This window comes from Abramis brama (genome assembly GCF_963993115.1).
Source record: "Abramis brama genome assembly, chromosome: 19".
Taxonomy (NCBI): Eukaryota; Metazoa; Chordata; class Actinopteri; order Cypriniformes; family Leuciscidae; genus Abramis; species Abramis brama.
Genome location: NC_139981.1, coordinates 20,307,994 through 20,428,279, shown reverse-complemented (window position 1 = coordinate 20,428,279; position 120,286 = coordinate 20,307,994). Strand labels below are relative to the sequence as shown.

Sequence of the window (120,286 nt, the reverse complement as noted above, 5' to 3'; positions counted from 1 at the left end):
ACTTCCAGCTGTTTAGATGCAGGTGAACTGGTTTAATAGAGATTTCAGATGATGTCACTTATAACCTTAAAGTCACACAAGTCTTACAAATGTATCAGGGGTCTGACTCTCTCTCACACACACAAACACACACTCCTCTTCAGCCTGGTGATGAAGCAGATGGTGGTTATATTCATTTATTGCTGTTTTTTTCTCATCTTTTTTTTTACTCTTCTCTCACACACAAAAAAAAACGTGTTTTATTTTCAGGGAATTATGCATGAAATTGACCTTAATTTAATTAATTTATGTCCGCCGAGTTATTTATTTTGAATTCTTTTGGTCAACAGAAAAATAAAAAGACGTTTGAAAAATCTCTTTGACATCAGTCTGGTCTTTATCTGTATTTCTGTCAGATTGTCACAACAGTCACAAATTCGAATATCATATTTTTGCTATATCTGTAAGGTATCACAATAAAACAAGACTGATATATATATTCAGGTGAGAGTTGACTAAATAATAAAGGTAGATTTTAACCAAATGCTTTAGCTGTTTTCATAACTGTATTTTTCATAAATGTCAGGCGAGGGCAAGTTGTCTCACGGTTTAGTACATTTTTATTGATATTGAAACACATTTCTTAATAACATTTGTTTGCCAAAACAGTGATGTGACATTTTTCTGTTTCATTAAATATTTTGTTTCATTATTATTTTACTGCTTATTCTTAGTTTAAAAGCGTGTAATAGGCAGTTTAATGGCATAACTTACCCCATAAAGTGTGACAAGATGTGGGGCATGTTGTCATAAATGGTCAATGTGCCCTACCAATGAGCTATATCGTTTTTTCCAAGGCTGTTTAAAGGCTTAGAAACGTCTATGTCAGTAGAGAAAGTAAACCTATTCACTGGTGTAAATGTGTGACAACTAATCCCAGTCGCCCTTTAAGTTGTTCTCCTTGCCCTCCATTTTGACTATATTTGCTGTGTTGAATAGAAATGTATTGATTTTTCTGCTCAGCTCAACCTTTTTCTAGTGTAGTGCGCCCGCGCTGTCCAGCCCCGTGGTGCTGAAATGATTCTCCCGCATTTGCTGTGATAGAGATTTAGTGGGCGGGTTCTATAAAGAAGCGAGATGTGACTGATGCGTCATTTCGCCAATCAAAACGCACGAATCGGGATTCGTTAACACGTTAAACCACTGGAATCATGTGCTGGGAGGGGGGCGAGTGCTGGATCAGGAGCGGCTGAGGGGTGCGGGACAATGTTGTAGCCAATTAAAGCAAAAAAGTGCCTTATGTTCGGGACCGAAAGATCATTTAACGAGCCCGAGCGGCCCCGTTTGAGGCGGGCGGCAGGTCTGGAGCTCGTTGAGGCGAGAAGCTGCTCGGATTAGTAGCTACTTATGCTGCGGCTTTGCGCCTGGTCTTGAGCTCTGCGGCAGGTGATGAGCTGAACCGGGCCGGGTCGCCCTTATGGATCGGCAGTATGGATGCTTTCAGTTTCCCCTTGAACAGCAGCGGCCCGGACAGCAAAGACGGCGATGAAGCCGCAGAGCGCCGGCCGGGGTGTCGACACCCCGGATTCGGTCCTGCGGCGGCGGCGTCCCCGTCCGAAGCCGGATTCTGGACCGCCGTGTTCGATTACGAAGCTACCGCCGAGGATGAGCTCAGTCTGCGGAAGGGGGATCGGGTAGAGGTGTTGTCCAAGGACTCGCTGGTATCCGGGGATGAGGGGTGGTGGACAGGTATGATCGAGGACCGGGTTGGTATTTTCCCAAGTAACTACGTGAGCAGTAACGGTATCTCGGAGAAGATCCGGGACACGCCGGAAGACTACGGCGATTATTCGGTGCCTCAGTTACACTGTGAGTAACCATATATTTATCTACCATGTTTTGTGTATAGTTGTTTTCGCCCACACTGATCAATACACATCAAGTGCTGCACATATTCTCTATCTACTAAAAAAAAAAAAAAAAACTTCAGCCTAATCAAAAAACTAACCAATCTAAGATGGCTTACTGGTCTTCCACAACAGCCAAACTGGAGCTCCAATCTGACCAGCTGAGAAGTCCCCAAAACCCCTCTAAATCCTGCCAACTGACCAGGCTGGGAGAACTAAGACTAGCAAACAAGCTTAGACATGATAACAGTTTAAAAAAAACATCTGATTGCTGGTCAGTGATGGTCTACAAGCTAGAACCCAGTTTGGACCAGCTAATAACAGTTGTCATGTTCCAAAAGACAACTACAATCTTAAAGGAATAGTTAGTCTGAAAAATTAACATTCTGTCCATCATTTACTCACCCTCATTCACTTCAAACCTGAATTAATTTCTTCTGTGGAGCACAAAAGAAGATCATTTGAAAGACAGTGGGGTCCAAACAACATTGGACCCCATTGACTTTCATTGTATGGGCAAAAAAGAAATTTTTCAAAATATTTGTCATTTTAGGTGAACTTTCCCTTAATGATGTTTCGTTAACAAAGTTCTGGAGGAGCACGTTCAAATAATCTATCCAATCAACTCGTCATCAGAAATTACCACATCTATCCTATATCAGTATGAGAGGAAGCCTATACACACAGTCGACTCACCAACATTCCTCAACAGTTTTCAGCATCCTTCCATCACCCCGACTCCTTACCCGTTGGTTTGGTCCTACTACAGCCAGGAATACTGGGGGAGTACTCTGGGTTCGGGCCAAATACCGAGCTCGGAGCCCTCTCCTCGGACAGCATGCCAAATACGCATACCATTTACTCTATCTGACTTATTTGTAAGTGTGATCTCGTGAATATATAGATTTCCCAGCAGGCTCCTGACAGATCTTAAGATATGCACCCATTCAGACACAAGTGCATCAGATCCAGCACTGATTCTGGGTTTTGGGCAGACTCAACATTTTATTAGCGGCAAGGGATTATCCTCATACTTTAAGCCATATAGTGTATTTGAGGTATGGGGTTTTCCATTATTTTTATTTGAATTCAGTGTTGTGTTTGTGCTTATGATGAGGAATACATAGTACATATCTTCTGTTTTGTGTCTCTCATGCTGGCTGTTATGGTGTGTGCGTGCCCCTGTGTTGTCAGTCGCATGTTATGTGTTGCTGGTGGTCGTCTGCTTTTCCTGAATGGCTGCTGGCCTACTTTTTATCATGTGGTTCCTGCCAACTGCAATATTAATAAGAGACAAGGTGGCCCAGACACACCGTCATCATGACGGCCGGGGAGAGGAGGAAACGGTCTCGCACACATCTTTGTGTTACTGCTTTCCATTTTCTCCCACATCAGCCATCATCTTTAAAGCATGTATCCATCATCTGAAACTGCTTTCTGCAAATGAATGCTGATCTTTCCTGGCCCTATCGCACATTTGATGGCACATAAATCAAGTTCCTGTTTCATGTACTGCCCCTTTCTAATTCAGTCTCTCAAATAACCTCTTTAATCTAATATACTTTCTTGAAGTACCCCCTGAGATTTTAAGTTATTAAATGAGGTCAATAATAAAAGGAAGTCAACAATAATAATAATCATAAAATCAAGTTCACAGTTCTCTGATGTTGGTTAACTGTCACATGACATGCGGGTTAACAAAATATTTTTGTATCTTTTTTAGTAAGTGTTTTATTTTGATTTTTTTATTTTAAAGTTATTTTATTTTTTATGATTTAACTACTTAATAGTTTTTCATTAAACTCACGAGTCCCTGCAGTTTCATCACAAACCCCAGTCTGGGAAAATCTGGCGTAATATAATATTTAATGCACTTCATGTTGTTGATAACAAAGAATGGAATATATTTTCTTTCTTTTTCTATTTTTTTATAAATATGGTATTTTATAATGAGTTAGGTCAAAAGTAATCCAAAAGTAATCAAAAAGTAGTCAGATTATATTACCTTAAATGTGTAATGTCATGGATTACGTTGCTAACTCCAATTTTTGTCTTGTAATTTGTAATCAGTAAACGACTACAGTTTGTGAGTGATCTACCCAGCACCGCCTAAAATCTCTTCATCTCTTCAGTGCTCCAGATAGATTTCAATGAACTGGCCCTGGAGGAAATGATCGGCGTTGGAGGTTTTGGAAAAGTGTACCGTGCCATTTGGAAAGGGAGGGAGGTGGCGGTGAAAGCCGCTCGACGGGACCCCGATGAGGACGTGTCACAGACGTTGGAGAGCGTCCGTCAGGAGGCCAAGCTCTTTGCCATGTTGAAACACCCCAACATCATGGGCCTTCTGGGAGTGTGCCTGCAGGAGCCCAACCTCTGCCTGGTCATGGAGTATGCCCGTGGCGGGCCGCTCAACCGGGCCCTGGCTGGGAAACGCATCCCTCCGCACACGCTGGTGGACTGGGCGGTACAGATCGCACGTGCCATGCTCTACCTGCACTGCCAGGCCATCGTACCCGTCATCCACAGAGACCTGAAGTCCAGCAACAGTAAGAAATCTTTCACCATTATTAGACCTAACATATCAAACATTTTGATGCCAAGGACCCCAAAATACACAAGCCCTACCCTCAAGCATCCATCCATCCTAAAAGTGATCCATATGGCTCTAAAATAAAGGTGAAGCGATGCTTTTTTGTAAGAAAAATTCATAAACTATAATCACTGGCTTCCGGTAATGACCGTACGCTACTCAAGTTCCAGCAGAAGAGTGACCTCTGACCTGACGTATGATGTAGGAGTGGCGTAAGCTTAGGTAAGAATAGACGCCTCTTGCTGTTCAAACAAATAGGGCTGTGCAACAAACACAAGCTACTCTTTTCTTATCTCGAAATCCTCCAACTTTTCTCTTTAAAAATTCTAATTTTAGACTTCTAATTTGTGACCGGTGTTTTGTTTTGCTCTATCCTCTGCACTTTCGCTACCCTGGTAATCCAGAGTTCTCGCGAGAGCACAAGTTGAATTTGCTCAGCGAGTTACTCTGGTGTCAAATAATGATGCTCATTAAATATGCCCCTCGATCTGAGCTGCACCAATCACATCAGGTTATCTGATATAGGCGGGCCAGAGGCGAGCTAAACAGATGACGACAGCGCTGTGACGTCGAAGTCATTAGTAAACATTGCAAGATGGCTATGGATGAACACCAGTTGTTTGAAACGGCTTTGGCCGCTACAATGAATGAGTTAGACTTGGCTTTTTATCTAAAATAGGAACAGAAGACGGCGCTCGAATCGTTCCTTTGCAAGAAGGAAGTTTTTGCTGTTTCGCTGTTTCCGCTGGTAGCTGGGGTTTATTGTTGTGATTAGTCGTAGTGTTATCCAATTGCGTGCAGCGAGATTTTCAAATGCACGCTTGGTGCCGCCCCTCGAGCTGGGCGATTTTCATTAGTCGACGCCAGACCATTAATCTTTTAGATTTAGGTCTGGATTTCCAGGCTACGCTTCCGCGTTCATCAATACGTCATGCATCGGGTCAGAGGTCATTCTTTTGCTGGAACTTACCGGAAGCCAGTGATTATAGTTTATAAAGTTATAAATATGGAAGTTTTTATTGCAAAAATGCATCGCTTCGTTTCAAAAGGCCATTACTAACCCATAATTATAAAGCTTGGAAGAGCCAGGATATTTTTTAATATAACTCTGATTGTGTTTGGCTGAAAGAAGAAAGTTATATATACCTCGGATGGCTTGAGGCTGAGTGAATTATGGGATAATTTTCAGTTTTGGGTGAACTAACCCTTTAAGAATCCACTCATCAGTGAGGCTAGCCTATAAAAAGAGGCTTCAATTTGCTAAGGAACATAAGGTTTGGACTCTGGAGCAATGTAATAAGGTCATGTAGTCTGATGAGTCCAGATTCACCCTGTTCCAGAGTGATGGACACATCAGGGTAAGAAGAGAGGTGGATCAGGTGAGGCACCCATCATGCCTGCCTATAATACCTACATTATAAGCCAGTGTTACGATCTGGGGTTGCTTCAGTTGATCAGGTCTTGGTTCAGTAACATTATGTGCCCAAAAAATGTAGGTCAGCTGACTACTTGAATATACTGAATGACCAGGTTTTTCCATCAATGGATTATTTCTTCCCTGATGGCATGGGCAAATTCCAAGATGACAATGACAGGATTCATCAGGTTCAAACGCGTGAGCATGAGACATAATTTTCACACATGAAATGAGTCCAGACCTTAACCCCATGGAAAATCTTTGGGATGTGCTGGAGAAGACTTTACGCAGCGGTCAGACTCTCCCATCATTAGTAGAAGATCTTGGCAAATTAATGCAACTCTGAATGGAAAGAAATGTTGTGACATTGCATAAAGATTATCGAAAAAATGCCACAGCGAATGTGTGCCATAATCAAAGAAAAAGGCGGTCCAACAAAATATTATAATGTGTGACTTTTCTTTTTTGGCCAGGCAGTGCATTATGATCCCCTTGCTAGGGACTCATCCTAAAACATAATGGCAGCCATATAATTACATGTAGAAAGATCCATTTATACTATGTAAGGAAAATATTAAGCATCCAATTATAAAAACAACATTGTGTTGTGTTTCCAAAATTAAATAATTGACTGTTATATTTTAATTTCTTAAAATGATTAATACATTATTAGGATAATTTTTAATCTAGTGTCTTTTTCTACTCACTATTAGAGTAATGTTAGATGTATAATGCTTTGAATAAAGGAACATTCACATATACAGATAAAGATAACGATAACTATATTGGCGTTCGCACCAATGCATGACAATGTTCTGTTTATCATAAGCACGCACTGGAGTTACTTAAAATGTTCTTTTAAGTGATTCCAACAATATTGTTCCTCTGTGTCATTATCATTATAGTTGTGGTGTGAGACTCCCCTATTCTCACAGAATTACAACAATTATTAAAACTTTATAGTTATAGTTATCATTACAGTCATCATCCTTGGTGTGAAAGGCCCTTTACTCTTGGTTTTTATTTCATACTGTTTACTACAGCTGCCAGTAAAATAAAACAGATGATTTCCTACCAGTAGTTAGAAAGCAGAAAGAAACTGTAATTATATCATATTTGGTAAATATTGTGTGGAACATATTTAATTTATATTTGATATTCAAATTCTAACTTAAACCTTAAAAATGTATTTTGTAAAAATCCTTTTTTTCCCTCTCAAATTCTCCATGGACCCCTCAGCACCCCCTTTTGACCCCTAGTTTTAAAACCCCTGCCTGATGCAAAAATCATAGGTGCCTTTTTCTACATGTGTTTTGTGGTAATGGTTTGTATGGGATTCTTCATGTTGCTTTGTGTTTTTATAATTGGAGGGCTTGGCTCGAGTATTGGCTCTCTGAGTGTGTAAGTTGGTTATAATCCTGTGTTTGGCAGTTGAATTGTCTGATTGGATCCTTTAAACCCAAAGCTTATTACAGAGGATTTGCACTCACCTTCACTCCCTGCCACTTGATTGGCTACTCAAAACATATCATGGGCTCTCATAGGCCACTAGGATATAATTAGCATAGGACCTTGCAGACAATTGGACGCTGTAGTTCAAAGATAAGTCTTTTCATTGGTTGTGTTGTGGAAAAACAAAGACAGCTAATTTTAACAACACCAACTTACAGATAAACACACACAGAATGTTACGGCCGAGCTGTTGTTGTACGTCAAGAAGCATTTGTAACTCTAAATCTAATATTGAACTGCTACAGCTCGCACAAACAACCATCACTGTATATTCATCTTTTCCATTCATGCAATACTGTGTGTTCCGATGTTGTTAAGAGCTTGTGAAGTTATGTCAGTAAAGACTTTGTCCGATTCAGCACCACTAAGGTGGACAGCTCCCATACAAAACTTCCTGTCTATCAGACATCTATCAGTAACCACAGTATGTGCCCCTCTGTTTCATCTACTCAATCCTCACATTTGACATTAACTCCACCCCACAGTTCTGATTCTGGAACGTGTGGAAAACGATGAGCTGAGCAACAAGACTCTGAAGGTGACAGATTTCGGTTTGGCACGAGAATGGCATCGGACCACAAAGATGAGTGCGGCTGGGACGTACGCCTGGATGGCCCCTGAGGTCATCCGCTCTTCGACCTTCTCCAAGGGCAGTGATGTTTGGAGGTGGGCACCAGGAAATGTGTGTGAGTGTTTCTGACCTATAGCTACACCAAAGGCAAGTCAGTCTATGTAGCTGTCATGTAGGTCATGTAAGTCTTCACCTTCTCATACTGTCCCTGTGTGTCCTTTAAAAAAATTAAAAAAATAATTCTCCAGAAATATGGCAAGATAAGTTAAAATACAAATTTTGATCATTCGGGACTACTAATATAATAATACATTAAAAAATAATTTTAGGTTTAGGATTAGATTAGTTGTAATCTTCTTAATTAGATTTGTTGTAATCTGCTTAATTTAAGAACAATAGAAGTATAAAAACAGAATTGTAATTATATATATAAAACTTAAACTTAAGCGAAAGTTAGAAATGAACAAACTGAAATAAATTTTAAATGCTAAAATTGCTAAAATAGCAAATAAAAAAAGCTAAAATTAAAGCTAAATAGAAATATTATAAAACAAGAACTAAAAAGACAAAAGCAATGAACAAAATTATTAAAGCTTAAAAAAAAAAAATATGAATATGAAATATATATAAAAATATATACAATAATAATACTAAAATAATACTGGATATTAAATTGAACATACTTGTTTTATTTTATATAACAAAAAAATGTTGTCATTAGCCCAGTTTCTACGGCTGGTCTGTGTGTTGTTTGGTGCTGTGCAGTGCCTAGCTATTAATGTCTAAATTTCACTTCTCACCACAATTCCTAATTACAGAGTACAAGAAGGGGAGGGATGAATAGTAAAGCGATAAAAATAGAAAACCTCTCAATAAGTGTCAGAGCTGTGGATCTTTGGATACTTTGTTCTGTACCTACTTTAACAAAGCGTGATGTGTTTGTTTGTGTGGGTTCCTTTGAGTCAAAGAAATCTACATTAATATTTATCATTTATAGCAGTTTTTAAGGTTTTTAAACATACCAAGCTGTCTTTTCTGTCAACCTTTTTTTACCCAGTTGGCCACTGAAGCACTTATTTTACATTTGAAAGAACATGACACTGCGAAGGCACACTTTGAAATGTTAATAGAGGGTTTTTTTTCTGTTTACTTCTGAACATAATACCTGTCATTCATTTTATAGTGTTACTTTATAGGATTCTGCTAGTCTTTGCACAAAAAAAAAATGTTGGTGACAGCTTCTTGTTGTCAGTAGTCCTGTTTAAACTCCAAACTCTCTGTCTGTCTGTCTCTTTCTCGCAGTTATGGAGTTTTGTTGTGGGAGCTGCTGACAGGAGAGGTGCCGTTTCGTGGCATTGATGGTCTGGCTGTAGCTTACGGTGTGGCCATGAATAAACTGTCCCTGCCAATCCCCTCCACCTGTCCTGAGCCATTTGCCCGGCTGATGGAAGGCAAGAAAATCTCATATACTGTCATGACTGTAACTTATTAACTTAAGAACTGTTTCCCTGCATAACTAAATGAAACTTCTGTCATCATTTACTTTCCAAAAATGACAAATCATAACATAAGTATCATAACAGTACACTGTAAAACACTGGCACCTATGGTTGCCAGAAATCCACAGAAAACATACTGTGACAATGTTTCTGGTATTCTGTATATTTTCCAACTTATGTTATGTGATGTGGTATGTTAACAACCAAACTCTGGTTTTTACCTTAAAATCTACTGATAACCACCATAATAAAATATGTGGTCAAATCAAACATCTCCAAGAAAGTCATACATTTTGAATTGAATGAGTTTGAATAGGATATATAGATTCATTAACCAAAAGGCTCCTTGTCCCAGCCTGAGTGGTGTGCTGACAGCTGACAGTCTGTCTGTGGTGTTTGTTTCACCTGCTCTAGACTGTTGGAATGTGGACCCTCATGCTCGACCCTCCTTCACCAGTATTCTAGACCAGCTGACAGCGATCGAGGAGTCGGGCTTCTTTGAAATGCCAGCAGAATCCTTTCAGTCCCTGCAGGATGACTGGAAGCTGGAGATTCAGGAGATGTTCGACCAGCTCAGAGCCAAAGAGAAGGTTTGTATGCTCTCAAAATAGTCAAAAACACATTTACTGAACTGTATAAGTACCTGGACATTTTTTTATAAAGTTATAAACATACATTAATACTACTGACTAACCTAAAACCAAACTCTATGCTTTTATGCATTTTTAGAAATATACAGGACTGTGCAAAAATCACCTTAGTATTTTCACCCAAAAAAATGGTTTTAGACCAGTTATTTATATATTTTGCTGTAGTGTGTCAGTAGGAAATATCAGTTTACATTTCCAAGCATTCCTTTTGCCATTAATTGTAATAATATGGTGAGATTTTTGTATGCACAAGGAGTCTGACAACAGCCGGTGTGATCTGATCTCACCATCATCGAGTCCGTCTGTGATTACATGAAGAAACAGGAAAAACTGAGACAGACTAAATCCAGAAGAACTGTGGCAACGTCTTGAAGACTCTTGAAGAAACCAACCTGCAAAGCTACAGTACTGTGAGAAGTTTTAGGCACTTGTGTAAAAATGCTGTAAAGTGTGGATGCTTTCAAAAATAATGTCATAAATAGAGGTACATCCAGGTACACTTTTCAGATAGCTTTTCAGCTCGGTTTCTTCAAGCATCTTGGAGACGATGTCACAGGTCTTCTGGATTTAGTCTATCTCAGTTTTTTCTGTTTCTTCTTGTAATCACAGACGGACTCGATGATGGTGAGATCAGATCATACCGGCTGTTGTCAGACTCCTTGTGCATACACAAATCTCACTGGATTATTACAATTAATGGCAAAAGGAATGTTTTGAAATGTAAACTGATATTTCATACTGACACACTACAGAAAAAGATATAAAGCACTGGCTTAAAACCATTTTTTGTTGAAAATACTAACGTGCCTAAGACTTCACAGTACTTTAAAAAAAATTATATACATTCCTGTGATGGAAAAGCGGAAGCCATTACAGTCTTCAGTGTCACATGATCCTTCAGAAATCATTCTAATGTGACGATTTAGTGCTTAAGTATATTATAAAGTTCAAAAGAAAAGCCTTTCTATTTGGCATAGAAATCTTTTGTAATATAAACTTCTTTCAATTCAACTTTCAACTAGAAAGATCAGAATAACATAACATTGAAGATTTAGTAAACAATTCATTTGCACTCAAGCCTCTGTTAAAGTCACAGCTGTGCAAGTGTCAAACTCCAGATGAATTGGTGTCAAGTATGGTGGTGTCAAGTGCGGCAGATGAATTTACCAGATTATACACACATGCATAGATCAGAATGATGAAGTAAGTTGGATCTTTCTCATTCTTGCTGTAGGAATTGAGATCTTGGGAGGAGGAACTGAGTCGTGCAGCTCTACAGCAGAAGTACCAGGAAGAGGCTTTACGGCGACGGGAGCAGGAACTGGCGGAAAGAGAAATTCACATCCTGGAGCGAGAGCTCAATGTCATCATACACCAGCTGTACCAGGAGAAACCACGAGTGCAACACCGTCATGGAAAGTTCCGGCGCAGTCGACTTAAACTGCGTGACGGGAATCGCATCAGCCTGCCTTCTGGTTAGTATTTCAAAGTATTAAATGCATCATGCAAATAGCACTCCTCACGTGAAGCACACAATTAATTAGATTGAACTCTTTATACTATTTGCTATTAAATAAACCACAGGCATTTCCATAAAGCATTTCTCACACACTTTGCCATCATCTTGGAGTTTTTACGCAATGCATTGTGGGATTGCCTGTGTGTAAGTATATAATAACTTGTGAATGTTTGTGAATATAATGGCGTGTTTGTGTTTCAGATTTCCAGCATAAGATCACAGTCCAAGCGTCTCCTTCTTTGGACAGGAGGCGGAGTCTCCTGAGCAGTAACTCCACCCCTCCAAACAGCCCCCCTGTTTTGCAACGCCTCCGAGCGATCCAGTGTAAGTGTGTTTATGTATCTGATTGGTTCTGTTTATATTATTATGAATATTTGTTTGTATATATATATGGCCAGGTACCTTATTTAGAACATCCTTCATGCCGACAGTGACCCCTGGGGTCGGAGGTCAAGCCTGGGGTCGTAATGCTGCATTCCAGTATGATGAAGAGGAGGAGAGGAAGTCTTCACGCAAGAAAGGGAGAACGCAAAGAGAACACAGTGCTGATGAGAGGTGTGCTTGTATGTGTGTTTCTGTACAAAGCATAAACTTTCACCAAATGTTTATACAATCACAATCCTCTATGTGCATGTGTTTGTCGCTCAGTTTGAGGACTCCTAAAGAGTGCAGTCGACAGCGTTCCTGCAGCGCTCCAAACCTGCGACGCTCCCCCAGACACAGTCCTGCTGTACCTGGAGTGTGCAGCCTGGCAGAGACTGGTAACACTCACATTACTCTTTGTTTGGCATCTTTATTGACCAGCTCTGAATGTTTTTAATTTGAAGTCTTGAATATTTAACTACACCTTTGTTGCATTCAATTATGCTTTTCCACTTTTTCAACTTAAGTTAGTGTGTAATGTTGCTGTTGCAAGGTGACGAAGCTCAAAGTCCACTCCAAAGGGAGATATTTTATTTAACAGAATCCCCTTTTCAACAACTACAACGAACGGCTCGTTTGGACTACTACGCGATTTTTCTGGATCTTAAAAAGTCACAATGTTCCTCATTTAAATAATCTCCACCCACGGAATACGCAAAAAAGGGGACGAGGCCTGGTTGAGTTGCATTAGAGAAGACAGTGTTGTCGCTATGTCAAAGAGACTCCTGAACATTTCAACCCCAAACGTTTATCTGCACATTTTATGGAGAACAGCTTGTTTTCTGTTGCTTTTGTAAGCTGTCGATTTTTTAAGGCTGTTCACTGCTCCTTTGGAAAATTAACCATCGATTACTGTTTGTATTACCTGGTAACACAATAACATCTTATCTACAATGTATAAGAAATTACAATAAACATACCACTCTGAAACGTCCTGTGAAATCCGTGCTTGAAATTCGTTCGGACGCTCCTCTTGTTTGTTAACATTGTCAGGGTCTGAATCAGGCTCGAATTGGTTTTAAACTGACGCCATCATTAATATTTACACTAGAGAAGAACTAGCAGTTATGGAGGGGCGGGACATTTCCCGAACACGCGCTAAGCACTGCCAATCACAACACACTGGGCCAGCTAACCAATCACAGCACATTTCGTATTTCATAAGGAGGGGCTTCATCGAAATCAGCTTGTTCGAGCCAGACTGGGGAAAGAGGTGCTGTAATAATGTAAAATATGTGAAAAATATTTTTTTTAACAATCAAGCATGAAAACATATTCTAGTACACCCCATAAACAAAATCAAGACTTTGTAAAAGGGCATAATAGGACCCCTTTAATACCATACAGTGGCAGGGAGTAAAGACTGTTGCACTGAATTTAACTGACTGAATTGACAATGGATCAAAGTCGGGATGAAATGGAAGTTCTATTTTCTAAATGTATGTTATTGCGAACCATGAATATGTTTAATTTTTTATCCGTTTTTTTGAGCTCGTTGTTTTTAATTAAAATGTCAGAACTGGATCTTCTAGTGATAGAACCAAATTCTCTCTGGTGACGTTTGCTGGACTTTTCCAATCAATTAGTCAGCATAAACTCCGCCCCTTTCTTACAATCAATAGTAAACTCGCATTTAGATCTGCCTCCATCCAATCAACAATCGATGAATAGAACCAAGTCCCCGCCCTACATTTTTTCTCTTTGTTTGATAATCTGTTGCTCTTGGCTGTAGCTGTCACTACTTCTGTTACATCACAACTGTAGCTACCAGTTCAGTAAAAAATTTCAATAACTGTTGAAAGTGCCATTATTAGTAATACTTTAGTTTTAATCTTTTTTTTTTTTTGTATAGTTTACATATGGAATGTTTTCATAGACACAACATATGGGGTTATTTCCAGAAACAGATTATATTAATAATGTTCAATAATTAACTATAATATTTCAATATCTTTGTTTTTTTGATTGATTGATTGATTGATTGATTGATTGATTGATTGATTGATTGATTGATTGGTTGGTTGGATAGTTGGTTGGTTAGTTGGTTGATTGATAAATAAAATCTATTTTTATAACTGTGTGAATTGTTTTGATGGTACTGAATTATGATTTATCCTGTGGTTTATCCATCAAAGAATAATTAAGCAAATTATTTTTTTTTTCATTTTTATTGTAATTCTATAAATTCCTCTTCCTGAAATTTCCAAACTCTGTAACCTGAGGAGCGTGGAATTCCAATTTTTGAAATTGAAACAGTGAAATAGTGTGACACTGACATTATGTTTGCATCATTGCATCAGGCTGATGTAATATTTTGATTATTTTACCATTTCTGTTATTTCACTAATAATAGACTGGTTTAAGCTAAGTAGGTCGCAACATATTTGATTTACATTATAATATTAGAAACAAAGGAGAACAAACAACCAGAAATATAAAAATCTTCATCTTGTAACTGACAAGCTGTGAAGCCTGGTAATGGTGCAACATTGTGAAATCTTTCTCTCCCCCACCCCTCTCTTTCTCTCTGTAGAAAATGAGGACTGCTTTCCATCAGAGTCAGCTGACTCTCCTAGCCAATCATACCTCTGCATCCCATTCCACAGGGATGGATCTGACAGTTACAGCCTGGAGAGTGGCACGACTGGACAGGCTTCTGATGTTTCCCCCAGTTACACGCGGCGGAGCCCCAGTGGAAGCCGTAGATCAGAGCTGGTGTTGCTGGGCTGCGGGGCAGCTCTGGCTGCTATCGGTTTAGGTCATAACCTACTGGACCTGATGCGTGTGGAAGAGAGTGTGCGTCCACGATGGGAAGGGCTGTTTCACCGTACGGGGGGTCAAAGTCGTGGTGCTAGCCCACCCACACGCAAAATCTTCAAACGGGAAAGCCCCCGTCGCCCTCCACCTCTGCCCACTTCCCTCACACTCCTGTCTCTCTCAACTGTGTCTGATTGTAACTCAACCCGTTCTCTCCTGCACTCTGACAGTGAAGAGCTGCTCGTGCTACGCCCACCAACGCCCCCCACCCTCTCTGGACACAACCCGCCTCCCCTGAACCCACTGGTCAACACTCACCTGGAGAGCTTCAAACGCCACCCTCGCCAGTCTCTCACACCCACACATGTGCCCTCTGCACCCAGTGCAGCCTGCAGGCTTCGTCGCACACCTTCAGATGGCGCAATAAAGACAGGGTGCTCTCCTGCCCATAACAACCACAACCACAATCCCACCCCTACCACACCCTCCAAAACAACAGGTGAGAAACTCATGCAAACCTCTGGGTCAGTGATGGGACGAATCTGAATCTATCACTGTCCTGATATCATAATGAAGAAAGAAGCCTCAATAAAAGAATGACATTCCTGAAAAGAAAGCCTTTTAGGTTTGGCATAATCTCTCATTAGTATAAGTTTAATATTTATGTGGTGGTTTTCATATACTTTAAGACAAACCATGTGCAAATTCATCAGTAAAATACCGCGCTTAATTCCTTTGCATCACGAACATATATCATAACATGTAAAGTTATTGATGACAGAGGGGACTTTAAGAAAAAAAAAACTTCACTGTTTATTAAAATTTCAATATTCTTTATACTCACACACACACACACACACACACATATATATACTGTATATATATCGGAAATGATAATGATAGCTAAAATGTTTACACTCATTAATAAAAAATATTGTTATTGTTTATTTGATAGGTACATAACATTTTGTCATATAATGATAAAAATGGTGAATTGAAATGGTATAACGGCTTTTTAAAACATTTAATATAAAAACAAACATGAATACAGAGAGTACATTTAGAGAGAACTTGGTACATGTTTTTGAAATGAGATAAGATTCCTGTTCTTTATACATCATTGACCAGCTACTAACACAACAGATAGTGATTTGAAATCCTTTGACAGAAATCGATTCAGTTCACAGCTATATTTGTTTAATTTGTGTACCTTTTGTGATGCTGTGTGTGCAGTGACTCCATGGACCTTAAGTGAGGACCCCTCGGAGGTGCCCCGTCTTCCTGATCCAAATCTCATCTTCCCACCTACGCCACGTCGCCGCTTCCAACCTGAGCGTCCCAAGACTCTGGACTTCCTGGCTAGGCCCCGCCCTTCTCCACGAGCACGTTGTGGATCCCAGTGGGGCGAATCTCCCGCCCACACGTCCAGCACTGAAACCCCGTCCACTGTGGAGTTTGGAGGAGGTGCGGTCGTCTTGCCCACTCCAATGGAACCACCAACCCCCTGTTCCCCTTGGGTGAATGACAGTATTTTGGACCAACAGGATGAAGGACACTACAGGGATGGGACACGGCCTCTCTCATCAGATACCAGAGACTCGCCATACAGAGTGCGACAAGGGTTCTGCTCTTGATTTCACCCATCCAAACGTATTAATGTCACTCACAAAGTTAGACCCACTTGCTTTCAGATGTAGCACTTATCATCAGATTAATCAAGAAGGAATTCTGGATACCCTGGTGAAGAAAACATGCTTAAACCAGCCTAAGATGCTTTGCTTGAGGATTAAGCTGGTCTTAGCTGGTTTAAGATAGTCTCCCATCCTGGTCAAGTTAGCTGGGAGGTCAGTTTGTTCTGGAAGACCAGCTAAGATCAGCAAACCAATTTAGGCTGGTTTGAAAGGTTTTTTTTTTTTTTTTTTAGCAGGTTATATAAATACTTACTATATTAGGAACTGATACCTTACTGATAAGGAATAATAACCCAGCATAAACCAAAGGTGTTTGGTTTTTGCATAATCCAGATGCTGTTCTGATCTATGTTCAGTTCAATATTTAAAAAATATTCAACACATATATACAGTCCTACACTGCAAAAAATGAATTTCTTCCTCAGTATTTTTGTTCTAGTTTTCCCAGTACAATAAACATCAAGATACGTTTACTTGAGAAGCAGAATTACTTAAAATATTAAGTCTGAAAATGGATCAAAACTAAGTGACTAGTTGAAAGGGTTTATTTTTCTTACCCTATTTCTTACCCTAGTGTAAAGTCACTTAATTTGATACATTTTGTAATCTTATGTCATTTTGCTTCTCGGGTATTTGTATCTTGATTTAGAAATGTTTAAATATTTGAACTGGAAAACAAGAATACAGATGCAGTGTAGGGTCTAAAAGTGTCTTGATAAGCTAATCTTCAGTATACACTTCTATTCATCACCAGGCGTAATAAGCTATCCAATAAAAATACAATCCAGATGCTTCATTAATGGCCAGACTGATTTCTGAGTGCTTTAGAAAAGTACAGGGTCTGCAGCTGTGATCTTGAGAGACATTTATCAGGAGACTTTTTTTTATTTGCAAACTTGTTTTTTTATTCATATTGAGTGTATTATCTCAGCTGTCTTGCTGCGCTGTATTGACTTCCTCTCTGTATGTAGACACGTCTGCATGTTTATGATAGATTTAGCTCTCTGAACATAGTGCTGGCTTATATGGAGAACATTGGACGGTTTATTTCCGCAACTCTTCGGAGTTTTCAGGTTTTATTTGTCATACATGTATGAGATTGTACTGCTTTAGAAGTGCTTTTTCCGGTCTCATGAATGTATAGTTCTGTTATACTTCCACTCGAGATCACTGATTGTTCTGTGGTTTTCACTGTAGCATGAAGCACATTGTCTTTCACAAATAATACTTGTTTAGTGACATCTCCACCATCCAAACTACCACAATTAAACACGAGGGAACGTCTTTTAGAGGAAAATTAGAATTTATTGGCTCTAAATTTGCAGCTATACAATAGTCAGGTACATTACTGCAGTCTTCCGGTGTTTGTGCCGTATGTGTGATGTGAGTGTGTGCGTGTGTGTGTGTGTGTGTGTGCTGTTAGGCATCCGATTCAGTTTAACTGGTGGATTCCAAAGTGAATGTGCATTCAATTTTGTTGGAGATTTTTGAGAATGCATGTTGAAATTGTTTTGCAGGTTTTTAGTAGCCTTTTGTGCAATATTTTTTTACGTTTACACATATTTATTTATTTAAATTATTTTTATATTTTTTCATATTTGTATTACTCTGTGATGAAATTTATTAAGAGCGACATTTCTGTCTGGATTTTTGGACATGTTCAGACACGCAGAGGTGAACATTCTTTTGCACATGTTTACGGCATCGTTGTCTCTCAAACCAATCTTTCATCTCTATACCGGCAAAAACGTCTTCTAGAGACAAAACAACATTTAGAGCCAAAACACAGAAGGGCTTGTGTCTCTCTTTCCCTTTCTGTCACTCGAAACCAAGTTTTGATCATTTGTCATGCACACAACAAAATGAACTTGCAGTGTAAAATTCTGAGTCCTGAAATTTGGCTGAGAATCCAGGAACCCTTTCTTCATTCCACCTAATTTTTTCTGGCTTAGAGGAATGTGTAGCTATCATCAAGAACATCTGTCGCCATTTATCCACACAATCACTGTTGTCCTGGAGAGCAGGTGTTTTGGGTTCAGAAGCTGCTGCTATGAAACTTGTACTTGCACCCAAGCACATTAGACTTGTGTAAGAGCTCGATTAAAGCCCTGAAATGCTGAGATGTGGTGTTTTGTGACTGACTGTCTTAGTATAGGAAAACAAAACTATAGAAGATGATTTGCACATTTTATTATCATCATCATCATCACGGCAAATAAATGAGACTATAGACTGTCATTTTCCAAATGCATTCTCTCTGTTTCGCTTAACATAAACATTAAGGCAAGATATAAATTCATTGTGTTTTTTCATGAATTGGGCAATATTGAGATGCTGGGCTGTTTTGCTTCACAATCATGTCTTCTTTGAGACTATAGTGGAAAGAAAACATCAAAAATACACATCTAAGTCTTTATTGTATTACACATTATAATTTGCAGCAATAGAGTTCAATTACAATACATATTTTAAAGGTTATTTTTGTTTCTCATGCACAGAAATCTCTTCAGTCACACTTTCTCCCAGACCTTTTCGGTTTTATTCTGATCTATATTCTGAAGGTTTTTACAGAGGGATTTATTCATATATAATTCACCTGATATGTTAAATTTTATTCTTAAAATATATATATATATATTTTTCATTTGATTTATGGAGTGATAAAAAGAGCCATCCAAAATCCCCTAAAATCCTTTAATATGTCAACAGGTTACACTTTATTTTGATGGTCCACTTTAGACACTTTACTAACTATAAGGAACTTTGCAACTACATGTCAACTAAATTTCATTAGAGTATTAATAGACTTGTGTTAGGTTAGTCATTAGGGTTAGGGTTCGTATTTGCAACTTACTTAACTGTCTTTTGGGGGAGCATCAAAAATAATGAGAGTTGACATGTAGTGCAAAGTTACTTAGAATGTCTAAAAGTGGACCATTAAAATAAAGTGTTACCTGTCAACAAAATTCAAAAGATTTTTGAACCAGGCTTTATCCAGTGTTCAGATTTACGTTATGGAATTGTATGCAAATTAGAGCATGTTTAACCATGATGCTTAATTTGCATACAAAACAAGTGTCTTAGTGTATCTTGCCTTCATTTTGAGTGAGATTATTGTTCTGTAGTAATGCGATCTCATTGGTCCACATTACTTCAAATGTAACATAATTACTAAATACTAAATCAGCAGTTTAGACATTTAGACAGACTGCTCAACCGTTTAATCTTTCATTCCTCTGTTTTACAAAGATTTGTCTAAGCGAGCATGTCTAGGACAGCATCCCCATCTGTCTCAAAGGATGATTTCCATGCAACCTCACCATAGCAACCAGAATGGAGCAGTGAATTGGACTGTTTTGTGTACCTGCTGTTAAGCTGCAAGTAAAGCCCATAATAAACAGTAGAGTACAGTGGAAATAAAGATAGAAAAAGTCCCTTCTCTGTCAAAATGAAAATGTCTTCACTTCACAACTATAAATTACACAGCATGAAAAAAAAACAAAAAACACACACTTCTACTTATAACAATGACCACAGTTTATTTAACTCCTACATGCTTTTGTATACGTGTCAGTCAGACTGTGCTTGATTCACATGCTTACACTCATGTTCACTGTGTGTGTGTGTGTGTGTGTACACTTAAGCCCACTCTGTGCGTGTGAGATCTTGAGAGATCACTGCGATTTGAATGTGGGTGTTAAGTGAAGAGTAGGTTGTCTATGATTGGCATCATTTTCACTAGTAGTGACACTTAATTGCACTTCAAATGAAGGAGCTTTATGTGTTTACAACAAAACTGATTCGGAATCTCGAATAAAAAACATTGTCGTGATCTGAAAACAATATACAAACAAAAAGCAGCAGGAATATGTAAACTACAGTATGTTTCACCAGCCACAAAATGGTGTTCTGTGGAGCACAACCACCGCGAGAGACCTACATCTGTTCGTTTTCCAGAACTTAAATACAACTGAGGATTAAAAGCAAACATTTTGACAGTACTACTGTACTTCAGAAAGTATAATAAATGCCAGTGAGATCCCTGGTGGTCTCCTTTCCCGGGTCTCCACGGTCTACGCCAGGGCACAGCACACCTGATTCAGCTCTTCAATCTGAGCCTGAGACTGTTTCTGACAGGACTGAGACAGGTGTGTTGACCCGCACTGGAACAAAGTCTTCCATGAAATGCCGAACCTCGTCCACGGAGAGTGCGATGAGGGGATAGTGGGGTGTCCGCAGTGGAAAGCTATTCAAGCGGGAGCTGTTTTTATGGAACTTCTGATTTTTCTCTCTGGGCGTTTCGTCGAATCTTCATTTCCGTCAGCTGGATGTAGCGGATGACATTAGTATCTGTCCCACATACATAGAAAAGGAGGAAACAGCTGTTTTAACAGAAAATGTGGGTGTAGTGAAAGATTCATCTTTTCAGTTTTATGATTTTTTATTATTCATTTATCAGCACAATCAATGTCGTCCTGGAGAGCAGGTGATTTGGGTTCAGAAGCTGCTGCTTATTATTGAGAATTGTGTTATTTTAATATTACTGCTCTTAACATGATAGAAACATTGAGATTGATTTCTGATTTTGTTCCAAGGCTTACATTTTTAAAGGAACCAAGGCCACTGGAAATGTTTTCTGTCACTCTATTTGGCTTGCCGTGGTTTTCACAGAATATTCTGACTATTTGTCTATGTCCCCAGTTTGAGAAATGCTGGTATAGTGTGTGAGAGAGTTTGATCTGACTAACCTGTGGGCTGTTGTTTGTGTGACTCCTTTAAGTAGTGCAGGGCTTTGTTGAAATCTCCCAGATGATAATACGCCACGCCAGAGCGATACAGGGCTTTAAAATTCTCGCCCTCCTTTCTCAAAACCTTCAGACAGTACTCTTTCACTCGTTCATAATTCACAAGCTCCATCTGCAACAGACAAGCTACATGCAAACACAGACAAAATGAATCCCACCAATGACGATTTACATTTTTTTTTTTTTTTTGATAAGGATATTTTAGACGTGTTGTCATGATTTACAGTTTATAGTCAAATTTAGATATATGACCTGTGATCTAGACAAACCTTGACGTCATTCTGCAAGCAGAACTGAAGACATTCACTCACAAATTACATTCTTTCAAGTCATATTTAGGATTGGAGGGACCAAATCGAATAGTAGCCTACTGATCTGAATATTATGGTGGCCCTGCTTTCATTCAGTCTTAACAGGTGGAATGCATAGAAAACATGTGCATAGAAACATGTGGTGAAACATGATGTGCGTTCCCACCAGCCAGGCTGTTGTAGCACTCCAACTCCGCGTTCTCCACCTCGCCTTTCTGCTCGTCCGTCAGGCTGGACTTGCTGATGCTGGTCAGGACGGTGGACGGGGATTTGCTGGTGTCCGGGTCCCCCAGCACGCGACACAGACCCTTCATTTCCAGCAGCGCGCGGTGGTATTTGCCGATGGCCTCGCGGTATTTTTTATCCTTGTAGCACTGCGTGCCCTGCGTCTTGAAGTCCAGGGCTCGTTTCACCAGTTCCGCGGGCTCGTTTTGGGGTTTCACCACCGAACCGCTCTGGTGGGGCGCGTGTTGCGGGTAGCGCGCGTCTCCGCGGCTCCGGCCACCGGGAGGCTGCATGATGGTGGTGTTCGCGCTGCCGCTCTTGACGCTCATCGTGCTGTTTCCCTTCCGTATACTTCCTTCAAATCTGCCGTGCTCCACGCTCATCCCCACCGATTCGACAATTCCCTGGAACTCGCGTTTTAGCGCTGCGTTCGTTGCCTCCTCGCGCGTTTACATGCCCCGCAGCTCTCACGGTTCGGTTTTAAAGATGGATTCCTGGATGATTCACGCACACAAGCAGTACTGTGAATTTTTCCTCTTTTTCTCCCCCTCTGTCTTTTTTTTCCAGCGGTTTGGCAGAACGGGATCAGCACGTCCTGCTCTCACCGAATGACTCAAAAGGGAGTGAGCGCGCGCATCAAGCCACAGTGCGCGCGCTGCCCTTAAGAAATGCGGTCATCGCGGATGGAGCGATATAGCCGGCCTGTGTGTCAGTCTCCTGCTCCGGCGTCCCGTCTCCAGTGAAATCCAGCTGAGCGCAACTCAGCCGTTAACAAACGCATTTCACTTGCTCAAACGATGATTTCGTGTGACGTGATTTCTGCCCCCAGAAAACAGCTGCTGTTGGACACTGAAAAGAGCTGTTTAAATACAGTTTAATCCCCTTCCTTTTGATCCTCCCTTGATTCAGAACAACTGTTCTTCTCTCTTTCATTATGCCCACAGCAAAGTTATTGTTAACCCACATTCATTGATCTAAGAAGTAATGGTGAATATCTCCGTAATGAGTTTCTCTTTGAAACGTCATGTTTGTGTCCCACAGGTGTGTGTGTGTGTGCTGCAAATGGTTGTGTCTGGGTGTGTCATGATTGCGGTAAATCGTGCTGGATGAGGAGTCCTGCTTTGCTCAGTCTGTCATTTTCATACTCACAAACACATGTGCAATTCAGACCATTTCTAAGCTTAGAAAAAAACATGCTTTCTTTCTTTCTTTCTTTCTTTCTTTCTTTCTTTCTTTCTTTCTTTCTTTCTTTCTTTCTTTCTTTGATTTCCAGTATTTTGCCAGTGTCTTACTATGGGAAATAAATATAAACATTTGCTAAGTTAGTTGTTAAAGCAAAACATTTAAAAGAGGAGTATATGGGAAAGTAAACAAACATACAAAGAAAATCCAGGAATAAGACTAATTAAATGTTTATTGCCTTTATACACTGTGCCACATGAAAGCATACAGTAAGGCATTAAACAGGACATTTCACAAATCATGAATATCTAACCCCAACCTGCCCTACTATTTTATTTCTAACAATATCTTAACTATTTATCTCTTGTTGCTTGTTAAAAATTGTTAGATGATAGATGCTTTTTAAAATAAATAGCAGTCTTTCTCAATGTGTTTATAAGTTATAGGGGAAATGTTAAAAAAAAAGAAAAAAAAGAAAAGAAAAAAGAATGTTACAATTGCTCCTTTTCTTTTCTGATTATTCTAAAATGCCAGAAATGTTCTGAAAACACTTAATAACATATTAAAATAATACATTCATTTATCATTATAGTAACAATACCTTTTGTATATAGTTTGTGAAAGAATAGAGCACCATCTGTCCTCATTAGATCTATCTTTTTCTGTCTCTAGGGCAAAGCTGCTTGTACAACGCTGACTTTGTACAAGTCAGGACTTTTCTTATTTTAGGGTTGGTCATAATTATCACATATTTGAAAGTTCTGTTTGGGAAGAGATAAAACTCTGATTTTGTTTTGTTTGTTTTAAAAAAGAAACATGTTTTTCAGGTTAGCTGCCATAATGAGGAACTATTCTATACTATCTTACATGTAGTTTGTAATGAGAACGTTACACTTGACTTGAGGCAATGCTATATTGTCACCTCTTGGTAGGTTGAGGATTTGTGGCATTTGAGTTTGACTGGAATTGGGATTGGATGTGGAATTTAATGGCTCTTTTGTGGATTTTTTATTGGTTTAATCCTGTTTTTGCTCTGCATGCATTATGTTTACGCTGCACTGCACTCATATATTCCTGCAGAATTCTGAGAGAGTATTTGACCCATCTGATGAGTTCTTCTTAAGGGATGATGTTTCAACCAATGTACTTTAAATTAGGTCCAAAGGCATCTACCCAGTGCGAAAGCCCCTTTACATAATTCTAAAAAAGCCTTTCATGGTTGTGTTGACTATAGGCCTTTTAAAGAATATAATGTATAATATATAAAATGATTTAAAATCTAAAATGTTGTATATTATTATTATTGTGTATGAGTATCTCTCTCTCTCTCTGTGTGTGTGTGTGTGTGTGTGTGTGTGTGTGTGTGTGTGTGTGTGTGCGTGTGTGAGTGTGTGTGACTGAACACTAAGAGTGAGAGCCAAGATATTTACCTGCACTAGTAAATGTCAACATTCATGGATGCATTATGTTGCCAAAAAAATAATATCATTGACCAGAAAGACTCAATTAACCAGAAAAACTATGTATTTAAAATTATTTAAAAAATATTTTATAGAGCCAAAAGAGAAAGTATAGTCATTTAAAATGAAAGTATGTTATCCTCAGCAGTGTTGGGGGGGTAACTCATTACAAGTAACTCGAGTTACGTAATCAGATTACTTTTTCCAAGTAACTAGTAAAGTAACGCATTACTTTTAAATTTACAGCAAAATATCTGAGTTACTTTTTCAAATAAGTTACGCAAGTTATTTTGTTTTCCCATTTATTGACTGACAGCTCTCCTGTCCCCATGTTGAGAGAAATTTGGGAGTAAGTGCAGAGGCATTGTATGTGAACATGATGTTATTGTAGTTCTAGACTAAATGTGAGCATGTATTTACTCATAAAACAGTGAAATGCAAAATCAGAATACTACAAATCTGCAATAAATAAATATAAAACAAATATTTGTATGCCTTTAATCTCACTTTATTATGTACTACATGGAGCAATCGTCATAGAGCGTCGACGATTATTGTGTCATCATCAGCCTGCGCCTGAGTCGGAACTGCGAAGATGGCGTCGGCGGATTTAAGAGGTACTTTTTCACGTATTTCACGAATTGTTTTACAACGATGTTTTATTCGTTGACAGTTTTATTCCTGTCAAATCCTTTCGCCATCACATTAAAATGCTTTATAATAAATAAAAAAATAGATTAACAGAACGTTTGCTTTGTCAAGCCAACATAATCACACTCTTTAGCATTGTCGCTGTAGTTTGTTGTTGAAGGAGGCGCGCAGTGTTATTTTCTACTGTGAATTTTATTGTTTTTGTTTTTGTTTGCTTGTTTTTTCAGTGACGGAAATATTCTCATTCGAATATGTTTTTTTTTTTTTTAAATAAGCAGCGGATTTTTTTATTATTATTAATAATTTTTTTATTTAATTCTTTAACATAACATAAAAAATAAAATATTGGCCACAGATCACAAGTACGTTCCAACATAAACCATAGATATGCATCGTCAAAAAACAAACAACAACAAATAGGTTCATGTTGACCTGCCAAGGTTTTGCAAAAGATACGTGAAATCCTGGGACATATATAAGTTGCTTAGACCTATAATCCATTTTCCATTTTTACCAGTAAGTAATATATTCCATTGAAAGAAAATCAAAAATCACTTCAGAGATCCATTTAAGAAAAATGCTCTTAAGGGCAGCATAAGTAAGGAAATGTTTGAATGCTCCTGTTTGAAGCACCCTTTATATTATTATCAGCAGCACCTAACAAAAAATAAAATGGATTGAGGTCACATTGTGTATAAAATATAAGACAAAGTATATAAGTCATAGAATAAATATAAGTCTCCTACAAATTTGTACCCAATAGGCTTTAATACATTTCCAAGTGCAGTGAACGAAGTCTCCTCTTCTACTTTGCACTTCAGACAATGCAGAGAATAATTTGCGTTAAACTTACGTCTGCGTAACGGGGTAATTTGGAGACGATGTAAAAGTTTTAAATGTAGCTCAACTGTACAAAATGATATATTGCCTGCATACTGCCAAATTTGCATACTGTCCAAGTATCTGCATTAATTGAGAGCGCCCCAAATCTCTCTACCAAATAGCTCGGGTTGCCTCGCTATTGACTTTTGCTCCTTGTATGAGAGCTTCATAACGGTGACCTCCCAGATATATTATTCAGTTCTATTATGCTATTATTATACAGTGTTTTTTGTGTTTGTCAGATAATCTGCTGGGCATCTCGTGGGTGGACAGTGGCTGGGTACCCATCCTGAACCCCAGCAATGTGGTGGAGTATTTCTCTGAGAGGAGCAATCCCTTTTATGATCGCACCTGCAACAACGAGGTGGTGAAAATGCAGAGATTAACCCTGGATCACCTCAAGTAAGCACTGCACGATGCTATTCAAATCTGGGTAATGCATATAGTAGATGTGTCAGAATGTAATCTACATGTCTACGAGTTGGAAACACAAAGACAGACAATATGTTATCTTTATTTAACTGTCACACTGCTGATTGTTTTATATTCTAATAATAAAAAAAATAGGCTGAGCTGCAGTAGAGTGTGTTGTTTGCGTGCTTACTTCGTGTTTTGTGTGTGTAGTCAGATGGTGGGTGTGGAATATATTTTGCTTCACGCTCAGGAGCCGATTCTGTACATCATCAGAAAGCAGCAGAGACAATCACCAACACAAGGTGAGTTTCTGCATTGCTGTTCAGTTTCTGCTGTCTGTGAGGCTGTTTTTTTTTGCTTTTAGTATCATCATGTATCGTAATTTATGAATATTTTTGATTTGGTGTCTGCGTTGTATTTTTAGATTATACATTTTTGTATCAACTGTAATAGGGACGCACGATACATCAGCCACCATATCGTTATCGGCCAATATTTGTTCATTTTTTATGTTAGAAAATTTGGCCCATATATTAACGCCAATAAATAATGGATTATTTCCTTCAGCTGAGAAACTTCAGATGCGCACTGTTGGCCATGATGGTTTTGAATTGTTCGAAATATGATTGGAATCACTTCAAAAAAGGAAAATACAGTTAGGTGCAACATGTGCAGCGCAAGTCATTCATATAAGCTACATAAAATTAAATAAATAAAAATAATGAGAACATTATAATTGTGTGCTTGTGACATGGCTTTTAATGGTTAGAATTTAGTTTTTATAATGAGGCTATAATGGATCGGTATCGGCTAATATTTTCATATCTCTAAACTATAATGTTGACAGACTTGCGATCCAGGTCAAGTTGCGGTTGACATCATAGTTAACAAAAAGGACAACGTTAAAGCAGTTTTAACATGGAATGTTGTTGCCAGTGTTTGAGATAATGACAATAATAATAATAATTATTATTATTATATTAAAATGGTTTGGCTTTCTAAAAACACCATTGTGAATGTAATGTGGATTGAGACACTTTTACAACTAAGGTTTGAGTCCAGATACAAGTCAGTGTACTTTTTTATATTTATTATTCTATAGGTTTGAGATCTTTTTTGATTGTACACAAAAATCATATCTAATCATGTCCCTGGAGCTCCCTAGAGGGGCCGAGGTTCACCCGTCATAAAATCCTGCGAGAAACAAAATTGAAACATAGAATGTTGTTACAGTATATTTTGAAAAGCAGCATAATTTAGTACTTTTACTTTATAAATGTGGTTTGATTGAAGACTGACCATTAAATGAACATTGACCAGATTAAATGCTTTCATCACTAATACATAAAGTTTCTGCTGTCGTATTTGTTACAACTTTGTCTCCCTTATTCTGCAATCACTCTTCTGTTTGTGTTCATTCTTATTGAGAGATTAAATTGCAAGAACACTTTTAGATGACAAAAAGTTGTTTCAGAGGTTATTACTTTTTGATATATTATTACAATTCTGTTTGGTCACCTTTATTTATAAAGCGCTTTATACAACACAAATTGTTTCAAAGCAGCTTTACCGTGATTAACAGGAAAATAAGGATCAGTGATACAAACTTCATCAAATATGAAACCAATTAAAATTTTGTTATAAAGCAGCTCTACGTTAGACATCAGTATCAATATTTTATTCAAATCAGTTAAGTGTTGATTCAGTTCAGTTCAATAACTGTAAAGTTAATCATTTATGAAATTGCAGCTGTAAGCATCTCTACAGGACACAATAGTGTCATTATTAAGCTCGAGTCAATGTTGCGAAGTTAGTCAATTATGGAATGAAGTTGTAATAATGTGCACTGAGAAATTGTACACAGTAATACCAGGAATTTTTATATTTAATATGCTGACATTAAATTTCTAAAAACAAAACATTAAAATCTTTTTGCATGTTGTGTTTCCCTTCCCTGCAGTGATCCCTCTTGCTGACTACTATATCATAGCTGGAGTGGTGTATCAGGCGCCTGACCTGGGATCAGTCATCAATTCCAGAGTGGTGCGTTTATAAACCTTAGAACAATTTAATAACTCCTTTCTCTTCTCAGTATGAACATCAATCTTTTGTTCTGATGTGTCCCAGCTCTCAGCGGTTCATGGGATTCAGTCTGCGTTTGATGAAGCAATGTCGTTCTGCAGGTACCACCCGTCCAAAGGGTACTGGTGGCACTTTAAAGACCAGGAGGAGAAAGGTGAGAACACACACAGAAGCAGGAAGCATCTTTCAGCAAGTACAACTGTACGGTCGAAAAGTGTTACATTTGTGTGTTGTATGTGTTGTTATAGAAAGGGTAAAGCCTAAATCTAAGCGGAAAGAGGAGCCGAGTTCTTTGTTCCAGAGGCAGAGAGTTGACACGCTGCTACTAGATCTACGCAATAAATTTCCCCCAACTTTCTATCAGGTATTACTAATATACACATGAAACATTTCGAACTGGTTTCTGAATAGAAAAAGGATTTTGTGAATAGAAGAAATTTTGTTTAAATTCTCACTGATTTTGTGTCTCTGTTTCAGCCCAAACCAGGAGAGAAGCCTGTCCCAGGTGCGCAAATACATACTTATACAATGCTCATAAATGCATACTCAACTAGGTCTCACCATATCACACACTACAGATGAAAATCACAATTCAGTTTTGTAAATACTTCAACTCTATATAAGCCATATTTGAAAAACATGTAAAAATTCAGATGCAATCACAGTCAAGTAGAGTTTGACATGATGCTGAACAAAAATGACAATGTCCAGTGCAGTTTCAAAGCAATTAAAAAAAAAGATTGTGCTGCAGTATATTTGAAAAAGCAGCATATTTTTGTGTTTTGGTTGGAAAAATATAATCACTCGCCATCACTCCTACTAGCCACTTTGGTTTATATAAATATATACATTTTTCCATTGTATTGTATTCTATGTAGTTTTGTCAAAAATATAGATTTTTCGATACGCTACTGAAATATCTGAAACACTTCCAATACTCATACTCTGCAGAAAAGATAGGCTACACGTTACTAGCTGCGCTTTCTCTCTCTCTCATCTCTCCGACGGGGTTACACACAAACCCGACTCCCCTCACTCACTCGTTTAATTTGCTCTGGATGAATATTGTTGGGGTTACAGGTCTTGAAATTTGCCGTGGGATTGCGTGTATTGTGCTTAATTTTACTCATTTCCGCATATTTTGTGCTCTCACCCAAAGTGTGCGCACATAAAGCTGCCTCTTGGTACTAAATTGAGTAATTTTTCGCTGCACAGTCAAACACTCAAAATAATCTTGGCGAGTATTCACGTAAACACAGTCAGTTGTGTTTTAGTTGAACGTAAACCGTTAAGAAAGAAAATGCATGTGTAATCTTGAATCTGTGCATCAGGTCTTAAAGTGACAGAGACAATATTAAATATATATATATATGGCAGTTTTCCCCCATGCTATCGACAATTCAAATTGTGGCCAGTGAAAATGCTGAGTGGCTTGTAACTTTGGAAAACCACTGGCCACAAAAAAGTTAATGTCAAGCCCTATGGACAAAAGTATTGGGACACACCTCATGTATTTAGAATGTCACTGTTGGTGTAACCATATAGTATGTGTGTATAAACTTTTGTCCATATAATTTTCATTGCTAATATACAATATATATGAATATCTCTCTCACTGTCTGTCCTTAGTGGAGGTAAAGAAAGAGCCAGAAGTGCCAGTTGAGACTGTGAAGCCTCAAGAAGAACGAGAGACGAAACCTCCCGCCCCTCCTGGCCCTGCCCGGCCGGCCCCACAAACTACACCCAACAAACCACCACCTGAGAAACGTGCACGTCTGCAGTAACACTTGCTGGCCAGTGGCCGGCCACAAACAATTTTGATTTAATGTTGCAGGACTGATTGCTGTACAAACCTGTGGACAGTTCTCTGCACCAGTTCTCTGGACTGTTACGGTTATTATATATATATAAATTAATTTTCTTTGTAATTTAATAGTTTTTGAAATAAGGGAACTGAAATGTGTGTGTATGTCATCATCTCTGTATGTCATTTTCTATATTTCAGTGTTTCCGAGTTGTATCATTCACAGTGAAAATAAGTTGTTTTTCAGAACCTTTTTGCAATGTCATTCATAATTCAAATAGTGTACAGACTTTTTTTTCTGCCTATTAAAACTCTGTTTTTGTATGTTCTTTGTAAGTGATTCAATTACTACGTAATAATGAAGTTATAATTATTTGATTGTCTATAATGTCTTCCTGTGGAGATTATATATTGCGCAGCGCCCCCGTGTGTTCGGATTGGCACTCGCATCTTTTGCGCTTCTGCATAAACGTGAACTGCGCTCTCTATTTAGTGCTCTAGAAACAGACTCATAGCCAGCAGCAGATATGTTCTGATCTGATGAGAATTCAGTTTTATTCACATTACAGTGACAATTAGCTCGACCCAAATACTGCCAGCCATGACCTAATTTATTGCACCTGGATGCGCACAGTAACCGCGCTTACAGTAAAAATGCATAATGGTACGAAAGAATCATGTTAAAAATATTTTACTATTTTTTTCGAATACCCACTCGCGCTTAGTATAAATACATTTTTTTTATCCAACAAACTCACTAAGAGGATGTGATTGTTTATTTATCAAATGTAAGTAAACAGGTTGCAAAAAAACAAAACAAATCAAAGCTTTCAACAGTATCGCCCCAGATGTTTGTGTTGGTCGATACTCGCGTTCGCCGCGCGGAGGCGCTGCAGAATAAGCCGTATCTCTGGCACGCGCAGCGCCACTTTCTACACGAGCTGAGCGCGAGCTGCCGGGTGCGCGCAGAGCACGATGGGACGGGAAGCGCAGCTCTGGAGGACCACAGAGAAGAAGATGGCTGCGACGGGGCTCGACGGGCCAGCGCCGTACCTCCTGCTCCGAGACGGCTAGAGAGGGGATAGGGGGTAAATATGGGGTCGCAGACCCTGCAGATCCTGCGGCAGGGCGTGTGGGCGTCGGTGACGGGCGGATGGTATTACGACCCCCACCAGAACACCTTCGTGAACGCGCTTCACCTTTACCTGTGGCTGCTGCTGCTCTGCCTCCCGTTCACGCTCTACATGGTGAGAGATGCAGCCGTCGGGTTTCTTCTTCTCTCCATCCCTCAGTCCTTATCAGCCCATCTCTGTCATCTCTATCATCTTTTCCTCATTCTTTATCCATCTCTCTCTCTCTCTCTCTCGCTCTCTCTCTCTCTCTCTCTCTCTCTCTCTCTCTCTCTCTCTCTTTATGATCCATGTACGTTACATCCATTTCCAGTACTCACAGGCTACGTTTCTGTTTATCCGTCTGTTATCCATGGTCATGGAAAACCTAGAAATATAATTTTTTACAGCTGAATCGGTTCAGTTCTGGCTTGTTGAGTCTTTGTTTTGGTTTTGACGACATGTTTTGACAGTTGGGTATTTTAGACCTGATGTCATGAGATTTGGTGCGTGTTTAGTCTTTCTCTGTTTTAAAGGGAAAGTTCTTCGTGTCATTTCAAACCTGTTCGACTTTGTTTCTGTGGAATACAGAAGATGATATTTTGAAGGGCATTGGAAATGGTTAACAAAACTGTTTGACTTTCATTGAGTGGAAAAAGATAATCAAAATAACTTCCATAATTTATTCCTGTGATGCTAAGCTGAGTTTTCAGTGTCACATGATCCTTAAGAAATCATAATATGATGATGTGATGCAGTTCAGTGAAACAGTTGTGCTGCTTAATATTTTTTTTTTTGTTGTGGAAATCCATTTTTTTCACATGATTCTTTGATGAACAGAAGTTTGAAGAGCAGCATTTTTTCTCTCTGAAAAATATTACAGACCCCAAAATGTTTGAATGATATTAAAGGTTCTTCTTCACAGAACCATAGATGTCAGTCGTAGATGCCAATATTTCGTAGTATTGTGCTTTTGATCTAATCAGGATTCATTAGTGAATTGTTGTGACACTCAGAACAGCCACAGTGAGTTCTGATCTGTTTTAATTACAACCAGAATGAGCTGAACAGTGAACACAGAAATGTTAAACTTCTTTCACTCTTTGCAAAGTTCAACCCGTTCCCATCGTGTGTTTGTTTATTAAATAGGCTGTATCAGCTCATTTTTACTATGCTTTCAGCCACAAAAGTGCAGTACTCGCAGCCGTTTGCCACATTTGCCATATTTAAACCAATTCCGCAGAATTCCCCAGATTTTATTTCAGAGTCATCACAGAAAATGCATTGAAAAAAACATCGTCAAATTCCATCTTCATCATAACGACTCATGTCACAACAAAATCCCTCTTTACTGTGAAACATTATACTCCTGTTTGCGGTCTATTTATAAAAAGAGACTTTTAATAGGCATCATGTGTATAACTTTTAAAGCCGTGCCCGTTCTGTGGGTGAGGTCTCAGGTCTGTGTATTAGATCTGGTGCCACTCAGTCCATATTTAACTTCCTGCACAGATCCATCCATCCGTCCATCCATGTAGGTTCTGCTTGGGTACTTTATTGCCTTTCAACCACAGCTAAACGACATCATGTAAAGTCCTGCAGAAGTGCTGAAATAATCACTGAATCCATAAGCAACTGATGAATGTGCTCCTCTGTTTTTTGAGGATGAATATGCGTGTGTGTGTGTGTGTGTGTCAGATATGGAGAGGTGTTTAGTCCACCGATGTCCGTTCAGTGCCAGGCTGTTTTTAGCCTCTGCCCTCCGGTTGCGACTGAAATATTGTTGTCCCTTTTCATAACCCCGTAACTCTGTATAACCGAGTCCTATATTTGTATATGATATTTATACAACAGAAGGATGTTAATAGGCTGAAATATGTGAGCCTATCACACCGTCTAATGCCTTGGTTTGCTTTAATGTCAGTATTTGAAACGATGTGGCTCTTTTATTAATTCATTGATGGGGAAATACAATAGATCAATAATAGATCTAAGGATTGTACTCAACCTTTCAGAAGTTGTGATCGGTAAGGTTTTTACATTTTAAATAAAAATGTTATGGTGATGATACACAGGGCAACTTTTTGAGCAATTGTTGCTCAGGCACTTTCCCATTGAAAATGGGCAATAAATTTCTATCTGGATAATTTAGATCGGTCATGGGCCCTGTGTCTCATCAACATGAGCAACATTGCTCAAAAAGTTGCCCTGTGTATCATCACCTTTAGTCTTTAATGCTCACCAAGGTTGCATTTTGTACAGTAAAAACTGGAATGTTCTGAAATATTGTTACAAATTTAAGTAACTGTTTTATTTTAATATAATTTAAAATGTATTTCTGTGATGGCAAAGCTAAATTTTCATCAGCCATTATTCATAATCCTTCAGAAATAATTTTAATGTGCTGATTTGGTGCTCAAGAAACATTTCTTATTATCATCAATGTTGAAAACAGTTGTGCTGCTTATTTTTCAAGATGAATAGAATGTTCAAATGAACAGCATTTATTAGAAATAGAAATCTTTTGTAAAAATATATACATCTTTACTGTCACTTTTAATCAAATTAATCCATCCCTGATGAATAAAAGTAGTTATTTCTTTATAAAAATGAACTCAAAACCACAAAAATGACTTATTTTCTACTCATGTAAAATCTCTTGCTGTGTCTCTCTCTCTGTAGGCCTTGCCCCCCACCATGGTGATTGTGGGGATCTACTGTGGGGTGATAGCAGGTATGTTTGTGCTGCTGAAGGCTGTGAATTATCGCCTGCACACCGCGCTGGATGAAGGGGAGGTGGTGGAGCTGCGGGCCAAAGGGAGTGAGGGGCGGGTACAGGGGGCAGAGCACCAACGTGAGGGCACCGGCACCCGGCAAGAACACTCAAACGGGCCTGGGTAAGAATCATTTATTGGATTACTCAAAAGCCACTGCACAGTTAATGATTTTGAGCTTGTATAAACAAGTCAGATTTAGTTTAAGAAGTTTCTGATTTTAACAGTTTTGAATCATTTCAGGTTCTGAATTCTCTCAATAAAGGTTGTGATATAAATCATCCTAGGGGTTAAATCTTCTCAGGAAAGGTTCTGATTCAGTTTAGGAAAGTGACTCATCTTAAGAAAAGCTTTTGAATGTCACTTTTTTCGAGAAGGATTTCGAATCTCGACAAGGAGGCCCTGGTTCCACTCAGAACGGTTCTAATTCATCTCAACGAAGTTTTGATTAAGGGACAGCGCTGTTACTCAGCGGTAGGGATGTTTCTGAGAGCTAATCTGCTGTCATGCTGGATCCATTCATCACCCACTGAGAGAGAGAGAAAGGGAGGAGGGGAAGGAGTGAGTGAATCAGGAGAACTGATATAGAGCCTTATAAACCAACATACAAACCTGATGCGTCAACACATTAAACACAGTTACTCAAATCATGAATCAAGCATTTTTAAAGCAACACCAAAGATTCTTTTGTACCTTAAAATAATGTTTCCAAATTTCCACTTCTGCATTCCCTCTATCGGCTATAACCGCACTATGCAAGTGCCAGATTGCGGATCTGTTCGAATGAGACATAAGAAACTACAAATTTGACTTGCTTTAAGGCAAGCGTTACAATAGCAAAAAAATAGCAAGCAATGTCATTATTTTGTTTTTCTCCGTTTCTGATGTCGCAATACATCATACTTTCATAAAATTATGCAACATACTCTACCTTGTCTGTGGACATTGATATTTCCAAAGCTATTTGGATAAACAAATAGCGTGCGCGAGATGGTAGGCTGCGGTAAGGTAATGTACAATTCCACTTCCAGCCTGTAGGGGGACCGAAGAGGAAAAGTGCTTTGTGTTGCTTTAACTACATTTTTTACAGGCATCAACAACTTTTCTCTTTTACATATTTATATGAAAAAGAGAAATCGATACTGGATGTACTATAAACGCACATCTGGAGGGACATTCCTGGTTTGTCCAGGTCTGTACTTACACTAATTAAGAAAATAAATGATATTTCTGCTTGAGGCCCCCCTGAGCTGAAGAGCTAATGTGTTTTTAATTCTTCCAAAGACCCTCATGTATCTCCTGAAAACTGCCTCTAGCTGCAACAAAAAATAAAGGCAGACGTTGGTAGGTGAGCTCTGGCCGTGGGGATTACCATTCACCACCACATTTTATTCTCTGTGGGGCCAATCAAAATAAACCTCCTAAAAATATTATTATAATCTCCCAAAAAATGAAGAGAGGGAGGGTGATCTCTGCCTAATGGGTGGCAGACATTAGATAGATGCTTGCAATGATCTCCTCTCTGCTGGCGCCTGTGCTGCTGTGCAAGTTTGATCATAAATGACATCGTTAACTCTCAAACCCTCGGGCTGTTCCTGTTAGTGTGTTGCTAGGTAACTAACCTTTTGTGTGTGTTTGTTTGTGTGTGTGTGTGTGTGTGTGTGTGTGTGCAGGGATCCAGGGGGTGGAATAGAGATGTCCGATTTTGCACGGGAGGAGACGCCACCGGTCGACTGCAGTTCACGGAACTCTTACGTAGGAATGGACTCCAGCCATCAGGTGCGTCTGTCTGTCTTTTTTATTCCGTGGCGGATACAAAGTTCCATAGGAATGGGATCCAGAAGGGGGCTTTGCTTTTTTTTGCCTGGATTTCTTTTGTTTGTATTTTTAAGATTCAAAGATTTCTTACCACTGCACATTGTTAGTACCACCACAGCCAAGAAAGTTTTTGGAGGGCACTAACAGCTGAGGACTACAGATGTTACCATGAATTGTAATGTAAACAGAACACTCTTTGCTTCAAAATAAGTTAAAGATGAGTCTGAAATAATTGCTTTGAGGTTATAAATAAGAATGAACACCCCTGACATAGTTACCTTACATTTTTTTATATTATATTCCAGAACATAATTTTTTCTTTGTTTAGGGTCATTTATAATATACTTTTAATATGTATATTGAAACATAATACATTTAATATAATTTTAACAATGAGTATAAGTAATATATATTATTAAGTAAAACTATAATTAATATATATTTATTTTTATTCATATACATTATATTTATAATATATATGAATATAAATAACATATTTTTTAAATATTGTAAATGTTTACAATATTCAGTATTTAATATTACAAATTCCTAGTATTATTTACTTTTCTGCATATACTGCACTAATTTTGTGGTAAAATATGCGATTATTAGTTTTTGTAAAATGAAGTTGTCCTGGTTTAGAGTCTGTGTCTGTTTCTGCTGTATAATTGGTGAAAGCTCAGGGGTGTTATGTTCTGGCTTATAGCACTGCTTGTCCCAGACTGTCTGTCTGTGTGTGTGTTTTGTCAGAATCTGTTGGTTGAATCGTGAAGTCATAGAGTAGAAACAAAGTCTAATTGGTTATGTTGTGATTAAATGACTGTGCTGTGTTTTTGTGCATGTCTGCTAAATTAGTAACAGTGATGGGAAGTTACAGACATCATGATCTCATGTAAATGACTCACCAGAGCTTATTTCATCTCTCTCTCACTCCCAACAGATAACCCATGGAGGCTCAGTCACAACCAAACGTGAGACCTTTTTTTAAATCTCTTACAGTATTAGTATCTAGTTAAAAAAAAATGAACCCAAAATTAAAAAACAATGTAATTTTTTTTTTTTTACTCGCCTTCATTTAAACCTGTATGACTTTCTTTGTTTTGTGGAAAATATATATATATAAATGAAATTCACCTTATTATAAAAACCTGGTGCAACCTGCTTGCCCGTCCTTCAGATGAGACGTTAAACCGAGGTCCTGAATCTCTGTGGTCATTAAAAATCCCCAAATTTGCCCCTTGGCCTCTGTCCATTATGGCCTCCTAATCATCCCCATATGCTGATTGGGTTCATCACTGTCTCTTCTCCACCAGTAAGCTGGTGTGTGGTGTGCGTTCTGGCGCAATATGGCTGCCGTCGCATCATCCAGGAGGATGCTGCACATTGGTGGAGGTTGAGGAGATTTCCCCCTTCCATGTAAAGCGCTTTGAGTACCCAGAAAAGCGCTATATAAATGTAACAAAGTATTATTATTATTATCAATCACACACCTCCAGAATGAACAAGGAAGACCAACTGACAGCAGCAGGAACATTACAGGGTGTTCTCAAGTGTTCAGTAGAAGTTGACTTTTTTGAGTTGTTAAAAACTCAGAGGACAGTAGTGTGAACCAGGTTTACTATTGCTATAAATAGAAGTGTTCAGGATCAGAGAGAAGAGTTTTTCTGCAGACAGCAGCGATATGTCAGAAGACCTGCAGTACTGCGGGCCACGTCAGGGATGTGTTTGAATAAAGCTGTAAAGGTGAGAGAGAAGGAGGAAGAGAGGAGAGAGAGACAGAGAGAGAGAGGGCGGATACGTTAAGTTAATGAATAAGTTATAAAACTTGACCTTCTCTGTCTCTCTCTGTCTGTTTGCAGGGGCAGGTGTTGGAAAGGCTCCCGATGGCATTAGTTTGAGTTTGGCTCAGAGTTGCAGTCATGACCAAGGTGTGAATCTTAATTAACATCAGCTATAGTATAATGCAATGCAAATTAGTCTTTAGAAACTCTAAAAGTTCACTATTGATCTCACTTTAAGAAATAGTTCAAGAATTCTGGCATTATTTACTCATCATGTCATTCTGAATCTGTATGAAGTTGTTTTTTCCGTGGAACATCCAGACATATACTGATGTATATCAAAACTGTGCTTATAAACGGATAGACTTCAACGAAATCACCAGCAGAAATCAGTTGTTCTGTTTACACTCTAATGGCAGTGATAATGTGCATTTTATTTTATTTTGCATTTTATTTTTATTTTAGTCACACATGCGATGAAACGCGTTTATGTCCTCAGCAGAAGTGAGAATTGGTTGGTTAGGCTGCAGTTTTTTAAACTTTTATTCAACTGTAAAGTGTTTCGTAAAAGTTGAAAACCTGTAATATATAGCTGAAATTATTACTGACATGAAAAAGGTTGTCTGTGTCTTTCGAAAAGCAAAAGTTTGTGATCAGTACAAAAGCTTTTTGTGAATAATGAGATGACACAGAAAGTTACATCAGCACTGCACTCTGGGCTCGGACTTTCTAAAGCACATAAGCTAAAGACCTTATGGACAGTGTGGCTTTAGGATAGTGTGCAGAATGAAGTGATAAATGAGCAGATGACCGTATCAGTTATTAACACTGCATTAGCACTCAGGAAACAGTGTGTTTATTAGGGATGTCGATATGTCTCAGGGCTTGTTTTTAAATTTTAAACTACAATTCTGGTTCATCATTGATTTAATGATTGAAAATGATCTATTTGGCTATTTATTAACTTTGTCATATGGCCCACACTGCCTAACGGTGCATAAACATCGCAGCTGCAAAAATCAGCTCAGTGCTGCTCAAAACACTACAACACCTTCACATTGGGTTGTGTATGTAGCGAGTGTACAGATACCGTGTCAATTTAATAAACTTTTGTTATCCCAGACATCTATTCACAATAAAAGCGTCCAAACTGCAATATTTAACCCTTATGTGCTGTTGGGGATGTTTTCATCCACTATGGGGTATTTTTTAGTCTAAATTTGGCCATAACTTTCTCTGTGTTTCAGCAAATGGAATGATTTTTGGTGACAAATCTTATTTTGACACATATTTTGGGAAAATGCTTTGAAATTTTTCAAAAACTCAACAGTACACTGTGGGCAAATTTACTACCCTTTCGTTATGTTTGTGGCTGAAAACAGCCACTACTTTAAACTGCTGTAAAAATATATCAGATAAATATTTTTTTCAATTTTTTTTGCATAAATCTATTAATCAACCTCAGTCCTGCTCAAAAATACTAAATGTTTAAAAAAAATTCAGGATTTTAACTCTTTAATTGCCAAATTCGTAAATGATGTCACTGATTTGGGAAAAAACACACACAAAATTACTCATTTTCAATATAAAATGTGATTGTGGACTGGATTTTTTTTTACCTTTTATCACAGTCTTGGACATGTCAAAGATTAGAAACAACATTGGTTTTGATGCATTGTTAGTTTTTGTGCAGCATCAGATTTTAACTTTTTCTCCCTCATTTACTGTTCGTGGCTGTTTTTGCCCCATTGACTTCCATTATAACCACATTTTTTGATTGCAAAGTCATGACACCATATAATTATGCATTTTTGATTGTTGGTGGTTTTCCCTGTTGGGAAGAGGTAAAATTTGTAATTTTTACTGTTGATAACCAGGTGGCACCATTAACCCTTTAGATAGGCCTGTGCAAAAAAAAGCTTAGTTTCTGGCTTTTACATGGAGTTATATGGAGTTTATATGGAGTATAATAGCATAATAAAGTGTGTGTGTGTGTGTGTGTGTGTGTGTGTGTGTGTGTGTGTGTGTGTGTGTGTGTGTGTGTGTGAACTCACCTTGATGTGTCTGAGAAAATCAAAATATGCACCTCAGCTCTCAGAACTACATGGAGACGGAGTAAACAAAAACAAAGTAAGTGTATTTATGCATCTGCTGCCTTTTGATGGTGAGAAATGCAGACTAAACAAAAACAAAGCAAGTGGATTTAAACGCGTGCATGCAAGCCTGCTGCTCATTTGATGGTGAGAAGAGCAGCAAGCAACATGAGAAAGGGCTTGAATTGTAGTGAAGTTTTAGAGATGATTATGCAGCCTGACCCCTCCAGCGAGCTGCATGATGTATCGTCTTCCCCCTCTGACACCACAGACTCAGGAGAGTCAGATCCTGATTTGGATGTGGCACCCTCATCATCCTCTCTAGCTTCCACTGAAGGCGAGGAGGATTCGGAGGATCCTGGATCTGGGTAGATTGGGAGAAACGGCGAAGTGTGGTTTTCCACTAACGCGGAGACAACTCCCTTTCTTCAGCCTGCCAGAGGCGTGACTCCAGGGCCGACGCGCTATGCCATCACAAAGCATAGTCATACATGTTTGTATGACTGTACAAACATGTATGTGTTGACGCAAGTCATGCTGACAATGAGGTCAATCATCTCCTCCATAAAAAACAGATTGAACACGGAATCCATGTTCTGGACCTTTGTGATGGCATAGCGCGTCGGCCCTGGAGTCACGCCTCTGGCGGCTGAAGAAAGGGAGTTGTCTCCGCGTTAGTGGAAAACCACACTTCGCCGTTTCTCCCAATCCACCCAGATCCAGGATCCTCCGAATCCTCCTTGCCTTCAGTGGAAGCTAGAGAGGATGATGAGGGTGCCACATCCAAATCAGGATCTGACTCTCCTGAGTCTGTGGTGTCAGAGGGGGAAGACGATACATCATGCAGCTCGCTGGAGGGGTCAGGCTGCATAATCATCTCTAAAACTTCACTACAAGTCAAGCCCTTTCTCATGTTGCTTGCTGCTCTTCTCACCATCAAATGAGCAGCAGGCTTGCATGCACGCGTTTAAATCCACTTGCTTTGTTTTTGTTTAGTCTGCATTTCTCACCATCAAAAGGCAGCAGATGCATAAATACACTTACTTTGTTTTTGTTTACTCCATGTAGTTCTGAGAGCTGAGGTGCATATTTTGATTTTCTCAGATGCATCAAGGTGAGTTCACACACACACACACACACACACACACACACACACACTTTATTATGCTTTTATACTCCATATAAACTCCATAATACTCCATGTAAAAGCCAGAAACTAAGCTTTTTTTTGCACAGGCCTATCTAAAGGGTTAATGGTTCCACCTAGTTATCAACAGTAAAAATTACAAATTTTACCTCTTCCCAACAGGGAAAACCACCAACAATCAAAAATGCATGATTATATGGTGTCATGGCTTTGCAATCAAAAAATGAGGTTATAATGGAAGTCAATGGGGCAAAAACAGCCACGAACAGTAAATGAGGGAGAAAAAGTTAAAATCTCATGCTGCAAAAAAAATAACAATGCATCAAAACCAATGTTGTTTCTAATCTTTGACATGTCCAAGACTGTGATAAAAGGTAAAAAAAAATCCAGTCCACAATCACATTTTATATTGAAAATTAGTCATTTTGTGTTTTTTTTTCCCCAAATCAGTGACATCATTTACGAATTTGGCAATTAAAGAGTTAAAATCCTGAATTTTTTTTAAACATTTAGTATTTTTGAGCAGGACTGAGGTTGATTAATAGATTTATGCAAATAAAATTGAAAAAAATATTTATCTGATACATTTTTACAGCAGTTTAAAGTAGTGGCTGTTTTCAGCCACTAACATAACGAAAGGTAGTAAATTTAAACAATGCACAAGGGTTAATATAAATGTAACAACTGCAAAGCAAGCAAGTCATTGCGTTTTGAAAACATAACATGCACTCATAAATCGTTCGCAGTAAGACCAGGATTCCATTAAAAATAGGGTAAATTTTGACTCCCACGTCTGTATAATTTTTACACAATCTATTATATTTCTCTTTCCCTCTAGATTTGATGTCGGAACCAAAGATGTTCTGCCTTGTCTCCAATGACTCTTTTGCCTCCATGCAGCCTTCAACCTCATTGGCTCAGGACCTTTATGGCTCCACCCCCCACCCTTTCAGTCAGTCTCTGTCCTCTTGTGACACAGAAATTACTGCCCATCTTTCCACCCACTCACAGTCATTCCGCAAAGAGTCATCTCGACCTCGCGGATTGCCTCGCACCTCAAGTTCTGCAGGATCTGCTTTTCCAGATCCTTCTCTCCCCGAGTTCAGCCTGTACCCTCCACCCCGCCGGGGAGGACTGGATCCTGTCTGTGAAATGGAGGCCTCCAGGTCACAGAGGGCGACGGAGAGCTCTGAGCAGCCAGACTCTGGAACTCCCAGCACTTCAGTAACCGAATTCCACAGATATCATCCGAAGGAGTGCCGCAGGATATCACAGTCTGTCTCCCGAGAGGCAGGGGAAGGAGAGTGTGCTGGGGAAGGGGGATCTGGGCTGTACCAGTCAGAGGGTGTTCAGGGGGGTCGAGAAAGAACAGGTGGACGCAGTGCCGAAAGTTTGCGGAGTTTAAGCACACGCAGCAGCGGCTCCACTGAGAGCTACTGCAGTGGGACAGACCGGGATACCAACAGCACCCTGAGCAGCCTGCACAGTGAGCAGACCAGCTCCACGCACGTAGAAAGCCTGCTGTCGCTGTCTGGGGATGAGAAGGTAAATGCGGGACACGCCGACCCGCGTAACTCTAATGTGGCCTCGGGGGAGGCTAATAAAAACCCCCATGCCAACGAACTTGCCACCAAATTGCCCACCGGTGATGCTCCCAAACCTGCAAACTCTGAGGGTCAACAGGGGGAGGGGACTGTGGAGATGGCGTCAAGGACTAGCGTAGATGTGTCTGCTGGTCTTTCCCACCAGCACCAGGAGGCGGAACCAGACAAAGTGCGATCCAAAACAGCCAATCTTGTTCACCGGGCTGCCTCCTCGTCTGCCGCCACCCGGAGTGGTCGGCGACGGAGCGGTAAGCAGCGTGCAAGTAGTTTTGACGCCAGCAGGCACCGGGAATACATTTGTGGACGTGGCATGGCAAAGCCTCGGTCAGCAGTGTTCATGAAAGGAGAGGAAGACTCCAGTGATCAGAGCGAACTTAGTTGTGCCTCCAGCCTACACTCCACCCACCAGCTCAGCACAGACTCCTCATCAAGCACACCCCACTCCTGCCCCTCTCCCGAGGATCGCCGCGGACCCTCGCTACTGGCCAAAATGCACGGAGTGCAAACTCACAGTCAGAGAGATAAGGAAAAGGAACGAATAAAGGACAAGGAGAAGGGCAAACGCAGAGCTACGCGACGTACTCCGAGTACAGGCAGCGCCAAAACTCACGCCCGGGTCTTGAGCCTGGACAGCAGCACTACTGCTTGCCTTAATGACCCCCATCATTTGGGGGCACCAGCAAGTTCTAGACCCCTTACCACTTCCAAGTCGGACCTGGAGGCAAAAGAGGGGGAGGTGTTGGATGCGGCGTCCCTGCTGGGAAGGGCCTCTCAGCTTGAGTCAGTGACCCGTTCCAGAAACAGCCTGCCCTGCCCCATCTCCCTCAGTCACACACAAGACGCAACGACAGGATCACGGGGTGAGCACACAGTAATGCGATATTGCACATGCACTTACTAAAAATGAAAGTTCTGTCATCATTTACTCACCATCATGTTGTTCCAAATCCTCATGACTTTCTTCCATGACCTGCAAAATGAGAAGTTTTGCTTCTCACACTGCTCTTTTCCATGTAATGATATGAAAGTGAATGCTGAATATAAAAAGCAATATAATAAACTCAAACAATATGACCCATAAGCTTTGTGTCTGGAACGCAATGTAACAGAAGTAGTGACAGATCTTTTCTTTCATATTATGACATACATCCAAGTGAAACGGATTATTGAAAAAGAAAAAAAATAGGGTGGGGAGTCAGGACTTTGTTTGTTCTATTAGTGGTTGTTGATTGGATGGAGGACGATCTGAATGCGAGCTTGCAGTTGATTGTAAGAAAGGGGCGGAGTTTAAGGGGCCTTAATTGGAGAAGTCCAGCATACATCACCAGAGAAAGTCGGGTTTAAAGTTTTTTTGAATAAAAATTTCAAGGTAAAAAGAATTAAACATTCATGGATGAATCGTTCGCAGTAAGATCAAAAAGGTGCATTTAGTAAATATGGTGAATTTCCATTTCATGCCAACTTTAAGTCGTTATTTACTTTCAGATCTAATTTATGTTTGCATATGTAAGGGATAATCCTCGGCTAGCTGTGCATTCAAATTTTTAATGCATTTAATCCTCTGTGGAGTGCATTAAAATCGTTTAATGCACAGCTAGCCGTGGATTATCCCACTTCTACCACTGTAATTTGCCAGCATTGACAACTTGTTGTTTGCTGCTCAATATTTGAAAGGAAGGGTAAAATTGACAGTTATTGTCATCAGTTAAGGCTTGTTAGATCTATCTCTGAGAGAGAGAGAGATGAGAGGAGATGAGATATGCGTACCTGTGTCTTTTCAGCGTCTCTCTATTAACAACAAAACTGTGAGTTTAATTACTTCAAAATAGTGATGAAATCCCCTTGTTGGTGATAAATATAATATAGAGATTCAGTAGCAAAGCTATTTTATTTCTAAAAGTTGCGTGACAGTATTGATAAGTTTCTGTGTGTGAGTGACGTGTGTGTATGTGTGCTTCAATGAAAACAGCGCATTAATATAGAACGGTGATAGAACTGACTTGGATTTACCTGTGCATTAAACGCTTTTATTGCACTTCCAGCCAGAGTATTCAGACAGACCATGGTATAAAAAAATATTCCATGACAAGGATGTGGCATTGCAGATTTGACATCAATAGAGGGTCAATAGTTTTTTAACTGATTGTGAAAAAACTGAAATTTGAAAATGCACGTTTTCAACTCAAATAAATGAAATTTTTAGTAAACAACGACATACATTTTTTTTGTTCCTCACACAAAGCTATTTGTCTTGAAATCTCCTGGTCACCATTCACTTTCATTGTCTGGCAAAGAACAGCGTGAACATTCTGCCTAACATTTCCTTTCGTGTTGTTTGATACAAAGAAATCATACAAGTTTGAAACGAATTGAGGGTGAGTAAATGATGAATTTCCATTTTTGGGGAACTGTTTCTTTAAGTAGTGATTCTGAGGTCAGTCTGAAGTGCTAGACATCTGAGGTCTGCAGCAGGTTAGAGCTCAGATGGATGTTTTTCAGCAGAATGTAGCCAATCAGATAACAAGCTTTGCCCTGAAGCTAGTAGATGCTAATGCAGTCTGTTTTGCCAGCGCAGCTGTGACCCACAAACCCCTGCAGAATTACTGATGTGCTACTCTGACAGCCTGTTGAATCTATATCTGGGAGATCTGCAGGGTTTAGTCTCTCCTCTGGTCTACAGTGACCATTCAGTCGTTGTGCACCTTTTGCTTGTGTGAGAATGAATTGTGATATTGATGCTGTTTCAGTGATTCTAAAACGTAGTGGTCCCTGTTTACACCTTTATGTACTGCTGACCACTTGTGATCAGATGCTGTGTTTTTGTGTTTGGAAGTACAAGTGTAATATATTGAGGTGTGTGCAATGTTTAGATGTCTGTGTTATGATATCTTTTCTCCTGTGTTTGCACTAGTGCTTTGAGGGTTTGAAATTTTAGCTGTGTTTCTGATGCGCTTTGTTTATTTGTAACAGTAACTGGATCATGTTTGATGGAACATTGTCTAATGTTCTTCTTGGTCGTGCTTCTGTTGTCTTCTCTGTAGGCTTATTTCTCACAAATTAGCTGGTCTGAACATAGAAAAAGCATTGTTCTAGAGAAAACCATTGTGCCTCTGTTTATAGCCCTTCTGATCCTGCATGAGATTGTTTAGACTGTTTTATTGTAGTAATAAAGTTTTTCTTTCAGTGATGAATCGTCAGTTCAGGTCAAAGTTCATCAGCAGTGGGAGTGCTGCAGTTAAAGTCCATGTTTAGAAGAACTGCTCGGTTTATAATGTTACAAAGGCAATGTGATTAACCATCTGGATGCAGAAAGATGACGAAGCAGTTTTAGTTATGTTTTTCACTGGCTGTTTGGTTGCAAACACATCATTACATTGAATTTTTATTCTTCTTCTTATAATCACATTTGTATTCCGGTTCCTAAAGATGTTTCTTCCAATATTGCCTTTTTTGACTGCATGTTCGTCAAAACTTTGAAAACATCACAGCATTTATTTCCATCAAGAGGTGCATACATTTTTGGTCAAGACCTTGTATTGACACTGCAAGAGTCAAGCACTCTGTAAAGTGTCCTCCAGCACATGAATTTAAGGTGCCAATTCATGTGTGAAAATGATTCTTCATGCTCCCAGTCCCACCCAACCATTTTTTTCACAATTTGAGCCTGATGAATTATGACATTGTAATTTTTTTGGCCAGGCGGGTAGTGTACATTGTGTATATATGTGTATATGTATATAGGTTCAGTGGGGGGTAATCGAGAATGAATGGGGGAAAGTCACATGAGAGGAGGCAATGCCTCCATCGTGCTATGATTGGATATGATTGGTACGTGTGATAAATCCTACCTCTTGTTTTTATGCGTGTTCTCATCGGCCTGAATGAAGATAGTGAAGCCGTCAATGGGAAGACTAATTAAAAAAGTAATATAAAAGCTTGGTGAAATTAAAGGTACATCTTTGTGTCTGTGACCAGTGTGTACAAGCTTGATGAATCCTGAAAATAAAAAATAAAAAGAACAGCTGAACATTAGTTCACAAATGATATACATTGTTTGAATTGTTACTGCCTTTAGTTATTATTGGAATAAATGTAAAAATGTGTAAAAACACTAACTTCATGAAATGAATACTTGGTTTTAATAAATATAAATTTACATAGTTATTGCCAAAAATATAGGCTAAAATAGAATTGTGTTTGGTCTCTCTTTTTTATGTAATGTTTATTTAAACAGGAAAATGAAGTGTAACGGACATAAATTTACATTTGATATAGGGCCTACAGTATAGGCCTATATAAAAAAAATGTGAGGCTTTGCCTCCTCATTTTAAAACACCTCCGATATATATATATATATATATATATATATATATATACACACACACACACAATGTACACTGCCCGGTCAAAAAACTAATAATTATATATATATAATATATATATACATATATATTATTAATTATAATGATATTATATATATATATATATATATATATATCACATACTACTTTATAAATAAACTCATTAGGGCTAACTCAATTTGTTTTGCATTAAATATGACATGGGTAAGCATCAGGCTCTTTATATTTTGCATTGGTGTGTTTGATGATTCTTATGTCTACACTTGTCTTCCAAGAGTGCAGCTTGTGCTTGTATGCAGCATTGCATTCTGCTAGTACAGTGAAAGCTTATTTTTGGTGGCTCCCCTATTGATGGACTCCCTCCTGCCTTTCTCTTTTACGGCAGCCCCAGGGAACGACGACACAGTCACATTTCGCCGAGAGCGTAGTACGTTTCGTCGGCAAGCAGTGCGTAGACGGCACAACGCAGGAAGTAACTCCACACCCCCCGCCTCTCTCATCGGATCCCCGCTCAGGTACGACTCGCCGGGGACTGATCGGCCAATTGCAGAACAACAGCTTTGACTCACCTGTTCTGATGTTCACGTCATCATTCTCCTTCCTCGTTTACTTACACAACTTTAACTGTCATTTCCACGCTTCTCTGGGGCACTGCATGAAATTTAATGCTGAGTTTGCTTGCTTCCCTCTTCTTACCACTTTACAGACTTTTAACCCTTCCTCAGAGTACCAATGTGCTGGTACCAGAAGCCAACGTTCTTGCATGTTGCCTTTCCATACGCTTCATGTCTTAATTTTGTTCTTGCATGAGTTCTTTTTATTTTTTTCCCAGTGTCTATTTTTTTTAGGCCTTTTGGGGATTTGTTATCCTGTTCTGATAAACCACGTCACCACGTGAAGTTGTTTAACTTCACCCCCACTGTCACACACATACACATGCTGCTTCTGGAGTCTCTAATACTGTATCCTGGAGAGTTACGGTCACTGTGCCCTTCTTTCACATGCTAAATCTGTCCATAACCCCCAGACACAGCCATCCTTGCCATTATAGATGCCATCATGGCTTCAGACGGAGAGAGAGTGTTTGAGTGCTTTGTCTCATCGTCAGGCCTGAGGCATGTCTGTCTCTCTTGAAGGATCATGATGAGAGCAAAGACCATGTGGGGTTTTACTTTTACAAACTTAAACCAAACCACATCCATTCACAAACATTCAAAAGTTTTGGGTCAGTAAGATTTTTAAGGGGATGGTTCTCCCAAAAAATGTAAGAAGATATTTTAAAGAATGTCGGTAACCAGACAGTTGATGGACGTAGTATTTTTTTTTTTTACCAATATTCTTCTTTTGTGTTCAGCAGACAAAATAAATTTAGAACGACTTGAGTAAATGATCATTTTGGGGTGAACTATCGCTTTAAATTTATCAAAAGTGACAGTAAAGACTTTTACATTGTGACAATATATTTCAAATGCTGTTATTTTTTATCTTTTTAACTCATCAAAGAATCCTGAAAAATTGTGTCACGGTTTCCACAAAAATATGAAGTAACACAACTGATTTCAGATATAAATTTATACTACTCTTTAAACTATTTTTTACAGTACTACTGTTTTAACTATAAATTTAAACTACTTAATTTAAACTACTGCTCAAACCTCATAGTTACAACGCGGACTGTTGAGCAGACGCTCTAGCCTATTAGTGATCCAACGCCGGATACTCTTATAGGTTACGTCCGTGGATCACGGCTGAACGCGTCTTCTCCACACTCACTTACAAACAAACATGGCGAATATATCAGATGTAAGTAGTCTACCTCTTGGTGCAGGTGAGGACACATTTGAGCTGCACGCATTGCAGTCTGAGCTGGAAGCTGTTGAGAAACAGATCCACGACCTTTTAGTGAGACAGGCCGAGCTGATAGACCGGCGGTTAGCTCTTGAAACATCACGCGCCGATGCACACAAATCAGTGATTAACGTTACTAACCCGCTGACTCCGACCTCGTCTACTCCGTGCGTTACTCAGCATCGGTCCCGAGCGCCGAGGTCGCGATCAGCCATGGTCTCGTTCACTCCGGCTCCAACACGCCACCACGAAGCCTGGATGGTTCTGCAGCGGAAGACGTGAGTCAGGTCTAGACCAAGACTCTCTCCGACCCTCCCGGTTTTCGAGTTATCCACACAAAACCGCTTCTCCCCTCTTCGCGAAACCGAACGCGATGCTGTGATCATCGGCGATTCCATCGTTCGGCACGTACACGCTACGTTAGGTAAAAGTAAGGTGCACAGTCACTGCTTTCCTGGTGCTCGTGTTTCTGAAATCGCTGCTCGCGTTCCCGAGATTCTGAACGGTGACGAGCGCGTCGGAACTGTGGTCCTGCACGCGGGAGTGAACGACATCAGGCTGCGCCAGACGGAGGTCCTGAAGAAAGACTTCAGGAATCTGATCGATACGGTACGCAGCACATCGCCTGAAATAACGATCATTGTGTCAGGACCGCTTCCCACGTACCGACTAGGACATGAAAAGTTTAGTAGACTATTCGCGCTAAATGAATGGTTAATGTCATGGTGCAATGAGCAGAAACTGCTCTTTGTAAATAATTGGAATCTGTTTTGGGAGCGTCCTAGGCTTTTCCGTGCCTATGGCTTACACCCAAGCAGATTCGGAGTGGATCTTCTGTCGGATAACATCTCCAAAATGTTAAATACCATTAGATGACTAGTAACCAAAAGTCCAAATCATAGTCTCTCCTGCACCAATTTAAATGATAAAAATACTAGTGTAGAACATTGCATAGAAACTGTGTCTATTCCTCGTTTAGTGAGATCAAATAATAATTCTACTGCAGGATCTAGGAAAAATCTAATTGTTATTAAAACAGAAAATGTTGCTATTAGTAAACAAAAACAATTTTTAAAGCTAGGTCTTCTAAACATTAGATCACTCACACCTAAGGCAGTTATTGTAAATGAAATAGTCACAGATAATAGCTTCGATGTACTTTGCCTTACTGAAACCTGGCTTAAATCAAATGATTATTTCGGTCTAAATGAGTCTACTCCATCTGGATACTCCTATAAGCATGAGCCCCGTCTGATTGGTCGTGGCGGCGGTGTTGCAACAATCTATAGAGATATTCTCAATGTTACTCAGAAAACGGGTTATAAGTTTATTTCATTTGAAGTACTTGTACTAAATGTTACGCTCTTAGATGTTAGAAAAAAATCCATATTATCTCTAGCCTTGGCTACCGTATATAGACCGCCTGGGCCTTACGCTGATTTCCTAAAAGAGTTTGCAGATTTACGTACTGCTGTAATATGTCATGCTGCGCCGCGTTATCGACCAGGCAGATCAATCCTTCCATCCACCATAGATAATTTCTCAAATTGCTTATCTAATCTGTCTCAGCTGCTGCCTGAACCCAAACAAACAGATGAACTAGAAGAACTAACTAGCACTATGAGCACCATTCTCTCTAGAACATTGGATGTTGTTGCACCCATTAAATTAAAAAAGGTCAGAGAGAAAATTAAAGCACCATGGTACAATAATACTATGCATGTTCTAAAGAGAGAAACCCGTAATTTAGAGCGTAAATGGAAACAAACTAATTTAGAGGTCTTTAGAATCGCGTGGAAAGACAGTATGTCACGTTATAAAAAGGCCCTAAAAGCGGCCAGGGCTGAGCACCTCCGCAAACTAATAGAAAATAACCAAAACAATCCAAGGTTTTTATTTAACACCGTGGTTAGACTAACAAATAAACAGACGTCACCCGAACAAAATATCCCGTTACAGTTTAGTAGTAATGATTTCATGAAATTCTTCACTGAAAAAATAGAAAACATCAGAACCACAATTGTAAACGTTCAATCCTCAATCGCGCCTTATAATTCAGCCTCAATTATCCCCCCGCAAGAACAATTACAGTGCTTTACAACTATAGAACAAAAAGAGTTAAATAAACTTATCACTTCATCTAAAACAACAACATGTTTATTAGATCCTATACCAACTAAACTACTGAAAGAAGTGTTACCTGTAGTGGAAGAGCCTCTCCTCAGTATTATTAACTCATCTTTATCTTTAGGTCATGTTCCAAGAACATTTAAACTGGCAGTTATAAAACCTCTCATTAAGAAACCACAATTAGATCATAATAATCTAGCAAATTATAGACCCATTTCAAATCTTCCATTTATGTCTAAAATACTAGAAAAAGTTGTGTCCGCTCAACTGGGCTCTTTCTTGCAAGAAAATGATATCTATGAAAAGTTTCAGTCAGGATTCAGGCCGCATCATAGCACTGAAACTGCGCTCGTTAAAATCACAAATGATTTACTTTTAGCTTCTGACCAAGGCTGTATCTCAATACTAGTTTTACTTGATCTAAGTGCTGCGTTCGATACTATAGATCACACAATACTCTTAGATCGACTACAAAATTATACTGGTGTTCAAGGACAAGCATTAAGCTGGTTTAGATCATACTTATCTGACCGCTACCATTTTGTCTATTTGAATGGAGAAAAATCGATCATAACTTCAGTAAACTATGGAGTGCCGCAGGGATCTGTGTTGGGCCCTCTATTATTCTCAATATATATGATGCCACTTGGAAATATTATAAGGAAACATGGAATTAGTTTCCATTGTTATGCTGATGACACTCAAATATATATTTCATCACGGCCGGATGAAAACGCTAAATTATCCAAATTGACAGAGTGTGTTAAAGATATAAAAGATTGGATGACGCGTAATTTTCTTTTATTAAATCCAGACAAGACAGAGGTAATACTTATCGGTTCAAAAAACCGCCCACAGAACCTCTCACAATACAACTTTGACATCGTAGATGTCCTGTTACTTTATCCTCTACAGTAAAAGACCTGGGTGTTATACTCGATTGTAACCTGTCTTTTGAAAATCATATTTCATATGTTACAAAAACAGCCTTTTTCCACCTTAGAAACATTGCTAAGCTACATAATATGCTATCAGTTTCTGATGCAGAAAAGTTAGTTCTTGCATTCATGACCTCGAGACTAGATTACTGTAATGCTTTATTAGCTGGTTGTCCTGCATCCTCAATAAACAAGCTACAGTTAGTCCAAAATGCAGCCGCTAGAGTTCTTACTAGATCAAGAAAATATGATCATATAACACCGATTTTATCATCACTGCATTGGCTACCTATAAAGTTCCGTATTAATTACAAGGTATTGCTACTGACTTATAAAGCCCTAAACGGCTTAGCTCCAGTCTATTTAACGGATCTTCTATCGCCCTATAATCCATCGCGCTCTTTAAGATCACTAAATAAGAGGCTTTTGGTCATACCTAGGATATCCAGATCAACCAAAGGAGGGAGAGCATTTTCACATTTGGCTCCGAAACTCTGGAATAGTCTTCCTGATACTGTTCGTTGCTCGGCTCGCTCTCCCAGTTTAAAACTAGATTAAAGACGCATCTTTTCGGCCAGGCATTCATATAATATTTTTAATCAGTTCAAACTACAATCCGGCCTCTAGTTCATAAATGCCAGAGGAGAACTGGCCCCGACTGAGCCTGGGTTCTCCCAAGGTTTTTGTTTTTTTTCTCTCCATTAGGTCACCTGATGGAGTTTTAGGACACCATTAGGTCACTTGATGGAGTTTTTTCGGTTCCTTGCCACTGTTGCCTTTGGCTTGCTCAGTTGGGGATATTTTATTTTATTTTATCAATCAATAAATTCCACTAGAAACAAACCTTGTTGTATTATTTTATTTTTATTTAATACTGTGAAGCTGCTTTGATACAATCTGTATTGTGAAAAGCGCTATACAAATATACTTGATTTGATTTGATTTGATATAATGTGTCTTGACCATCAAATCAGCATATTAGAATGATCATGTGACTCTGAAGACTGGAGTAATGATGCTGAACCATCACAGGAATACATTACATTTTAAAATATATTAAAATATAAAACAGTTATTTTAAATTGTAATAAAACTTAACAATATAACTCTTACTGTATTTTTGATCTTTGAAAGAGACTTCTTTCAAGAACGTCTTACCGACCCCAATCTTTTGAACGATGGTGTTTGTGATTTGAATTCTGGTTGAAATGGAATTTCAGAAATGTTTCAGTCTGAATGTTCAATTCAGAATATTTTTGAGAAGTGTTATATATGGTCAGATCCGATTTCAAATATATATATTTTTCAGGATGTATGACTGTAATGTCATACACAATGCACAGTAGAGTGTCTTTGTCTGAAATCCCTCATTTACTGTCACATGTGGCGTTTACTATTGAACAGTGAATGATCAAGCAAGTGTACGTTACAGACACATCATCCACATGAATGTGTGTTATTAATCACAGTGATGCCTCTAATGTTTATGACGCACTGATGAGTTCAGCAGTTTTCCAATTTTCCGTCATCTCTTTCCAAAATGACAGTCAGCAACTCTCTTATGCCACTTGTTTTGCTGGGGCTTTTGTGGCAGCCAATGTAGAAATTAGGAATGTGCAAAACAACATTTTTAAATGGTTGCATCAGTGAATGGTCAACTAATCAACAACAAATAAACGTATATGATTTTGTCGCTTTCAAAATATAGACTTCTCTATGGTCATCTCGAATAATTAGATTAAAAAAACAAATTGGATTTTTGTGCAGTGTGAACAAAGGCATCTATTTCCCCTTTCTCTCTGTTTTTACCTAGTAATGTTCTGTTTGTGCTCTTGCTTTTTCTGGTGGTGAAATCGGAATACTCATCCTCTTCTCTTCCCGTTCAGCACTCCTCTCATTTTACACTTCCTGTCAGCTCCCATAACACCTCCAGAGCCCTCATTCTACCGTCTCTCACTACCATCTGCCTGTTTTTCTCTATAAATGTGACCTTGCACTTTCTTCCAGCATCTTGTTCTGTTTTTGTCTCCCTTATCTTTTAAATACACAAACACGCACACACTAACTCTCACTCTAGGGACTTGAATATTCAAATGACTAACACTTTTTTCACCTTCCAAAACATTCAGTGACTCATTTTGGGAAGTTGACACAATTGAGTTTAAGTTTTTTTTTAATTGAATATTTATATTTTGATTTATTTCAGCTTTTTCAATCACCAAAAAACACTTTAATAGTTTTAGTTAACTATTAGTAGTTAACAATAACAACACTGGACACAATGCACTGAAAGAACAGTGTGCAACATAGTCAACCGCAATGAACTCGGGTTCTCCCTGAGTACTCGGTTGACTTTGTCGAGTGCACAAAGTGACCAAATTGTCCATCCCTGTGTCACACATGCGCAAGTCTCTTACTCATCACGAATCATGCATATTTCTACTCCTCCAGTCTGCAGGAGGCTCTGAGTCAGGTATCTCAAGCTTCAGGGTCACAGGTCAGAGGTCAGCCATCCCGCACGCCGTCTCAGGTGACGGTATTGAGCACTAGCGCCTCCCTGCTGGTCAGGAATGGAAGTGCGCAGCTGGAGGGCTGTCCGGATAAGGCGTCCACTGTGGGCGTGACCAGTCTGCAGGATGACTTTGGTATGCACCGTAAAATTGCCTGCTGTCTGTCACATCATCTTGTCATCTGTCACACCTGCCTGTTAAATTTGCATCCCGTGTGTCTCACACATGCATGCTGTCTGTCACACCAAGTACTATTTGTCAGATCTGCATGCTGTTTCTTATCATGTCTGTTAATTCCATTTGCATGTCATTTCCTGGAATCAATATTCAGTCAGTGTGCATCTGTAGCAGGTTTTCGTCAGATTGACAGGTTGTATTGGCTGTGGGAGTTAATCTTTATTTATCTCTATCAGTTTACTCATTTTTCTGCATGTGTATGTGGGGTTTTATTTTTGTAAACATTAGGATGTTTGGGGTCACACTGATTATACGGCTGACATCATGACTTTACTTCACATTTTGCATGCATTTTTGTGTGGCATGGACTTTCTTTGGTCAGTCAAACTCTTCCCTGGGGGTCTAGAGGTATTGATGCAGCACTCTCACTGCTGTGGTTAAGGTTTGCTTCCGGTCAGGGAACATGCTGGCTTATTTCCCTCGGGATCAATAGTGCATCTATATATCTATAAATATCTCTTGTTTTTGAATGGAGAAACACAATAAAATGTTATCAGCTTAAAAAGCTCATACAGTCAGGAAGGATAGAGAAAGGATTCTTTGTCTTGTTTACGCCTGGTATTAGCATTGGTATTAATCTCACTGAAGACGTTCCATGAACTCATGCGCATGTATTTATGGGCTTACATTTTCTGATTTGTCTGAATGGGGTTTTATTGGTCCCAACACTGGACCCCGTTTACACCTGTATTTAGTGCTGTCCAGTGATGTGTTTAGTGATGGTGATTGGATCACTTGAAATTAAACAATTATAACCAAATGACTGTTGTTACAGGCTGTCAAGAGTTTTTTTTTTTGTGTTTGTGTGTGTTAATTTTCTCTAGAATTTTATTTTTGCAATCATATTATATTAAGAGTTTCTTATGCTATTGTGTTACATGTTCAGTGGTTCTCGTCTACCCCTTTTCAACTGAAATGTCATACTTCTAGTTTTAAGAACATTTTAACACTCAAAGAACTGAACAAAACAACTTTGGAGCCAATAGCCTTGTGGGCAGCGCTCCGACATATAGTGCATCTGCACCTCTGGTGCCCGAGTTTGACTCAGCAAGGGCGCATTCAATTGATCAAAAGTGACAGTAAAGACATTTATTATGTTATGTTAAAAAATCCCGTTCTTTTGTCTATTCATCAAAAAATTCTTACCGTTTTGTGAGAACTTATGAACGGTAATGTAAGTTATTTATATGTATAACAAATAAACTTCATAGCAATCAGTTATCATATAATATTAAATTGTTTTATTGTAGATCGATGGGCAAAATAAAGCTTTTTAGAACCACTGTGTAACTAAAATCTTTACACAGGAAAGGAATCAAAAAGAGTTGGGCATTTCCAGTAGACGGCTTTCCTGATTATAATGGGAGTGATTTAATTTTGTTGGCGTCGGTCTTGCCAGATTGAGGTGTTATTGTTCTGAAAATTTAGTGCAGACCAGCAGGTATTATGGGGGCAGTGTCCTATCTGTGGTAAAAGGCTCCACGCTCATGTGACCCTGCGATGTCTGTTATGTGACCCCTAACCTCCTGTGTGTTTGTGTGACTCAGGGAAGCTGACCCCGCCTCTCTATGAGGTCGGAGGATGTGACATGTCCCTGGTGAACTTTGAACCTGCAACCAGACGAGCCTCCAACAACCTCTGGTGAGTTATAGCACACGTACGACCAGAATCCCTTGTTGAATATCCAACAACTAACATCTTTCTCTATCTGCAGGGAAACAGACTCTCACCTCTCCAGTTCTACCTCAGTTCGTTTTTACCCTCATGACCTGGTGAGTGCTACTGAACACACACACACACACACACACACACACACACACACACACACAGAGAGAGAATATAAAGACTGTGAGAAAATATAGTGACATACAGTATGAGATTATGCATTGTGCACAAAAAGTGCTTGTGTGAGAAAGCAGCACAGTTGAGACTAGGGCTGGGCAATACGACAATATACATAATTTCAACAATATACTGTAAGGTGTCTTTAGTTAGAAATTCTGCTATATAATTTAATCACGGTACAGTTCGACTTTAAGTTGTTGGCATTTTAGTGTGATAAAGAAACATGCATGAATTAGAAAATAAAGAGCTGGATGTGCTTGAGGTTAAAAAGAGTTAAGTGCAAAAAAAATAAAACACCCTAATGCGGTACTTGCACTGATTGACTTGCACCCGAAGCACAATTGACCATTGTGTGGACATAAACACAGCCGGTTATATCTTAAGTGAACGTAAACAGTTGGGTGAAAACTGAACATGTGTCAGTGTATTTGCGAGTTTCGGAAATATAAATTGCGACTTTATATTTCAGAATTGCGGACTATAACTTGAAATTGCAAGTTTATATCTCATAGTTCTGAGAAAAAAGTTATTATTTTTTATTTAGTGGCGGAAACAAGCTTCCATAATTAACTTTTGTTTTTATATTTCATTAATACAGGGAAGATTATGCAATGTTTTATTTTTTTATTTGATTATTCAATTTCTGTAATCATTTTTTTTAACTACATTAAATACTGTACCTACTGAACCTAAAAAACTTTATTCAATTTGTATCTTTGTTCTATTGTATTTGTCCTATTGTTTGTGATTTGCTTCTTTGTTCTTATTTTATAATTACAAAAAAATAACTATATTATGATATATAATGTTACCGTGAAATAACATTTCTCATATTGTGATTTTGGTCACATCGCCCACCCCTAGTTGAGATGATGAGCTCAGTCTGTGTGTGTGTGTGTGTGTGTGTGTGTAAACTCACCCCGGCTTAGTTCTCGTTTCCTCAGATGCGTCTGAATCGGTTGCTGTCCATGGACCCAGAGCTGTTGGAACAGCACGATGTGGACGGCAGTCCTGACCTGCAGGAGGCGCCGCACTCCACCTCCACACACAATCACACACACTCACACGCGCACGCGCTCAAAACCAAGCAGTACTACCGCTTCTGGCTGCTGCCATACCTGTGGGTCGGGTTGCACTTTGACAGACTCACACTACTGGCCCTCTTCGACAGGTACACACACACACACACACACACACACACACACACACACACACATGAATGTGTAGTACTGATATGTTTCATCTCATATCCTGATGGTGCTGTGTGTGTGTGTGTGTGTGTGTGTGTGTGTGTGTGTGTGTGTGTGTGTGTTTATCAGGAACCGGGAAGTTCTGGAGAACATGCTCTCGGTGGCTCTTGCGGTTCTCGTGGCCTTCCTAGGTTCTGTGCTGCTAGTTCATGGGTTCTTCACTGACATTTGGGTTTTTCAGTTCTGCCTCGTTATCGCCAGTTGCCAGTACTCATTGCTGAAGGTGAGAGAATCACACTTTTTAAATACACACTGATCTAATGAATCATTTTTAATGAAAATGTGTCTTTTGATCCCTTAATCAGAGTGTACAACCCGACTCTTCATCACCCAGACATGTGAGTAACAAACACACACACACACACACACACACACACACACACACAAACACAAACACACACACAAACACACTCTAATACAGTAACACTCACACTCCATTACTGTGAGCCAAAAGCATATAAATTAGTGCAGGGAAAATAAATGCGTTCATTTCTGTGATTAATGGGACTTATGCATTTATAAGAATAATCTCAAGATTATGTTTAGAGAGATGGCATTAAGCAAAAAGTATTAAAAATATTGTAGATTCTACATTAATTTGGAAATTCAAATTGTGAATACACAACCGTTCAAAAGTTTGGTGTCAGTATGATTTTTTTTAAAAAGAAATTAATACTTTTATTTAGCAAGGACAACTTAAATTGATCAAATCTGACAATAAAAACATTTATAATGTTACAAAAAAAATATTTGTAAAGGAATGCAGTTCTATTCATCAAAGAATCCTGAAAAAACATCATTGTTTCCACAAAAATATTAAGTAGCACAACTTTCTTCAACATTGATGATAATAAAATGTTTCACCAAATCAACACGTTAGATTATGATTTCTGAAGGAAGAAATATTTTAAATTATAAATAATATTTCACAATATTACTGTTTTTACTGTATTTTTTATTTTTTTATTTATCAAACTGACTCCAAACCTTTGAATGGTTGTGTATATTCATGATTATATATATATATATATATATATATATATATATATATATATATATATATATATTAATTAATATCATCAAACCTTTTTAACATTTGCAAAAAGAAATTTGTGGTCTAAATTCAGAGATGCAATGATTTTCTTTCCCTCTTTAGGGTCATAATCGTATCATCGCCTACAGCAGGCCTGTGTATTTCTGTCTGTGCTGTGGGCTGATCTGGCTTTTGCACTATGGGAGTGTAAACAGCAGCTCCAGTGCAGTGTCTCTATATGGAGTCGCTCTCACCAGCTCCATCCTGTTGTCTCAAGCGCGGGATCTCCTCATTGGTGAGCACTGAGCGTAAATTCCCAGCAGATGAATATGTAGTGGTTTTTGTTTTGCTCTTTTATTTAAATCTGCAAGCCATAAGCTTTTTCCTCAGCATTCCTGTGAAAGTAGAAAAATATTCCAGAGCTGAGCACAGAGAAAATCCTGCTGATGGGACGGGACTCAAGTACTCCGGCTTCACATGATCTCTCTCTTTCGTCTCTCTCACTCTAGTTTTTACCCTGTGCTTTCCCATCATCTTCTTCATTGGGCTGCTCCCTCAGATTAACACTTTTGTCATGTACCTGCTTGAGCAACTTGACATTCACGCCTTCGGAGGAAACGGTAACACATGTGCCCATTGTAAAAACTGTTGTGTTTGTGATGAGATTGGTGTTTTAGAGACTCATTGTAATGTCTGTCTTCACTCCCAGCATGCACCAGTCTGCTCTCAGCTCTCTATAGTGTTCTGCGCAGCGTCGTCACCATAGTGATGCTCTATGGGTTCTGCTATGGCGCCCTAAAGGTGATGAATCACTTTCAGGATTTCAGTTGTATTTGTGTGGATGTTGGATTGTTCTGTGTTGAAGCACACTGAATATTCCTCTGTATATTATGTTTGTTTTCAGGACTCCTGGGATCCTCAGCACATTCCTGTGCTTTTCTCTGTGTTTTGTGGGCTGTTGGTTGCTGTTTCATATCATCTCAGCCGCCAAAGCAGTGACCCCTCAGTTCTCATGTAAGTCTTTCTGTGAGTGTGTGGGTTTGTGCTTTTGATAAATAATTCTTGCATTTTTCCTGCTATAAGTACTTTGAATTGAGCTCTTTGAGTATTTATTATTTGTTTTAGGAACTTTTAGTCCAGTGGTTAGTTTGTTTTTTGTCGATTTTAATTCTGTCTTCTGTATGTGTAGTTCATTAGTGCAGTCAAAGGTCTTCCCTAATGTAAAAGAGAAAAATCCGGAGGATCCTCTTTCTGAAGTGCAGGATCCGTTACCAGAGAAACTCCGCAGCTCTGTGGTGAGCAATACATGCATAAATCTCACAAACATAGACACAAACACACATGGACTCTTCTGTCTTGAATGATGCGTCTGTGTCTCTCTCTCTTTCTCTCTGGCTACAGAATGAGAGACTACAGTCAGATGTGATTGTGTGTGTCGTCATTGCTGTCCTGTATTTCGCCATTCATGTCAGCACCGTTTTCATCGCCTTACAGGTAAAACACTATGAATATAAATACAGTACTTATAAAATTCTGTCCGATACTGATATGGCAGTAATTATTTGCATGTTATGGACAAAAACTGATACATGGAAATATTAAAAAATATTTTACATATTAAAAATAAACCACTAAAAAGTAAAATATAATATTTATTTTGAGATTGGCTAAATATTACATTTAACAGAGTTTTTAAATGATTAATGTTTTTAAAGATTTACTTTAACTAATATTAAATGACAGCAAAGGCAAAATTAAAAGGGAAATAAGAATGCACAATAAAATACCCAAAATTGGCTCATACACTACCAAATCAAAAGTTTGGGGGCAGTACTTTTTACTTTCTATTCAAAAATCATTTCATGGTTTCCTATTAAGCAACACAAATGCTTAATCAACACTGTGTGTAATAATAATAAATGTATTTTGTGTACCAAATCAGCATATTAGAATGATTTCTGAAGGATCATGTGACACTGAAGACTGGAGTAAAGATGCTGAAAATTCAGCTTTGCCATCACAGGAATAAATACATTTTATAATATATTCAAATAGAAAACAGTTTTTTAAGTTGTAATAATATTTCACCATATTACTATTTTACTGTATTTTTGATCAAATAAATGCAGCCTTGTTGAACATAAGAGGCTTCTCTTAAAAGCATGAAAAAACCCAACCCCAAACGATTGAACGATAGTGTCTTTCCAAAATCTGACAATAAATAATAATAATAAAAAAAACATTTATATCGGCCAGTAATCTTTAGCAGTATGTTGTGTATCCCTAAATATGATCATACTGCACTTCATAGTTCAGCTGCAGGTAAATCAAACTCCAAGAATACATATTGTATCATAGAATAAATAGACAGTTCTTGACTGTTCTTGTCCCTCTGTCTTCTCTTCTAGCCATTTTTGAGCTATGTTCTGTATGGTCTGGTTGGGGCAGTTGGGCTGTTAACTCACTACCTGTTGCCCCAGATGAGGAAGCAGTTACCCTGGTACTGCTTCTCGCACCCTCTGCTCAAAACCAGGGAGTACTATCAGTTTGAAATCAGGGGTGAGTCACACTACAGTCGTTGAGAATTCAGTTTACTGCTATTTAAATGCATAACTCTCATTCTGCTGGGACTCCATTAGCATTAACTGTACTGAAGTACATGTTTTCTGTGTGCAGGTGCTGCCCATGTCATGTGGTTTGAGCGTGCACATGTGTGGCTGCTGTTTGTGGAGAAAAACATCCTCTATCCACTCATTGTGCTTAATGAGCTGAGTGGCAGCGCACAGGAGCTCGCCAGCCCCAAGAAACTCAACACAGAGTCAGTATTCCCCCTTCTGTCTAACCTCCTGCCTTGTGTCCTTTTGTATTCAGTGTTAAGGTTGTTGTTGTTTTTTATTGACTGTCTGCATCTGATTGTCATGTATTAGCCAAACATTGCTCTGCACTATCATTTACAAGAAATCAATTAATTCTCTCTCTCTCCCTCTCTCTCTCTCAGGGTCGGAGCTCTAGTGATAACTGTCGCTGGGCTGAAGCTGCTGCGTTCATCCTTCAGTAGTCCAACATATCAGTATGTCACTGTCCTCTTCACGGTCCTGTTCTTCACGTTTGATTACCAGCAGTTCTCCGAGACATTGCTGCTGGACCTTTTCATTATGTCCATCATTTTCAGCAAGGTCAGTCCTCGTTCCTATAGAATCGATTTTTGTCTTGACTTTTTATTCATATATAGTTTGATATAGGATATGCCCTCTGATGATGTACAGAGTTGAAGAGTTGTCCAACACGTCCAAGTCATTCCAGACACAATTTAAAGACACTTGTAAGATTCTGTTAGTTATTGAATCCTAACATTTTAGACTAATTGGTAGATTGATAACTAACCAACAGAAATCAGATAAGAAAGATCTCTGGAATACTTGATTTTGATTGATCATATATTTGTGAATGATGACTGTTTAACCAGGCAGCTTATCCCAGGCAGCCAAATTGTTAATTTCATGTCTCTTATATCACTCTATGTTCTCTTTATTAGTTTATTTTAAAAGCCATATTAAGCAGCATAATGTAACGTTTTCTTTATGCTCTATAACTCAAATCAATATTTTATTTTTATTTTATATTTTATTTTATTTTATTTTAAAAAGCCATAATGTAAAGTCAGTCAATACCACAGACCCCTTCAGATGATACAACACCCACGGCTTCTCTTACATTATCCCTCACGAATTGCCAGTTTGTTGTTGTTTTTTTAGATACTTTGCAAAGTCCGTATTTTATAATTGTGTGATTTGTTTTGTTTTGTAGTTATGGGAGCTCTTTTATAAGCTGAAGTTTGTTTATACGTACATCGCGCCGTGGCAGATTACCTGGGGCTCTGCCTTCCATGCCTTCGCCCAGCCGTTTGCAGTGCCACGTATCCTTATCACACATTGTGTTTCAGATTTAACATATTTTACAGGCTTTGTCAAACCCTGGTGCCTTTGTGATTCTTTGTGTTCTTCCTTGACTCCGCCCCCCTCCAGACTCTGCCATGTTGTTAGTGCAGGCCATTGTGTCTGCTGTGTTCTCCACTCCATTAAACCCTTTTCTTGGCAGTGCCATCTTCATCAGCTCCTACGTAAGACCTGTGCGCTTCTGGGAGAGAGAATACAAGTAAGACACTCAGTGTACACCAGTGTCTCCGTTTTCTTTTGCCATTTTAGCCCAGCTCACAAAGCTTTGTTGATTTTAATTTGTGTTTCAGTACTAAGCGAGTCGATCACTCCAACACTAGACTTGCCTCGCAGCTTGACAGAAACCCAGGTACTGGTTTACATAGAGTATCTGTTATAAATGTATAATCATTCTTAATTTAGTTTCTTGCCCTTTGAGGTCTAGATTTGTGTGACATCTCTAAACCTGTGTCGTCTCATCCCATCTCTCATGTTGTCAGGTTCAGATGATAATAACCTGAACTCCATCTTCTATGAGCATTTGACGCGTTCCCTGCAGCATTCTCTGTGTGGAGATCTGCAACTGGGCCGCTGGGGAAACTACAGCACTGGAGACTGCTTCATCCTGGCATCTGATTACCTCAATGCTCTCGTTCACCTCGTCGAGATCGGCAACGGCCTCATCACCTTCCAGCTCAGAGGACTTGAGTTCAGGGGTGAGGAGAGGAAAAGACAAAAAGAGAGATTATGAGATTACAAGAAATGTTTCTTGAGCAGTAAATCAGCATATTAGAATGATTTCTGAAGGATCATGTGACACTGAAGACTGGAGTAATGGTGCTGCAAGGGAATAAATTACATTTTAAGATATGTTAAAATAGAAATTACATTTTAAATTGTAATGATATTTCACAATATAGCTGTTTTTACTGTATTTTTGTTCAAATAAATCAGCTTGGTGAGCATACGAGACTTTGTTCAAACCTCAAACCAAACCTTTGAACGGTAGAGTACATTTTTAAAAGTTATAGTTCTTGGAAATGTAATATATTATGTAAAAACAGGATTTTGCTAGCTATTAATTGCTCAATGTACTCTAAATTTAGAAATGAAAGCTCTCTCACCAATCCACCCTGACCATTTGTAGAAATTAAGCCACAAAAACAGGTCATTCAGAATCATTACATTAGTAATGTCACAACCATGAGCACATTAACATAACCGACCATGGCTTTGGTGCATAGTTCGAATGGATTTTAAGTTGACTTCAAGTGGAAAAAACATAACATTTTAAAGGAGTTAATTATTAATGTTGAAATGATTATATGATTCTAGTTAAAAGATTCTGTCACATTTCTTTTCCTATTTCTATCCTAGGGACGTATTGCCAGCAGAGGGAGGTGGAGGCGATAACAGAGGGAGTTGAAGAAGATGAAAGCTGTTGTTGCTGTGAGCCTGGTCACCTTCCCCATCTGCTGTCCTTTAATGCTGCGTTTGGACAGCGCTGGTTGGCCTGGGAGGTTCTGGTCACTAAATACGCCCTGGAGGGCTACAGCATCACCGATAACAGTGCCGCGTCTATGCTGCAGGTGTTTGATCTGCGGCGAATCCTCACCACCTACTACGTTAAGGTCAGCACACAAGTATTTCCATTCTGTACCTAACTGCTCTGTTGAAAACTGGCTAGGTGAGGTTTAATGTTCTGAAATTGTGTTTAAAATCATTTATTTATTGTATATGTGTTTGTATGTGTGTAGGGCATCATTTACTATGTCATCGCGTCTCCTAAACTGGAGGAGTGGCTGGCGAACGAAGCCTTATTGGAGGGCTTGAAGAGCTGTGGAGAGAGAAACTATGTTGACCTGGATCCAACCTTTAACCCCAATATTGATGAAGACTATGATCACAGACTGGCTGGAATCTCCAGAGACAGTTTCTGCTCCGTCTACCTCAGCTGGATCCAGTACTGCAACTCACGGAGAGAGAAGGTAAACACATGCTTGTGATCAATTTAATGCATCCTTGCTGAATAAATGTATTAAATTGTTTAAAAAAAATCAAAATATCAATCTTTCTTACCCCAAACTTTTTAATGGAAGTGTTTGTAAACACAATTTTAAATTGCTACTGTCTCTCTCACTCTCTTTCTTTCAGCCACTAGACAGCGAGAAAGACTCTTCATTGGTTTTGTTGTGTTATGGTCTGTGTGTTTTGGGAAGGAGAGCTCTGGGAACTGCATCTCACCATATGTCCAGGTAAGGGTGCAAGAATCCTTTACTGTGCTGGAGATTTTCCAAAAAGGGTGTTATGAAGACACTGTTTGCGGTTAGTGTGTGCACGTTTATTCTGATGGTGTGTGTTTGGGTTCTTACAGTAATCTAGAGTCGTTCCTCTATGGGCTGCATTCCTTGTTTAAGGGAGATTTCCGGATCTCATCTGTGAGAGATGAATGGATATTTACTGACATGGAACTGCTGAGGAAGGTGGTTGTGCCTGGAATTCGCATGTCACTCAAACTGCACCAGGTGAGATGCGCGTGAGATGAATTTCTATGTCATCTGTTCTCTGTGTCATATCAAATGTGACTTGTATTATTTTATGCGTTTGGGATACATTTTAACAAGAGTTAATCTCTCTCTGCAGGATCACTTCACCTCCCCTGATGAGTATGAGGAATCATCTGTGTTGTTTGAGGCGATTTCTTCACACGAGCAGACGCTAGTGATCGCTCATGAGGGCGACCCGGCCTGGCGCAGTGCCGTCCTGTCCAACTCTCCCTCTCTGCTCGCCCTCAGACACGTGTTGGACGAAGGGACCAACGAATACAAGATCATCATGCTTAATAGACGCTACCTCAGCTTCAGGGTCATAAAGGTGAGGGCAAAAAGGATAAAATAAAGGAAAATAGACTGACGCGGAAAAGACAACTTTATTAGGACATAAGTAATTTTCTGTTTTTGCATGTGCATTCTTAGGTGAATAAGGAGTGTGTGCGCGGTCTGTGGGCGGGGCAGCAGCAGGAATTGGTGTTTTTGCGGAACCGAAACCCGGAGCGTGGAAGCATCCAGAATGCCAAGCAAGCACTACGCAACATGATCAACTCTTCGTGCGACCAGCCAATCGGATACCCAATATATGTGTCGCCCCTGACAACATCTTACTGTAATACACACCCCCAGCTGGGACACATACTGGGAGGTCCAATCAGCATCGCTAACATACGAAACTTTATCGTCAACACGTGGCACAGGTGTGTGTGTGTGGTTGAATGAGAAAGAATGGATGTGTTTTGAGTGATGTCACAATAACGGCGCCTATCTCTCTCACTGCAGACTGCGTAAGGGTTGCGGTGCTGGCTGTAATAGTGGCGGGAATGTTGAAGATTGTGATGCAGGTGGCTTGTCGTGTGGCAGTGGGAATTCTGGGAATTCTGGGACAGGAGCAAGTGATTCCCAGCACAGCTCAGGACCTACAGCACTGCACGCTTACACACCTCATTCTCTGGGTAAACACACAGTCGATGCGTAGACATAATTTACTGGTTAAACACATTATGATGAATTTGTATTCTAATGAGGCCTCACCCAGTTAATATTTGCAAATCCTCTATCTGAGTTTTTAGGTTTACCGTGATGCGTCTGACACCTTTATAGGTATAATAAACACTCACTGGCCACTTTATTAAGTACACCTGTTCAACTGCTCGGTAATACAAATATCTAATTAGCCAATCACTTTACAGCAACTCAATGTATTTAGGCATGTAGACATGGTCAAGACAATCTGCTGAAGTTCAAACTGAGCATCAGAATGTGGAAGAAATGTGATTTTAAGCTTCTTTCAGACTGTCAGTCCAAATCTGATTTTTGTGCATGTCCGATTGGAATCTGATCATATTTAGCAAGAGTAAACGACAATAAATCACATGAAATGCGCTTTTTACAAATCCGTTTCAAGCTACATTCATAGTGGTTCATAGTTATTCCTAGAAATGTAGTTTAAAAATCTATTCAAATAACATTTCTGGAAATCTGTTTTAGTCTGACCCCTCTAATCGGATTTCGCGTGGTTTGTCACTTTCACACGGCACGTAAAATGTAAACATGTCAGACGTTGTTATAGGAAACTTCCTGAAAGTCACTACAGAAACAAGGTTGTGTTGTTGCAAAGTGCCGGTCGAGCAGAAAAATACCATATAATGGAGACAATAGAGTATAAAGATTTAATTTTAAGACTGGCGGAGATGACAGCACTGAATAAAGTGGCGCATACCAGTCTGCTACATAAAACACAGTAGTCAAGCTCAGCGGCTACACATTGTCATGTTGTAAATAAGACAACATCTGTATTACAAACCCCTCCACTGCTGTTGTTTTTGGCGTATACATAACGCAAAGTCATTGCCATAGAAACCAATGCAGATATTCCGGAAAACGAAAAAGCGCCACGGGACATACAAATCGGATCCGAACAGTTGCGATACACAGTGTGTACTGTCAATAATTTAGATCAGATTACAATCAGATATACAAATAATCAGATTTGGACCGACAGCATGAATGTGACATGGTTGTTGGTGCCAGACGGGCTGGTCTGAGTATTTCAGAAGCTGCTGATTTACTGGGATGGCATCTCTAGGGTTTACAGAGAATGGTCCAAAAAGGATAAAAAATATCCAGTGAGTGGCAGTTCTGTGGGCGAAATAGAATGGACAGACTGGTTGCAGCTGATAGAAAGGCAACAGTAACTCAAATAACCACTCGTTACAACCAAGGTCTGCAGAAGAGCATCTCTGAACGTACACAACATGTCGAACCATGAAGCAGATGGGCTACAGCAGCAGAAGAACACACCGGGTGCCACTCCTGTCAGCAAAGAACAGGAAACTGAGGCTACAATTCACACAGGCTCACCAAAATTGGACACTAGAAGATTGAAAAACATTGCCTGGTCTGTTGAGACTCGATTTCTGCTACGACATTCAGATGGTAAAGTCAGAATTTGGCGTAAATTACATGAAAGTATGGATCCATTCTGCCTTGTATCAATAGTTCAGGTTGCTGCTGGTGGTGTAATGGTGTGAGGGATATTTTCTTGGCATACTTTGGGCCCCTTAGTACCAATTGAGCATTGCAACGCCACAGCCTACCTGACTATTGTTGCTGACCATGTCCATCCCTTTATGATCACAACACACCCATCTTCTGATGGCTACTTCCAGCAAGATAATGTGTCATGTCACAATGCTCAAATCATCTCAAACTGGTTTCTTAAACATGACAATGAGTTCACTGTACTCAAATGGCCTTCACAGTTACTAGACCTCAATCCAATAGAACTCCTTTGGGATGTGGTGGAGCGGGAGCCATGGATGTGCAGCAGACAAATCTGCAGCAACTGTGTGATGCTGTCATGTCAATATGGACCAAAACCTCTGAGGAATGTTTCCAGCACCTTGTTGAATCTATGCCATGAAGAATTAAGGCAGTACTGAAGTCAAAAGGGGGTCCTACCCAGTACTAGCAAGGTGTACCTAATAAAGTGTCAAGTGAGTGTATGTTTATTGCCGAAGCATTTGCAACAGTCGAACAAAACTAGAAAAGGAAAGGTCATCTAAACAAACATTGCATGTTTTTGTGACAAAACGTTTTGTGAAAGTTAAAAGATTGTGAAAGTTATTTATGCCTTATGCAATTTCAATCTTGTTGGATAGATGGACAGACAGACAGAATCAGACGGATGGATGGATGGATAAATATTGTCAAATAATAAAGAAAGTAACAGTCCCTCTCTCTTCAGGTACAAGTCAGAGTTCTCAGTCTGTTCAGTCTGGTTTGGTGCGTCAGTCTCCCGCTCGTGCATCTGTCGTGAGTCAGTCGTCCTCGTATCGCCACAGCAGCAGCCGCCAGTCTTCACTCCGCACATCTGTCACGGGTCTGGAGCCCTGCAGACGTTCCTCCAGCAGCCAGCTGTCTCTCCGTACGCTGCCCACCTCCCTGCAACTCCGCCTGGGCAACGCTTCAGCCGCCAACCCCGACCCGCCCGGCCCATCCAGCTCTCTCTCCGCCCACTCCATCCCGCCCTGCAAACGACACGCCCACACGCTCGCAGGCCTGCTGGGAAACGAAGCCTTAGGGCTGGGGACGGACATCCATCCTCACCCCCATCATCATCTTCACTACATCCACCATCATCATCACAATCCCTCGCTGTCCTGTCTGAGGAGGGACGACATCTCCTACAGGGTGCAGGTGAGCGTCTGGCTTTCTTGCATTTGGCCCTTTGTGAAATTTGTTGTTATCATGAAATATGCATTTTTTGTGTGTAGATTGTTGATGTGAGTCAGGTGTTGGACGTGATGAATCATCCCAAGAGGAAGGAGCTGGTGTGGCCAGATGAGAGCATGAGACTGAGATCTGGACGTAACTTCTGGAGAGAGTGGAGTCCCCTAGAAGGCATGGAGGGTCATGTGCGTACAATCATACACCTTTTTTTTTTTTTTTTTAAATAAAACTATTCAAAAATATTTAAGTTCTGAAAATATAAGTTCATTTCAAAATGAAAATTCTGTCTTCATTTACTCACCCTCAAGTTGTTTCAAACCTGTTTGAAATTTCTTTCTTCTGCTGAACACAAAGGAAGATATTTTGAAGAATGTCGGTAACCAGATAGTTTGATGTACTTCATTGACTTCAAACGTAGGAAAAAAAATACTATGGAAGTCAATGAGGTCCATCAACTGTTTGGTTACCGACATTGTTCAAAACATCAGCTTTTGTGTTCAGCAGAAGAAGAAAAAATTCATACAGGTTTTAAACAACTTGAAGGTAATACACTAAAGGTGGCTGTACTGTACCAACTACCTCAGGGGGGACTAAATTCTGCTAGGTGGAACAAACTGTAATTTTCACGACTGTCTGTTCAAAATAAATGAAAAGAAACCTAGCTCTGGGGTTTTGTTGCTTCTTCCTGTTGTACTGAACCGTGACCACAAAACTGAGATGTGTACAGTAGTAGAAATTCCCCTATGCACCTGACTAAAGTTAAACTAGGTGTCTCCGACTCCCACTCTGGCCGCATTGGTTGTCGCCTAAGTGTAGCTACTCTGACCGCGTAAGATGCCTAAGAATTGAGTCGGACGACGTCTCGTCCCTTATGAACACTATCACTTGGGATTAAGATCTCTAGTGTTCCACTAACCTGGTGCGCAGCATTAACTAGACAGACTCCAGACAATGCCTTCGAATATGCTTTAATTACGGCCGGGAAGATCTCAGACCAGTTTCAGAGAGAATCCCACTAGCAAAAATAACACAACAGTTTTTATAGAATAGGAGCATGGCAAAGGTGACATGATACATTACATCAGTCTTCTACAATTCCATCACAGTACCGAACCGTGACTTCTCTGTACCGTTACACCCCTTATATAATTTTATATAGATTATTTTGATGACAATTAAGCACATTTTCCCTAGAATTCTTAGTTATCTTGTGCAAAATTATTTATTTTTTGTTTGTAATTTTGAGAAAAAAGAAAAAAAGGTTTCTACTATCCTAATTTCCCACTACTCTCTCTCTCTCCATAGGTGGTTCATCGTTGGGTGCCTTGCAGTCGTGATCCGGTTAGTCGGTCTCACATTGATAAGACCATCCTGCTGCTCCAGGTGGATGATAAACTGGTTCCCATTATAGAGACGGGAGTGATTGAACTGGGGGCAGAGGTGTGAGGACACACTCATCTAATGTCAGTCCAGAGGAAGAATGAGGCCACACTCACTTCCAGCTGCTGATCGGGCGCAGGAATCCAGGGAATCGTGCAAATGGAGAACGTACACACTCACACGCTGTAAGAAGCACACTTGCTCGGATCTGGACAGAAAGCTGCCTTGCTCTGTGTTCCTCGGATATGCTGCATGAGAGATCAGCTCCTGTAAACTCTTCTCTCTCTTTTTCTCTCCTTTATGAGCAGCTGCGGTCTCATTCTGTTTCTTGGTTTCTATGCATCTCATCAGTTGTCTGTAAACACATGCAAACTCACAGGGAACACTAAAGCCAAGCTTGATGTACACGCAGAGAAAGCAGCTTTTTTTATTACAGCTATAATCAAGTTTTATTTTGTATTTTCTGCCAAAATAAGTCAGGTGCACAGTGCTGCCCTGGACATGCAGTGAGAATCATGTGACAGACTGTTTTACTAGCTGCCAAGAAAGACAGAAGATTGCGGTGAGGATGATGATGATGATGATGATAAAACGGAAGCAGGTGCTTCCAGTACAGAGCTCTCTTATGTCATCCTTATTTTTTTATCCTCATTTATTTTGTTGAGGATCCATTCAAGAGACAGGTGTTATGAGAAACTTTAACTTGCACTATTTGTTTTATTTTTGTTTTTGATTTGCAGCTGTGCACTACTTTCTAAGATCACACATTATTTATTCCTCCACGGTTTAAATCGCCATGGTTACCGTTGCCTTTGGAATGCAAAATGCGAAATCGACACATTCTTTTCTGCCATTTTGACTTTTTTCTTTAGCTTGAGGACAGAAGTGGTTTTTAACCACATGTAGTTATGTATGAATATATAAATGTGTCTGTATAAAGATTTGGCTTTGAATATTTATTATTGTATTTACATTTTGTTATATTGTTTTTCATTTACAGGACAAATAAAGACAATGCATAAATATGTCCTGTACCTGAGTGACTGATGATATTCTTTTATGAGAAGGATGGAATGAAGTGCATGGTGTATCTGGGGCATGAACTCATATTCATGTGATCTTAGGATGAAATTTCCGGGCCAATAAAATAGCCATCATGAGACGATACCAGTGACTGGACCACATATGGCTACGTTTGCCAATCAGTAATGTTTTTTTATATAAATTAAGTGCTTTGGCTGGGATCACTGGCATAATCTGTATATCGGTACAATGGCTTTAGGTTAAAGAAAAGCAGTGACTAAATAAAACCGATATCTTAAGATTAAAAAAATTAAAGAGCTTTTGGGAAAATATTAGTCACAGTGTGTAAATTCTGTGTAACTAGTCTCCTTTTATATTTTAAGGTAATTTCACATTGATTTTGTGTTATAAGACCGTAATAATTGGAAGGAAACATCTGAATTTCCTTGTATGTCAAAATATTACAAACTATAAACATGTCCTGACATAGTTTTCTCGATATTTATGTTTACTTTATTTGATATCGTAACAATAATTTAATAATTTAATATCGTTCATATGGAAGCAGTATAAACGGTATTTAAAAAGTTCATTAGTGAATAGACATTCGATAATTTTATTTATTTATTATGAAAGTCATGAAACTTTAATTCATTATTGTGGCTGTTGGGCAAAACCTCATATCTCCATATTGCATCATTTTATTTTACTTTTTCATACATCATTACTATTGGTCACCCTTTATGTCTGTGTGGGTTTTGCAAATTTTTTGCCAAAAAAAGTATTAAAAAGAGCTTGTGACTAAATCTCGTAACTCCATTGGCTTCTCAAACTGTAAGTAAAACCTCATGACTCCACCCCGCCTCATGCAGTGCCGCATGCAGATTGAACCATCTCTGCTTGTTTGCAATGCACAGGTAAATAAAGAACTGCTCTTTGAATAAGTACAGCGTTTTCTTTACCTAAGAAACACTAAGGCTGATGTAAGGGTGGAAGCTTACGCTTCTATTTTGAACCAATAATCATAACAAAAGGCAGTTGAAGGATAACGTGTAATTCAGATATATATCTAACTCAATTATAATTAATTTGACTCCATTAAAGTTGTTGTTATTCTTTAACCTCTTATTCTTTAAAGGTAAATGTCTTTCTTAGAACTAATAGGAAAACGAAAATTTAACGTTTAGATAACGAAAGTTATAATCATGTTAGCTTTCAACATAATCAGTGATAAAAGGAAAGATTCTCAAAGCCTTTAAAGCAGGCAAAGTTATTTATTAAGTTACATGTTTAAATATACAGACAGTAGAATGGAACAACATACTGTATAGAAAACTTAGTTGTAACAAATAATGCACTGTCGTGCAGAAGAGGCCGTAAAAGCCTTTCTTGTAGTATGAGGTATGTGCGGGAGTGGCAGGGTTAAAGCCTTTCTCCTAGATCAACAGTTACCTTTCCTTCTTATACCCTGAGCAAAGCATTGTTAAACATGAATGGAATACCAACACCAAACCGACCGACAGGAAAACAAAAGATGAGGCAAATGGGTAGTGATCAAGAGGGGGAGAAGAACATTAACATATTCTCCTCAATGCATGTTTAACCATTAGTACCTAGATTGTACATTAGGATACTTTAATATCTCTATTAAGTTCACCACCATTCATTTCAGTTTATAAGCTGTCAGATGAGACCAAACATGGCATAGTTACATATTAGAACACACTAGTAAATAAACAGTATGTAGTTGAAAGCATATGTCCTGTGAAGCAAATGGTACAGACGTGTCATTGAGGTGCAAACGACCCTGTCTCTCCCGACAGAACCATCCTGTGCCTGGAGTGTCCCAACAGTCCTCAATCAGCATATTGATGAAATCCCTGCACTAGATAGGCATTAGCATACTGTGATGATGAAGGCCATTGTGCCACGTTTAATTCACATGTATACCTTTAAAAGGCTTTTTGAAGTACTAGGGCAGTAAAGACTTCTGCCCATATTTGCTCAGCCCTACACTGACTGATGTTTATGTTGAGGAGTGGAGGAGAGTGTCTTAGCCTAGCATTGTCGTACAGACATAGCCAATACTGTCTTATAGCTTCTGCATAGCACTTCGTCTTTAATAACATGAGATTTTGGCCAAATGACAGAAAAAAACGAGCGCCCACATACACTATATTGGCAAAAGTTTTGGGACGTCTACCTTTACATGTACATGAACTTTAATGACATCCCATTCTTAATTCGTAGGATTTATGGAGTTGGCAGACCCTTTGCAGCTATAACAGCTTCAACTCTTCTGGGAAGGCTTTCCACAAGATTTAGGGTCAAGGTCAAGGTTTTGTGTCTATGGGAATTTTTGACCATTCTTCCAGAAGCGCATTTGTGACAAACATCAGGCACTGATGTTGGACGAGAAGGCCTGGCTCGCAGTCTCCGCTCTAATTCATCCCAAAGGTGTTCTATCGGGTTGAGGTCAGGACTCTGTGCAGGCCAGTCAAGTTCCTCCACACCAAACTCGCTCATCCATGTCTTTATGGACCTTGCTTTGTGCACTGGTGCGCAGTCATGTTGGAACAGGAAGGGGCCATCCCCAAACTGTTCCCACAAAGTTGGGAGCATGAAATTGTCCAAAATTCAAAAATCCAAAAACTTTGTAACTCCATTTGAGCTTGATTTTGGTCAAATGTTATAATGACATATCTGACCATACATGAAGCCACAATATCAACTTTGTCAACACAAAGTTGTAAAAAAAAAAAAAAAAAAAATCTTGCTTAGGTCATCATTGCCTGGTTTCATTGTCTGATTATAAGAATCAGAGATCATGTGAACAGCAGAGAAAACTGTTAAAATGCTGAAGGGACTTTTTGAGGAACAACCCCATGTGGCTGTCAACATGTGTAGCCTACACCTGCAGAAGAATTTACAATGAATTATAATATTAACAGAGCCAGTGAAGGGACTTTAATACTTGTGTAATAAATTATTGCTAAGATGAAAAAGCACATTTGGTGTCAGAGGTTTAAGTTTCACAGTAATCTGAGTACTTTTTAATGTTTTTTGTCATCCAAGTCAGTCTATTATAATGAGCAATAATAAGTCTTTCTTTGTTGTATTATGATTACAAAAACAGATATAATTTGGAATTCACCTATTCTCTCTCAATACATTGATTTAAAGACTGAGGTGTCACACGAGTAGTAAATTAGACAGTAAATTAGAAACTGTAGAAGGGGTTTCCCAAGATAACAGAAAATAGTACTAGCAACAGATTATTATAGATTGATATAAAACAGTATTAGATCTGTTTTGAAACATGGCTGCTTACAGAGACACTTTACATAACGGCATACTCTGTTATCTCTCACACAAGACACCTGTAAAAACAGGTAAGATCAGCCCAACGATAAAAGAAATGCGTGGGTGCAGTGAAACATCAGTCATATGACAAAAGGATGATCTGATCATGTGCTCGCATATATTCTGCCTAGACACTGAAAAAGAAAGACGGGTGTCTGTCTTATGCTGAAGCTTCCAGTAAAATTATTAATAAAGTTTTTTTTCTAAATCTAACCAATTATTAAATCCCCTAATAAATGTGAGGCATTTCCCCTTAACTTTCACAATGGTTAGACTTTCCTTGTCAGAGCGGGAGATCACTTCAATGCATCAATCTATTTTTATAATATATAAAAGTTTCCTCTCGTTTTGTTTTGCTTTCAGTCAAACTCATGGCACATGACCGATAAGTCAGGTGATCAGTTGAGGCTCCGCCCATTGGTCGAAGTTGATTGGATGCTGCGCTGAGCCGTATTGAGCGGATTGGTTAGAGCCTCGAGTCCGTTAGCGCTGATTGGCTGCTCCATATGCGTCCCCGTCTCACAGGTTGTAATAAAGCGTCGCGTCGCTCCAGCTCGGCAGCTCGGGCAGCGGTACAGTAGCAGGTAAGCTTATATAAACTACTAATATCTTTATTTTGTATGAACTCTACTCATTTTGTTTGGTTGTGTTTTGTATAATTATTCACCTCAAGGTTAAATACTCAATTCAGCTAAAAGGAGAATAGTTTAAACCCCCCTATGGCCTGCGGTTATTATTGTACTAGCCCTGATTTCCTTGTTTGTTTATTGGATGATCACGAGACCACTTGCAAAAATATATCACGGTAATCACCGTTTACCGCCCAAAGTGCTACGGTCTTTATTACCCCAATTAAATTCGGTATTTGCTACCATTGTCATCTAAAAAGAGACATTCAACAAAATGACAGATTATTATTCTGTTTAAGGAGATGTATCAGGGTTTTACAGTAGTAACAATAACTGTTGGAACTATGTTTTTGGCAGACATGGGGTATAAAGATAAACATTTGTAAGAGGAATTTTGGAATGAGCTAAAAAAAAAAAAAAAAAAACATTTTTATAATTCCACCCTATTTTATCTCAGCCTTACTGTAATCCTACCATCAAGTAACATCAAGAAAGCAAAATGTGTCCGAGTTAAAGTCAACACAGCTGTACATCGTATTTATATACAGAAATATTTGCATTGTGTAATGGTGACTAGCATTTAAGATGTTTGTGTCATATTAGTAAATGGAGTATATGTTGTGTATGTTTCCTTTTAGGGAGAATCACAAATTTACATGCTAAAATGTACATAACTATAAAGGCTTGGTATAATTTCAGAGCAAATACATAGTGTAAATGGTAAAAAATGTTTATGTAAAAGAAAGCATTAATTGAAAATTGTAATTCTAAATATTATATTATTAAAATGTCATCATCACATTAAGTATTTTATGTGGTTTTGCAAATACGTTTGCCTTTTTAGGGAAGTTTACAACCTTTAACATTTTAAAAGCACACATGGTCTTTTTTTCTGGTTTATTTTCGATCTCTGTTCCCAGTAGATTGCAGAGATGATTGCACAGAGAGTTGCAGTTTCAGTTCTCACCCTGAGCCTGGGGCTGGTAGTGAGTGGTTTCCCTGCCGAGCAGCCAGACAATGGGAAGCACTGGGTCGTCATTGTGGCCGGATCTAATGGCTGGTACAATTATAGACACCAGGTGAGAAAGGAAGTGATCTTTGAGGTGGAGAAAGTACATGTTTTTCCAAATTATTTGTCAGTTGTCTTATCTGAAGTCTGTTTAGATATTAATTAATTCTTTTGTGTGTGTTTATAGGCTGATGTGTGCCATGCATATCAGATTGTCCATAAGAACGGAATTCCCGATGAGCAGATTGTGGTGATGATGTATGATGATCTTGCTCAGAGTTCAGAGTGAGTATGACTTGTATTATGCAGTGGTTCTCAGCCTCCATATGTCCAAAACAATATTCAAAATATTCAAAAAAGTCAGTTTAATCTTGCACAATTATTTTAGTGTATAGTATACAGTATCTTTAGCATGTTCATTAAAATGAAACTAAATGTAAAGTATTTAAATAAAACTTATTGGGACCCCTTAGACATTTAGCATAAGAAGCAGTTTAATCACGCACATCCCAGTCAAGTACGGGTGCTGGATCTCATATATAATGTAAGTAACAAAGTAAAGATCTGCACACCGGAGAGCTCCCATTTACATGATTTATTAATGTGTGACGTTTCGGGACTCAGTCTGAGGAAGGGCTGCGAAAGGCCTGAAACGTCACACATTAATAAATCATGTAAATGGGAGCTCTCCGGTGTGCGGATCTTTACTTTGTTACCCCTTAGACATTTGCAATGGGCCTGGCACCCTTGTTGAGTACCACTGGTATAGTGGTTAAAGATCTGAGCTGGTAACACAAGAGTTATTGGATTGAGGCTAGTAAGAGTTGATTTATGACTTGGAGTTGATTTGCTCAAAGGTCCAATAGTGATAGAGGAACAAGCACTTTAGATTGTAGAAAATGTGATATATTTGCTATTTCAGATACAACAAAAAAAACTCCTAATCGTCTGCTGGGTAATTTGTCATTGACACCAATGTGATCACTTCCCCTAAATCGCTTTGGTAAAGTTGTGTCTTCCAAAAGCAGACCCATATAAATGATTTAGCTCAACCACATGTTCGCACATGTACAAACACACAAACAGAGCTTTGAGTCTGTCCCTTTTCAGAAGTCACAAGTATCTAATTTAACCACCAGAAGCTTAAGTCTGCAAAAAGCAAAAATGCATGAATTGTAGCATGTCGTGTTTTTCTGTCATGGCTGTGATCGTGACTGGCATTAAAGATGTTTGTGTCATGTTTGTATGCGGTGTGCTCGTTTATTTGTAGGGTGAATCTCACAAATCGCTTTGCATTTAACTCTTAAATCAAAATACAGATATTTATTTATTTTGCATACACAAAGTAGCCTATATCTAAATAATAACATATAATCTCTAAATTTGAAAAATTTGCATTTACATTAATGTTGTCGATTGAGGTGAAACATGATGTGTGTTTTGGACAGGTTTCATGAGATTCACCCTGTAAATGCTTTTATTTATTTATTTTAAATAGAGGTGAAATTTTAACCTTTATTTTATTGTTTTATTGAAAGTTGTGCAACTGTGACATTTATTGCTTTAGCGGCTTTTGATTATGAATTCAAATGTAGGTCAGGTGTTCCGGCTGAATTAAACGATGAAAGAAATGTGTTATCTGATCGTTGGCTTAGTCACATGTTTTTGGGTTAATTTTTAAACCTATTTTGATAAGTGGTGGAGAAAGAGGTCTTTTTACTATTGTTTGTGTCTTTTAATAATTATTGTTTTAGCACCAATTAGCTGTTTCAGCTCCTTAAAACCAAAAGCCTTTTCAGTACAGAGGTTCATATGCCTGTTTTTGTGTGTCCAGAAACCCAACTCCAGGAGTGATCATAAACAGACCCAATGGAACGGACGTTTACAAAGGAGTGCTGAAGGATTACATTGGTGATGTGAGTCAATACGTGTAATTCTGTCTCTGAGATTTGAAGCGGTAAGCAGTGTGTTTGGCATCCGTTCACTAATATTGTGTGTGTGTGTGATACAGGACGTGACCCCTCAGAACTTCCTGGCGGTGTTGAAGGGTGATGCTGCTGGTGTGAAGGGAGGATCTGGAAAAGTGCTGAAGAGGCAAGTTTCCATAAAAACTGTGGTATTTTATTTTTCTGTGTGTCTCTGATACATTTGTATTAAAATGCAAATTAGCCTGTGGCACTTGTTACTGTCTTACTTAATTTATTGCCCTCAGTTCCTGTAAAAATCTGGTCTGTTTGTGCATGTTGAGACAGATATGTGTAAAACAGGTCTTGTGATGTTTTTTCCTCTTGGCAGTGGTCCAAATGATCATGTGTTCGTGTATTTCACCGATCATGGAGCACCAGGTCTGCTGGCCTTCCCTAATGATGATGTAAGCACTTTCTACTTCCTCTGGTCATTTTAGCTGAATCAGATCCTTTCAGGCTCTTCTCACACGCACTACACAGTTCTCTCCAAAGGTCTGAGACCACTTGTGCAAATGCTGCTTTTGTGTATATTTTTCTGATGTCATTACAAATGATATAATAAACATAATTGAAAAGTTTATAGGAAAAAAAATAGCTAATTTAAACCAAAACATCTCAAATGATCTGACTTTTTTCAGCCCCCACTGAAGATACTAAAGCAATAGGTCAGCTGACATAGAAAGTTGTCGTATAATGAGTAACGCATTTAACTCGCAGGAAGTTTAGCCATGAGTTATACCGACAACCTGCTGAAACGACAACTTTTTCAGTAATTGTGCGTGAGCAGCTCGGGAGAGGAGTTATTGCTTAACTTCCTTATGCATGACATGTTAATAAATGAAGGGGAATGGTGTAAATGATATCTTTTATATCTAGAAACTTACAGTAAATCATGCCTCTACTTTTAGCTTCATGTAGATGACCTGATGAGTACCATCAAGTACATGCACCAAAACAACAAATACAAGAAGGTGAGTGTTACACGTGTTCATTAAAAAGATACAATCCATAAGTTCTGTAAAAACCCCATTATTTGTAATTGTCTTTTTTTTTTTAAATCTGCAAACCCTTTCTCGCACACATAGATGGTGTTTTATGTTGAGGCCTGTGAATCTGGCTCTATGATGAAGCCTCTGCCTGTTGACATTAATGGTGAGGTTTTTTTCTAACGTCATCACACATGCTGCTTTGTGTAAATAACATAGTATGTATAATCCGGGTGTGTGTCCCAGTCTATGCTACAACCGCTGCCAACCCTGATGAATCCTCATATGCCTGTTACTATGACGAGGCCAGAAACACCTACCTGGGAGACTGGTACAGTGTCAACTGGATGGAAGACTCCGACGTGGTTAGTACACGCATCTGGGACAGAGGTCCAAATTGAAGAAAAATCGAAGAGAAAAGCATTTATTCAGCATGAACAGTCTGATCATAATGAGAGCGGGGCAGCTCACGATAGAATCTGGAATCACGCAGATTTTTTAAATGGTGTTGTGTGTTTGTTTCTTTAGGAGGATCTGAGCAAAGAGACTTTGTCCAAGCAGTTTAAGATCGTAAAGGCCAAAACCAACACTAGCCATGTGATGCAGTATGGAAACAAGGTAATGCACTCACAAACACTGTCTATGAAAGACATTCAGTAAAGATTAGGAATGCATTAAGATAAGACACACTGTCTATACACTAGAAATGCAAGATTGATTCGCATCAGTGATACAGTGAAAGGCACAATTATCTGTGCTGTAAAGTGATTCATTATTTATTGTCACAGGAACAAATTTAAATGTAATGCCAATAAAATATGTTACATGAAATTGCATTCTATTTAATGATAATGCATAATCATTAATGGCTGGTAAATTCACAGTTTACTAGTTCCAGCTGTTGCAACAAAAATGTATTTTAGGACCCTGACTGGAAGGAAGTTAGTGGAAATAAAAATAAAATAAATGAATAAATAATCTTTACCATTTCTGTGCTCATGGCTCATCTGTACGGTCCCTAAACTCTAGCAACTGCGAGTAGCATCCTGAATATGGATTAGTTTATTAACTATATGATGGATATTGATATGCGCTGTATGTTCATTCTTGGTCTAGCGTCTGTCATATATTCTCAGCTAGCTCCAGAAGTTTCCCTTTTAAAGTCATGTGTACTTTATTGACAAGGAAGTGTCTGATGAAAGCATAAATGGCGTTCTGTGTAGCGTCTGCATGTCAGTACTTGCCAAATGTAACTGTTTTGGTTTGTTTATGTTTTAGACGCTGTCCCACATGAAGGTTTTGGCGTTCCAGGGTAGCTCTAAAGGCCTTGATAAGGCAGCCGAGCCGGTTTCGTTGCCTGTGATTACTGAACATGACCTCATGAGAAGCCCTGATGTGCCCCTCGCAATCATGAAGAGAAAACTCACCAAGTCTAATGATGTTGAGACTGTTGTTGGTCTCATGAATGACATCCATGCACATCAACAGGTTTGTAGCACTTCTTTTTACCAATTTGGGGTCAGTAAGATTATTATTATTATTATTATTATTATTGTTAATAAATGTAGTATTTAATTTAACAAGGATACATTAATTTTATCAAAAGTGACAGTAAATGCATTTATATTGTGATGTATAACTTTCTATTCAAAGAATTTTGAAAAAAAAAATGTTCGTTTTTACAAAAATATTAAGCAGCACAACTGTTTTCAATAAGAAGTATAATAGTAATAAATATTTCTTGAGCAGAAATAATATTTCATGTGACTGAAGACTGGATTAATGATGCTGAAAATTCAGAATAAACTGCACTTCAAACATTAAAATAGATATAATTTTTTTTTATGACTTATCACAATATGACTTTTCTTTTCTTTTTTTTTTAATCAAATAAATGCGTCCTTGGTGAACATAAGAAACTTATTTTAAAAAAATCTTACAGACCCCAAACATTTGAATGATAGTCTATGTGACACTACTTGCTATACTGAAAGTGTTGTCAGAGTCATAGATTGCAGTCAAGAGTATCATATTATAATAGCTTTTGTGCTTGTTTGTTTTTGTAGATGCGAGAGCTGCTTAATAACACTATGCGTAAGATCGTGGAGCATGTGGTCCAGGACAAAGAAGAAATGGGGGATTATCTGAATGGACGTGAAGATCTCACACAGTATGAATGTTATAAGACCGCTGTCAAACACTACAAGAAACGCTGCTTCAACTGGCACCAGCAGGAGGTACAAACATTCAGGATTTCTGCATCATTAGTTGTGGTGTACTGTGTGTATAAGACCTCTTTTCTCTCTTTTTGCAGTATGAATACGCTCTGAGACACCTGTATGCTTTAGTGAATCTGTGTGAGGGAGGATACCAGGCCCAGAGGTAAAAACACCTGTTTTATCACTTTTACTTATCCCTAGACTATGATGTCTAAAATTCATAAACAATAAAGCATTAAAGTGCTTTTGAAATGTTTCCATAATAAACAGCGCCCTCTGCCTGCGCCAGCGTGTTATGTAAAAATTTCTTGTGGGATGTGAAAGAAAGAGCTCATTGGGTTTATTTTATTTGTGATTTAAATCTCTCCATTCTCGCAGAATCACGGTAGCCATGGATGACGTGTGTTACTTCAGACAGTAGAAATGTGAGCATGAGCCAAAGAGGATTTTTATTGGACGAACTACACTTTGCACACAAGAATGTGACTGTGGAAGAAATCTGTATCATCACACACAGCTTTGATTTTGATCTTTTTGAAAATGTTTCTTTTAATGAGGGTTTGCACTTTTAAAAAAAAAATTGATGTGATGTTTTACTGATCTTTATTTTGTTTTAAAGAAAGAAATATGCTTTAAGATAATGCCCAGCGACTCCTGACAAACACTTTGGGCTGTTAACATTTTATACATGTATCGTGTGTGTATTTTTTTATTTTATTTTTTCTTTGTCAGATCCCTCATCAATGAGAATGACAATGACTTTTGAAATTAAAGCAGGTTTTTGGCATCTCAGTTATGTTCACCATAATTAATAAGTATAGCTTGGAAACCAAACATTTAAGAATGTCCAGTTAGAGAATGTTGAGTAGATGCATTCAAACAATTTATAAAGGAAAAAAAAACACTAGCTAGATACATTTAGCTACATATTGCACTAAGATTTTGATTTTGATTTTTTTTTTAAGCTGGTGTTCATCACCTTGTTGACTGAGCCATGAATATACCCAATTTCTCTCCAGTAGTGAATTATAGAAGCTCTTATTTGGATATTGACTAAATGTATACATATCAAACTAAAGTGAAAACAAACTTAGCTGCCTGAAGTCTGTGGTCATACTTAAGAAGTGTCTTAAATAACCGAGAACCGCTGCACTTTGAGCAGTTTAGTGTAATGGTCGAAGTGTCAGACTGTGGTATTATGTCAAGTGCCCTTTGTTTAGAGCAAATTGAGGCCTCAAACCACTGAACTAAAGGGAGGTGTAATGTTTGCTGGAGATTGAGCTCTGTAGGAGAAGTGAGTTTACACTGACAACATGGGCTAAACGATACACAGAACTACTGTCAGTCCTCTTTTCAATGTATAATCTGTTAAGCAGTGATTGTTTGATTATAAAATAATAAACCTGAATTGAGTGAAATTTGTTGAATGCAATCTTTTTTCTTTTTCTTTTTTTAGTCCAAGTTTCTCTTGACAAATGAATAGATGTTAATAGATGGAATATTTTGATTTCATAGGTTCTTGTATTATATACTGTAGCAACAAAAATAAACTCAGTTGTGAGGAACATTTGCAAATAAATACATTATATATTATATAACAAATACTATAAAATATTTTATTTATTTTAAATATTTTTTTTATTCTTTTTTATATATATATATATATACCAACAAAGATTAGCTCAGTAGTGGGGAACTTTTGTAAATAAAATCGAATGTATTTAATCTAGTTTATTTTACAAAGAGGAAAGAACTTCACTGCAGGTCTGATTTTTTTTTTTTTTTTTTTTTTTTTTTTTGATAAGGCAAAATTTGTGCTGCCATTTTGTCCAATTCAGCTCAGATGCTTTTCTCTCCTTTTCCTCATCTTTTTGCTGTAAAGCTGTGTTCAATAACATTTACTGGTAAAGTAAAGAAAATGTTTGCAGTTCTTCTGCATATCCTTTATTATCTCAAAAAACAAACCTTCAAATTCGATTGAAGGCTGCACTCTTTTTACATTATACACATCATTTCACAGACAAGACTTAAGCCTCGTATAGCCTTGCACTGACATATCTTAAAATATATCAGCGTCATTGTTTTGTCTAAAGATGCAATAGGTTTTTTTCTAAGACATTTTTACAAAAAATGCCCTAATTAAACTAATTAGGAACATTAGGTAATTAAGAACATAAGAATGATATATATGAGATCATAATGAAACATTTTAAAAAAATGTTTAGCTTGTACACCTTCTCTGACAAGAGAGAAAAATGTGAAACGCGTTCAGAAGAAGGTGTTCCAAAGGTGTGAACGGCACTTAATGTTCTTGAGGTCCATTTTGGCCAATCTTGTAAAAACATCTAGAAATTCCCATCAAAAACCAGAAAGTGATGACTCAAGAAAGAACAAAGTAAAATTCAGCTCCTACAAAGTTTCACAAAAAAGCAGCATGTTTCATAAGCCAGGAAACTTGACTCACAGCGGTTTCTACAAGATCACAATGTTCATCATGCTGGGATTGTGTTTGTACATGCAACTCCATAATAATGAACGTGATTGTGGTGGGAATGACGACATGTTCTTTGATGATGTTGTGGTAATGCCAATAGCAGATTGACTTACTAAATCTGTATTGTCTACATACTCAAACACCTAAAAACAACAGAATGTAAGTGAAAATTAGACCTATAATTGCTGATGAAAGACACTAATATACAATATGATATCTTTTGATATTATATTGAGTACAGTTGGCGCCTAATGGTTTGAGAGTCAGGTTTGCGGGTTTAAATTCTCAATTCACTTAGGAAATGACTGCGGTTCCCTTGAGGAAGGCACCTAACCCCCAATCACTCACCAGGCGCCACAGCAAAATGGCTGCCCACTGCTCCGGGTGTGTGTGACAGCGGTTTGCAGTGTGTATGTGTGTGTGTAACTACTCACTACTCCTAATGTGTGTGCACTAACTCGGATGGGTTAAATGCAAAGGACAAATTCCAAGTATAGGTTACCATACTCGGCCTTCACTTCACGTCACTTTTTTTAAATACACCGTAGGCCTGCTAGTAAAGTTATTTTTATTTATTTAATTAATTAATTTAAATTTAATTTATATTTGATTTAATTCATAAAATTGTGTCCTGGATGACTAAGCATCTCCATAACAAAACATCCTGCAAGTCATTAATGACATATAAATCAGTCACACAGCCTTTAATCAGTGTGTTACCTAATCATGTCTCCAGGATGTGTGAGTATGGCAAGCTGTTTAGCATTAAATACCCATGGCTGTACTAGTCATAATTTAGTTTTGACTAGTCAAGATTCCAATTTCAGATATCTTAATTCCAATTTTATTTAATTAAGATATCTACAATGCTATTTTGACTAGTTAGCCTATATTCTTCCATTGGAAAATATTTCTGGATATCTTGAAATGAGTTTTGACTAGTAGAAATTGTAATTAAAGATATCACTAATTGATTTTGTGTTAGACATAATTCTAATTAGAGATATCTCAAATTACAATTTTACTAGTGATAATTAAATAGAGATATCTAGCGTATTTGTGAGCGTCAACTGAAGATATCTATGACGTCATTACAGATATCTTCAATGGAGTTTTAACTAGTCATAAAGTATTTAGAGATATCTTGAATCAGATTTATTACTAGTGCAATTATGATTGCAGATATCTCTAATTATCATTCTGACTGGTCAAATTAGAATTATGACTCGTCGAAATACTATTGTAACTATCCCAAATATATTTATGGACCGTCAAAACATAGTTTTATATGCCTATTCGGCTTGCCATATTGTGAGTGTCTGTTCATCCTGTGGCCGCGGGGTGGCGTCCCTGAGCGCTCAAGGACCTGACAGAGATTGGAAACTCCCTTAAAATTCTCACCTGGAGCCTCTTGAGGATTCAGCAGAGAGGAGTATCTGAAAGCAGAGGAGAGCACAGTCTGCATGGACTATTCAAGACTGATTGCTCTCTAAAGAACAAGAGTTTCTTAAGAAAACTGGAATAATGTGGAAATGCCTCACCTGACCCTTCCAGACCAGATTCATATGGACTGTCCGATGTAAAGGATTTTACAGCGCCGAACAAGGAAACTGAGGGATCCAGAAGTTACAGGTAACAGCCCTACCCAGTCTGCCAATAGACTTCAAATCTTGTGTAATGCGTATAACGCAAACTCACAACTGAAGTTAGAACTTTATTTACTCGTAGTTAGCGCCAGTATGTTTAATCATTAAAAGTTTGTGCTCCCTGGTATGTTGTAGTATATGTGGGTTTTACTTTCAGCTGTATGTGTGGGTTGCTCTTTCTTTCACTTTTTTGTGCAAATTCTCATTTTTCTGACCCCATATATTCCTAAATCCATATTTAAGTCAGTGACGTTTTGAGAGGATCTATTTAAAAGTTACATAAAAGCAATTCACACAGACAATGAATTGCAAAAAATTACTGAGTTAAATTCCATTTTGATATTTTTGTGGGACTTAAAGTCAAAAATGTCTAGGTGTAACTTTTGGGAGATTGAAAAAACAAAGACAAAAGCAAAAAGGGGGAGGTGGTAATAAAAATGACGAAATTCTTGAAAAATTAAATGTTGGTGTAAAAGTAGTTTGCCATGATCATTCAATTTTTATTTCCTTAAGAAAAAAAAGAAAGAAAAAAAACTAAAATATGATTAATATTTTAAAACTTTTGTATATCAAATCAATGTCAGTGTTGTGCAACCAGTGTGCAGAAAGCCAGTTGTTGTCATGTGACAACCATAAACAGGAAATTATATCATGGAGAGGACCCCTGTGGACCCTCATGACTGTCAATATGTCAGTAAGGTATATATATATATATATATATATATATATATATATATATATATATATATATATATATATATATATATATATATACACTATATCTATCTATCTATCTATCTATCTATCTATCTATCTATATATATATAAACCTTACTGACATATTGACAATTATATATAGTTTATATATATATATATATATTATATTAGTGCTGGGCAACAATTAATCGCATCCAAAATAAAAGTTTGTGTTTACATAATATATGTTTGTGTACTGTGTATAATTATTTTGTACATATGATAGATATTGCATAGATATTTAAGAAATATTTGCATATATATATATAATAATTATATACAAAATAATTATACACCGCACACACACATATATTATGCAAACATAAACTTTTATTTTGGATGCGATTAATTGCGATTAATCGTTGCCAGCACTATCTATCTATATCTATCTATCTATCTATATATATGTATATATATATATATATAATATATATATATATATATATATATATATATATAACATATGCAAAAAGGCTAAGGTTAGATAAGGTCAAATAAAGTAAACCTATGAAACCTAAATGATAGTTATGGTTACATTTTTATTTTTGTGTTTTTTTATTATAATGAAATAACTCCTTTTGGAAAATAATGTTTAACACTCCAAGTGTATTCAAGGTACATGGAAAATGTTTTATTACTTTTTACTTGTGGATTACTCCACATGTCATTAGACATGTAAAATGCAATTATGTTACAATTTTTTTTTATTAAATAAATGCTTGAAACCAACATGAATACCCCCCCCCCCCCCCCCCAACCCCCATCTGTCATAGAATTCCTATAAATCACTGAATTCTAGGGGAACTCTGGAAAATCTGTAGCAGTTCTGGGGATGTGTTTTTCTGCGGCATGACAGTTTCTTTTATACACATGTGTAGCTCAAAGACCTTGAGCAGGTTTGCACATTAACCTGAAACAGATAGGAGACCTGCAGGGTTTGGAGGAGGTGGAGTGAGACAGAGGGACTCCTGCTCTAATGTTCTCAGGTAGTACGTTGTCGATCATGGGTGACCTGTGGGAGAGTGAGAGAGAAAGAAAGGTGATTGTAGGTATTGTTGATTTTGGGTGTGTCCCTGTACCCGTCAGGCTGCCATGCTGGGGCTTGTTTCTGTAGAGATTCCAGATCAGTTGCGTAAGTGTGTGCAGAAGCAGGAGGTGTGTGTGTGTTCTCTGCCCAACTGTAGGAAATTAAGTTACTGACTGATTTAATAGAGAGCCTCTTTAGTTTTGCTTTTGCATGATCTGAATCCATCACACTTGCACACATCTGAACAGCCACGTGGTGAGGTCAAAGCCAGCTGTCATGGTGATGAGTTGTGTATGAAATGTGTGAGGATGACTGCCAATGCTACTCTGAGGGGGAGGGACAAGAATATTTACATATATGTATTTGACAAGCCCGTTGAAAACCCATCATATCACAGTTTTAGTCCATGTCTGTTGTGTTAGGACCATCAGTATACTAGTGTGTTTTTGAAAATTGACAAAATTCACTTTTTGCTGATAAATGCATATTATAGATCTTATTGTGAACCATTCATCCATGCACTTGCTTAATTTAAAAAAAAAATTGACCTTGTAATGTTTAATCAAAATTTCATAACTGGATCTTCCAGTGAAAACGACAGACTTCTTTCTGATGACATATGTAGGACTTATCCAATCATATAGTCTGCTTAAACCCCGTCACATCTCAAAATCCAATCAAAAACGATGCATAACAAGTCTCCGCACTACTTTTTTTTTTCTATTTCAATAATCTGTTACTCTCTGGTGTAGATCACAATTCAGAAGACAAGATTTGTCACTACTTCCATTTCATTGTGATTAAAAAAAAAAATTAATCTGCCTGTCAATCATGTATGGGTTTACTGATGTTGTTTTTGGAGGGGGTGAGGTTTTGAGGGTGTGTGGTTGAATTTAGCAAAACTGTGGAAATCTCTTACAGCACCTTTAATGCAAAGTCGAGAGAGAGAGAGAGAGAGAGAGAGAGAGAGGTCTATTTGAGGTAATGTTGTTGATGATAGTTTTCCCACGCTAGTTTTCAAATGTTGCTTTATTCAGGGGAAATTAAAACTGGTTTTCTTTGGCAGCTGATGCGAGGTTAAAGTGGCTGACAATTGGCTGGTTTTGCTCCGGGGCCATCATTCAGTGGTTGTAAATGAACACTCAGTAAACCTTCATAAACCTTTTAGGTTTGATCACTGATTGATCACTGATAGCTTCATCAGCAGCTGAGAGATTTGATCACATTGATGCGTGTGTTTGGAGAAGATTGTATTAGTACAGAGGATAAGTAGTTTTAATCTAAAACCTTTGATGAAACAGGCTGATCTTATTCATTATATAATCAGTTCTGGGACCTGCAGGATTAAGTGTGAGACACTCCCAGTTAGTGTATGAGGATAGTTTAATGAGACTTAAGGAAAGTGAAATTGTTTGGGTTATATCAGCATGAGACAGGTCTGGAATTTATGAAGATGATACAGTGAGAAAGTTCTGGATTTTATGAAAATTAGGGATCTACCGAACATTTTTCAGGTCGAAATTGTTTTGGTGGGGCGAAATCAGTGTCCGAAGCAGACGTTTAATTAGTGCTTCTCTGATGGCACGTTTGACTGCGTTCAGCGTCTATTTCAAGCACACATTGTGGATAAGCTACAACAGTTAAACATGTTAGCTGTGTGAACACTAGCTCTGAGTCTGGATTGGCATTTACAGTGGGATGATACAGTGAGACAGTTCTGGATTTCATGAAGATGATACAGTGAGACAGTTATGGATTTCATGAATATTATGCAGTGAGACAGTTCTGGATTTTATGAAGATACAATGAGACCACTCTGGATTTTATGAAGATGATACAGTGAGACAGTTCTGGATTTCATGAAGATGATACAGTGAGACAGTTCTGGATGTCATGAATATTATGCAGTGAGACAGTTGTGGATTTTATGAAGATGAAACAGTGAGACAGTTCTGGTTTTATGAAGATGATACAGTGAGACAGTTTTGGATTTCATGAATATTATGCAGTGAGACAGTTGTGGATTTTATGAAGATGATACAGTGAGACAGTTCTGGATTTCATGAAGATGATACAGTGAGACAGTTTTGGATTTCATGAAGATGATACAGTGAGACAGATGTCATGAAGATGATAGAGTGAGACAGTTATGGATGTCATGAAGATGATACAGTGAGACAGTTATGGATTTCATGAAGATGATACAGTGAGACAGTTTTGGATTTTATGAAGATGATACAGTGAGACAGTTATGGATGTCATGAAGATGATACAGTGAGACAGTTATGGATGTCATGAAGATGATACAGTTAGACAGTTCTGGATTTTATGAAGATGATACAGTGAGACAGTTTTGGATTTTATGAAGATGATACAGTGAGACAGTTATGGATGTCATGAAGATGATACAGTGAGACAGTTATGGATTTCATGAAGATGATACAGTGAGACAGTTCTGGATTTCATGAAGATGATACAGTGAGATGAAGATGATACAGTGAGACAGTTCTGGATTTTATGAAGATGATACAGTGAGACAGTTTTGGATTTTATGAAGATGATACAGTGAGACAGTTCTGGATGTCATGAAGATGATACAGTGAGACAGTTCTGGATTTCATGAAGATGATACAGTGAGACAGTTATGGATGTCATGAAGATGATACAATGAGACCACTCTGGATTTTATGAAGATGATACAGTGAGATAGTTATGGATTTCATGAAGATGATACAGTGAGACAGTTCTGGATTTTATGAAGATGATACAGTGAGACAGTTCTGGATTTTATGAAGATGAAACAGTGAGACAGTTATGGATGTCATGAAGATGATACAGTGAGACAGTTCTGGATTTTATGAAGATGTTACAGTGAGACAGTTATGGATGTCATGAAGATGATACAGTGAGACAGTTCTGGATTTCATGAAGATGATACAGTGAGATGAAGATGATACAGTGAGACAGTTATGGATTTCATGAAGATGATGCAGTGAGACAGTTCTGGATTTTATGAAGATGATACCGTGAGACAGTTATGGATTTCATGAAGATGATGCAGTGAGATAAAGATGATACAGTGAGATAGTTATGGATTTCATGAAGATGATACAGTGAGACAGTTTTGGATTTTATGAAGATGATACGTGAGACAGTTATGGATTTCATGAAGATGATACTGTGAGACAGTTATGGATGTCATGAAGATGATACAGTGAGACAGTTCTGGATTTCATGAAGATGATACAGTGAGACAGTTCTGGATTTCATGAAGATGATACAGTGAGACAGTTCTCGATTTTATGAAGATGATACAGTGAGACAGTTATGGATGTCATGAAGATGATGCAGTGAGACAGTTATGGATTTCATGAAGATGATGCAGTGAGACAGTTCTGGATTTTATGAAGATGATACCGTGAGACAGTTCTGGATTTCATGAAGATGATGCAGTGAGACAGTTCTGGATTTTATGAAGATGATACAGTGAGACAGTTCTGGATTTCATGAAGATGATGCAGTGAGACAGTTCTGGATTTCATGAAGATGATACAGTGAGACAGTTCTCGATTATATGAAGATTATGCAGTGAGACAGTTCTTGATTATATGAAGATTATACAGTGAGACAGTTCTGAATTTTGTGAAGATGATACATTGAAACAGTTCTGGATTTTTGGAAGATTATACAGTGAGACAGTTCTTGATTATATGAAGATTATGCAGTGAGACAGTTCTTGATTATATGAGGATGATACAGTGAGACAGTTTCAGATTATTTAACGATGATACAGTTAAACAGTACTGGACAGTTTGTGTTGAGACTCAAGCAGCTCCATTAAAACCTAAACATGGCTGAGGAAAAACAGGATGAGAGAAAGAAGACAATGATGGAAGAAGAGGAGGAACCCACAGGAATTATACAATTATCAGTCGTTTAGGAATGTTACTCCTGCTCTCAACAAGCTGCTGCAAAGCCCCAGAACCACACACACACACACACACACACACACACACACACACACACACACACACACACACACTCACACTCAACACTAAACAATAGCACAGATCACATCAAAATGTCAGAGTGTGTATTTTTGTGAGGATGAAATCAGACTGAAATCTGATACGAATGTCAGCACACACCTCTAAAGTTTGGAAGTTAAATAGTGATTGTATTTCATCATCATAAAAAAATACACTTCTCTCCACTGGATTTATTTCACGTCACACGGATATCTGATATAAAAACAGACCTCGGGTGGTCTTCTCAGATTCATGTGTTTTGTGTCATTCTGTGTTGTTGGGTGTTATTGTGTTAATGTACTGTTACTGTAATGGTAGCTGTGAGGAAAGACAGACACTCCCATAAGGACATAATGTGCAGTTAGCATGACAGCTATCAGCGCTTTCCTTCACTGTTCCCTAGCAGCACTGCAATGACCCCAGCACTTCCCCTCTGCACTTACAGAGGAATTCAGTTCCTTAACCCTACATTTCATCGGTTTGGGGCTTAGAAAAAAAAAAACACATTTCCAAAGTGCTCTCACAGTCTGTGTTTGAGAGACAGAAGTGCTCCTGTCTCACACAGTTGTGACTCTGCACATAGTTGTGCACGTAATGTCTTATGTGTAACCAATTCAAGATGTATTGTTCATGAATCATGAGTGAATGTCTCATTCTTTGAGTGGAAAGCCCCTATGCACGATGTGTACGTGTGTAAGAATATCAGTGTGTTCCATCCACCTGGTGTGCACCGTGCCATGAAAAACTAGTAGAATCAAACTGCAAATAAGGCAAGCATGGTTCAGACCTGCATGCGTGTGTGTGTGTTTATGTGACCACAGTTTCCTGGCTAACACACCTCAGGCATTTTATCTTCTAGATTTACCTCCATTTCCTGTAACCAACAGGAACACACACACCCTCTTCTTCTTATCATCTCTGCTGTAGTGTGTGCAGGTGTGCTAAGCCAGGTTTCTATATCTTGAACACACCTCACACACTTAGAGAGTGTAGCCATGTTTGGAATAGCATGCTATCCCACTATTCCTGCTGATTATAGTATTCTGTCTGTAGTTATAGTTCCTGTCTGTCACATTGATAATAATAATAGATGTTTCTTGAGCAACAAATCAGCATATTAAAATGATTCCTGAAGGATCATGTGACACTGAAGACTGGACTAATGATGCTTTGCCATCACAGGAATGTAACATTTTAAAATATATTAAAATGGAAAACATTTTAAATTGTACAATTATTTAATATTATTGCTGTTTTACTGTATTTTTGATCAAATAAATGCAGCCTTGGTGAGCAGAAGACTTTTCATTTTTAAAAAATCCAACTCACCCCAAACTTTTGAACGGTAGTGTATTTATAGTTAGCAAATTTTACATATGCAAACATTTGCGTTTACAATGTGCAAAATTTTTTAATGAAACGGTAGCCATTTTTCCACAAATGTTTCAACATTAGTATGCTAGCTTATATTGTTGTCACATGACTTCAGTAAGTGTACAGTTTATTTTGTAAATAACTTTTATGTCACAATGTAAGCCTACTAATGAGTCAAGAAAGAGATGTTAAAAGTCACATCTGATATTATTTTTGATCGACCCTTCACACTGGAAATGAAAGTCAAATCGTTCCATTGAATTGTGAGATTCATCTTGCTATTTTCTCCGTTGTATACTGCACATTTTGGCAAATGTAGTAGGCCATCTGTGTACAGTATACATACTATAAGGGTAGTATGGCAGCGTAGCACACCTAAAATACTAGTGCAGATCTATCCAATTATGCAGTGCACTCATCTTTCCATTTCCAGTGTGACACAAACAGTAAACTGTTATCTTTTAATTAATTTGCCTTGACTTATTTGTTTTGACTGAGTTGAATTGGATTAAAACTGCAAAACAACAGTCTGAAATTATGATAATAACTTGTACCTAATGATGTCATGTGAGAAAGATAATAACATACAAGCATACTACTGCTTGAAATGTTTTTCTCTGCATAATGTGCACTTTCACATACTTTTTAATGCAGCATACAGAAAGCAGTTTTGGGGGAATACCACAAAAAAGTGTTGTTTTGAGTGCACCATTTGAATCCACCCTAAAACTGTTGAATCACATGACACATGGACACGCCTGTCGGAATAGCAGTGCATTTTTCTCAGGGCTGTGAGAGTTTCTGTATGGGAGTGTGTGAAGTAATTGTCTGCAAGCGCGCTTTGTGAATGTGTGTATTAAACCATGGGTAGATCATCCAAACAAAACAGACCTGTGATGTCATGCAAATGAGTTCCTAACATGTATATTTTAATAACTAATATTGTGTAACCAAATGCAAATGAATCATGTGCAGCTTGCAGAGAACATGTGAGTCAGTGTTTCTAACTCTGATCCTGGATCAAACTGATGTGATTACGGTGAGGAGTGGATAAACTTGTGGGTTCTGCTGTTTGTTTTTGTGCATTTCCATGGTGATGGACTGAGTCAGAAAGCTGCACTCTGATTGGTCCATTGATCTGCTAAACAGAGCTCTGCTGCCACGTGAGGATGTCTTGCTCTCTGTTTCGCTCACACACGTGAAATCGGCTCCAGTTTCCTAATTTTTTACACTGTGTTAGTGTGTCTATGTACATTTTTTTTTTTGCTTTGCTTTTTTCCAACATCCATGTCGCTCTAGCTCGCTCTCTTTGAATGAGCTGTTTATGTTAAACGGCATCATTTTCATGTTGCTGTTTACTTTATGCCTTGTGCATTCATGTGAAGTTCTGTTCTTTGTGTCACTATTTGTGCGTCTATTAATTGAGTAAAATGACCTCCTTGAGTAAATACATCTGCTGGGTGTGTTTATTCAAGATATAATGCCTTGTTTAAAAGTTGTACACATCATGAATTGTGTGTGCTGTGTAAGGGTGTGTGTCAGTATCTGTGTGTGTAAGGGTGGAGCTGGTGACTAGGTGTTAAGGAATGAGACTCAATCTCAATTTTGGTGTGCGATGCTGCACATCATTAGGACCACCAGACCCTGATATACAAGGACCACCTAATTCCACAACAGTTTCATTCCAAACTGAGGACAGAATTCCACTTTTCATTTGCGTTCTAGACCTTTATTTTAATTTTTTTTTGAGGGGACGCAAGTATCAGTCCCGGTTCAATTGGTTCCCTAAGCAAGATATGTTCAAAAGGAGTTGCTCGCGCTCTCTAAAGACTGGTGGATTTCTGATTGGCTGTTAATGCTTTTATCCTTCCTCAGCTGGAAAAAAATCCTTCTAAAAAAGTGATGCCAATGATTTCGTTCTGTGGGGTTGTTAATGATAAAACACTATGAAAATTTCAAATCATGAATCACAATTATAGTGACCAAAATGATCATGGTTATCAATATTATTACAGTATTGTGAAATGTGCTGGAAATGTTCAAAAAGTACTCATACCCACACTGAAATAATTTCACCAAGTTTTATGTCAAAACTGAAATTATTAAAATAAAAATTTAAATTTAAATAAATTGAATTAAAAATAAACATAAACCTATTAAAATAATAACATTTACAAAAGATGGCCTGATTTTAAACTAACAAAAAATATTGGTTGGGTGATTTATACAACAAAACATGGTTACATGTGCTACATGTTCAAATAAAGTTTAATAAAATGATAAACCTCACATAAATCAAAATGATAGCTATTTTATCTGCTCAATGTAGGGCTGTTTGATTATGGCAAAAATCCTAATCATGATTATTTTGGTCAATATTGAAATCACGATTATTTAACACTATTATTTGTGGGTAATATGATCAAAGTCTTATTTCATGATATGAGAAATTTTAAATGTCAGTGAAATTTCACTAGGCCTACTTCAGCAAAAACTAATGCTAGGTTAATTAATGTAAGTAAAAAGTCCTTAAAACAGCTACAGAGTAAACAGTCAGCAATACAATAAGAACAAAGAAACTAATTACAAACAAAACCTAATTTAGTGATCTTAAACCCGTCCCTTTCTTACAATCGACTGCAAGATTGCATTCATTTTTGAATGCAATGATGACCACATCACAAATCCAATCAACAGCTGATTAATACACAGTTTTTCTTTTTTGATAATCAGTTTCACAGTATGGATGAAAAGGTTTGTCGCTAATTCCGTTTCATCACAAGTTTAAGTTTAAAAGATTTTTAGAATTTGGCTCAAAAATCTGAGAGGTCATGTCACTGCATCATATAAATGAAATATCACTTCTGTAATATATGTCACAAACCGAAACACGGCGATAAGGTGATTCCTCAGATCTGCATTCTGCATCACTGAGGTCTAAGGCTGAATTTCCGGCAATGCCAGACTGGGAGAATGTTTGATTGTTTAGTGGTAGATGAGTCAATTCTATTTTTCCTTTCTGTTTCTTCTGCTTTTCCTTTAGAGATTCAGCACTTGAGTGTTTTAGAATTCTGAAGAAATACTTATGTGTCTTCTATATACCATCTATAAAAAATGTGTGGAAAGACAGATGACCATATGATGTGTTTTGGGGGACATGAATGCTAGTCTTTGTTTCTCTTTAACTTTTGCTCACTATACATATATATTGTGTGAAATAATGTTTCATTCACTCCTTCTCTATGTAGTGCTCTATGTGAAATTCACTCTGTGGTTAAACATGAATGAGTAAGCAGTTCAATTTAGGGGTTGGTCTAGTGTCCAGGTAATTTAAAAACCTGAGAAAACAAGTTTTACAAAACAATGTGAATCATTATTATTTGTGTGTTTGTGGCAGGCTGCACGATGTCTTCTGGCAGTGACTCCGTGGGGGACCTGATTCCCTCAGATTTGCTGCAGGTGTTCATTGAGGAACGGCAGGGGGGCAGAGGTAAACGGGGCAGGAGACGGATAGGATCCTTCACCCGTGCGTTCAGGTGGTTGAAGAGCCAGCGCAGGAAATCCCGCCGACACACTACAGAGATACGTGGAGACCTGCTCGCCGCTGGATCACCTGTAGAACTACCACAATCTACACTTAAAACAGGTAACACTTTACCACCATGTACTCCTAACAACAGTGTTTCCTTCCTTAAGTTCTTCAGAATCAGATAGTGTATGGGTTTTTGTTTACTGTTGGGCTTGTTTCGTTTTTCTTTCTTGGAAATCATTGGAAGACTTTTGTGTTCGTATTAACCATATATGAAACTAATTTCACATCAATCATAACATAAAACTGGTTCTGTAAGCAGATTAAACTCAGGGAAGTTAAAGAAAAAGGAGAAATGCAGCTTGGGTAATGAAAGTTGGGAAATCAATTTAGAAAATCCAGCAACAACATCAGAATGAATAAACCCATCTATAAACGTACATATGCACTTTTATTCAAACTTCGACTTGCATTGCATTCAAGTATACGTTTTATCAGTTCATTCCTGGAAATCGAACACATGACCTTGCCGTTGCTAGTGCCATGCTCTATTGTGAGCTACAGGAAGTGTTTCCAAGATTAGTCCAAAATCAGTAAATTATCAAATGTACCAGACCAACACTTTAACCGACAAGTTTCTCCAATTTTGTTCACTCTGCACATTAAACTGAGCTAGAAGGTATTTTAATCTTGAAAAATAACACACTTTAGCTTTAATGTGCAAAAACAAGCATTATTTTACTCCACTGGATTTATTCATACTTCAATTCATTTGGTCAACACATGCTTGTTTTCTCTGTGAAGTAATTGCTGTTTAATGGCATAGCTTTAATCGCTCTCTAGGCTGTTAGGACAAGCTGTTTTGCCATATAAAAATACTTTGAATTTGTGACATTCGCAAATAAGAATATTGCTGTAAAATGTAAGTTATGTCCTGGTTTTTAAGCATTTGATATTGCAACATGCAACTAATCTAACCAAACTACTGCACTAACTAAAAGTTAGGGATTCAGTTAGGTTTGTATTTAAAGTGTTTAAATGTATTTGATCTTAAAACACTTTCCTCCGGTTTCACAGACAAAGCTTAAGCCTAAAATACATGTTTGAGCTGTTTTAACTGAAAGCAACTTGCACTGATATATCTTAAAATATGTCAGTTCCATTGTTTTGTCTCAAGATGCACACCAGTAATATTTTTTTCTAAGGCATGTTTATAAAAGGTACTTAAATATCCTAATTGAACTAAGGCCTAATCCTGGCTTAATCTAAGCCCTGTCTGTGAAACCAGGCCTTTATCTGTCCTTGCCCAACTAGTAAATGGTGGGTATGTGTTTTCATTTGTGGGTAATGTGTTCAGACATTCAGTAATTTCTGTTCAGACAGTGTAATTAGTAGAGTAATCCTGTTACGATCTAGAAGAAGTCATTAGTTTGGGTAACTGGTTTTCAGCGTTCTCCGACAGTTTTGGTTTTAATACTGGTACAAATTATAACACAGCAATGAGCAGTGGTTTATTCCTTGTTTGTTGGACCAGGGAATGTTGACGCATTAAATTACCCTAAACCATCTTGAGATATTTCTCTAATACCTATGCATTATTGTGTGTATGTGTGCCGAGACTGAGACTGGTAAACGTTTGCCTTATGATTATCGCAAAGTCATGAATTTTCCGAGCAGAAATTTCAACATGCCAGGAAGATAAAATTTGACCTCTACTTGAGGTCAATTTAAGTGCTTGCTTTGTGTGTACAAGTCTCGAATGTTTATTTAAAAGTATGCAGTACATTTTGTGGTTTAGCTTGGGATCAGAACAAGAATTGGATGCATGTGAATTGTCTTATGTGGTTTTTTTTGTGTATGTGCTTTTCTTTGTGAGCTGAGCAGTGGATGAATGTGAAGGTTCCACATGGGCTGTAATGGCAGGGAGAACTTTGTGAGAACACACCTCAACCCCACCCATTTTTTGAAGCATGAATCCACTCAGACACACACATGCTCGCCGGGCTGACAGAACAGACTGCAGGTTAATGATCGATATGGTGCATAACCACCAAAAATAAACCGCTGTTATGTGATTCTCCAGAGGGTGTGGTCACTGCCTGCTGCTGAAGACGGTACAAAAAAGCCCATAGATTATTTAAACCCTTCACACTCGCCCTTATTAGGCTGAAATTAAATATGCAGCATGCAGACCATCATTAAGCAAATAGCATTACGCATTGGAGAACGTGACTCACAGTTGATTTCAATAAGGTTTATTGTGGCATTTTTCTAATCTAATGGCACAGTACTCTAAAACTGATTACTTCAGCCAATATTTGTGTATTTTAATAACGCAAAGATTTATTAATACTTTTCAGTATTGAATGAAATGTCAACATTTTGTTTGTTTTAACCATATTGGGAACTGTTTCGCTGAGCTTGTCGCAGTGGATTATGGGATTGCCTTCTCCATGAAGGACTGATGCAGACGGCTGCCTTGTTTTGTATTGGTAGTGCAAAGTTGATGCTTTAAAATGCTATCTATGTGTTTTATCATCTGTGATTTGATTATTCTGGGTTCTGGTGAATGACCCTGTGTTGATTTTAAGAATGTGTTACTTTAAAAACACAAAATCTTTACAGTGTGTTTACTTGACAAGGTTATCTAGTGTTGCTCCCTTCTGATATGGCGATGACGTTCAGCCTCAGTAAGTGAACTGATTAGATTAGTTTGTCTGGGTAAATTGATTAGCTCAACTTTGTGTCTTGTGTCATTTTTTTCGTAATTGTTTATTTCTGCTTGACACAGTAACTAAATAATCATTAGAATACAAAAGGGAAAACATGCATTAAAATATTTTTATGATTACTATTATAAAAAAAACGCTATGGTTCAAATGTTTGCGGTTAGTAAGATTTTTTTAAATTGTTTTTTTTTTAAAGTCTCTTATGCTCACCAAGGTTGCATTTATTTGATCTAAAGTACAGTACATTATACATTGTGAAATATTATTGTAATTTAAAATATATTTTAAAATGTAATTTGTTCCTGTGATGGCTAAGCTGATAATTGTTATAAAATCATTGGGTCTTATTCACTAATAATTGCGTATGCACAGGAGAACTTCTTACGAAAAATCTCTGCCTAATTTACAACACGTGCATACACGTGTTGATCCGGTCAAATTTACAAGAGATTTATTTGCGTAGCGCACATAAATTTGTTGTAAATTTGACTGGATTAACCAGACTCCATTGGCTTACACTCGCAGAAGTCATTTTTATTGGCCAGATCAGGTAACAACTGCAGAAAGAAGAAAGAGGAAAGAAACCACATCATATTTTAGTGGTTCTTTAAATGTTTTATGCTATGAAAAGGTTTGTACCTATGAGGCCAGTTTTCATTATGTAGCCGAGGGCCCCAAAAACCAGCACAAGTTATACAGCAATGTTTAATATTTGGAGCTAAGGGTTTGTTCATACCCCAAGTATGAGCAATAGTAATAGTAATGCTTACTTTAGCAAGCACTGCTAATAAGAGGGTCACAGCTACTGTGAACACACTCATAATATTGTGTTTTGCATCCTGTATCCTAGACCTTGCAACGTCAAAACTTCCTGTGGGATGTTGCCGCTTCAGTCTGAACAAAGAGCTGTTACTTTAAACTTGTTTCCCATGAAACGTTCCGCTGACACACACCTACACACACTCGTGCACACACACACATACAGCTCTTTCCAAAGTTTTTTGACTTCTACTGATGGAAGTGACATGCTTGCCAGGGGTTACCCACAATCCTCATCTTTCTTCTGACTTTCCTTTTCAACTCATCATGAGGAATGACTGGCATTTCTTAACACCATTTCTAACATAAGGGAAGGTTTGAGAGATGAATACAGACAAAGCTTATGTGCGTGTTGTTTATTGTTAAGCGTGGGCGTGTTTGTGCAGAATTCCTTGCCTTCCTGAGCTTTGCCCTGGAGATTCTGACACAATGAACAGGTGTAAAGTTGGGTAACTGGTTCTCTGCTCGGCTCTTTCTCTGTTTCATAGTCCTGTGAACAGAACTCAGCTCTGTGCTACAGCTAGACTGATTCAGGCTGACTTTTAATATTATTCATTGCCTCCAAATTTTTCTAAAGCCATAACCTTTTTAGATAACGTCCAACATCCATATTTAGCTTGGTATGTGTGTGTAGCCCCTTCAAGCCATAGGTTGTAAAGTGTTGATTTCATATCTGTTTCAGCTTGCCTGTTTTATAGTAAAGATTTTTCTGTATCAGGGGGGTTTCAAGTATGCTACTCCCCAGAGGAATTTTGACTGAGCGTCTGATATGACTCTAAATTGGACTGAAATTCAGTCAGGACCACTTCGCCAAGTATATCAATTTATTACAATTATAGCATACAGTTAGTGTTAGCGGTTTGGTTCTGTTCTGGGCAAAACTCCTGCTATGCCTGGACAGAGCGGGGAGAGCAGCAAGTCAAACCCCCCTGGGGTACAGAACAGAACCTGTATATGCATACATAATTACAATTCTCAATTACATGAGTTGTGAAAATACAAATACATGATCGAAAAGCTTGCAATGTATTGAACTGTATGGGAAAAACAAAATAGTCAGAATGACTAAAGCTTCGGTTGGGTGGAGTTGGGGTTGGAGGAGGGAGTTTAAATGCGAGCAGCGATGCTATGGAGGAAATGCTGAAGGAATGGGAGTTTATATGTGCCGCTGTGATAGATGTCGACACTGGATTGGAACACGTCAGGAACAGCTGGCTATTAGCTGATGCGAGCTTGGCTGACATGGCCTGCCTGAACTAACGCGATGCTTGATATTAATTTTTTTAAATTGTATAGATTGGTTATCTGTTCTCAATTTTGTGCGCTTACACTGCAGTGGTAGGCTACCTGTTAGAACTTGATTTAGGGCAAAACTGAAAGAAGAAATTTGAAAATTAGAATGATAATTTGCATCCGGCAAGTGACCCAAAGCATTATGACCACTGGGAATTAAACTCTAGTTTGCACCAAGCATTCAAAACTAGTGTGAAAACATTCTTAAATTAATGTTGCTTTAAAGATGGACACATCCAATTAAAGGGATTGACTACATGGATGGCTTTAAATGCATGTCTGTAGCTTTGTGTGATACCAGCTGTAGGAGCTGTAAGATTTTAAGAAATCTTATATTATTGATCGATTTATGTAGCAATTGTACCTCTGCTGGGTTTAACTGCCGAATTAGCAAATATTATGTTACGGTTATGTGATATAGGTGTGGCAGGCAGAGGCCTTTCTTACCTCTTTCCTAAAATCATCCAAAATCGAAACACAGATTGTGTGCATGTATGATAAACCTGTAATCAATCAACTTACCTTTCAAAGACTTTTGTATCGGCTTTAGATGAGTAATGTTTGCCTCAGTTAACCTTTACCTGCATTTTGAATGGATAATGCCTCTGGGACAAATGGACAGTTTTCCAAGGCAGATTAAGTTTAAGGCCTGTTTCATACATCTCCGGTCTGCAGCAGCATGTTTTCATTGCATTTCTTGTGTTAACAGGTTACAGCATTCAATCTGCATGTTTAAGCAGTGGCACTGCAACAAGCAGAAGCAGCTCTGCATGTAAGAACGCACACTAAACGCAGCAGAAACTGCACTAAGCATATTTAGTGAAACAATATTTTGCAATATACTGCAGGCTTTTATGAAGCAACACAAAATATGGAGTCAGTGAGTCACCCATTGTTTGATAAAAGATGTCTGTCAGGCTTGATGCGAGTTAGTACAGGTCAGAGACAACACAAACAACGCTTTCCGTTCAGTAAGTGATTGTATACAGACTATATTGAAGCAGTTTATAGCCTACACTTTGGAGTTTGAGTTCTGAGTAAAGTTACGTTTGGAGTAAAGTTATTTAACATTTGGGTGCAAATGTGAGCCCTCCTCCCTTTGTAAATTAGATTTCATATCATTCAAGTTGGTTTTCAATGTCCAATTTCTGCTAACCATTTATAATTTACAGTAATTATCAAAGAAATTACTCAATGTGTTAAATCAGAAATTACTTTATGTTCTGTCACACTCACAATCAGCATTTAATCAGTAACTGATGGGCAATACCTCTTGTTTCTTTTCTTTTGGCACTGTTAAAGCCAATAGCCCAGGTATTGATGCCAATACAGATAGCTCTATTAAATCTTTTTTTTTTTTTTTAGATAACATTGCTTAAGATAAGATTTCTGAAGTTTATAAAACACTTATAATAATTTATATTTAAGCAATTTTATTTAATTAATTTATAATAATGCATAAATTGCTGAAGAAAAGATTTCTAAAGTTTATTTCCAGCTAAATAAATCATAAAATCATTTTTATATATATATATATATATATATATATATATATATATATATATATATATATATATATATATATATATATATATATATATATAAAACATACATGCATACATACATACATACATGTAACAAGGTTTGTGTTCAGGGAAGAAGGAGGTGGGAACCGGTGAACGTTCAATGAAACTTTAATATCAAAATAAACAAACACAAAATGAAAGTAATGTGGCAGCCCCTCATGGACAACTGCTATATTATAAGCTCATTGGGTAGCAGGGTCACATACAAAAAATAACCAGGCTGAGTAGAAAAGACTTTAAACTTTTAATTTTCTGGTAGTTTTACACTTAATTCTTCACCTTCACCTTTCAATTTTACAGAACTGCACACTACCTGGAGTCTCCTGAAGTACAGGTTCTCAGAGACTTTGATAAGGCAAGGAATCTTCCTGAAACATGACCCCCACATGAATCAGAAGCTGAAGTGTTGTGAAATACAGGAAGACTGATTTAAAAAAAATAAATAAAAAATAAATAAAGATTTGACCGATTGAGAGTGACGGATAGGTTGAGAAAGACTCTGAATGGTCCTTTTGGGCTGAATTCGAAATCGCCCCTATACTCTCAAATAGGGCGTTATTTGAGAGGACCGCCATTTGTAGTGGTGTCGGAAACCATAGTGGACCTTATTGAATGCACTCATTCAATCCCACATTGCACTGCAATAATGAGTGTACAGCCCTTGTACGCTCAACGGCTGTCCGAATTCACTCGCTCGTTTTCATTTACTCCTTAAAGTGAACCGTATTAACGTATAGGAATGGTGATTGAGAGTTTAGGGGCCGATTTTGGATTCAGCCTTAGTTTCTCCCATTGCTACTGCTAACTAATTACATTTACACCTGTGACTTATTTTTGACACTCTGAGGAATGCTGAAAAGCCGAAATGCATCAGTGTGCAGTGTTTTAGTCATTTTTAATGTTTCTAGAGTGAGCCATGGTTTGAATAAAGGCTTTTTTACTTTTTTGAACCGGAAGTGCCTCTTTTGGTTGAGAATGACTCTTGAGGTACCATCAGCACCAGTTCAAGTCAGACAACAGCAGCGTGCTGTGAGCTGCTACTAACAATGAGCAAGACGGTCCTTTCAGGGTAGGAAATTGACTTAAAATGAACTCTCAAAACTTACTGCCAGATTCTGGAAGGTAAAGTCTTCAATCAGTGGTACAAGAGGAAGTGGTGCTGGTCATGAATTATGCACATCTGAATATAAGGCGTTTTTCACTTCCAGCCCTTGTTAACAATTATATAATTTATAAAATGATTATATGAAAGCTCATTGTGCACCTGCTGTTGCTATTACACTGTTGTGAGAAACAGGCTTAAATAAAACTGGTGACTTTATACATTGAAAACAGTAGTCTTTATAGAGTGGTGCAGTATGACATCACTTTGTAAGCCAAAACACCAAAGCGAGTTAGCATTTTAGCACTTCCGGTTCCATCGCCCTGAAGTCAATGGGTTTTTTTAATGGTTTTTGGTTAAATGCCTGAAATAAGGTCTGCGGTGAACACAAGCTCAAGACACTTCACGATTTATTCTATGACATAAAACACATAAATATTACCCGACTCGTGATTTTCTTTAAGCTGTTACGTGTCTTGAAAAAGGCGGTTGCTAACAAGTGGCTAAATGGGACTACAGAGGCTGTCGAGGACATTAAACGCCATCACACCAAACAGGAAAAACTCAGTCTTCTTTTACAGCATCGTTATGGTTATAATTGTGCTCTTACAAACTTTTCGAACTCAAACTTGTTGAATGTTTTTAGTAGAGCCCGACCGATATATCGGCGGGCCGATATTATCGGCCGATATTAGGCATTTTCCTAACTATCGGTATCGGCATTTATAATGGCCGATAAATTAATATTTAAAAAAATGCAGCGTGCAGTGATTTATGTAAGGATGACGCTGCCAATAAAGCACCTAAAAGCTGTCACAAAGAACTGGCAAAAGTGGCAAAAAAATAACGGCCGTGTCCGGTGTAGACACAGTGTTAAAGCTCATTCTGCTACATTACAACATCAAGCAATATTCCAATAATTCATGTAATTATAACACTTTATATAGGGCCATTTTGCATTAAGAGTAGCCTAGTTTCATGTTTAGTACATTTTGCTTACTACTTATTTAAAATAGTATAAAACTACTGTACATATGTAATTATAAACGTTTTCATTATGATATTATTCATTTTACTTTACTAAAATTTAGATTAAAAAGAAATTAAGATTAAAAATAGAAGATAAGGTTTTATCAGTGACACTTTTTATATATTTATTGATACAAGTTATGTTTTAAATAACGTGACTAAATTAAAAGACAAAGTCGTTAGTGAAGATTATGTAACAGTATTTAGAATATAATATAATATAAAATGCAATGCAAACTAGTTTGGTTACAGCTCAAATTCTCATTCTATCATTCACCCTGCCTCCATTACATATCTTTGTCACACAAGTGTTTGATCACCACATTTGAGTGATCATTGCAAAACGTTTATATATTTATTCTGTTTATACTGTGTATTCTATATACAGTACCCATCAAAAGTTTGTACACACCAATTGGAAAGTGTGTCCAAACTTACTGTACTATAATACACATAAATAATATTGCTACTGTATTATAATATACACATAAATAATATCGGCCGATATATCAGTATCTGGCTTTTTTTTATCGGTATCGGCATCGGCGACCAAAAATCCATATCGGTCGGGCTCTAGTTTTTAGATAAAAACTAAAAGAGAGTTGTCGGAAGTGGCGTGGGACCGTGGTGTAGTTCGTTATAGCCTACCTTTAGCTTTTTACATCTGGCCACTGCATTTAGGCTTCAAAATTCATAAAAGTTGTGTTCTTCTGTGATAATTATCTTGATGGATAAAACATGCAAGTATCATAAACTTTTGTTGATCACAGAGTTTGTTTTTAGCGATAATCCAAAAGCCTATGGGAAAATCCTTTTGGGTTTTTGTTGAGGGAACCAGCGTGATGCGACCTGCCAGTTGGCCTACAAAGTGACATCATACCTGCACCACTCTATAGGAATGGCATGAAAACAGTCCCAAAATGCTGCCCCCTGCTGTCCAAAAACACAGAAGGCATTGTCAGGGCAGGGCAATCCTGAGCTCCTGCCAGCACACACATTGCCTGTGGGATCCAGCTGCCAGTGATGAGAACTGAACTGTGCCTGTTTACATTGCTAATCTATCATTCATTCTAGCACATTGTGTTCCGCTTTCTTCCTCGCTTCTTGTCTTTTCACCTTTGGCTTGACTTTACTGATTACTATACATTTAATAACCTTTATTAAATCTATTCTGAAAGACGGCAGCATCAGGCACCTGAATAAAGTCTCTCGAGTGACATAGTCAAGGTTTCATTCGCAGAACTGAGATAAACTGATGTTTTTCTGTTTCTTTGTTTTTGAGTCATTGACGGGTTTTGATAGAAAGGCGCAACCACCATGAAACATGAGGTTTAGTTCAATTAAAACCGAAGTTAAAACTGTGTCTCTGTGTGAGTTTTATCCCAATCAAGACTCATTGCAGCTGTTCTGAAATCTGCCCTCAACAGGTCCAGGCATGTACGAGTCTTTCTTACTCTGTGCTTTTATTTTGTTTTCTCAGAAGGTTATCAAGTTTTCAGAACGTCTTTTGAACTTCTGAGAATGCATTCAACAACAATTTAGGTCACGGTACAGATTATATAACCTTTGGCAATCAACACAATACTCTATGCACACACAAACACCCAGAAAGAGTATTTACCATTAGATTAGAGCATTTCATATTGGATTCATGTCACTTTTTTATAAAACAAATAACTTTAAATTCTGAATGGATAAGCCACGTTCAAAGATGTAAAATGTTGATAAATGCACACCTGACATGCGGGTGGTCATGGAACGTTAATGTTTTGGTCTAAACTTGTCTTTCTGGACTGGAGAAGGACTTATTATATGATTCCTGTTATTAAAATTTAACATTGATGTCTTTATCGTATTGCTGATGTGGTCATTTTTATAAAAGCAATAAGCTACAAGAGGACATTAGGTATTAGCATCATGCCTAAGAATGCAGTCTCTCTTGACTATAATACACAGCATGTTATCTTTCTCAGGGCTGAGAGATGAGCTCTGTGGTTGTCCAACTATTTTAAATGTTCCAAAACCATTGCAGGAACATTTTATCTGTGGTTTGGCTGTCTGCATCTAAAGACGCAGCAGAGTGAGACATACAGAAATACTCTACTAATGCTCAGAAATCTCAACGACAAGAAAGGTTTCACTTTCTTTCCTTTTTCTAGCAGATTTTAATTTAAATTTATTCCCAGTTGAAAAAAGCGGTGAAAGTTTAATAAATTTAAAGAACAAAATTTCTTTGTTCTGATGCTGCTTCATTTAAAATATGATTGCAGATCTTACTGGTCGTCTTCTCTTACGATGATTAATGAAGTTGGATGAGGAAGGCCAGTCATGTGATGTATGAGTGGGCGGGTCTCTCTGGGCTGTAGGATGATGACATGTCTGACCTGGTTTGAGTTGGACTGAGGTTGGGTTTCCTCATTCTCACTACAGTCCTCGCTGACCAACTAGAAATTAAATAATTCAAGTGCAATATTAAAGGGTAATGTGTGAAGGGCCAGACTATGTATTAAATGTAGATCTGTTACTTAACCATACAAGGATTTTTTTTTTTTTTTAAATTGATATTTGTTGATATACTACTTTGATATTTGTTGGGAAATCTGTATTTGTTCTCCAGGTTGAGCAACAGGTTTTGTTCTCCTTAAGCATACCTGTGTGACCTCACAATTTTTTTTCTTATTCTGATACTCCATCTAGTGTTGAGAAAATTAACAAGTTGAACAGCTGTCTTAAAGGAACAGTTCATCCAGAAAAGGAAATTCCGTCCTTTACTCACCTCTTGTATTTTTTTTTTTCTTCCATGAAACACAAAATGTTATACACAATGTGGACAAAAAAAGAACTATAAAAGCATCATAAATGTACTACATATGAATAAGGCACTTTATTCAAAGCTTGTCACATTGCTCATATCTACTCAAAGTGTATCATTTATTTTTATTTTCTTAATTAAACCCGAAATCGTAAGGCAAATACCATAGGTAATTAGTATTGGTGGTATGGCACAGGCTTCATCTTCATATTCAGTGAAAGCTTTGTTTATAACCTAAAACCTCAAGAAACCATAAATAATCCATAACCTACCTAAAGGTTCTTCATATCTTTTTTTTTTTAATGCAGTTACACTCTTGGTCTACCTTTTGCCCTGCGCTACCTTGGTTTAATCTTGAAATCCAGGCATAATTTTTATACCATATTTTAGCCTATACATGTGTTATGGGGTATTTATCTGTATTAGGATTGCCAAAACTCTCCAAATACTGTGTGTTAGTTGAAGTTAAGTGAAGCTCTTCACTCTAAAATTTGTGTGTGCTGGCGCCCTCTTTAGCAGAGACTAAGGATGTACCGGTAATCACTTTAAACTCCGGTGGTAATTCAGACATGGTGCTTTAGCTGAATCAAAATGACAGTTATTTTCTCTCCTTCTTTAAATCAAAAGGTAGTTTTTTTGTTTAGTTGTTTTTTAAAGATTTTGTCAAATTTGACTGAAAAGTCTTTAAGCTGTCTGTATTATGCCCATGTACATAATCCATGTCTACTTTTCAGTATGCAGTATAATTAATGTAAACATGCAATGTCATGTTTACATGTAAAGGGTGAATGATGTGTTGTGAACAGTATTCTGTTTTTAACTGTTTTAAAAGTTTGTTCTTCAGAGTGTTTTTTTTAATCAACTTTTTGCATTGTGAATAATTGTTTGGTCATCACAGTGCAGTGAATTACAAACAACTTGCTGATTGAGATGCAATGAATAGAAATAGTTTGAAAACTGTGGAAAAAATGCTCCCGAAGACCCAAGAAATAATGAGTGAATTAGCAGGGTGAAATCAGGCCACATGGATAATTTAAGCATGGTCTTTGCACAGTGTGTAATTGTCATATTACAGGACAGTCAGTCTCTAAAGTGTCACAATTGGATGCCGCACTAAAACACAGGAGAAACCCTGGTTAGGTGAATGAGATAACTGACTTTGCATTAGCTTTAGTTGTTTCTGAAACTGAGCTACCCAAGGTCAGAAACAAATGATAAGTCACTATATTATTTGCTAGCATGCAATTGTTTGTGTGGGTATATCTACTTTTAAAACATCAAAGCCATGTAGATTTGAAACATTCTATTCTGTCTTTATAACAGTGTATTTTTCTGTCACCTGCATATATTTTAGATATTAAATGTATTACTTTCTGTTTCTCTCTCTGCAGGCTCTAAAGAGGTTGTTGTGGGTGCTGTTTCTCTTCAGAAGTTCCAAGAAAATGTTTTTGTGGAGGGTGATCGGCCTAAATATGTATTAGACCTGCACACAGAGGCCCAGCAGGGCCTAAAACAGCAGCAGGAGGGTAAGAAAAATCAAACTCCTAACTCCTAAACTCCGAGTCTTAATAGACTTCCTTTTACTCTGCACTAAATACATGCAGCATACAGCAGTTCATTTAATTGGGTTAAGAGATAATGTTTTATGTTCCAGATGATAGGAATGGGACGGACTACCCTGATGACCAAAGTATGATTGTAAGTGTTCCTCCATGCATCAGTCTGCCCTCAGTTCATTACGATTGCTTTTAATTATGTTCCCATTAGAGTGACAGCCTGCTTGATGCTTGTGTACCTCAACTGTTCTATACTTTTAAATTGCTGATTGACAATTTTAATTTTAGAGGGTTAACCATGCTGCTTACTTTAGTCAACAGTAACAGCTCAGACTGAAAGCAGCATGGCCTTCAGTGAACTGAGAGGCTTTGAATCTGAGAGCACAGCTGCTGATTCTGTTTCGATGTGCTCCTCCATGTCCTCACGATCAACACGTTCAGGACTCAAACGCCAAGGTGACACATTCACACATGAACACATTATCAGTCATATCCATTTTTGCCATAAGAAGACTATGGCCTGGTGTCCTCATAAAGTGCTTTATGAATTCATATAAAATATGCAATGTCACAGCAACATTGTTTTCTATTTCCTTTTTCCAGCCTCAACATTTAGACCTTTGAAGCCGGATAAGACTGCAGAGAAGAAGTCTCGTAGGAAACACTTGAGAACTGTTGTAGGAATTCCTCGACACATCCAGAGAGAACTGGGTATGTTTCACTGCAGTCTTCTGTATTGTACAGCATGTCTTTAAGTTATTTAGTGGAAAACATGTTATTTTTACTTATTTTATTTTTGAATATGTCGTATCTGAAGGGTTGGACAGGGCAGAATGGATCACCACCAATCCTCTTGATGGCCAGCTGTCCAATGGAGACATGATAATACCCGCCATATTTTCCACTGTGGATGGTGCTTCTGCTAGTGTACAAGACCATCTACAGGGCAAAGAGAATCTGCACACAGTTAAGAAACACAACACAGAGGTTCCCACACTGGCTATACCCAAAGATGACATAATCCAAAGGTCCGTAAATCATTCTGTAGATCCAGAAAAGTCCGGAGCAGGCACTCTAGCTGTTCCTTGGACAGAGAACCCAACCGGTGCAGTCATGTCTGTCTCACCTCAGGCCACATACATGTCTAAAATCATTCCAAATGCTGTACTTCCACCATCTGTGGATGTTGTGGAACTCAGTCGCAACCGAAGTCGCAGCAGTGTCCGGACCGTCAGCAAGAGCAGCCTAGTGTCAGCCAGCCCAGCGTCCACCCGTCCATCCTCCAGAGCCTCTTCAAATTATTCCTCCACCCGTCCATCCTCCAGAGCCTCTTCAAATTATTACTCAACCCGCTCAAACTATTCTGGGTGGAGCAGCTCAGGATCATCAGAGACACTAGTATCTGATTCCTCCACCATCTCCAGCAGTAGCACTCCCCGTGTGGCCAGCAGGGGAAGTCAGGTTGAGAACACGGCTAGACCAGTCAAGCTGAACAACCATGGTTCCCATGCTCCGTTAAGAACTGCTCATGGGAATGGGGATTCTACAGAAGAGGAGGACAGCAGAAAAACAGGATCTGCTGATGCTTTCACGCGTAACTTATCAGTGATGAAACGGAGCAAGATACCTCCAGCTCCTCCCAACAGGTCACACTCCTTACACGGGAAACAGAACAGGAAGATATCTAAAAATCCATACTACTTGTCTGATGTCAGCATTCCAGATGGATCACCATGCCCCACTGTATCTGGAATGAATGTGACCACTCATGAGTTAAACCCTAAGAGAGGCTTATTTCCCTATAATGGACTCACAACTGTCCCATCAAAGGAGATCCAGCCAGTCAGCACAGACAAGAAAACCACGCCAGCTGAGCTAAAGACATACAGAAATAATCTTCAAATGTCTTCCAATGGCGCACCCCATTCATACACTAATGGCACCAGTAAGCATGCTGAACTGAAGAACATCTTTCGGTCTGCAAGTTTAATTAATGGTAACAATTCTTCCCCAGCTGTAATGGCTCTTTGGTCTCTGTTTGACATTCCTAACCATCCCAAAGTACTGGCTCCCCCAGCTCCTCCTCCAGAGACCTGGGCTCACAACCAGCATACTTTCGAACTGCTGTGTGGGCCTGGCCCTGTTAACTATGCAAGCTGGGCAAAAAAGAGAGGTCTTAAAGTTGTGGATGAACCAGACATGACCTCATCAAATGGTAACCCAGCATCAGTGTTGCAGGCAGTGGAGCTAAAAGCCAAACTTGAATCCTTAGCACCTGCCGCCAGTGTCACCCCATCTCCATCACCTCCCCCAGAACATTTCCCACCAATGCCAAACATCAGACAAGCCAAAACTCCTCCTTCCCCTCCAAACTTTGTTCCTTCAGCTCCTACGCTAGCTGCCAAAGCTATAAAGGACTTGACTTCTTGGATCCCTCCACCTCCTCTGTTTCCTCCTCCGGCGCCTCCAGTAGGCACTGCTTCTGCAACTCCTGTCGCTGTGCCAAATGATACCGACTTCCCTCCGCCACCCCCACCATTTTCACCACGGTCTATACTTACAATGCCTCAATTACCATCAGATGTTCCACCACCACCACCACAAGAAATTCCACCTCCACCACCACAAGTTCCACCTCCACCACCAGATGTTCCACCACCACCACCACCACAAGAAATTCCACCTCCACCACCACAAGTTCCACCTCCACCACCAGATGTTCCACCACCACCACCACAAGAAATTCCACCTCCACCACCACAAGAAGTTCCACCTGCACCACCACCAGATGTTCCACCACCACCACCACCACCACAAGTTCCACCTCCACCAACACCACCTTCTGAACCACAGAAAATCCCACCCCCTCTGCAAGAATCCCAATCTTCAATACCCAATGTGTTAGTAACATTATCTGCAACTTTTCAACAAATCAACGTTACTCCACCTCCTCCTCCACTACCCACTGATGTAAGATCTCAACAAGTCACTGTTCCTCTTCCTCCTCCACTACCTACTGATGTAAAAATGGAGGACAGACTAGAGACAACAGAAACAGAGAAACAGACAAGCAGTCCCTCTCCGGCCAAAGAGGAGACCTCCAGTCCAGTGGTCACCCAGTCTCTCTTACAGATGGTTCGTCTCAGGTCGATAAAGTCCAATCAGAGTCAGGCTGTAGATCTCGATAAACCATCACAACCCAAAACAAAATCAGGTGTCAATCAAGAGGTGCCACCAAAACCAATTAGACGGTCTTTGATTATGACATCACTGCCCCCTGATTTGGAAGCTCTGTCTGGCACAGAGCCAAAATCCGAATCTGTCAACGTGCACACAAACACAACCACTGTATCAAATACTCAGAAAGAGTCAACTGAACTAAAGACTAAATCAAATAACATTGTTCAAAAAACCCAAAACACAAGACATGAACCAGCATTCTCATCAGCTGTAAGTCCAATCACCGAACCAAGTAACACTTCAGCTCCTACTGAACCAGCAACTAAACAACCCTGTTCTGAACCAGAACTCAAACCTCAAACACTCAAGGAACAAATCCAAGTTACAGCACCTGTCCCTGCTACCCTGCCGAACACAATGGGACAAAAGGACCAATCAATAAGTGAGCCAAAGACTCAACTTCAGGCACAAGAACTCAACAAGCCTCCGCAAAATCCAAAGAAGCAATCAAGCACCATTGAAATACCCTCTAAGCTGGAGGGTGAGCAGCCTAAACCCCAAACACCAACGCCCACTGTCTCTTCCATGCCTCCCGTAGTGTCTTTGCCCGCTAACCCCTCCATGCGTCTCCAGGATGCTATTCGTTTGAAGGCTGCCAATATGTCTTCAAAAGACAAGCAAGCCAAGCTCTTTGGTCAGCGCTCCCCTCTCCCAGTCATGACTGATGGCACCACTGTACCCAACTCCCCTGCATCTACAGCCAGCTTCATCTTCTCTAAGAGCCCAAAGAAGGTCGTAATAGAGACACCGTCATCCTTAGAGGTTCAGGCTGACCTGAGGAAGACTCTGGTGGCAGAGTTAGCATCTGTTTCCGATTCAGCCAAGTGTAATGACTCACACAAAACTGCTAACAAAGTTCCTCCACCTATTTCTAAGAAACCTAACGCTAAGGTTGAGAGTGTTGTTCAGAACTCTGCAGAGGCAGAGTCTGTTGCCAAGACTGAGCATGAGCAAACAGAAACTGTACAAACTGCCGGACAGGAAGTACAGACAGAGAACTATGAGAGAAAAACAAATTAACAAACACATACACAAATGATTTAACTCTAGAGTTTTTGCTTTTTCACAGATAAACAAGGCTTTAGATCTTAGGCTCAAATTGCTTAAGCAATTTTGAAATATACAATACTTAAAAAGTCTTTATGTACAGATAGGCATATTGCACTTTTTGTACACTGGTTTAGTGTAACTGATTCTCATTCATGAGAATGCATGTCACTGGTATTTGGAAATGATAAATATTCTTATTTTTATTTATGTGTCCTCAGTTCTAGACAGAAGCCATGCTAACTTCTAGCACTGTAGAAATCTGCAGGAGAGCACCATGAGAATGATGTTTGTAAAACAGAGTTTACCACCCAAATATAGTGGAATTTTAGAGATATTGGTGTATAGGCTACTGAATATAAGAGCATTGCAAAAGAAATGAAGGTTAAGAATGTAGGATAAAGAATGAAAAGAAGAAGAAGAACAGTAAGTTGGGAGCATGGACCACTGATTTTGGGGTGGGGATGTGTGATTATTCTTTTTTCCATCTATGATGTTTGCTGTGTACTTTTTATACGTCTATATTTTACTTTAAAACACCAAATCACTATATATGATTGTAATAATAAAATTAGCACTCCCCGCCCCAAGTATCAATAAATAGGAATGTAGACAAGGAATCTGATCAAGTGTGCGAGAAACAGAATGATGGAAGCAAATGAATAGAGTAAAAGCTGTTTTCTCATCATTGTGACTGTGCAAGTAGGGCCAAGCAGGTGGTCAGAAAGTCATGACACCACATAAACAAGAGGTCTAATGTGTAAATCTCTGTTTAGGGATTTCTATTGATTTATTTGTTTTTATTTTTCAAAGAGAAGTTCATTAGTTTACTCTAAGTTGATGTATATTACAGTCTACACAGACCGTGCAAATAAAAGGAAAATAATGTTTTTAATATATGATTTGTTTTCATGCACTATGCTAACTTTTTGATTTGCTGTTCCTTTGATTTCAGCAAGCTTTGTCTACTTATTATGTTCTCTATAAAGGAGAAAATAAATGTATTATTTACACATTGTTCTAAAACAGATTATCAAAGATGATAATGTTTATTCATGTTTAACAATGTTTCATCATATGACAAGATTAAAGACTGTAAAGTTACTAAAGTAGATACATGGTGACTTCAAATCTGGCCATATTTTTAACAGATTATACTGCAATATTACATTACAAATCATTCAAATAAAAGAATACATTATGAATGTTTTACAATCACTTGCATTTTGAGAATTGTATCAGAATTGTAGTCTTTAAAACCCAGGTCAATATCACAAATGTGGTGTCACAGACAAAATATATTCAGCTAACAGTAAAGATGTCACACAAGATTCAAGTGTTGACAAGTCAAGGTTTAGATATAATTTTCCTGCTATTGTTTAATATTTATAGAGCGGTTAAAGGGGGGGGGTAAGATGTTTATTTATGAACATAATCACTCAGAATAACACTGAACAGAAATACAGAAGAAAGAAAAAAAGTGTTTTACATTCACAAATTGATATTTCCAAGTTTATCTGGTGTGATCGTAAGTTTGGACAAAATCTGTAGCATTGATATTCTCAGATTCTCTCCAGCACTCGACGGAGATTTTATTTAATTGTTTATCAGCTACCATGGACGAGATATGAACCTGGTTAAACTTCGATCAACAGTGTTTTGCCTATCTCTTCTTTTTTTTCCTGTTACAGTGAGAAATTATAATCAAATTCTAAAGTGTTCTTTATGAAGCCTCTCATAAAATGCAAACATCCAAAATGGTTGTACTTAAAAAAAAAACAAAGTTCAGTTCATTAACAGTAGTTTAATGCGTCTGGTATCGTAAACTAACAACAAATAACAATTTCTACAGCATTTAATAATCTAGGTAAATGTTGCTATAAATAAATGTGCTATGCTATTGTTCATTGTTAATTCATGCGTGTTCATAATACGTACATCTCGAAATGTTTAAAATGTATTAGCATATACAAATACAGTTGGTTTTATCAGCACATGTGTTTCTAAACAAATCAAAATGTAGTTTCTTTAAAAATGATCCTGCTGCTTTATTGATTTCTTGACCAAGCCAAGAATTACAATTACACCTTTGACATCTCTAGATCATTCTTTTCTTTCTCAGAACCCACATGCTCTGAATGTTGGTTTGTCTTTTACAGTGCAATTTAATAGCACAATTTAATAAATAAAAAAATATATATTTTGCTGTATACACTGACACAAAACATTATGACCGGTCACAGGTAAAGTGAATATCAATGATCATCTCCTAACAAGGCCACGTATGGTCTGGGTAGATTAGATGGTAAGCAAACAATTAGTTCTCGTAATCAATGTTGTTGGATGCAGGAATAAAGATTTGAGACAAGGGCCAAATTGTTATGGCAAGGTGACTGGGACACTTCTACAGGACTAAGGATCTGCTGCTAATGTCTTAGTGCCAGATACCACAGCACACCTTCAGGGCTCTTGAAGAGTCCATGCCTCAGTGGGTCAGTGCTGTTTTAGCGGCACACGGAGGACCAACAGCATATTAGGCAGGTGGTCATAATGTATTGGTTCATCGGTTGGATGACAGAGGATTTTAATTTTTGCAGGCAAGTTGAGCCATTTTTTCAGCGTTCTACTCTAAACATCATCTGCAGTTCTCTATGCTTATTGATGGGCTCAACCTGGTGGTGACCTAAGATGGGGGTTACCCTTTATACACTGCAGTGGCTGATTGACAATTCAGACATCAAACAAACACACCCATGCAGGACACACAAGCACGACTTTACAAGGTGTCTACTTGGAATGTAAGCAGAGATCGCTGTTGGATATCATCCAAACTTTAATGTTTAATGTTCTTATTTTTGTCAAACACACCAGCTTACCATAATACAGGACATACAGTAGGCTACTTACTGACAGGTTCCTCAGGGGTTCTGGGCTGAGTGGCCTAGAAGATATATTATTTATATAATACTTCTTCACTGTGTTTCAATACAGAATAAATTATTTTAAAGTTCCTTAGAATTACTGTTGAAATGTAAATTATATTATGGACTGCTGCTGAAGTAGCAAATGGATGGCTCTGTCACATTTAGGATAGAAAGTATTAATTTGCTATTTCATATAATTTACATAGCCTCATACTTACTTGTTTCGTCCCTTTAAGATTTCAAGCAGTCTTGGTTTGTGTTTTGGTAGTGTTATTGTCAGGGTTTGTTTTCTTCTTTCCAGTTCCCACTAACCTGGGAACCTGCGTTTCCCAAAAGTATCGTATGCCTAAAGAAGTTCTTAAAAACGATCGTACGACTGATCTTAATATTACGGTCTGTTTCCCAAAAGCATCGTAACTTAAGTAGCACTTGAAAATCATCGCAGATCTACGAGTGCTCTGGAGTAATCGGAAATCCCTAAGTGCATCGTAAGAAGACTATGAGGTCACCTGCAGGACAACCGCCAGATTACACCTTTAACTTTATTCAAGTGCAATGTGGTTAGGTTTTGGTTGTACTTTATTGTACACTTTATTACTTGCTTTTTGTTTTAAATTGATGAATAAATGAAATAATTAAAAAGGGCAGAAAACAAAAACATTTTCAAATAATTTTATCTAATAATTTTTATCTAAATTAAATGAATGAACAACATTTTTATAAAATAATGTAATATGCTTCAAAGACTGGGAAAAATAGGGATGAACTAAAAAAAAATCTCTCAATGACTTGCTGATGTGCATGAAAACCAGCCATGTATTGGGCATTTCTTGGTTGGCCATCATGTGGTCCCATGCCATCTTCGTAGTCCTCCTCCTCCTCCACCACCTCTTCATCTTCCTCTTAAGGACACTCTCATATGTCCTGACTACAACTACAAACATTCTCAAACTGCTGAGGTGTTGTGGCTGCAGTCTGGACAACAGAAGATGGAGGCTGAGGCCTAGGAGGGTTGTTTGGAGGACTAGGAGATGGTAGGAGCTGCTGAGAGATGGCAGATGAAAATGATAGTTCCTCTGAGAATGAAGGATTCTGACTCAGGCTCAGGTTGAATTACTCCTACTCCTCCATGGATGCCAATACCACCACAAATGCCATCTGAAGCACTTGTGCCAAGTATTGACAAGGCTTATTTAACAAGTTAAATTACTGGATTTTTTTTACACCTGACACCACAACCTGATGTGCAAGCAGAGAATCCAGAGGACAACAACCCGAACCCGCTGGAAGAAACGGTTGGAGCCAACACGAATGAAAAATAGGTAATTTGAAAGATACAGTTAAACTTACCGAAATGACATAAAATCGATCAATCAGTGTTTTTCAGCCACAGAAAGAGGTCAATAAAACAGCTGGAGAACAATATGTCACGTAAAGTTACATTTAGATCAGGGAAGCAATTTAATGACCATAGCACGTTAGTTGGACTTTATATTTAATTTGAGATGTTATTTTTATGTTTATAAAGCATAAAAATCTCTTATAAAGCTTTTATCTGTTTACAGCATTAGGTGAGATATTTTTTTATTTAGGAAAATTAGCATGTATCTACTGTACCTAATATTTATCGAAAGGAATCGATATTGAATCAAGATCAGAATCAAATCACAAGAATTGAATTGAAATTGTGAAATTTGTGTCAAGCAAAAATAAAACAGTAGTCATTGTACCATGTAAACATTTTGTGTTGTCACTACACTTAAATAAATTCTGTTTATTTACCAAATGTTTTGACAATCACAATAGCCTACACTTATTGTGATGTAATTTTTGTTTTTTTGTTTTTACATCCCCCCTAATCCCAATCCACCCATTTTTTGTTCTGTTACGTTATGTTATTTTATATTTTCACTGTTTACTAAGGCAGGGCCTGTCATCTTGTCTTTTTGGCTTGTTGTTTCTGATTGCACTTTAACCCCAGGGAAATACAGATCAAATCCCAGAAGGGAAAATCAAAACAAAATAAAGTTAAAACTTGTTTTGAAAAAAATTCTTTGTCATCTACAGATTGCTTTTAAGTAGGGGGAAAAAATCTATTTAAATCGTATATCGGATTTTTTTAGGCCATATCGCCTAGCCCTAGCGTGTATAATAGCCTTTTTGCCTGTGTTTAAGTTGTGTTAGTAAGTTTTATAAAAGACAGAGAGGAAAAGCTATACCTTTTCGAGAAAAGGGAAATGCTTTTTGAAACACTAAGACATGGTTGCACTATTTTCCAGGCAGCAAAGTTGCATTTGTATTTGTCAACTTTTTTACATTTTCACATGTGAGTTCCAAATGAAGTATAGCAAAAGATGAAATGGAATGTTAATAAAGCTTTTTGTAATGTTTTTTTTTTTTTTTTAACTAAGAACTTTTAACTAATTTTCGGATAGTGAAAACGCATTTGAGTGTGTGTGAAGTTTCAGAGAATTTCCCTAAAATAATTTACCCAAATAGGATAAAGTCATTTTTATAAATGACAGCACCCTAAAAAAGGTAAAATGTCAGATGTAGAAAACTAGTTTTGGAAAATGATTTTAGTCTTAAATATAAAGTGATTTATTTTTTTCTAACTGTGATTTCATGAATAGTCCCATAAAGGGTTAAATGTGGGCTGCACACTTTGTCAGGCATCTCAGCAATTCTGAAATGTTTTTTAATATGGAAGTAAAATAATGTCAAATGTTTTTGAAATAAAAAAGCCTGTTGAATTGCACTACTTGAAAAAAATAGGCATCGCATTAACCATGCTTGCATTTTAATGCATTGTATTTTTAGGGCTTGCATTTTTATGGGCAGAAATTCAACATGGTTTAATATTTAAGCTGTGAATATTTCAATTAAAAACATTTCAAACACATTTTCATTATTAAAAATTCAATAATCCATATTCACCTTTCATATTTCACTTCCAAAATATTCAAACTGTTTACAAATACAACCTATAATATTCAACAGGCAATTTTCGGTCCATTTTATTTCGCTTTGCAAATTCGCTTCCACAAATTCAGTGGTTCAAATTCGACAGTAAATTCAACATTGACATCCAGGAACTGCAGGAAAAGCAGTAGATTGCCGAGCATACTCTCCATCTGCTGTTAGTCGATCTCACCAGCAGGTGGTGCAAAAGCGCGTGTTGTTGACGAAGACCAGCAACAGTTAGAAGAGCAAGCCATTCATTCATAAAACTCATTTACAGCAATGTAAGTGTATTTGTGATTATTATGACGGCTGTTAAATTCAGTGTCTTCACGGTTACTTTTCTTGTGTAGCCTACATGCATCTTTCTCTACTGTGAACGAGATTATAATGTTATTCCCCGATGCGGATATACAGATCCAATGTTACATTTTTGAGGTTGACATATATTTCTCTTGGTTGTTTAGTTGCCTTAACTTTATATTGTGGCAATGTGCTGCATGCAGGCTATAGGGTTTCCCTCAATACTTCAGGATTCCCCTGCTGGACATATAAAATGCTTAACGTAGCTTAATGGACTAATTACATTGATATAAAAGACCAAACTCGCAGGCAAGCAGATGGACTCAGAATAACACGCAAAGCTTAAAGGACAAATCCAGTGAAAAATGAACCTAGGGGTAATTAACACATGGTTACCGAGTCGATCGTTCCCTGCGATGCGTTTTCA

The 120,286-nt window shown here is 38.3% G+C and overlaps 6 protein-coding genes across 12 annotated transcripts; 5 read left to right on the top strand and 1 right to left on the bottom strand.

The window, feature by feature from the left end:
• The first annotated feature begins 1,173 nt into the window (after nucleotides 1-1,173).
• On the top strand, nucleotides 1,174-18,635 carry map3k9 (mitogen-activated protein kinase kinase kinase 9). 2 transcript variants are annotated; one of them, XM_084092905.1, is made up of 11 exons: nucleotides 1,174-1,848; nucleotides 4,019-4,432; nucleotides 7,891-8,071; nucleotides 9,279-9,427; nucleotides 9,890-10,065; nucleotides 11,360-11,600; nucleotides 11,846-11,968; nucleotides 12,076-12,199; nucleotides 12,293-12,405; nucleotides 14,601-15,323; nucleotides 16,058-18,635. In XM_084092905.1, exons 1-11 carry the CDS (start codon nucleotides 1,470-1,472, stop codon nucleotides 16,456-16,458), a joined length of 3,024 nt encoding a protein of 1,007 aa, XP_083949031.1. In that variant the 5' UTR covers nucleotides 1,174-1,469; the 3' UTR covers nucleotides 16,459-18,635. The 2 variants fall into 2 exon arrangements, with proteins under 2 accessions (XP_083949031.1, XP_083949030.1); XM_084092904.1 differs by having other exon boundaries at nucleotides 12,043-12,199.
• Nucleotides 18,636-19,152: 517 nt separating this feature from the next.
• ttc9 (tetratricopeptide repeat domain 9) lies at nucleotides 19,153-23,008 on the bottom strand. Its single transcript, XM_084092907.1, has 3 exons — nucleotides 21,798-23,008; nucleotides 21,264-21,446; nucleotides 19,153-20,865 (listed from the first exon to the last, which is right to left on the bottom strand). The coding sequence occupies exons 1-3, from the start codon at nucleotides 22,237-22,239 to the stop codon at nucleotides 20,783-20,785; spliced, it is 708 nt and encodes a 235-aa protein (XP_083949033.1). The 5' UTR covers nucleotides 22,240-23,008; the 3' UTR covers nucleotides 19,153-20,782.
• Nucleotides 23,009-25,053: 2,045 nt separating this feature from the next.
• Nucleotides 25,054-30,655, top strand: med6 (mediator complex subunit 6). Its single transcript, XM_084093650.1, has 8 exons — nucleotides 25,054-25,115; nucleotides 26,274-26,433; nucleotides 26,656-26,747; nucleotides 28,406-28,488; nucleotides 28,573-28,681; nucleotides 28,776-28,891; nucleotides 29,005-29,032; nucleotides 30,157-30,655. The coding sequence occupies exons 1-8, from the start codon at nucleotides 25,094-25,096 to the stop codon at nucleotides 30,309-30,311; spliced, it is 765 nt and encodes a 254-aa protein (XP_083949776.1). The 5' UTR covers nucleotides 25,054-25,093; the 3' UTR covers nucleotides 30,312-30,655.
• A 654-nt stretch (nucleotides 30,656-31,309) lies between these two features.
• Nucleotides 31,310-71,761, top strand: pcnx1 (pecanex 1). 5 transcript variants are annotated; one of them, XM_084092340.1, is made up of 36 exons: nucleotides 31,310-31,578; nucleotides 34,123-34,337; nucleotides 35,888-35,993; nucleotides 36,973-37,003; nucleotides 37,892-37,960; nucleotides 41,892-43,517; nucleotides 47,404-47,533; nucleotides 54,386-54,579; nucleotides 56,229-56,322; nucleotides 56,396-56,453; nucleotides 57,471-57,697; nucleotides 57,846-57,999; nucleotides 58,082-58,114; nucleotides 58,933-59,104; nucleotides 59,319-59,429; nucleotides 59,519-59,610; nucleotides 59,714-59,823; nucleotides 59,999-60,104; nucleotides 60,211-60,303; nucleotides 61,218-61,368; nucleotides 61,486-61,627; nucleotides 61,808-61,985; nucleotides 62,617-62,725; nucleotides 62,835-62,964; nucleotides 63,056-63,114; nucleotides 63,245-63,460; nucleotides 64,122-64,375; nucleotides 64,502-64,732; nucleotides 64,899-64,999; nucleotides 65,119-65,269; nucleotides 65,388-65,618; nucleotides 65,720-65,994; nucleotides 66,077-66,249; nucleotides 68,544-68,995; nucleotides 69,073-69,213; nucleotides 70,334-71,761. In XM_084092340.1, the coding sequence occupies exons 1-36, from the start codon at nucleotides 31,426-31,428 to the stop codon at nucleotides 70,472-70,474; spliced, it is 6,909 nt and encodes a 2,302-aa protein (XP_083948466.1). In that variant the 5' UTR covers nucleotides 31,310-31,425; the 3' UTR covers nucleotides 70,475-71,761. The 5 variants fall into 5 exon arrangements, with proteins under 5 accessions (XP_083948466.1, XP_083948465.1, XP_083948467.1 ...); XM_084092339.1 differs by having other exon boundaries at nucleotides 31,315-31,578; nucleotides 57,456-57,697; XM_084092341.1 differs by lacking the exon at nucleotides 37,892-37,960 and having other exon boundaries at nucleotides 31,315-31,578.
• A 3,484-nt stretch (nucleotides 71,762-75,245) lies between these two features.
• On the top strand, nucleotides 75,246-83,022 carry lgmn (legumain). Of its 2 annotated transcripts, none has more exons than XM_084093895.1 (14): nucleotides 75,246-75,378; nucleotides 76,344-76,502; nucleotides 76,620-76,717; nucleotides 78,267-78,348; nucleotides 78,444-78,526; nucleotides 78,728-78,803; nucleotides 79,308-79,370; nucleotides 79,485-79,551; nucleotides 79,632-79,750; nucleotides 79,914-80,003; nucleotides 80,664-80,873; nucleotides 81,452-81,622; nucleotides 81,700-81,767; nucleotides 81,983-83,022. In XM_084093895.1, the coding sequence occupies exons 2-14, from the start codon at nucleotides 76,356-76,358 to the stop codon at nucleotides 82,023-82,025; spliced, it is 1,317 nt and encodes a 438-aa protein (XP_083950021.1). In that variant the 5' UTR covers nucleotides 75,246-75,378; nucleotides 76,344-76,355; the 3' UTR covers nucleotides 82,026-83,022. The 2 variants fall into 2 exon arrangements, with proteins under 2 accessions (XP_083950021.1, XP_083950020.1); XM_084093894.1 differs by having other exon boundaries at nucleotides 75,247-75,378; nucleotides 76,347-76,502.
• Nucleotides 83,023-85,501: 2,479 nt separating this feature from the next.
• LOC311070058 (uncharacterized protein) lies at nucleotides 85,502-114,566 on the top strand. Its single transcript, XM_084093708.1, has 7 exons — nucleotides 85,502-85,730; nucleotides 96,327-96,575; nucleotides 109,220-109,354; nucleotides 109,483-109,526; nucleotides 109,699-109,840; nucleotides 109,988-110,095; nucleotides 110,202-114,566. The coding sequence occupies exons 2-7, from the start codon at nucleotides 96,335-96,337 to the stop codon at nucleotides 113,642-113,644; spliced, it is 4,113 nt and encodes a 1,370-aa protein (XP_083949834.1). The 5' UTR covers nucleotides 85,502-85,730; nucleotides 96,327-96,334; the 3' UTR covers nucleotides 113,645-114,566.
• The last annotated feature ends 5,720 nt before the right edge of the window (nucleotides 114,567-120,286 follow it).

Bases quoted from the DNA above. Each gene is read 5' to 3' on its own strand.
- map3k9 (XM_084092904.1), top strand. From the start codon at position 1,470: ATGGATGCTTTCAGTTTCCCCTTGAACAGCAGCGGCCCGGACAGCAAA. The intron at 1,849-4,018 runs GTGAGTAACCAT...TCATCTCTTCAG, and splicing joins TTCGGTGCCTCAGTTACACT to TGCTCCAGATAGATTTCAAT. The intron at 12,200-12,292 runs GTGTGCTTGTAT...TTTGTCGCTCAG, and splicing joins GAACACAGTGCTGATGAGAG to TTTGAGGACTCCTAAAGAGT.
- ttc9 (XM_084092907.1), bottom strand. From the start codon at position 22,239: ATGAGCGTGGAGCACGGCAGATTTGAAGGAAGTATACGGAAGGGAAAC. The intron at 21,447-21,797 runs GTGGGAACGCAC...GTTTGCATGTAG, and splicing joins GTGCTACAACAGCCTGGCTG to CTTGTCTGTTGCAGATGGAG. The intron at 20,866-21,263 runs GTTAGTCAGATC...TATGTGGGACAG, and splicing joins ACACAAACAACAGCCCACAG to ATACTAATGTCATCCGCTAC.
- med6 (XM_084093650.1), top strand. From the start codon at position 25,094: ATGGCGTCGGCGGATTTAAGAG. The intron at 25,116-26,273 runs GTACTTTTTCAC...TGTGTTTGTCAG, and splicing joins GGCGTCGGCGGATTTAAGAG to ATAATCTGCTGGGCATCTCG. The intron at 28,489-28,572 runs GTGCGTTTATAA...GATGTGTCCCAG, and splicing joins CAGTCATCAATTCCAGAGTG to CTCTCAGCGGTTCATGGGAT.
- pcnx1 (XM_084092339.1), top strand. From the start codon at position 31,426: ATGGGGTCGCAGACCCTGCAGATCCTGCGGCAGGGCGTGTGGGCGTCG. The intron at 54,580-56,228 runs GTATGCACCGTA...TGTGTGACTCAG, and splicing joins CAGTCTGCAGGATGACTTTG to GGAAGCTGACCCCGCCTCTC. The intron at 56,323-56,395 runs GTGAGTTATAGC...CTCTATCTGCAG, and splicing joins CGAGCCTCCAACAACCTCTG to GGAAACAGACTCTCACCTCT.
- lgmn (XM_084093895.1), top strand. From the start codon at position 76,356: ATGATTGCACAGAGAGTTGCAGTTTCAGTTCTCACCCTGAGCCTGGGG. The intron at 76,718-78,266 runs GTGAGTATGACT...TTGTGTGTCCAG, and splicing joins GATCTTGCTCAGAGTTCAGA to AAACCCAACTCCAGGAGTGA. The intron at 79,751-79,913 runs GTTAGTACACGC...TTGTTTCTTTAG, and splicing joins GGATGGAAGACTCCGACGTG to GAGGATCTGAGCAAAGAGAC.
- LOC311070058 (XM_084093708.1), top strand. From the start codon at position 96,335: ATGTCTTCTGGCAGTGACTCCGTGGGGGACCTGATTCCCTCAGATTTG. The intron at 96,576-109,219 runs GTAACACTTTAC...CTCTCTCTGCAG, and splicing joins ACAATCTACACTTAAAACAG to GCTCTAAAGAGGTTGTTGTG. The intron at 109,355-109,482 runs GTAAGAAAAATC...TTTATGTTCCAG, and splicing joins CCTAAAACAGCAGCAGGAGG to ATGATAGGAATGGGACGGAC.